Consider the following 144179-nt stretch of genomic DNA (forward strand, 5'->3'; position numbering starts at 1 on the left):
TTTGTAGTGTTTTTCTCTACTTTTGTCAGCCTATTTGGAAGTGGGTTTCTATAATATTAATAAAAGTATCTAAATTTGTATTGCTATAACAAAGAAGGTTTAAAGCATTCAAGTATATTTGCATAAATACTAGTTTATTCACTTGAACAATATTTAAATCTAAAAAGGCTCTTAGTTTAAATGCAGTTCTTTTCACTTATGTGACTCTAAAATTACCAGGGCTTCCCAGTGGCACTAGTGGTAAGGATCCCGCCTGCTAATGCAGGAGATGTGGGTTCCATCTCTGGGTCAGGAAGATCCCCTGGAGAAGGAAATGGCACCCACTCCAGTATTCTTGCCTGGAGAATTCCATGGACAGAGGAGCCTGGCGGGCTACAGTTCATAGGGTCGCAAAGAGCTGGACACGACTGAAGCAACTTAGCATGCACACATGCATGACTCTAAAATTGTACGTATGGTTGATGTAAGAAAGGAAAATTCATAGGCCAGTGGAGATAGTTCTACAGCCATTCCTTGTCCATTTGTAGATTATTTTTCTTTCATTTTAGAGTCTAATATTGTCATTTCAATCTCTCTTCATCTTTTTATTATGAAAACTTTTAAATATAAAGAAACATTGAGTGAATCATATGGTGAATACCTGTACACCCACCACTTAGATTCAATGATGGTTAGCATTTTGTCATATTTGCTTATTTATATATGAGTGTAATATATACATATAACTTTTTCTGAATCATTTTTAAATTGTAGAGGTAAGTCATTGTGCCCCAAATTATTTCATCATACATGTCCAAGGAATAAGAACGCACACGCATGTGTGTGCTAAGTTGCTTTAATCGTGTTTGACTCTTTGCGACCCTGTGGACTGTAGCCCACCAGGATCCTCCATCCATGGGATTCTCCAGGCAAGAATACTGGAGTGCATTGCCATGCCCTCCTCCAGAAGATCTTCCCTACCCAGGGATCGAACCTAAGTCTCCTGTGACTCCTGCCCTGCAGGCAGACTCTACCCACCAAAGCTCCGGGGAAACCCAGGAATAAGAATATTCCCCCTACAACTGATGATGTCATGAGCAAATCTGTGAATTTTATAATACTTCTTTGATATCTAATATCCAATCCATACTCAAATTTCTTCAATTTTATCTGTATATATATATTTTATGATTGTTTCTTTGGACTAAGATCCAATCGAGAGTTATGATTGTCACTTTATTTTGTCTTTTCAGTCTCCTTAGTTTAGAACAGACCCTAACTTTTCCCCCAAGGACATCAATTTTTTCAAAAGATAGAGTCTATATATGTTGTAAATTACAGTTAAATAATTATCTAAGTTTGAGTCCTAGCTCTAGATGATCAAATTTGAGGTCAAATAATCATTAAGAGCTTTAGTGTATGTATCTATAATAAAGAAATTAGAAAAGATTAAAAAAGATAATGCATATGAAATTGCTTTCTAAATTATAAGGGCTGTATTATCTCACTTATTTTTAATGCCATTATTTAAAAGTTATTTGGAAAGCTGTTAACATTATCATTCTATTACATGATGGTTATAATGAATTAAGTTTAAATTATAATTTTTAAAAAATTGGGTCAATGAACTGTTTTCAATTTTTTAAAAATGAACAAACTCTATATTCAGTAAAACTCATTTTGAACTCTTCTATGTGAGCCACTATAGACACAGAGAAGATGGTGATGTACATTTTCATTCTACCACTGGGATTAAAAATGGCTGATAAATCTGCTGATCATGGGCTCCCAAGAGTCTTCTAGAGACTACATTCCTGCTGGATGCTGTGTGATAGATTCCTAGCTGTGGCCTCTTTGCCAAGATCCCTGTGACTGGACTCAAGCCCCAGTTTAAACTCCTATATGGACTTTTGCTCACCCAAGGAAGAGTGACCAGCATGGAATTTATCACTGTGCACTGTAGCCTGCCAGATTCCTCTGTCCATGGGGATTCTCCAGGCAAGAATACTGGAGTGGGTTGCCATGCCCTCCTCCAGGGGATCTTCCCAACCCAGGGATAGACCCCAGGTCTTCTGCATTGCAGGCAGATTCTTTACTGTCTGAGTAACCATGGAAGCCCATCACCCTGCCAGAAACAAACAAAAAAAAAATCCAGACAAAATATATAAAAATTGTGTGTGTGTGTATGTGTTTTAAAAAAAACTTACTGTCTTGAGTTTCCAGGCTGTGCAACAGAGAGTGAGACCTCGAGAGGAGCCCAGCAGTCTCCTTGAGTTGACAAAGTGGGGCTGGGGGTCCAGGGAGATCAAGGTAGCTAGAGTTCACAGGGCAGAGCATAGAAAGAGAGAAAGCTGCATGAAGAGATAACCCTGGAGATTTGCAGGCATCCCCTTCAAGTGTTAGCAGAGTGCTGAGAAATGGGGTAGGGAAGTCTCCAACAATAGTGGAGAATTAGTCTAATTCTCTGTTCAGCACTATCTGTTTTGATTCACATACTTTGAGACTATGTTGTTTGGTGTGTACATGTTTAGGGTTGTTGTGACTTCTTGGTGGATTGGTCTCTATCATTACGTAATCATGTGTGTTTCTCTCAATGGATAATGGAGCATGAGTGTCTTATTGCTGGCTTCTGTGTGACTTGTTAATGATCCTCACTCCTGGACTTTGACCCTAATCTGGTCCTCAAGTACTCTAAAGTTTGCCATTGTTGGCTTGTGGAACTGTACACCATTATTTAACTTCCTTAAGCTGAAGATTTCTCATGTGTCCATCAAGGGAGTCCAGTGGATGACTTTTAAGGTGTTTTCCCCTCTAAAAACCTTTGCTTCGTAAAGATTATGGGTGTGGTTTAGTTGCTAAGTCATGTCTGACTCTTTGTAACCCCATGGACTATAGCCCACCAGGCTCCTCTGTCCCTGGGATTTTCCAGGCAAGAATACTAGAGTGGGTTGCTATTTCCTTCTCCAGGGGATCTTCCCCAACCAGGGATTGAACCTAAGTCTTCTGCGTGGCAGGCAGATTCCTAACTAGACTGAGCCACCAGAGAAACAAATTATTATGGGTAGAGAGAAAGAAGGATGATAGGTAAAGCCTGTTGCCTGAAGTGCTGTGCCTCACTCCCAAATACACTGGACTCTGCTCTGCCAAACCCGAAACAGATTTTATCAGTTTCCTTCCCCTGCCTTGATTTTCAGAGTTGTATGTATTTTTAGAGAAATATAATCCATTTTTCAAAATTAATTTACACCTAACATGACAAAATATTGTTTTCTCAGAGCTTGCTGACATCTTGCAAACCTCTTCTGCCTTCTTCGTAAGCTCTTTCTTTAGCACACAGTCGTATTTGCCCCAGTAAATCCCTGAAATCCCACATCTAGGGAAAAGAAGAAAAGTCCTTGGATTCATTTGAACTCCTAAACCTGCGAGGTTGGATTGGCTCCATCAGCTCTTGTCTTTTCAGTGTCTCCTCACAGAAGTGTCTGACACTTTTTCTATCCAAGTGAGGCTCACCAGCTCCTGACCCAGCCCTAACTGGGACGGGATGCACAATCCAGGTGTTGAGTAGAAGACTTCCATCATCCTCTGTGTCCTGTCCTGAGGCTGGACTGCTGTCTCCGCTACCCTGCCTGGCATTTCCGATGCTTGGAGCCCTGTCCCAGGCACCTGGAAAGGGTGCTGCCGAATGTCTCCTGTAAGTGCCTGGGCGCACCCACCTCTGGCAGACTGCTAGGTGCATGATGGCCCAGCCAAGAGTGTTCCATGCTGAATCACACCTGGGCTCTCAGCCAAGCAGCTCTTAGATTCCCTCACATGGCTGCTTCCCCAGGAGGCTTACATGTTTCCAGGGTTGCCAGATAAGAGGTGATTTTAGTTGCTTCCCCATTACAACCTCCAGTTACTATTCTTTTGGAAGCTCTGACTCACTCTGGGAAGGAGTTAATCCATTAAATCCTTGTCTTCTGATTCTTCTGTTCCACGTTTGTGGACCTTTTATTAAAGCGTTAACTCTGTTTTCCAAAATCCACCAGCTCCTCCCGGCTAGAAATGCCCCTCAGGGGGTGATGGTGGTGAGATGACTCTCCTCTTCCCCTCCTCCACTGGTTAAATGTCCTTGGGTTGGATGCAGATAAGGCTCGAAAGAGAAGCCAAGCTGCTATTAGAGAAATGGTTCTCACACTTTGTATCAGAATCCTCTGGAAAACTTGTCAGAACTCAGATTGCTGGATCCATCCCAGAGTGTCTGATCCCAGGCCTGGGATGAGGCCTTGCTGCTGTTCGGTTGCTGAGTCACACCCGACTCTGCAATGGGATGAAGGCTGGGAGTTTGCAAATCCCCAGGTGATCCTGATACTTCTCGTCTTGGGACCACATTTTCAGAACCACCCCATGTAAGCACGGTAAGTGGTGAGCAGGAGTAAGGGAAAGGATTTGGAAGGACTGACGCCATGAATTTTGAGCCTGCTCTGGACTTCCTGGGTGGCACAGTGGTAAAGACCAATGCAGGAAATGCAAGAGACGCAGGTTCGAGCCCTGGATCAGGAAGGTCCCCTGGAGTAGGAAGTGGCAACCCACTCCAGTATTCTTGCCTGGAAAATTCTATGGACAGAGGAGCCTGGTGGGTTACAGCCCATGAGGTCACAAAGAGTCGGACACGACTGAGCCAGTGGCCATGCACACCAGGCCTTAAATGGGTCCTACCGAGCTGACTTCCCTGGCCCTTCTGACTTTGCTCTTAGCTGAAGTGAGAGCAGAGCAACATTACGTAATCTCCACTGTTGCCACCTCCCATCACCAGTCATCCTCACTGTCCTTCTCTCAGGCTCCCCTAAGGCAGCTGAGGAATGCGTGGAACTGAGCAATGGGGATGATGGCCTACTCAGGGGAATTTATGAAAGGAAATCCCAGAGCTGACCACATGGCAAGTTTTCATCTCTTTTCCCCTCCGTCCTTCCTTCTCTCTCCCTCCCTCCTTTTGTAGGAGTACTTTCGCTTATTTTATTTTTCAAGCACTCTCAGAGATAGATTTTATGCAGGTGCATTCACAATGTATGCTCCCCATTGTAATGAACACATTCTCTCACTTAACACACGTCCTGATTCACACGTACACCTAGTGTTCTTAGCATCATCATTTATACACGAGTTTGTTTTCCTTAATGGCCTTATTGACATATAATTGATATACAAAAAGTAGTACACTAGTTGCTGAGTGAGGACGTATGATTTCATGATTTCATAATCATGAAACCTGTACCACTATCAAGATAATAAATGTATCCGTTATCTATCTCCTCCAAGAATTTCTTCCTGCCTCTGTGTGTGTGTCTATTATAAGGACACAAAGTTAAACGTATAGAAAATGGACTGGTGAAGAGGGTGATGGGGTATTTCTGTTTGGTGGGTATAGACTTGCAGGTATGTGAGATGAATACCATCTAGAAAGCTCCTATTCATGGGGGTGTAGTTAACATGTGGTATTGTATACTTAAAAATTTGTTGAGCGCATTTTTGGGTTGGTCAAAAAGTTCATTTGGGTTTTTCCATAACATGTTACGGAAAACCCTGAACAAAACTTTTTATCCAAACCAATATGTGGCCTCTAGAAAAATGGTACAGATGAACCTACTTGCAGGGCAGGAATAGAGACACAGATGTAGGGAGGGGATATGTGGACACGGAGGTGGGCAGGATGAATTGGGAGGTTGGGACTGACGTATGTGTACTGTCAGGCGTAAAACAGCTAGCGGGAACCTGCTGTATAGCTCAGTGCTCTGGGGTGACCTAGAGGGGTGATCCCACCCCTAAGGGAGGGAGGGGATATATGTATACATATAGCTGATTCACGTGTCCTACAGCAGAAACTAATATAACCTTGTAAAGCAACTATATCCCCAGTTAGAAAAAAAAAATGATAAGCAGCAACAGAGATGAAAACAAAAATTTGCTAAAGAGAGTAGATCCTTTTTCCTTTGAACTTCATGTTGCCTCTTTTGTGCCTTTGGGCTCAGCTCCTCTCCCTGCCCTGGGAGGTGATCGCACTGGCGTCTTCGCTGGCTAGGTGGCTCTCCGAGCAGACACACATGGCCTCCTGCACCTGGGCGGAAGGCTGGCCGTGCTAATAAAGAATTACAATTTACATGAGAATGACAAGGCTAAACGTGAAGAGAGTGATAGGGTTTGCCCACAGCCAAATCCTTTCTGCCTGAGTACATTCGATTTGAATTCCTCTAGAAACACGGGCTCCGCAGCGCGTGGGCAATATTGAAAAGGTCAGCGGAGGCGATGTCAGACACGGTCCACGGTTGCTCTACAAGTGCTCGCTGGCGATGCATCACAATACGTTACAGTCACCGCCGCCGCCTGCCAGCCCCGGGCTTTCTCCATTTATCTGGTGGCTACAGATTTTTTTTTTTCATTTTCTTTCCCGCCTTTTCCCCTGCTCCTCCCGAATATGGTATACAGTCAGCTAATAAGTTTTTCTAAGACACTGTGAGGATAAATGCTTTGATCTGGCTTCCGGGCGCAGGCCTCCTTGGAGCATTTGCACATTAAATATAAATCGAGGTAACTCCGGGGGCTTAGATGTCTGTACTCGGCGCTCACCTTGGAGAGATTTTGGCTTAACACAAACCTTCTGATCCGCTGCCCTGTTTGCCTCAGGCATTGCTGTGCTGAGGGGCTGTTCTTCAGGCTTTAAAGAAGCATTATCTGTGATTCTTACGAAAGTCAACAGCGGATCTGTAGTCAAGAGACTGGGGTGTCGCAGGTCGGGCACTGTGGGAGGAGATGCTGGGACAAAGCTTGCTGTTCAGTCATGTTTGACTCTTTGTGACCCCATGAATTGTAGCATGCCAGGCTTCCCTGTCCTTCACTACAGCTTGGGGTACAAGACATTTATTAGGGATCCCTTGTGAAGGGAAGGGGCTGGGAAAGAAGTGGAATCAAGGAGCAGCCCCTATAAATCTTTGGCCAATGTGGCCACTGCTCTGGAATCTGTCTGCCAGAATCCTATGTCAGATGGAAATGTCCCAGCCTTTCTGCTCTCGTTGGATCAGGATGTGAGCTGCCTACGTGGTGTAACCAGGAGCTCATGGCTCTCTGCGACCTGAAGTACTGGCAGCTGGAGATTGTTTTCTGCCCAGTTCTCCCTGCTGCAGGACTGCAAGCGGAACCCGGGCAACGCATAACAGTATCCACTACAAGGGATCAGACACTGTATTTCTGGACCAGCTACTGTGTGAACTTGAAGGGTTTTGACCTCGTGATCTAATCACTGCCCAAAAGGCCCCTCACTTCCCAATACCATCACACCGTTTGGGATCAGGTTTCCACAGTAGAGGGGCACAAGCATTCAGTCTATAGCACTCCCCTTAGCCTGGGTTTCTAGGCGGCCAGCCTTCAAATTGGCTGGTAAGCACAGTTGGTTAGAGCATGGTGCTAACAACACTAAGGATGTGGGTTTGAGCCTCGTAAGGGTCACCATGAGCCTCTTTTTTCTGGCTTCCCTGGTGACTCAGATGGTAAAGAATCTGCCTGCAATGCAGGAGACCTGGGTTCTATCCCAGAATTGGGAAGATCCCCTGGAGAAGGAAATGGCAACCCACTCCAGTATTCTTGCCTGGAGAATTCCATGGACAGAGGAGCTGGTGGGCTATTATAGCCCTTAGGGTTGTAAAGAGTTGGACACGACTGAGTGACTAATACTTTCACTTCACTTTCACTTTGAGAACAAAAAGAACGGCAACAACAAAAAAGACTGATTTTTGTCCATCTCAGTTCCCCTAAATTATCTCAATCCATCTGTGCAATGAGATCTACAAAAATGCACCAAGAATCAAATTGGGTTAAATCGGCACTGTTTATTTCAGAGCTCAGAGTAGGGGGAAAAAGAGGTTCTCCAAATGTGATGGCCACTCCACCAAAACTGGCCGGTGGAACTAATTCAGTGTTACTACATAGACCCAGGCTGCCAAAAATAACCACTTGACATTAGTCTTGACCACTTGTAGTTTCTTCTGGATGCTGAGGGTCAGCAGATTAAATGCTCTGCCCTTCACATGTCAGGCACCAGGAGTTGCATGCAGGTTTGGCCTTTAGTGGTTTTGTGTATATCCCCCTTAAATTTTGTTGCCTTCTCAGCTGTGGATTTGAGTGATGAGTTTCTCTTATGAAGTCAGGGCATATACCTTATTACAAGGACTTCAGACCTGGTATTCAATTTGTCAACCCAAATGATACAGCCCCTGAACTTGTTTAGAAAACATTTTGCAGAAATTAAATTACACTCTTGCTATGTTCTTCCCAGTCTCTAGGGGAAATAAAACCAACCTAGTTTAGCAGTCTTTGTGTGTTCATTTTTGGTTGCACTCCTCAATGCTGAAATAGGCTCCAGCTGGGAAACTGCACTCATTGCAATGAGAATTTATTGTTTATTTTGTTTTATTATTTTTTTTTGCTGTCTCTATTATTGTATAGTAAACATTCTTCTCCCAGCATTGCTCCAAGCCTGAAGAATGCACCACTGAAGTTTCAGTCACACCTGTTTTCTATCAGTTCTTGTCCATTATTTTAATTCTCCGCCTATTGTGTGTGTTCTGAAAATGTAAGTAAATCAATGTCTTCATTCAAAAAGGAGACCCCGAGTAGCATTTCATGAGTAAAATTTGTATTATCCGTATCAAACGTAATGAAGACTTCCAATGAATAACTCTTGATTATCAGGTGCACACATCCTAGGAATCTAAGAAGTGGAATAATTAGGAGCAACAAGAAGGTTTCCAAACCACAGATTTCACAGAGCAACCATGCTAAGTGATTGAGTTAAAGAATAAAAATGCTTCCAAAGTGCTCTCTGGAGAGTGAATGTGAATGACGCATTTAATGGAAAATAATCAGAGAACGTGCTTTTGACAGAAAAAGAGGAAAGGTGAGAAGAAAGGAAGAGGGGGATCACACGACCCTGGTTTCAGTCCATCTCTGCGAGTAACCGGTGTAATGAGGTTAGCCACTGCCCCTTCTGGGACACTTCCCCTCCCTATTCTTTTTCAGTAAAAATGAGAGTCCCATTTGCCCATATGAGATAAAAGAAAACATCTGCAAGAAATGTCAAACCATTGAGGAGAGTAATAGCATTCATGCGATTCCCTGCATGCATCTATATTGGTGCGGTGTTTATTTTGTTAAATTAGATATTTGAACTAAGTGGTGTCTATTTGACAAACAGCTAGTTTTTCTTTTCCCCTAAAGAATGTTAGAATCCATTGACGTAAACAGCAATCAATCATGTAGTTATTCTCCACCGGGCTCTTCACTGGAACCACAGAGCACAGAAGCTGATTTGACTGATCATTTTTTTGATCAATTCTTCCAAGAGCAGAATATGACTAGTACTTCTCTAGATCGCAGAGAGAGAGTTTGATTTGTTGTGTGCAGTGGATGCCTGAGGGTAGGGGTCTCCAACCTCTGGGGTCTAATAATGTCTGATGATCTGAGGTGAAGCTGATGTAGTAATAATAGAGACAAAGTGCATAGTAAATGCAATGTGCTTGAGTAATCCTGAAACCATCCCCTCTCTGCTGATCTGTGGAAAAATTGTCTTCCATGAAATGGGTCACTGGTGTCAAAAAGGTTGGGGACCTCTGCCTTAGGTATTAGGGATTAATTCTCTCATAGAACCGTGCTTGAGAATTCTGCTAGTTCTTCATCCAATGTTAGAATATTCCTTTGAAGTTCTTAAACCACCCCCCTTTAAAAAAATGTGTTTTTTAGATAAGAGTGAAATTGTTCGTCACTTAGTCGTGTCCGACTCTTTGCGACCCCATGTACTGTAGCTCTCCAGGCTCCACTGCCCATGGAATTCTCCTTTTCCGAGGGATCTTCTCGACCCAGGGACTGAACCCAAGTCTCTTACATCTTCTGCACTGGCAAGTGGATTCTTTACCACTGAGCCAGTGGGGAAGCTATAACTTCCTTTTTTATTTTCTACTGCCATTGATTTCGTGATTCTTTGTCAGTTTGGGGTCATAGTTATCTTTGAGTTTCTGATGAAATCTATGGATTCCTTCTATATAAAAAGCTTCCTACTGACAAACAAAAACTTGAATACTTTTTCAGAGAAAGTCGGTTCATAGTTAAGAATCCTTTTGATTTTCTATGACAACTAACAACTGCCTAAATTTGTTCTTTATCTCTGTCATGGTCTCCTTCCCATGCCTATGCTAAATATGGCTGTTTTTTTCAGGGATCAGACCATTTCCATCTTCTCTCATATCATAAACTACCTGTGGAATTCCCTTCTCCACTCTCAGGTTCTGTATGTTCAAAATGCCCCAATCTACATTTGTTTTAATTTCTTAAATGGTGGCCAGTCATCTCCTCGGTATCTCTCTGATATATAGTGATTTATACTAGGAAATGTATAACTGGTCTTTACCCATTGTTTCTGGCATAGAGCTCCTAAAATTCTTGGAATTTCCTATGAAAAGAGAAATAAAGGTATTTTTTGTTATATTAAGGAGGTGACATTTGGACCACATCTGAGGATAGGGGCCGGTTGCCAGGGCAACCAACAAAGCATTTAGAAGGTTAAAGCTTTTAGTCCCACTCCCTGACTTCTGGGGAGAAGAGAGGAACTGGAGGTTGAATTGATCACCAATGGCCAAGGATTTAATCAATGGTGCCTATATAATGGAGTCTCCATAAAAACCTAAAAAGATGGGAGTTCAGTGAACTTCCTGGTTGGTGAACATATGAAATTTCTAGCAGAGTAGTGTGCTCAAAAAGCAAGGAAACCCTATCTCCCTTTTGCAGACGTTGCCCTGTGCATCTCTTCTATCTGGCTGTTCCTGAGTTATATCCTTTCATAATAAACCTATACTCTAGTAAATTATGTTACTCTGAATTCTGTGAGCTTCTCTAGCAAATTGATCAAACATAAGAAGAAGGCGCGCTTCCCCAGTGGCTCATTGGCAAAGAACCTGCCTGCAATGAAGGAGCCTTAGAAGATGACGGTTTGGTCCCTGGGTTGGGAAGATCCCCTGGAGAAGGGCAGGGCGACCCACTCCAGTATTCTTGCCTGGAAAATCCCAGGGACAGAGGAGCCTGGTGGGCTACACTCCATGGGTTTGCAAAGAGTCGGACACAACTGAAGTGACTTAGCATGCATGCATGGAGGAAGTCATGGGAAACTTCAATCTATAGCTGGTTGGTCAGAAGCACTGGTGAGCCCTGAGCTTGTAACTGGCATCTGAAGTAGGAGGGGGTGAGGGGACAGTCTTAGAGCACTGAGACCTTAACCTGTAGAACTGATGCTGTCTCTGGGTAGATAGTGTTGAATTGAGTTGAACTGTAAGACACCCATCTGTTGTTAGAGACTTGTTTGAATGTATGGGGAAAACCCCACACACATTGAAATTGGGACCAGAATCTTACTCTCCATCCTGTGTGAATCTCCTCTGTTATCTGAGGCTACATACGTCTTGGTCTTTTTTTTTAAACACTTATACATTTGTTTATTTGGTTGCGCTGGGTCTTAGTTGCCTCACGTGAGGTCTTCAGACTTTGTTGCAGCTTGTGGAATCTTTAGTTACCACATGTGAACTCTTGGCTGCGCGTCGTGTGGGATCTAGTTCCCTGCATGCGTGCTAAATCACTTCACGCAACTCTTTGTGACCCTGTAGACTGTAGCCTGCCAGGCTCCTCTGTCCATGGGATTCTCCAGGCAAGGATATTGGGATGGGTTGCCATGCCGTCCTCCAGGGGATCTTCCCAACCCAGGGATTGAACCTGAGTCTCTAAGTCTCCTGCATTGGCAGGTGGGTTCTTTACTACTAGCACCACCTGGGAAGCCCTCTAACTCCCTGACCAGGAAGCAAATCTAGGTCCCCTGCTTTGGGAGCATGGAGTCGTAGCCACTGGACCACTAGGGAAGTCTCCACTTCTTGGTCTTTCCCTTCGCTTTCTGTATTGCTCTCTGTGAGCACTGAACGCTCAGTGATCCTCTACCATGACACACAAATAGAATCTCTTTGTGTTTCCTCTTCCACATCACCTCCAAGACTAATTTTAGCTAGTTCTTTAAGGATTCAGACACACCTCCTGACCCCTCTAAGGAGGAAAACTGAGTGCTATGCCCAGTCTGGGGATGTTCCTCCTTCTGTGGCCTCAGGGATGCTATGCATACCTCTCATTATGCATGCGTAATGAGCTGAACAGTAGGTGGTGAGAGCATGCACAGATATTCTGTCTCCCTCAATGGGCAAGGAGTTTTTTTCATCTTCGTAACCTCAGTTTTGAACTAAGTGGAATTGAGTCATGGATGTACCATTGATCCTACTAGAGCAGTCCTCAGCTGATACCAGCCCCGGTGGACTTGGCAATTGCGAGAGCTGACAAGCATTCTCTTTATTGTTTGGGCAGTGTTCTGTGTGAACTGCAGTTTTGAGCATCCTGCCCGATATGGAATTTCAGCACCATTCTCCGTCCATCTGAACCCCAGCCTTTCTAGCCTGAGTTTGACCTGGTCTCCCTTATCTTAACAGTGAGAGGTTTAGGGTTATGGTTTTTAAGGGCTGGTGGCTAGAAAGATCTCATTCCATACCTGAAAGTGGAAGTTCTCTAAATGTATGTTTTTTTTCTTTTTTCCTCACTGATGCTATAAATTACCTTATTCCTTCCTCTCCTCCTCCTCACCCCAAGTTTAAGCAAAACATCGAAGCAGATGTTCCTTTCGAGGAAAACAATGTAACTATTAATTAAAGAACACGTAAAAGTTTTAAATAGGCATGTAAGGCAAGAAAAAATTAGGATATTTATCTTAGAGTTATTTAGAAAGAAAGAGAATAATAAAGTCATTTTGACAACTGAGGGCTCATTTTGACAAGCAATGCACAAGTCCGTGGAACAGACAGGGACCCTGTCTAGTCTGTTCCTAATCGCCGTGTTCCTCAAGCCTGGGTGGTTTAGACAATGCTACATCCCCTGCTGGGCTTTATTTTCTTCTTCTGTGAAATGAAGGAAGAGAAGCTGATGATCTCCCAGGTCCTGTCTGGCTCTAAGCATCCATGATGTATGGTGGTTTGAATTCAATTGATTATTTTCCAGACTCTTCCGTGTATGCCCGCTCAGCCCCAGCTCTCTCCGCTCTCAGCCTTTCTGACAGTGATAAGTTGCAAAGTCATATAGAAGGGAGTTTTCTGTCTTCAATTCAGGAGACATATCTACCTCTATTACTTGGGTTAACTCAATTCAATTCACATTTGATTCAATGTTGACTGAATAGTTACTTCAGCCAAATTACAAAGGAGGCTCCTGGTTTCCCTTGTGAACCTTGGGAAGCCTGATGATTTTCCACTCTTTTTCCTTCAATCAACAAATGTTTATTGATTGCCTACTGTAGGCGAGATATTGAGCAGTAGATATAAATCAAATGGGACCTCAGTCTTTTGAGGGTGTACCAAATACTGCTTTAAAGAAAACAGTCTTAACCTGGGTGAGATTTCTGCCTCTCCTATTTGCTAACTGGTGATCTGGGTACAGTAAATCCATTTATCTAAGTTTATTCTGTTGCGCTATACAAGTAAGGATTATAGTACTATCTATTTTAGACGGTGTGTGTAAAGACAATATATAAAGCCTGACATACAGTAGGTGCTCAGTGTAGAGAGAGTTTAGTTGGTCGTGAAATCCAATAATTGATTTAATTTTATGTAAAAATGCTTAGCTTTTAAAATAAGTCCCCTACATATAAGGTCTGTTTCTAGAGCATGTTCATAGGCCCAATTTGTTTGTAAGTCCAACAAAGTTAGCCTAGGTACCCAGCTAACACAATTGGCTATCTAGTACTGTACTGTAATAGGTTTGTAATACTGTTCACACAAATACTATACAAAAAATAAAGTATATTTTTAATCTTACAGTACAGTACCTTGAAAAGTACAGTAGCAGCAGCTACGCCACCACTGCTTTTTACGCTTGCTTCTGGACATCCAGGGCTTGAAATAAAGGTATTGTACTCTATATAATAGTGCACAATAAAGTACACAAAAGCACAACCACTTGTAGAGGCTGCACAAAATGTGACAGTGTACGCCAGATGTGTGAACATCACTAAACATGCGGACACATTTGCATCTTTGAAAGTTCACAACATGAAAGTTCATATATAGGGGACTTACTGTCCTGAATTTATAGGAAAATGACTTTTACTTAATTTATGTGAAGATTACTGGGCTTGGTTATGATTTGGGGTCTTGCAAGAGGAAAGGGGTTGAAATTGAATTCTAGACTGATGATGTGCTTAAGATAAAGGTTGGCAGCATGCATATCACTGGGGGAGGATACGGTACCTGTGAAAACGGAGAGAGAAAGAGAATCTCTGGTATCCCTTGGAGATAAGATAGGAGACATAGGATAGAGTCAGAATCTCAACAGCTCTGAATACCATGGGAAATAATTCTTCAGTCAATGGGGAGCCATTGAAAGATTTTAAGAGACATGACCTCACATTTCTCTTTTAGAGTTTGGGTCTTGGCAGGAGATCTAGTCTGGAGCAGGGACCAACCAGGAAGTTCATGTAGTTTAAAGCCTGGAGATGAGATGGGACATCATGAGAACTTTATCCAAGTTACTAAGAAGAAGAGATGGAGATGAGGAGGGAATCTGAGGCATGTTTTAGAGGTAGAGATGATAACTTTTGGTGGTCTACTGGATGGCAGAGATGAATGATTGATGAGATGGTCTGAGATGTTTAACCTGGGCAGCCTAGTGACTAATGATGCCATCGATGAGATAGGGAATCTGGGATATATGGTGGGTTGTATTATGATGGGCAAAGGTAAACTTTTTATCTGGTCTAAAAGTACTTGTGGAACTCATTTCCTTCCTTTCTTCCATTCTTCTTTCCAGACTTTCCTTCTTCTTTCATTTGCTTCAAAAACTCTTTAACACAGCCTGTAAGTCATGCCAGGAGTTTGGTGTACATTGTAGAATAAAACAGACTTAGAAACTATGATTGGGGCATTTATCATTTAGTGGAGGAGAGAGTTATGTGGTACCAAGAGGAAATGGAGCTAGACAACAAATAAGAATATAAACAAAATAATCACTAAATGTGATAAATGATGAAATAGAATAAGCATGGGAAGCTGTGTAGCCCCTTTTAGCAAGAAAAGACTTTCAAGGAGGTGATGCTTGAGGACAGGATTATAAGAGAAGGGAACTCAAACTTGAAAAGCCAGGAGCTGGGGAAGGGCTTGGCATGCTCAAGGAACTCCAAGAAGTCCTTGCTGCTGGATCAGTAGAGCTGAAGGAGAGCGAGGAGCCCTAAGCTGAACATTGGCTGCTTCCAACATTTAACTTCCAAAGTTAGAAGGGGAGGTTGATCAGATAGCTAGATGATACCAGCTAGCTGATACCTGGTGGACAACTCCAAGCCTGGAAACTGGGACTCAGGTTTGTGTCAGGGATGAAGATTTGGGAGTCAGACTTCCCTGGTAGCTCAGATGGTAAAGAGTCTGCCTGCAATGCAGGAGACCCGGGTTTGATCCCTGGGTCAGGAAGATTCCCTGGAAAAGGAAACAGCAATCCACTCCAATGTCCTCGCATGGGCAGAGGAATCTGGTGGGCTACAGTCCATGGGGTCACCGAGTTGGAAGGACTTGGCGATTAAACAACAACAACAAATGCAAATGGGGTACTGAAATCCCCGGGGAAACAGAGAGGCTTGCCCTGAGAAAGAGCACGAAGCAGAGAGAGAGCAGTGAACCAAGCAAGCACAGTACTTTGGGAGAAAATCAACAAGCCCCAGAGGGGACCTAGAAGCAGTCTCAGAGGGAAGAACGAGGCAGGTTGTAGGGAGTGACCGTATCATGAAGGACAAGGTGGTCCACATCTCAGGAGCAGCTCAGAGGTCGAGTGTGAGGGAGCAGGGGAGATGAAGCAGTAGTTAGAAACGCACTGGAATGACTGGATGAAAGTGAGGTTGCGGGGGCCTGGCGTGAGCGTGGGAGGTTAGGAAATGGACTTAGAAAGCAGGCACTGTCGTTTTAAAACAATCACAGAGGAAGAAAAGATGGACTGGGGAATTGTTTGAGAAGGAGAAAGGATTATGGGGAATTTCTTTGTTTTTAAGAATTTGTTTCTTCCCTTCGAATAGGCTCAGGACCCAAATCTGGGCCTTTGTGCTGGGGCAGCAGGTTTTCTTGACTTTTTGGAACGTCAGGCTGCAGGGGCTGAGGCAGCCACCTCCCCTCTGGCCCCTAAACCCTTGCTTTTGGCTCCTGTGAAGAACAAAGAAATCAGCGGGGCAAGCAAGTCCGGTGCTTTGATCCAGCTCATTCTCCAAGCCTTAAATCACATTTGCTCTAAGCTGGCTGGTAGTTTCTATCACACCCCGTCTGACTTCCTGTTCTCATGCCAGCTCCTTCATCTGAACATCTTACTCATAGTAGGTGCACAATAAATAGTTGTGCTTTGGTTGGGTGGGTGTGACGTACAGAGAACCTTGCAGCTCCCATAGAGGAGCAAGCGCAGTCTCATCACGTGGTGTGAAATGTGCACTAACCGTTCATGTCATACGTGTGGGTATGCGGTATCCCCACCAGAGAGACTCCACCTAGGACTGATAGCGTCACTGACGGTTCTTATCAAGTTTGAGGAATTTCCTTTGCCAATGCCTCAACCTGCTAATTGCATTTAGGCACAGATAATGCTTAAAAAAGTCGAATAGTGTTAAGTAGCAGCTACCGGGAAGTAGAAATCCAGCATAGCCAGCGTAGGCCTGCCTCCTCTGAGATTCAAGATGTCAAACTGTGTTACTTTGGTTATTGCTTTACAGTATTTCAAATCGTGTTACATTATATCACGCCACTCTGGAATATGAAGTGAGCCCCAAACTGTCGGATAATGGGCAAACACAAGGGTTGCCTGACAGTATGAATTATCCTTGAGTGGCTTGGCATAAAGTAATCACACCACTCTTTAGGGAGAGGGAAAAAAAATAGAGCTAGACACTCCGGACAGAGAAGCAGTGTAATCAGATTCACTGACCCACTCCAGCAGCTGCCTGCAGGCTGGCAGGCCCCAGAGCCCTTGCCGTGCTCCACAAGCCATGCCGGGCACACCTGAGGCTGAAGACAGAGAAGCTGCACCAATCAAGGTCTCTCTTGATTAATAGAGCTGTTGCTCACCCAGCAAGGGAAATTAGTGACAGGTAGAAATGACCATTTAATTCATCCCGCAAGGCTGCACTCTCTCAACAGGCTTGTAGCAGCCTGATTCAGGGACCCTGTCACGCCGTCACAGAAAATGCCATCACTTTCTGGGGACGGTATGATTCACAGCCTGGAGGATGTGGCTTTATTTTGCAAACAGGCATTTCACACACCCTCTGTGTGTGTGCATGCGATGCTTTCTTCTACGGGCAAAGAAATTCTATTTTTAAAAGTGCTTTTTATAATCTGGATTTGCATCTCTATTAAAACTGCAAATGATCCACCGTTGGTGGTGGAGGCTTGGAGTAAAATGTCCAGTGGAGAAGTCAGGCAAACCGCCCCTGGTGTCTGCCCCTCGCTCATGGGTGGACTGAGGGGTCCTGCTTGTGGGGTCAGGTCGAACCAGGAGGGGCATTTTGAAAGCAGATGGAGGCCACCTAGCAACATGAAGAGCCATGGTTTTCATGGAGAGCAGCCGAGGTTGGGCGGGGATAATATTCCAAACATCAGAAGGAGGCTTCAGCCAGTGCAGAGTCAGCAAGGTCACTCTGAGAGTGACCAGAATCAGGCCTAAGTGAGGGTCAGGGAGGGAGGTTCAGGATGAAGGTGGTGATGGTAGATGAGTGAAAAGCTGAGACAGAGCTCTCACTCGCCCCCCGTTTTTTCTGACAACGTCCTGACTTGCATTCTGTGATCTAGCAGGTGGGTCTTCTCTCTGCCCCATCTTTCCCTACAGGCTGCCGTTTGCCTCTTTAACAGACAGCAGTGATCCCATTCTTCGGCTGCTCCAATTGAAGCCTTTCTTCAAGGCGTGACTTGGGAAGACTTGCTTGACTTCTCAGCCGGCCCTGATTTCTCCATTTTGTGGGCTCTTCTAGTAAACAGCTCTTGACTTCATACAGCATTTCTGGGAAGCTGAGTCAACTCCCGAGTGTCCTGGGAGATCCTGCTGAGGATCTGGAGCCATTTAAGCCTCTTTTAAGGAATCAAGATTCTGAAGCCAGGACCATCCAACGACACAGGCAGACTCGAATCCAACAAGCATCCCGTTTTGGAGGGATGATGAGAGCATAGAAGAGGATCATGGGGGACCCACCCAGAGGCTGGCAGAACTGTGTGTTTCAGATTCCATCTGGGGCCAGAGGGTAGCAGAGGCATGCATGAAAAATCAGAGAGATCACCTCCCTGCAGTGAGATTTTTTTCCTTGCTCCATATGTGAACTGTGTGACTTCTCTTCCCTCTCTCCACCACCCTTTCCCTGACTCCTAAGTGCTCTCGCTCACTGGAGTTCCAAGTCCCTGAAGCTCCCTCAGTCCTTTGAACAAGGGAAGATCTCCGGGGAGCTGCCTCTGAGCGCCTTCCCAGGGGTGATGGCACTTAGCAACGCATCTTTGGGTCCCTGAGAGGCCTGCCTCAGGGAACTTCCTGCTCTTTAAGAGAGGCCTATTCACGTTGCCTGAGCAGTAACTCCCTTGGTGTTTGTGAAGCCACTCACAGAGGGCCTGACCCTGGGGGTTCTTCACCTGCCCCCAACTGTCCTTCATAATGTGGTTGCTGCTGCTGGTCTTGAATTAGCTCTGTCAAAACCTACTCACCCCAGAGCTTTGTGATTTAGAAGGTGTGTTAGTCAGGTCTCTTCAGAGAACCAGAGGGGATATCCATCTATCTGTTTTTAATCTATTAATCATCTGTCTCTGTCATATCTTTACCTATCAGTCCCTCAGTCTAGTGATAATCTTTATCTGTCATCTATCATTCATTATGTGTATCTATCTCTATCTCATCTCTTTATTTATCCATAGTATCTATCTATTATAATATTTAAATCAATAGACTTTCAGTAAAGCCCTTCATAAAGTGAGTGGGCCTCATCCACTCAGTTTGTCTTAACAGAAAAGAGTTAAGTAGAATGGATTCTGCTTCAATATTGCGACAGAGAAACCACACCTGAGTTTCCAGACCTGCTGCCCTCTGGAATACACAGTCAAGACGGTGACATAAACTCTTACCAAGTTTCCAGGCTGCTAGCCTGCCCTGCAGATTTTGTACTTGGCAGCCCCTACAATTACATGAGCTAATTCTTTAAGATAGACTTTTGCATTATGGTTTTCTCAGGATATACACCCAGTGTGAAGTGAATCAGAAAAAGAGAAACAAATATTGTGTATTAATGCATATATGTGGTATCTAGAAAAATGGCACAGAGGAACCCATTCAGGGCAGGAATGGAGACGCAGATGTAGAGAACCACCATGTGGACAGAGGGGATGGGGAAGATGGGACACTGGAGGAGAGGCACTGAGATATATACTATCGTGTGTCAAACAGACAGCTGGTGGGAAGCTGCTGTCCAGCACAGGGAGCTCAGCTTGGCACTCTGAGATGACCTAGAGGAGTGGGATGGGACTGGGGTGCGAGGGAGACCCAAGAGGGAGGGGATATATGTATACTCATAGCTGATTCACCTGGTAGTATAGCAGAAACTAACACAAAGCGATTTTATTAATGAAGCAATTGTTGTGTTTTAGTTGGTAAGTCATGTCTGACTTTTGCAACCCCAAGGACTATAGCCTGCCAGGTTCCTCTGTCCATGGGATTTCCCAGGCAAGAATACTGGAGTGGGTTTCCATTTTCTTCCCCAGGGTATCTTCCTGACTGAGGGATTGAACTCGTGTCTCCTGCTTGGCAGGCAGAATTTTCATCACTGAACCACCTGGGAAGCCCAAAGCAATTGTAAAAAGAACTGGAAATGACCAGTTAAAAAAAGAAAAGGAAATGATCTTTTAAAGAGGAAGTAAAAAGACTTCCTACCGTCCTATCTTTGTCTCATGGCCTTTTGTGTATATTGACACCTCAAAAATGGATGGTGATTCTTGTATCTTTACCCCCATATTTATCTGTGTTGAAGTTAGGATTTCTAGAATTCTTGTGATGGTGTTGAAATAAAGATAGAAGAAAGGAGGGAAGGACAGAGTGAGGAGGGGAGCAGATGGACAAGTAGCAGTAGGCAATTATGGAGCTGAACTTAACTGGAAAGCCTCAAGAAAACTGGAAACAGGACTGCTTGTTAGCATTCTTGCCTCGAGTTCTATCACGTTGACTTTCTCAGACTCTGAAGCCACAAAGAGACATAGTCTACTTTTCCTAACAGGAGTCTTGCATGTTAGTTAGGGACTGCAAGTGATCTTATCTTTTTTATTGACTGATCAGAAAACTCTGTGCTTCTCTTCCTGGGCTGCCGTGTATAACCTCGGCCTGCCCTGCGTGAGTTAAAGAATTATGAATTCTCAGTCATTTCTCTGATATCTCACCTCCGGATAATGTCATGACTGAAGATGTGGCTGAGCGGGGCTTACATGCATGTACTTGTGGCAGCCCAGGTAGGTCAGAATCTAGAAGTACATCCACCTATTGGGTGGTAACCAATCAATGAACTAATCGACTGTGTATGGAATACCTGCTCTGTACTGGCTTGAGAGCTGCAAGAGCTGGGAAGAATTCCAGGTCAGCAATCAGAACGAGGTAAGGGTAAGATGGCAGTCAGTTGGAGGCAGGCCAGGGGCAGGTCTGTATCTGTGCCAGGACAGCCCTCATCAGGAAGATGGACAGAGCTTATCCAGAGGCTGAGGATGGACAGAAGTCAAGACAGAGAAAAAGCAGAAGAGAAATCTACAAGAAGGTAGTAGGCTCTTGGGCACTGCTATGGGTCGAACTATGTCCCCCTCAAATTCCTGTGTTGAAATCCTTAGGAACAGGGTTTTGCAAATGTTGTTAAGATGGCTGAGCCCCGCCAATCGAGTAAGACTGGTGTTCTTACAAAAAGGGAAAATTAGGCCACATGAAGATGAAGGCAGAGATCTTCAAGACAAGGGAGCCAAAGATTGCCAGCAAACCCTTGGAAGTTAGTGTAGGGGCATGGAACAGATTCGCATAGTCTTTGGAAGGAACCAGCCTCCGTCACACCTTGACCTTGGACTTCCAGCCTCCAGAACCATGTGTCAATACATTTCTGTTGTTTCAGCCACCGAGAACTTTGTTATGGTGACCCTAGCAAACCAATACAGGCAGCAGCCCAGCCAATTTCTGCCCCTGAAACAGGGCAGTCGGGAGAGATGGTTAGAGGCTGGCTTTCCTAAATGCCATCAAAATTGTCTTTACAAGAAGGAGGCAGAGGGAGATTCAACAGAGAGGAAAAGATGGGGTCAGCATCAGGATCTTTTCCTGTGAGTTGGCTCTTCACATCAGGTACAAAACCAGGCCTGCTATGTAGGGAGCCCAGAGCCTTCCTTAGCCATATGATATAAGGGTGTGTATCCTTTCTACATAAACTTGCTTTTGGTTTTGGTAGAGGCTGGTAAAAGGTTTCATTATTTTTTTAATATTTATTTTTGTTTATTGTATTTATTTAGCTGCACTGGGTCTTAGGTGTGGCATGTGGGATCTAGTTCCCTGACCAGGGATCAAACCCAGGCCCTCTGCTTAGGGAGCAGAGACTTAGCCACTTTTAACCACCAAGGAAGTCTTCTTTCTCTGGTTTTAGATTTGCTTATTCACTAACAAGTAAAATGATGGCAGAAGTTATGGGATTACTTCCCATCTAATGTCTCTCAACACACAGTGGGTCTGGTTCTTGCCACAATGTCTTATCAACAGGGAAGCCAGGCAGCACAAGTGGGAAAAACATTGATGCCAGTTAGTAGACAACCATTTGGCCTAATAAGCAGCAAAACTGTTGTTTAAGTGCTTTTAGAGAATTGCACTAAACAGAATGTTGTGAATCAACAGAACTGAATCTTTTTTTTTGTAATTGAGGAAGAGAGTGTTCCCATTTTGAGGCCCATGCTGACAATCCCTGTGTGTGAGTGATGGAAAAGATTAAAGAATACAAAGTAGTTTGCCCAGGCTCAAGATAAAAATGCAGTTGGAAGGGTTCACTTAGTAGTTCATTAACTACATCTAGTCCACAATGTACTCGACTTAATGTTCAGTTTTGTTCTTAAGCAAATATATTATATTAAGGCTTCAATATAGTAATAAATGCTCCTTTTGCAATTTCCCTGTTTTAAAATGTCTGACAGTTTGTTGAAACCACTGCTGAACCAGAAACTCTTTTTAGGGAGGGAAGAAGATCCCAAACTTGATATAAATATTGACCTGGTTAATCAGAGGAGTTTGGAGTAAGACACTGACATCAATGCTTGCCTTGTCCAGACAAGAAAACTGGGTCTAATTCACCTTTTCTCTCCTCAGGGCACATGGCCCAACACTCAGAAAGTTCTCAGCAAACATTTGGCTCTGCTTGTGGGTTCATTTCAGTTCAGTAAACACAGAGGAGCCCAAAGATCCTGGTGTTGTCACAGTAGAAAATGGTTCAGGGGTGGGTGATACCATCTATCTCTGGTCACTAGTGGTTTTGCATAAATTAGATTTGCAAATGAATGAGAATCTGCTTTGTGAGTTAGATCATTGTTTATTTACCACTCAGTGAAAGAAACCCTGGCCTTTCCACTCTTGTCAAACTTCTTAGCAGTATCTGATGTTCTGGGTCCAGTATATCCGTCCCATCTGGATTACTTGGGAGCTGAAGCCTGCCTAGAGACAAGGGCAGTGGAGGGAGAGGGGTAGGGAAGAAGGCTTCTTATGAGGACTCTATTCTCTTCACTCTGAACCCAGGATTTTTGTCGCCAAGCCCATTTCTTCCCATTGGTTGAATGTGATCCAGAAGGACACTGTCCATTCCTGTCTGGCTCCGTTGAGTGACATTGTAGACTCTGGTAGCCTGAGTTTATCCAGAACCTCTCCAGTTTGTCCTTTGGCTTTTCCCTCATTCTTGGCTTTCCTGGATCCTTAACCTATTCCTTCTCCCTTCTCCCAGCTTGTTTTGGCTTCACCTTTTCTCTCAAGCCACCTCGTCTCATGATTCACTGTGGAGTATTCCTGGCTCTGACTGTGAAGCCTCTAGCACGGAATAACTTGCCATATCCATTCTCTGCCTGGCTCCCCACAGTGACCACCTGAATTCAGGAGGCTTCTCCTCCACTCACCTCGTTCCTTCAATGGAGGGGATTGGATGTCCTATTCGTGGGGAAAGGGAGGCATAGGACAGTAGGTTAAACATTCAACTTAGTTTTTTCTTTGAGTTTCTGTTGACTTCCTCTTTGTTTTCCCATGGTCTGCTGCCCAGCTCCTCCCATCTGGGTCCACTGATGTGCCTACACAGAACTTAGCCCACTCCTCATATGCCCATGTTCATGAGCCTGTTGTTATTGTTCAGTTGCTAAGTCGAGTCCAACTCTTTTGGGCTGCGGCACACCAGGCTTCTCTCTCCTTCACTGTCTCCTGGTGTTTGTTCAAACTCATGTCCACTGAGTCGGTGATGCCATCTAACCATCTCATCCTCTGCCACCCCCTTCTCCTCCTGCCCTCAATTTTTCCCAGGATCAGGATCTTTTCCTGTGAGTCAGCTCTTCTCATTAGGTAGCCAAAGTATTGGAGCTTCAGCATCAGTCCTTCCAGTGAATATTCAGGGTTGATTTCCTTTAGGATTGACTGGTTTGATCTTGTTGTCCAAAGGATTGTCAAGAGTCTTCTCCAATACCACAATCTGAAAGCATCAATTCTTCGGTGCTCAGACTTCTTTATGGTCCAAGTCTCATATCCGTACATGACTACTGGGAAAACCATAGCTTTGACTATAGAAACTTTTCTTGGCAAAGTGATGTCTCTGCTTTTTAATATGCTGTCTAGGTTTGTCACAGCTATTCTTCCATGGAGCAAGTGTCTTTTAATCTCATGGCTGCATCACCATCTGCAGTCTTGAGCCTAATCTGGATGAGACCAGAAACACTCAGATACTCCATCTCTCCATCCAAGGACTTGCCTTTGACTTATTTGGGCAGCTCTGATCCTTAGATGGATGTCCAAGGGCTGCCTTTTGGACTCGGAGTCACACCACCTCCCATTCGCTAATGGAGTCCCCTCTCCTAGAAATTGAGCTTCCACTGGCTTCTCAGCCTCAATCCTTTGAGAAATCCCAGCCCCTCAGTGAGAATGGGGACATTCCTTGGTCGTGACCAGACCCTACCCTAGATGAAAACTGGTGATTCTTGGATTTCTCTATCCATGTTCTGTTTTTGTGACCCTAAGTCATTCTTGATTCTTGATTTTTTTTTTTTTTTTGCTGTGCTGAGTCTTTGTGGCTGCACATGGGCTTTCTCTAGTTGCAGCGAGTGGGGACTCCTCTTGGTTGTGGTGCCTGGGCTTCTCATTACAGTAGCTTCTCTTGTTGGGGAGCATGACTCTAGGCTCATGGGCCTCAGTAGTTGCAACATACAGGTTCAGTAGTTGTGGGCTTAGTTGCCCTGTGACATGTGGAATCTTCCTGGACCAGGGATCAAATCTGTGTCCCCTACATTGGCAGATGGGTTCTTATTGTCTATACTACCAGAGAAGTCCCCTGAAGTCATTCTTATTCATCAACTGGGAACCTCCAGTTACATCAAAGACCCATGGTGTCAACAGTTTCCCTGAATTTTGGTGAAAAAATGCCAAGCCCTTTGAGTATTGGGCTGTGACTGGTTTGCCGACCTTTCATTATGGACCTGGCTAATTCCCTGGCCCCTGTGCCTGGTGGATAGAAGGTTCTAACCCCATTCTTCTCACTGTTTCATCTTACTCTGGAAAGCTATTATGCTTTGCCAACAAATCTGGAGATAGGACTTTTTGTTTGTTTGTTTCAAGAGCATGGGATTTTAAGTAGCCCAGACAGCCAAAACACAAGCAAGAGCACACATTGAAACACAGAGGAAAACAATTCCATGCCAGATGGGTGATGATACTGAAGCTCATTCAGAAATATATTTAATGCCTCAGATGCTCTTGAGTGTTATTTTAAACACTTATACTTGACTGAAATGACTTTGTGCCCTTGAATTGCTGTATTCTCTGGCTGTTGTCTATAGCTACATGAGTCCTGACTTATAAAGCAACACAACGTCTTAAAACAAATTTTCCACATTGACTATTACTAACTTGTCTTATGCTTTATGATTTTCAAAGCTCTTCCTTCAGTTCAGTTCCGTTCAGTTGCTCACTTGTGTCCAATTCTTTGCGACCCCATGAATTGCACCACGCCAGGCCTCCCTATCCATCACCATCTCCCGGAGTTCACTCAGACTCACTTCCATCGAGTCCGTGAGGCCATCCAGCCATCTCATCCTGGGTCGTCCCCTTCTCCTCCTGCCCCCAATCTCTCCCAGCATCAGAGTCTTTTCCAATGAGGCAACTCTTTGCATGAGGTAGCCAAAGTACTGGAGTTTCAGCTTTAGCATCATTCCTTCCAAAGAAATCCCAGGGTTGATCTCCTTCAGAATGGACTGGTTGGATCTCCTTGCAGTCCAAGGGACCCTCAAGAGTCTTCTCCAAAACCACAGTTCAAAAGCATCAATTCTTCAGTGCTCAGCCTTCTTCACAGTCCAACTCTCACATCCATACATGACCACAGGAAAAACCATAGCCTTGACTAGGCGGACCTTAGTTGGCAAAGTAATGTCTCTGCTTTTGAATATGCTATCTAGGTTGGTCATAACTTTTCTTCCAAGGAGTAAGCGTCTTTTAATTTCATGGCTGCAGTCACCATCTGCAGCCCAAAAAAATAAGGTGATTTTGGAGCCCCAAAAAATAAAGTCTGACACTGTGTCTACTGTTTCCCCATCTTTTTCCCATGAAGTGATGGGACCAGATGCCATGATCTTCGTTTTCTGAATGTTGAGCTTTAAGCCAACTTTTTCACTCTCCTCTTTCACTTTCATCAAGAGGCCTTTTAGCTCCTCTTCACTTTCTGCCATAAGGGTGGTGTCATCTGTATATCTGAGGTTATTGATATTTCTCCTGGCAATCTTGATTCCAGCTTGTGTTTCTTCCAGTCCAGCGTTTCTCATGATGTACTCTGCATAGACGTTAAATAAGCAGGGTGACAATATACAGCCTTGACATACTCCTTTTCCTATTTGGAACCAGTCTGTTGTTCCATGTCCAGTTCTAACTGTTGCTTCCTGACCTGCATACAGATTTCTCAAGAGGCAGGTCAGGTGTTCTGGTATTCCCATCTCTTGAAGAATTTTCCAGTTTCTTGTGATCCACATAGTCAAAGGCTTTGGCATAGTCAATAAAGCAGAAATAGATGTTTTTCTGGAACTCTCTTGCTTTTTCCATGATCCAGCGGATGTTGGCAATTTGATCTCTGGTTCCTCTGCCTTTTCTAAAACCAGCTTGAACATCAGGGAGTTCACGATTCACGTATTGCTGAAGTCTGGCTTGGAGAATTTTGAGCATTACTTTACTATAGCATGTGAGATGAGTGCAATTGTGTAGTAGTTTGAGCATTCTTTGGCATTGCCTTTCTTTGGTGTTGGAATGAAAACTGACCTTTTCCAGTCCTGTGGCCACTGCTGAGTTTTCCAAACTTGCTGGCATATTGAGTGCAGCACTTTCACAGCATCATCTTTCAGGATTTGAAACAGCTCATCTGGAATTCCATCACCTCCACTAGCTTTGTTCATAGTGATGCTTTCTAATGCCCACTTGACTTCACATTCCAAGATGTCTGGCTCTAGATTAGTGATCACATCATCATGATTATCTGGGTCATGAAGATCTTTTTTGTACAGTTCTTCCATGTATTCTTGCCACCTCTTCTTAATATCTTCTGCTTCTGTTAGGTCCATACCATTTCTGTCCTTTATCGAGCCCATCTTTGCATGAAATGTTCCCTTGGTATCTCTAATTTTCTTGAAGAGATCTCTAGTCTTTCCCATTCTTTTGTTTTCCTCTATTTCTTTGCATTGATTGCTGAAGAAGGCTTTCTTATCTCTTCTTGCTATTCTTTGGAACTCTGCATTCAGATGCTTATATCTTTCCTTTTCTCCTTTGCTTTTCGCCTCTCTTCTTTTCATAGCTATTTGTAAGGCCTCCCCAGACAGCCGTTTTGCTTTTTTGCATTTCTTTTCCATGGGGATGGTCTTGATCCCTGTCTCCTGTACAATGCCATGAACCTCATTCCATAGTTCATCAGGCACCCTATCTATCAGATCTAGGCCCTTAAATCTATTTCTCACTTCCACTGTATAATCATAAGGGATTTGATTTAGGTCATACATGAATGGTCTAGCAGTTTTCCCTACTTTCTTCAACTGAAGTCTGAATTTGGTAATAAGGAGTTCATGATCTGAGCTACAGTCAGCTCCTGGTCTTGTTTTTGCTGACCGTTAGAGCTTCTCCATCTTTGGCTGCATAGAATATAATCAATCTGATTTTGGTGTTGACCATCTGGTGATGTCCATGTGTAGAGTCTTCTCTTGTGTTGTTGGAAGAGGGTGTTTGCTATGACCAGTGCATTTTCTTGGCAAAACTCTATTAGCCTTTGCCCTGCTTCATTCCGCATTCTAAGGCTAAATTTGCCTGTTACTCCAGGTGTTTCTTGACTTCCTACTTTTGCATTCCAGTCCCCTATAATGAAAAGAACATATTTTTTGGGTGTTAGTTCTAAAAGATCTTGTAGGTCTTCATAGAACCATTCAACTTCAGTTTCTTCAGCGTTAACTTAGATAACTGTGATATTGAATGGTTTGCCTTGGAGACGAACAGAGATCATTCTGTCGTTTTTGAGACTGCATCCAAGTACTGCATTTCGGACTCTTTTGTTGACCATGATGGCTACTCCATTTCTTCTGAGGGATTCCTGCCCGCAGTAGTAGATATAATGGTCATCTGAGTTAAATTCACCCATTCCAGTCCATTTTAGTTCGCTGATTCCTAGAATGACGATGTTCACTCTTGCCATCTCTTGTTTGACCACTTCCAATTTGCCTTGATTCATGGACCTAACATTCCAGTTTCCTATGCAATATTGCTCTTTACAGCATTGGATCTTGCTTCTATCACCAGTCACATGCACAACTGGGTATTGTTTTTGCTTTGGCTCCATCCCTTCATTCTGTCTGGAGTTATTTCTCCACTGATCTCCAGTAGCATATTGGGCACCTAATGACCTGGGGAGTTCCTCTTTTGGTATCCCATCATTTTGCCTTTTCCTACTGTTCATGGGGTTCTCAAGGCAAGAATCCTGAAATGGCCTGCCATTCCCTATCGCATTAGAATGCATCTAGTGCTTTGAAGCTGTCAGTGGGAGTTTCTGTATTTGTTTCAATGTTCAGTCACTGCACAAACATTTCAGAAATTTTAATTTGGGTTCCAAGACATGCAAACCGAGGGCATCATTGCACCCGAGTAGAACAGTACTGCTTACATGTTAGCGAGCATCAGAATCTCATTACAAACTGGGAAGTTTGTAAAAATACAGATCGCCCTCCACCCCTCCAGTTCTGGGGGGAGGCCCGGTAATTTGCACCTCTGACAAGTTTCCGGGTGATGTGAAGGCTGCTGGTCCAGGGACCACGTTTTGAGATCCCACACTGGAGCATCAGTTCTTGATCTGGGTGGACAGGAAGAACACCTGTGACATTCTTAAAATATATAGATGGGATAAGGAGATGCAAAAATGGTCATAGCAGATATATATAATGACCTATTAGAAACAAACTGAATGTCCAACAGCAGAAGAGATTAAATAAAATATATTATATTCATACAGTGGATCACCAAATGAAAGTGAAAAATGAATGAACTACAGCTGTATCTGTCAACATGATTAAATCTTACAAATATAAGATTGAAAAAAGGAAGTTGTACATGGATGAGTATAGTATATCATTTGCTTAAGGCTCAAGAATCTACCAAACAATGGTTTGTATCATTTCAATATGTATCTAGTAAAAGTATAAAGACACCCTGGGGAAACAGACTTCAGGTGATGAACATTGGTAACTCTGGGCAAGGGTGGAGGGGTGGGGTGACCCTGCCACTGCAGAGTGGCTCTGGGGGGCTTCAAATGTATGTATAAGGCTTTGTTTCTTAAACTGTGTGACAAGTATATGTTACAGCATCCTTCAAACCTTTTTCACAATGTGAAAGATGATAAATGTATCATAACATATCCTCACATTTCCACCTGGGGTGCTTATTTTTACAAAGCTCCACCTGGGATTCTTGTACAAAGATTACTTGTGTGTCCCTCCTGAATACACCCTGTATTTTGACCCAGTGTGACAGTGCTCTGATTATCCACTTTACTCACCAGACTTGGTAATGGATATCTTTGAAAATAGATTTGATTTTTGGGAAAAGTCCTAATACCAAAGATTTGTCACAATGAAGAAAATCAGAAGATGGTATTGTGGCTTATAAATAGGAACATGGTTGAGGTGCAAATATAGACTCTTAATGGGACCACCCCAAGGGGCAATATAGGCATATAGAGCCTAGGAAATTTGCTACCAGAATATTTGCATTTTTTAATTAAAAAATTTTTGTAATTGATTTACAAAGTATTAATTTTGCTGTATAGCAAAGTGGTTCAGTTACACATATGTATACATCCTTTTTTAAAAATTATCACAGGATACTGAATATAGTTCCCTGTGCTATACAATGGAAACTTGTTGTTTATCCATCCTATATATATTAGTTTGCATTTGCTAATCCCAAGCTCCTAATCCTTCCCAAATGTTTGCATATGTTTTTAATCAGCCCTTGAATGCATATGAAATGGTCAAAACATAGACTAGGAGAAAGAATACAGTTTCCTAGCTTCTTTGTCTCTAAGAAGTTAATAAAAAAAACACTCTATAAAACTTTAAACTTAGGCTGCCAAATACACAGAGCATTTCTAGAATGACTTCCTGCTGATACTGGCGTAGAGCATTTTCAGAATTCTGCTGAGAGGAAAAGGATGTGTTCCCAGCTTCAGGTCCTCCTCAAGGAGGGGTCCTAACATTAGGAAAAACCTGAAATATATACTGTGGGCTTTGTATGTGGGTGGTGAGGTGAGAATATGGACATCAGAGGCTGAACAGGTCCAGACTCGAACATTCTGCAATGGACAAGCTAGAGAGCATTGTTTGTCATTACCCAGAAGGCAGACTCTGCCTCTCTATAGCTGTAGCTGTGGTGTAAAATATTAGAAAACAGAACAGTGCTGGTGAATGCTGGATCTCTCTTCAGCAGAGAGAATGGGAAGTTTATTCCTTTTCTGGGGGGTGCTCCTCTGTTCCCTGCTTTATCGCCACTATGTAGCTTGAGTGTGTGTGCTGGCATGCATGCCCAGTCAGTAAGTTGCAGCCGACTCTTTAGTGACCCCATGGGCAGCAGCCTGCCAGGCTCCTCCGTCCAGAGAATTTTCCAGGCAAGAATACTGGAGTAGGTTGCCATTGCCTCCTCCAGGGAATCTTCCCATCCTAGGGATTGAATCCACATCCCCTGTGTCTTGTGCCTTGGCAGGTGGATCCTGTACCACTGAGCTACCTGCAAGGTATTGTGTGTATGGTGGGTGAGGCGGGGAAGGGGATGGTTCCATGAGGAACTTTGTAAAAATTGATTGGAGATGACTGTTTTTATTCTGAGTCCCTGTGCTTTGCACTAGATATAGTACTGAGGTGACGCCCAAGCAGGGAGTCAGTATATGCATGTGTGGAGGAGGTGGGGGCAAATGATTGATGGGCAAAAGAAATGGCAGTGGAAAGATGACTCACCACCCACCCAACTCTGCTTTTCCAGGGATGAGAATTTTACTAGGAAGTGGCCACCAGCCCCCAAAGGCTTCATGACTGGTTCTTGCCATGTTTTGTTGTTGTTCATTCTCTGAGTTGTGTCTGACTCTTTGTGATCCCGTGGAGTATAGCACACCAGGCTTCCCTGTCCTTTACCAACTCCTGGAGTTTGCTCAAACTCATGACCACTGAGTCAGTGATGCCGTCCAACCATCTCATCCTCTGTCGTCCCCTTCTCCTCCTGCCCTCAATCTTTCCCAACATCAGGGTCCTTTCTAATGAGTCGGCTCTTTGCATCAGTTGGCCAAAGAATTGGAGCTTCAGTGTCAGTCCTTCCAATGAATATTAAGGGCTGATTTCCTTTAGGATTGACAGGTTTGATCTCCTTGCAGTCCAAGGGACTCTCAAGTGTCTTCTTCAGCACCACAGTGTTCCTGTCATGAATTGTGTCTAAAGTACCTTTTATCTGCTAAAGAGGTTAAAAGTAGTTGTATCTCTCCCCCACCCACTGGCTGGATTGAAGGCATTCTGAGGCTGGAGAGGGTTGGGCAACCACAGATAGAAGAAGCCTGGATCCTTGAATCACTCTGTGAAAAGTTGCTGGCCAGTCAGGAACTCCTGCATTGGACTGATGCTTGGATAAGAAATACATTTGTTTGTGTTAAGCCACTGATAATTTGAGTTGTTTGTTCCACCCACTAGTATTGCTATAAGCAGGCACTCATGTAGAATTTCAATAGGATTGTTTCCATTTCAATAGGATTGGCTACCATAGGAAGGGCAGATTCAACCAAGTTACATGTGTTAGTGTAAGTCACTCAGTTATGTCTGACTCTTTGCGACCCCATGACCCACCAGGCTCCTCTGTCCATGGAATTCTCCAGGCAAGAATACTAGAGTGGGTTGCCATGCCCTTCTTCTGGATGTCTTCCTGACACAGGGATTGAACCCACGTCTCTTACATCTCCCGCATTGACAGGTGGGTTCTTTACCATCTGAGCCACCAGGGAAGCCCATATTTGGTACCCAAATGAAAGACAGGAAGAGAATATTCTACAAGGTGTCTGCATAGGGCACTCTGGAGTCCTTATTCTTGGCTCTGGGTTGATTGCTTTCAGCTTTGCTGGAAGGCTGTGGGTTGTCACCTACCCCATTTATTGTCCTGCCATGCAGGTTTTTACCCAGCACTTGAGTGAACCAGAAGAGCTTTGTGTCTTGCATTAGGAACTCTCTCTCTATTTTCTTTTTCTGGAAGAAATGAGAAAATGCATTCCATTTGCCACTGGTCATGCTGTGATGACAGATAATTAGAAACTTTAATCAATCTTGTTTTGTCAGCATGACTTTCATATCAAAACGGGACTGTGTTTAAAAAGAGCCATAAATAAATACAAAATTTACGACTGTGAAGCATCAATAATGAAGTGTAATGATGTTAAGGAACGATATCTCACAACCCTGTCACCAAACCTCTTGTGTGTGTCAAATGCTCGTCTTCCACACCTCCCTGTGCTTACATTTGCACATAATTTTCATTTATTTATTTACCCTTCCTGTCTCACAGATCACTGCCCCAAATTTCATGGACATGGATGGACGGGGACTCTGCAATGTAACTTACTCCTTCTCAGGCCTAATTATCTGTTTTGGTATTTAGCATATTCAGAATAGGCTTTTTATTTATTTGTCTATTTATTTATTTATTGAAGTAAAGTTGACCTACAATGTCATGTTCATTTCTGCTGTACAGCAAAAGTGACTCGGTTTTTATACATTCTTTTTGATTACAGTTTATCCTAGAACTCTGATTCTATTTCCCTGTGCTATACAGTAGGATCTTGTTTCCATCCATTCTATATGTAACAGTTTGCATCTACTAACCCCAAACTCTCAGTCCATCCCTCACTTCCCCTCCCCGCACTCCCTTGGCAACCAACAGGCTTTTAAGTTAGACAAGCCCACTCAAATTCCAATTTTCCCATTTTCCAGCTTTGTGATGTCATCTCTCTAGGTGCTGTCAGTTTCACTACCTGTAAATTATGAACATTTACCAACCTCCTAAAGTCGTAATAGCCAAAGGAGGTAACACACACTGAGAAACTAGGCATGCTGTCTGTTATAGAATGTTGAGGCTGTGCTCTTGAAAATGTGAAATCTTTTCTGCTTCGTTTTCTAACACAGAGCATTTTTCGATTCCACGGGAAATAGATTCTCTAGCTTGATGACTAGAATTTATCAAGAGGTTGGTTGAGGGCCTCTCCTTTCCCCATTGCAAAGGGCTTGCTGGGGCACATAAACAAACCATTACACCCAAGGTGCTAATGGAGGTGTTATCTGGGTGCTCCAGGGCAGTTTGCCTCCGTTGGCTAGCTTGAAGAGTTGTATGTATTGATCTTATCCATTTCGAAGAGAAGAAAGCAATCTTTCCTCTGGAGTGTATTAGAGACAGAGGCCTGAGAAGACTTGCAGTCTAGGAAGATGCTGTGCACATGCATGCCTGCTGATTGTGTCTTGAGGCTGATTCTTCTGCCAGAAATCCTGGAGAGATTCTGGCAGAGAGGCTGAAGCTGGGACTTGTGAATACGTGTCATTCCTGGTGTGATGAGCCGTGGGGCTTAGTTAAGGGTACCTCCAGAGGCCAAGCAGTACTTGAGTTTCACACACTGCTTTAATTTTGTTTGGTTCCACTTCTGGTGGCATGTGAAGCCTTGCATATGGATGCGGCTGCCGCATGCTCCCTCTTGTTCTGTTGTCTTTATTCTTGGTTGTTCTACGGCTGGCTGCTTTGTCGCCACAGATTCAAACTGTGCCCATTTTTCAGATCCTATCCGAGTCTTCCTCCTTTCTAAAAGTGTTTCTTGGTCAAATTTGCCAAGTGCTACCTTTTTAACTTTATTCCACTTATCACTATGCAGTTTGTATTACAGCCAGTGCATAATATAAGGTTATTTCCTCATTGTCTGATTTAGATTTCTCTTGGTTTTCTAACTGGATATTAAGCTGATCGATGCAAGCCTTCATTCATGTAACCATCTGACCAGCTGATATTGACCAAGGACCCTCCATGTGCAGACACTGTGCTAAATTGCTTTCACACAAATGATTTTATTTTATTCTTCCCCAAATACCCTGAGGGGATTATCACCCAGTTTCACAGATTTTCCTTTGAGCCTTAGATTTCTTAATAACTTGTCCTCAGATCTAGAACCTGAATCACACAGCGTGTGAGCACAAGCTCTGAATTTTAAGCACTGGCCCCAAGTCTGTGTGTTAGTTGCACAGTTGTGTCCCACTGCTTGCGACCCCATGGACTGTCTGGCCCGCCAGGCTCTTCTGTCTGTGGAATTCTCCAGGCAAGAATACTGGAGTGGGTAGCCACTCCCTTCTCCAGGCGATCTTCCCAACCCAGGGAAGTGAAACCAGGTCTCCTGCATTCTTTACCGTCTGAACCACCAGGGAAGCCCCAAGTCTCTCTTCATACCAGAGTGAATGCTCTTAAGGTTGACCATGCTTGTCGCTTATTTTGTATCCATCAGAGGAACCGGTTATATGCTTCACAGGTAATTGAAACTTAATAAATTTTGATCAAGTCTTTAAAAAGAACACTGTAGGGATGCTTTTTAAGAATGCTTCTTCACTTTTTAACTTAATTTCTTCCTGTACTTCAGAGAAGCTGAATGGAATTTAAGATAATTTATTTAAAATTATGCTTTAGAGTTTTGTTGATAATTTTATGACAGCCATCGGGATAAAAGTGATTTGGGGGGACTTTCCTGGTGGTTCAGTGGTTAAGAGTCTGCACTTCCACTGCAGGGGCATGAGTTCAATCCCTGGTGGGGGAACTAAGATCCTGCATGTCACATGGCCAGTAAGTAAATAAGTAAATGACTTAGAGTTCTTTGAGCTGTTTGTGGTTTGCTTGTATGATTTGGTTTAGGGTTTGGCTCAATCTGGTAAGGAGGAGACAGCGGGGGTGGGGGTGGGTGAAGAGTCAGAGACCCAGGGCCTTGATCTAGGCTTTGCTACTGCATTCAGAAGACTAATGTTATCATGACATCAATATTTATAGGCTCAGTGACCAGAAAGCCTGCTACATGGATGGACTAAACTGCGGGAGCTCCTGAGACACTTTCAGTTGAACTGTTCTCTAACTCCACAAGCTTGAATTTTAATTAAGCCAAGGGGCCTGTTACCTGGCTGCTTTGATGTGTGGAGTGACCCAGATTATGGCCCCTCTTGGGAGACTATGGAGTCTTCATGGTGGCCTCTTGATCACTGGCTGCAACACAGCTCTGCATAAGTCTAGAATGATGGCTAGGGGCTCAGCATCAGAATCCCTAAAAGTTTTTCCTACCATAGCCTCCCCTAACTCTACCCTATGAGATGCCTGAAAGAAATATATCCAGAGTGGAGGGCCAGGCAAATGCATACTCTTTTCATACCAAGAAGTTTTGCTCTGAACCACAGTGCATTTTCCTATAAGAAATCTCTAAGACCAGATGGTTTCACTGGATAATACTACCAAAAATGTAAAGAAATAAAAATCCATCCTGTATAATGTCTTCTAAAAGCAGAGAGGGAGGAACATTTGCTAACTCATTTTATAAGGCCAGGAATACCTTTATACAAAACCAGACAAAGCAGGTACTGAAAAATGAAAACAGGAATATAAATGTAAAAATGAAAGGGAATAGAATACAGAAATAAACCTAAACAAATTTGGCCAATTGATTTTGGATAACTGGAGGAATTCAGTGAGAAGAGAGAGATTTTTTTTTTTCAATAAATGAATTTGGGACAATTGGACAAAGTTAAGCAAATGAGTCTTGACTTAAACTTTACACCTTATACAAAAGTTAACTCAGAGGGGAGAGATAATCTATTTAAAGTAAACTGTAAAACTGTGTAACGTTTAGAAGAAAATATAAGAGAATATCCTTGTTACCTGGATTGGATAAGAGTTTTTAGTCCTGACACCAAAACATGATTCAAAAAAAGAAAAATACTGGTAAATGTGGTTTCAGTAAAATTAGAACTTTTACTCTGTGAAAAATAAAGTTGGAAAAGACAAGCTACAGATTGGCAGAAGATATTTGCGAATCACATATCTGACAAATGATTTGTATCCAGAACATATAGAGAATTTTCAACACTCAGGGGTAAAAAAAAAAACAAAACAAAACCCAAACCCAGTTAGAAAATTCGTAAAAGACTTGATCATAGATTTCACCAAAGGGGATATATGGAAGTCAATAAGCATTGAAGAAATGTCTAAGATCATTAGCTATTAGGGAAATGCAAATTAAAACCATGATGAGCTATCACTGTATACCTATTAGAATGATTAAGGAAAAAAATAAAGCAAATTACTGATGATACCAGTACCTCAGACAGGAAATAATTAGAACTTTAATGCACTGCTGGTAAGACTGCAAGATGGCATAGGCATTCTGGAAAACACTTTGGCAGCTCCTTATGAAATACGCTCATCACATGACTTAACAATCCCACCATCAGGTTATCATGGAGAAATTAAAATTTATGCTCATACATACAAATCTATTCATAATTGTCCCAAACTGTAAATAACACAAATATCCTTTCATGGGTAAATGAAGAGAAAAACGATTCATTTTGTGCCATGGCTGCACAATGAATACCACCATGCAGTGAAAAGGAATGAACTATAGACACACTCAACAGACTGGATGGATCTCAACTACATTACATTGAGTGAACTCATTCTCAAAAGTGTGCATACTATCTGATTCCATTTAGACAATCACAGTAATTAATTCTATGCATCAGCTTGACTGGGCCACAGGGTGTCCAGATATTTGGTCTAACGTTGATGGTGGTAGTGTAGTGGCTAAGTCATGTCTGCCTCTTGCGATCCCATGGACTGTAACCTGCCAGGCTCCTCTGTCCATGGGATTCTCTAGGCAAGAATACTGGAGTGGGTTGCCATTTCCTTCTCCACGGGATCTTCCTGACCCAGGAATTGAACCCAGATCTTCTACATTGCAGGCAGATTCTCTTCTGACTGAGCTATGAGGGAAGCCCAAACATTATCCTGGGTGTTTCTGTGATGGTGTTTTTGAATGAGATTACATGGTGGCTCAGTGGTAAAGAATCTGCCTGCCAAGGCCAGAGATATGGATTTGATCCCTGGGTCAGGAAGATCCCCTGAAGAAGAAAATGGCAACCCACTCCAGTATTCTTGCCTGTGAAAGCCCATGGACAGAGGAGCCTGGTAGGCTACAGTCCTAGGGGTCGCATAAGAGTCCGATGCAACTTAGCAATTAAACAGCAACACCACGTTTAAGTTGGTGGGCTGAGTAAAGCAGATTATTCTCCTTGCTGTGGGTAGGCCTCATCCAATCAGTTGAAGGCCTGAATAGAACAGAAGGGCTGACCCTCCTCTAAGCAGAAGAGGGTTCCTCCTGCCTGATTCCTTTTGGACTAAGATGTGGGCCTTTCCTGCTTTGACCTTGAACTGAAATAACAGCTCGTTCCTGGGTCTTGAGCCTACTGGTCTTTGGATGAGATGAACACCAACAGCTCTCTTGGGATGCCAGCTGGCTGACAGTCCCTACAGACTTAGGGACTTGCTGTTTTCCGTAATCACGTGAGCCAATTCCTTATAATAAATCTCTTTCTCTATATACATACTTGATCTCTGAGTCAGGAAGTTTCCCTGGAAAAAGGAATGGCTACCCACTCCAGTATTCTTGGTTGAAGAATTCCACGGACAGAGGAGCCTGGTGGGCTGCAGTCCATGATGTCACAAGAGTCGGACACGACTGAGCGACTAACACTTTCACTTCCACTACTTCCACACATATGAAGAAACACAAATACATGTATACATGGCTGTAAAGGGATAGCATGAGGGGTTTTGTGGGTGATGGAGCTGTTTGCGACTCTATATGTGTTACAAATAGAACTGTATTTGCCCAAGGGAGACAATTTTAAAAATGTGTATTTACTTATTGTTCGGCTGTGCTGGGTCTTTGTTGCTGCGTGGGTTTTTCTCTGGTTGCAGGGCGCAGGTCTCCTCCCCAGTGGTCGTGCGTGGGCTTCTCATCACAGTGGCTGCTCTTGCTGCAGAGCGCAGGCTGCAGAGCGCGTGGGCTTCAGTGGCTGAGGTGCGAAGGCTCAGTAGCTGTGGTTCCTGTGCTCTAGAGCAACACACTCGGTGTTGTGGGGTGTGGGCTTAGTTTGCTCCATGGCGTGTGGGATCTTCCTGGATCAGAGACTGAACCCATGTCTCCTGCATTGGCAGGCAGATTCTTTACCACTGAGCCATGAGAGAAGCCCAAAGCCAGTTTTAGTCAGTGTTAATTAGAAAACAAAATAAAGATGCTTCAGGAGCCCAGAGGAGAGAGAGAGAAAAAGAGATGGATGGATTAAAGCCCAGAAATAGTAGAGAATTAGGCGAGACTGGGAGGGAGATTTGAGCTGGGCTTCAAGGAATGGCTAGGACTCCAATAACAGGAGAAATGGGAGGCAAGTGATGTTTGGAGGGGACAGAGTATGCCAGCCGAAGGAACCAGGATGAACCAAAGGGAGAGGCAGTTATCTAGGGGCTGTGATCTGAGAGGGGCAGACTGGGAGGAAAGAATCAAGCCAGTGAGGTGGGTCAGTAAGTACCTAATTATAATGGGTCCTGAATAGCTGAGTGAGACATTTGTACTTAGTTTTTTGCAGGTGAGTTTTTGCAGTTACTAAGTAAATTTGAACAGTGATTCCCTCCCAGAATTAGGGGGATCAAATTCCAGGGGATTTTTGAAATTTCCTGAAAGCCTTCTAGGGGGAAAAAAATACTGAAAGATTTCTTAGATATTCATTTGCAAAATTCTTTCTTAAGTTTACCAATGAGACCTTCCATAAAACATTGGCTCCACCAGGGAAATAACTCTGGGATTGATCTAAATCCTTTAGTCTCAAAGTATTTATGTCAACATCTGTCTCAGGCAAGGTCCCGGCAGGAAACAGATGGCACACTCCAAAGAAGAAGCTAGAAAGACTGGAGTGACAAGGCCATTTACACAGACGTAGGCTGGGCTAAGGGGACTGATGGGAGGTGGTCAGGTACACTGGGCTGGTGACGGTAGAAAGAAGGCTCAGGGGCAAGGGTGGTCCCAGAAGTCTGCGTGAGCTGGTGCAACAGGAGTGTGGTCCTGGGTGAAGAAGGGGGTGACAGAGGATGAGATGGTTGGATGACATCAGTGGCTCAGTGGACATAAGTCTGAGCAAGCTCTGGGAGATGGTGAAGGACAGGGAATTCTGGTGTACTGCGCTTCATAGGGTCACAAAGAATTGCACATGACTGAGCAACTGAACAACAACCTGGGTGGAGGAACCAGCGCTGATAACCATCGCCCAGCGTGGAGGGAGCTGGGGAGGCACACAGCTGGGGAGGGAGCTGGTCAGGGGGACTGACCTCTCCCTCCTCCTGCCCTGCAGGCTCCTGATTTACTTCGAGGGAGCCAGAGAACCCCATCGATGGAGTCCATGGTGGCTGGTCTCCTGGGAAAGGCGGTGGGGTGGGGAGAAATGTGGAGAGCGGATCTAGGGGAGGAGTGGTCAGTTTCCATTGTCCAATTGCCAGGTCGTGTCTGACTCTTTGCGACTGCAGCACTCTATTTACCATTACACTGTCATTACCTGCTAGGGCTCCGGTCCTAGGTGTGGCAGGACCTCAGTTTACAAGGGCTGCAGGGAGAAGGAGGAGAAAGTTGGTATGTAGACCGGGGAGACTGAGTCAGACCAGATGAAGCTGGCCTTCATCAAGTCCTCAGATAGCCTGTTCAGCCCTGATCAGAAATTTCCTCCTCTGGACCTTCTCCAGGCTTCCAAGGTGGCGCTAGTGGTAAAGAACCCATTTGCCAATGCAGGGGATGTGAGAGGCTCAGGTTCGATCCCTGGGTCAGGTAGTTCCCTTGGAGGAGGGCATGGCAACCCCCTCCAGTATTCTTTCCTGGAGAATCCCATGGACAGAGGGGCCTGGCGGGCTACCGTCCATGGGGTCGCAAAGAGTCAGAGAAGACGGAGGGACTTGGCATGCACACACGTGACCTTCTCCTGTAGAGCAAGGAGCTTTCAACAGCCTTCTGTATAGTTATGAAAGCACTTACTATGCTGCGCTAATTGCTTGTTGATAAGTTTGGTGCCTAGTTACACATGTCTGGCACATAGAGAGGCCCTCAACGAATACTGAGGGAATGAAGATGGGTCAAGTTCAGGTTTCCCAGTGAGCACCTAGATTCTGCTGGGAGATTTCTGGTGACAAGGGCTCACCTTTGGGGGATGGCACTTGTGGTGTTGCCCGGGGACCCAGGCTCGCTGGCTCCTCTCGCTGTCTTTGTCCTACTTTATTCCCATCAATCAGAAAGAAGGAGAGCAGCCTGTGCTAATGGGATGGAGCATCAACCACAAAGAAGCAGGAGTCATGAGAAATTATGAAAAGGGGGGCCCTGGGGACCCCAACGCCTCTCGCTACATCTTTCCTAATTAGCAGCAGAGGTCCTTGGGGGACGCTCGGAGACCAGCTAACGACCATTAACTCTGCAGAAGAACACCGCCATCACTGTCACCATCCGTGATGTTGCTTCTTCAGTCCCCTTGGGGGTTTGTTTCCTTGGCAGGTTTTGATTTGGGCAGAGCCTTGATTGGGTGACACGGAGGATGCCCCAAAGCTATGCCCCCAAACTCTGCTGTGACTGATAAAAATCATAGACATTTAGAATGGGAAAAACCTTAGGAAGCATCCAGTCCAATTTAATTCAATCAGGAAACCAAGGCTGAGACAGGCTAAGCCGTCTTCATCGAACACTTACTAGGAGCCGGGCTCTGCGAAGTGTTCTGCAGAGAGTACCTCACGTACTGGGTACCACACACCCAGGGTTAAAAGGAGAGCTCCACCTTCCATCCACTCTCTGCTACTGAGACAACTGTTCTCCAAGTGGCCATGTCACTGCATCAGAGGCATGGGCACTGGGACAGTGCAACGCATCACTTGAAATTCAGCACAGGGGGACATATTTTACTTCTTTTACACATTTTCATAATGGCTGGCGCAAAATAGAAATGGAATCTTATTGTTGACAGACTAGCTGACTTACAGAAAAATTGTTGCCGAGTTCAGGTAAATGGTGTCTGAGGTCTCCAGAGAAGGTGCTTTTGTTTTTCAGTCGCTAAGTCGTGTCTGACTCTTTGTGACCCCATGGACGACAGCATACCAGGCTTCCCTGTCCTCCACTATCCCTTGAAGTTTATTCAAACTCATGTCCAGTGAGTTGGGGATGCCATTCAACCATCTCCTCCTCAGTCACCGCCTTCTCCTCCTTCCTTCAATCTTTCCTAGCATCAGCATCTTTTCCAATGAGTTAGTTCTTTGCATACTGGAGCTTCAGCTTCAGCATCAGTCCTTCCAGTGAATATTCAGGGTTGATTTTCTTTAGGATTGACTGATGTGAATCTTCTTACCATCCAAGGGACTCTCCAGAGTCTTCTCTAGTACCACATTTTGAAAGCATCAATTCTTTGGCACTCAGTCTTCTTTAAGAGGAATGGAATGAAAGTGTCTGTTTCTAAATGTAACTCCTTGATTATTAAAAAAAAAAAAAAGGAAGAAGGAAATTCAGGACAGAATTCCGTGTAGGGCCCTGTACTCTCACTTGGGGTTTGCTGGTTTAGGGCTGCATTTGGGGCGCTGCTAGCCAGCAGCATGGCTGACTACAAGACGTCTGATGGGACTGGAACTTGTTTCTCAGTCAGGTCCTCCCACGCATGCATGGACTGCCCTTGTTGTGATATTTACTGTGAGCCTCTCTCTGCGGGTCTCTTAAGATCAGTATCACTGTCTTGTCACAGAGCTGTCTTCCAATGTCTCTCAATGTCCTGCTCTGTAAGTGACAGGCACCGCGGCCCTCACTCCCCCACGCATGCATCCATTCACCTGTTCATTCACTCTGTTCTAGACATTTTATTATCTATTTCATGTCAGGCACTTTGGATGCAGAGATGAAAAAGATAGCTTGTCTTTTTCAAACTAACTTAACAGAAAAGAGAAGCTTCCTTTAGAATATTGGGGTGTCTCACCCGTGCAAGGTGGGTGATGCCTTGGAACTGCCTTTCCTCTTTGTTCCTCTCTGGGCATGAGCTTTGTTCTTCTCTGTTACTCACAAATTGGTGGGAGATGATATTGCAGACCCAGCCACCCAAATGTAGCCTGGGTTTTTTATTTTTGTTGTTCAAAATCCAAATTCCTGGAGAGGAGACTAAGAGGGGGGCTGAGCAGATGGCTCTTTGGGGTCCCCTCCATAGATGCTGTCTTTGAGGAGCTGACCTGAAGGGAAGCCTTTAAGTCAATGCTGTGAAGAACTCTGGAAAGTGAAATTGTTAGTCGCTTTGCTGCTGCTAAGTCACTTCAGTCATGTCCAACTCTGTATGACCCCATAGACGGCAGCCCACCAGGCTCCCCTATCCCTGAGATTCTCCAGGCAAGAACACTGGAGTGGGTTGCCATTTCCTTCTCCAATGCATGAAAGTGAGAAGTGAAATTGAAGTCTCTCAGTCGTGTCCGACCCTCAGCGACCCCATGGACTGTAGCCTGCCAGGTTCCTCTGTCCATGGGATTCTCCAGGCAAGAATATTGGTGTGGGTAGCCATTCCCCTCCCCAGGGGATCTTCCCGACCCAGAGATCAAATCTGGGTCTCCTGCATTGCAGGCAGTTTCTTTACCACAGAGCCAGCAGGAAGCCCCTAAGAGCTCTGCAAAGGTGACTTTTCTAGATTTTAGAGCTTTAACAGGGGTGCAGAGGGCTCTGTGGGACACACAACTGGAACCCCTGAATCTTGAACAAAAAGGTATGTGTGTGCGTGCACGGGTGTGTGTGCGTGTGTGTAGGGGCTATGGAAGGTTGGGGCTTGCCGTTTTGAGTAGAGTGATTGAAAAGGTCTCACTAGTAAGGGGACTTGTGTCCAGATCTAAAAGAGGTGAAGGAATAAATCACATTGAAACCTGGGGAAGAGCATTCCCTGCAGAAGGCAAACAGAATGGACAGTGAGGATGCTTTAGGAAATGCAAGGTGGAGGTATAGGTGGAGAGAGAAATTGAGAGAGAAAGAGAGATGAGGTGGGGATAAGACTGGGTGGCCACAGATGTCTTAGCCAGGACTCTGGATTTTACTTTGACAGATAAAGAGACATCTTTGGCTGATTTTTGAGCACAGAGTTACGTGAGCTGTCCCATTTTAAAAGGCTCACTCTGGCTGCCAGCTTGAAGCAAGCCTACTGGGAGGCAAGGCCAGAGGCAGTGGACAGGTGGATGGAGGAGTTAGCTTTCTAAGCAGTTCAGAGTCAGGACCTTGAACCACACTGCATTCAGAAGTGCCTTTTGAAACACCAGCACACAATGAAATGAGGTGGAAAAAAGGTTTGTGTGGTCAGTGCATTTTAAAAAGAGGCAAACTGACCATCAGTGTATGGCACGCGTCCTCTCTTGAAGACCAGAACACCAACAGCCATTTCTAATCCCCACCATGTTTATGGTAGCCATACTCCCCTCCCCTTATTTTAAGCCCAGCTCTGTACTCCATGATCACAAACTTTGTTCAAGCCTAAGGTCAAAAGCCTGGTTTAATTAGTTGTCAAACATTCTATTCTGGTGAAGAAACAAATGCTTTCAGTGCAGTCGGCTTCAGAGGGACACAGGAAAGAAGCTGCAAACCCAAGTGGAGTTGCTACATTGTCGTGTTTATCACCTTTCCACCTGCTCCCTCTGGAAAGCCTTTCCATTTCCTTTTTTGAAAAGACTGCTCCCTTCTTATCTTTAGAAAAAAAAAAAAATGGTTTTCTCATTATTAGTGGCACTGAGACCACTACGGTGGTTAGGCCTTAACCTCTCATTTTGCTGAAAAGAAAGAACGGAAGCAGGGAAATAGAAAAGAACCGAAATGAGCAGTCTTTTAAATTAGAGAAGAGGTTAGAGTATGAACTGGTAATTAGACCTGGCAGTTTAACAGGGTCATCTACCTATATCTGAGGTGAGACAGAGGCTGGAAGCCTCTGAGGATTTGGGGGACTCATCGCTGGGAGGAAGCTTTTAATAACGCAATTAATAAGACGATAGAATGCTCTAGATGTTAGGATCTGCCTCAGAGTGTCTGGGGCTCCCCAGGTGGCACAGTGGTGAAAGAATCCACCTGCCAATGCAGGAGGCACAGGTTTGATCCCTGGTTTGGGAAGATCCCTTGGAGTAGGAAATACCAACCCACTCCAGTATTCTTGCCTGGAAAATTCCACGGACAGAGGAGACTTGTGAGCTGCAGTCAACGGGGTCGCAAAGAGTCCGATGCATGCAAAGTGTCTGACCTCAGGATTGCGTCTGAGAGTGAATTAAAAAGAAGCATCTGAATAAGGTCCTGGGGATGACACCACATCACATTAAGTGGGAAGGATGTTAGTGGTGGAGGAAAAAGATACTGAGTTGAATCTTGACCATCCTCAGGGTAAGAGTTCAAAGGAGGCTCAAATTTGTTGTCTACAATCCCAGCATCTGGAGCGTCCAGGGAGGGAATTTTGAAGGACACAGAGCCCCTTTCCTTCTAGGACAGCGCTGTTTTTGCTGGCTGTTCAGTGCTGCAGAGGCAACTGAGGCTGTTTGTGGGTGTGATGGGCCAACTGAATTCCAGGCCTCTTGCTTCATTCCGATCCTTATGGCCTCTCTTCCTCCATCACCTGGTCATCACCCGGCATGCCTCCTGTCTGGCTCCTTGCAGTTTGCTGATTTGACCTCTGCTTTGTCCTTCAAGCCTGCCCCTGCCACCATCAGTCACTTACTGGAGGTAACCGTCCATCCCATCTTGGAAATGGTCTTCCCTCCTTATCCAGTGGGTCTCTCGGGCTCTGGGACTTTGGTTCCTACTCCAAGTGGTCAATGTGTGAATGTTTCAAGAACTAACAACCTCAGGTGCTGGTTAAGCAACCCTGAGAGGCAGCTGCATTTAACAGGTGGCTTGAGCTTGAACAGTTCCTTGAGTGGCAGCTCTACGGATTCCCAAGGATGTGAGCTTAGGTGAGGTGCTTTCTGAACCTCTGTCCTGGTGTTTGTACCTTAGGGTGAAAGTCGGACACGACTGAAGTGACTTAGCAGCAGCAGCAGCAGTGGTTATAAGAATCTCATGCAGCAGGAACTATGAAAGAGCCGCTGCTCAATATGTGTGTTTTCTGTGCCTGTGATTAGAGCTTGCTACCACAGACCACTGGGCTGGCTGCCTCATCCACTAATGATCCAGACCCTGGACACTGCCTGGCTGCTGGGATCCGTGGTACCCATCTGCCTTTGTTGACCTTGTGGACGTATCCCCTCCCCTGCAAATTTTGGCCAGACTCTCCCACTCAATGACCATCCTTTACTTTTCCTGCCCATTCCCATTCCTTCCTAACTGATCTCTCCACTTTTTATCTCCTCTCCTGCATCATTTACCCTCACTTTCCCCATCTGTAAAATGGAAGCCACAGTAGTACCTACTATGCAGAGCAGTTGAAATTCACATGGGATGAATTTGAGAGGATGCAATCAGCAGGTAACGTGTGTAGAGCACCTAACTCGGTGCTTGGCTCATGGAGAGCACTCAGTGGGTGTTAGCTGTTATTATCACTATTATTACTGGGATTCCCTGGAGAAGGGAATGGCAATCCACTCCAGTACTATTGCCTGGAGAACCCCATGGACAGAGGAGCCTGGTAGGCTACAGTCCATGGGGTCGCAAAGAGTCGGACACGATTGTGGTCATCACCCCTGGTTAGCTCACTCTCCTCCAGGCAAAGAGTGCTACGGTGAACCCAGTGAAGGATTCTGTATCTCCCACCTTTTCTGGACTAACTCTGTGTTTCCTTTCACTTGCTTTCTCACTGGGATCCCGCCTTCTTATGGGATGGTTGAAGCAATCACATACTTGGAGCCTACAGGAATGAAATAAAAGCAAGAAGCAAGGTCTTTCCTCTCTGAGTTTATAATCCACACGCAGCCTTTATAAAACCAGCCCTTACGTCAGAGGCTTTATTTCATGCCAGTGAGTGAAAATCTGGAATGTTCTGACACATGTCTGATGTGTCATGTCATTTTTACTTAACAACCTGCTGTGTGGGGTTTGACCCAGGCCAAGCATATCTGCACCAGGGCTGGCACTATCCTCTGACCTTTATACCTTCATACCTGTCTGTGTGGAGGCTGATGACAAGACGTTCTAAGAAATCCTTTTGTCTCCTTTCTGAGAAAGTGACACCAGTTAAGGGCACATGTGTTTATTGCTTTCTGTGTGTTCCTTCTCCATCTTACCAACAACCTCAAACACGGAGCCCATGTGTTAAATTTTGCATTTTAGACCTTGTGCATTCCATCAGCACGATTCTTAGCATATTAAGGATCTTTACTCACTAACTCAAAACAGATACTATTCTTGAGTGTTTCTTTGCTACGAGCAGAATATCAATGTGCTGAAAGAAATTTAAAAAGGAAGCTTTTGCAGAAGACGTAATCTCTTCTACCTCCCCTAAAACTTGGACAGGATAGAAGAGTATACTTTAATGAACTGGCTGGGTACATGCTTAGTCTGTCTGTTTGCATGAAAATGATGGCTTCATACAGCCACACTCAGTCCCTACACTTTTCTGCTTCCCTTTGCGATAGTGAAACTTCTGAGCTTCTCCCAGGAATGAGACTCGCCTCGCAGTCGCTCATGTGCAATTCTCTGTTGACATCATTGGGAATTGCCTGCCATATGGCTGAAAGCACACTTTGGCCCTTTGCTGGTTAGCTGCTCCTCACAGTAATGATTCCATTTTCCTGAGTGAATTTAATTGCAAAACAGTAAGTAATTGCTCAAGTCGGTGATACACACAGGTTTTGGTGGCTCTCTAGGGAGTTTTTCCCCCATTGAGGGCTGTTGTGTGTGTGATTAGAAGGTTATGGCCCCTCTCTTCTGTGGAATGGTCTACGCCTTATTTAGAGGGACTTCCCTGGCAGTCCAGTGGTCAAGACTTCGTCTTTCAGTGCAGAGGGTGCTGGGTTGATCCTGGGGAGCCAAGATCCCACCCGCCTGGAGGCCAAAAAACTGAAACATGAAACAAGCAATGTTGTAACAAATTTACAATGTTGTACAAAAGGTCCACATTGAAAAACAACAACAACCAAAAAACCTATTAGAAGTCCCATTGGACAGCCCCTGTTCTAGAACTCTCACTGGGAGTGTGTGGGGAACAGGTGATGAGGGACAGGAGCCCAGGATCTGCGTATTCCTGATGGTTTCATTTGCAGAAGGAGCAGAGTACAGATTTTTTAAGGTTCACAAAGAACTCAAGAGGAGCATGGAAACCAGGAGTATGTGGATTGAAGTCCTCAAGCCCCCCAGGAGGAATGCGCGAGTCTAAAATCCAAAATTTACCACGTTGGATCTGTGTTTGAGGTTGCTGGTAAGATGGAGAAGGACACAACTGAAAGCGTTAAAGACAGAGCACGCATCCCATTAATCGTTGTCACTTTCCCAACAGGGAGACAAGGATTCAAGTGCTGTTAGTCCCCCAATAGAAATAGTAGTTGGGGTCCAGAACTATCTCTGGTTAATGAGACTTATTTTTTAATGATCTAGTGTTTTATTTTTATCATTTGTATTTGTTAGATCATTATATATTATAAAATTAGATCGTATCTTTACTATAATGGATGTTATGACGACTATATTTATGCTCTGTGTGTGGTCAGTTACTTCATTTGTGTTCGACTCCTTTCAACCCTATGGACTGTAGCCTGTCAGGCGCCTCTGTCCATGGGTTTCTCCAGGCAAGAATACTGCTGCTGCTGCTGCTAAGTCGCTTCAGTCGTGTCCCACTCTGTGCGACCCCATAGACGGCAGCCCATCAGGCTCTTCCGTCCCTGGATTCTCCAGGCAAGAACACTGGAGTGGGTTGCCATTTCCTTCTCCAATGCATGAAAGTTTAAAGTGAAAGGGAAGTCGCTCAGTCATGTCCGACTCAGCGACCCCACGGACTGCAGCCCACCAGGCTCCTCCGTCCATGGGAGTTTCCAGGCAAGAGTACTGGAGTGGGGTGCCAGTGCCTTCTCTGAGGCAAGAATACTAGTTCCAGCTAAATGCCCACCCACTGAGGGGACCAAGGACCAACTTCTAAGATTTTCTTTTGCTATGGGGTGTTTGTCTTGTAATGATTACTCCCTAAGTCTTCCTATTACTAATGTGTGATACAGACTGTGCTTCTCCCAGTCATTGTACACCATGGGGAATGTACATGGGCTATGTGAGAAAGTGTTATAGTTATTGTGCAAAGCTGTTACCCCAAAACCCCTGGCTCTGGGCGGGAAACTAGATAAGACATGCAGCTGTAGTTTTAGACTAAGGGAACATTTCAACATCCAAGAGGAAATTAATGGATCAAGGTGGGATGCAATGAGGTAGGAGAGGAGCTGAGAGAGTGAGTGAAAGGTCAAACCCAGAGTTTCTTTTTTGTGTATCTGAGCGTGTCTTTGCAGACGTGGGTGTCTGGGGGTGGGTGGTGGTGGGTGCCGAGCCCTGGGGTAGAGAGATGGATGGTGACAAACAAGTAACGTGTGAGAACCTGGGTTATGTTAGGACCCTCCGGTGATGCCAGAACCTGCTTTCTGCTTTCTCTTCCTGCCATGCTTAGCTCGGCCAGCTTGGCTTTGCACCCATCAGCCTGGATGTGGGAGCCACGGTAAAGTAATTAACACTCAGATGTCTGACACTAAAATATTTGGAATCCCACAGCGTGCTGGGGTGGACAGATTTCAGGGGTTGGTTGCTGCTTCTTAGGAATAAGCAGCTGTTCCCTCTCCTCCTAGAAAACAGAGCAAGATGAGGGCTTAGAGAAGAGAGAGAGGGATTTGTTTCAACCTGATGAGGGATTTCCTGGCTGTGAAAACACAAAGGGAAATGAAGTCTTTGGGACGGACGCCTACCAGAGAGCTGAAATCTTCCTTCCTTCCTGTAATTCTAGCGAGGAGGAGAGGAGATCTCCTGCCTTGACTGTGCTGTTTCTGGAGACAGGGATCTAGTCCAATACTCACCCCATGACCATCTCGATCTCCTGATTAAATGAAGGATGTTGATACCGAAGAGAATCTGGGGCCATTTCCTCACCTTCATTGCATATGCGTTGTACATAAGGCCAGTTGTTTGAATATTTCATTCTATCATTCAAAGCAATGCAGAAACACTTCTGTTGGAGAACACTCTTGTTAGAAATTGAGTCTAGCTAGATGAAGGAAAAGTGGCATACTGCCTTTTATAACAGAAATTACAGAACAGCACTTGCCAAATTGGCTGAATTATTGTGAATATATTATCCCCAAATGAGTCCATTGATAGACAGCATGTTATATAGAAGGTTACAAGCCAGGAGACCTTAGTTCAAGTTGTGTCTCAACGTTTTACAGCCTCAGTTTTATCATCTGAAATATAGGAATAATTGTTTCCATTTTTTTCTGCTTCAAGGAATTTTAGAAAGTTCAAATATTATAGTGTATGTGGAGATGTTTGGAAAACTGTAAAACTGCGAAGTGAAATAAGGTATACTTTTGCTTTGATTCAAACAATGAGTGTAATCCTTGTCTTAGGCAGTATTTGTGAAATTGTCGATGAGGAAAAACATTAAAATCAGTTAGTATATAAATACTTGTTGAATTTGAGTTTAGCCCCTGATGCTCTTTCAACACTGGATTCAATGACACATTTCTTTAGTTCTGTTAAAATGTTGTGTAAACTGTGATCACTATTCAGATTTAAATTATTAGTAGGGTAGCAATGTTAATGGTGTTTGTGGTGTTGAAAGACAGTCCAGTGTTGTGGGTAAGAACAGAGGTTTTGGAGTCAGGGTTCATTTCCTTCTGATGTGTCCTGGCTCTGTTATTTGGGACTTATAAGCCTACTGGGTCCAAGTTTCCTCATCTCTGACATACAGATAATAACAGCCCTGGACACACAGTCAGTCCTCAATACATGTTAACAGTTGTTATAAGAAAACATAAGAGCACCAGTGAAGCAGGTGGAGACCATGCCGACTTGGGACAGAGGCCCAGGTTTAGAAAGCAGACTCCAGGCCAAATAGATGCCGTCTCCAGGACTCACAGATGAATCAGATCACTCTCATCTGACAAAGCGCAGAGGAAGGAAGGACAGGTCCATGCTCAAGGAGAACTCTGAGCATTTACAGTGACACACATCTGGCTGCAGACAATGATTAGGCGACATGTAAGCAACAGCCACAGCACAGAGTGACAAGGTGCAGGGGTCTCATGAGACCCCCCAAGGAGGGAGTGGACTCGGCAGGACTCAGCCAGCACAGGGTGCAGATGAGGCCAGGGTGGACCGGAGCAGGAGGGTCCCAGGTAGTAAGTGTTATCACAGTGTCCCTGTGCTTGGTTGCTCAGCCGTGTCCGACCCTCGCAACCACATGGACCGTAGCCTGCCAGGCTCCTCTGGCCATGCAATTCTCCAGGCAAGAATCCTGGAGCAGGTTGCCATTTCCTGCTCCAACAAAGTCTCTCACAATGTCTCTAGCAAGGAGTTAATAGTGAGCTCGCCAAGTAGGTTGCTGTGGCATGCTTATGTTTGCTAGAACATGCCATGTTGTATATAGTTCTCACTGCAGGGTAAGAGTTTGGTGTCTTCAACAAACATTCTAATTACCTTCTTAATATCCCCATGGCATCTTCATTATCTATAACTCCAGGTACTTTTGAAGGTGCGTGGGTTGGGTGGGCATTACCCACAACCATCAAAGGAGTGATATCTGGAAGAGACTAAATTAGGGCCCATGAAGAATTTATTCTCTCACTCGCTCTCTCTTTTTTTTTTTTAATTGGAAATCCCTTAAATGTTTAGGCTGCAGTCTACTCTTTAAAAAAAATTATTTATTTTTTAGTTGGAGTACAACTGATTTACAATATTGTGCTAGTTTCTGCTGTGCAACAACATGAATCAGCTATATGTATAAATATATTCCCTTTCTCTTGAGCCTCCCTTCCACCCCTATCCCACACCTCTAGGTCAACACAGAGCACTGAGCTGAGCCCCATGTGCTATACAGCAGCTTCCCACTAGCTAGCTATTTTACAAATGACAGTGTATATGCGTGCTAAGTCACTTCAGTCATGTCCAACTCTTTGCAACCCCCTGGACTGTAGCCCACTAGGCTCCTCTCTCTGCCCATGGAGTTCTCCAGACAAGAATACTTGAGTGGGTTGTCATGCCCTCCCCCAAGGGATCTTCCCAACCCAGGGATTGCATCCCTGTTTCTTACATCTCCTGCATTGGCAGAGGGATTCTTTACCATTAGCGTCACCTGGGAACCCCGGTAGGTAATATATATATGTAAATCTTAATCTCCCAATTCGTGCCACCCTCTTCCTCCCCGACTGTGTCCACAAGTCTGTTTCTCCATGTCTTTGTCTCTGTTTCTGCCCTGCAGAGAATTAATTCTTGATAGGGGTTTTTATGCTACACTTGACCTTGAGATAATGGGCCACTGACTTTCATAATAATGATCATAATAATTGGTTACTCTTCTCCCATATTTTTAATGAGGTGAAATTCATATAATATAAAATTAACTGTTGTTCAGGGTTTAATTGTTCCCCTTTCCACTAAGTTCCTATATTGAAGTCCCCAGAGTCTCAGAACTGACCTCATTTGTAAACAGGATTATTGCAGATTAGTGAAGTTATGATGCGGTCCTACATGTTGGATCCAACATGACTGATACCCTTCTACAAAGAGGGAATTTGGACATAGAGACACACAGAAGCTGACCATCTCCAGGGCAAGGAGAGATGCCTGGCACTAACCATGAAACACCGTGACCTTGGACCTCCAGCCTCCAGAAGTGAAAGTCTATTAGTCATGTCTGATTCTTTGCAACCCCATGGGCTGTAGTCCACGGAAATCTCTAGGCCAGAATATTGGAGTGGATAGCCTTTCCCTTCTCCAGGGGATCTTCCCAACCCAGGGATGGAACCCAGGTCTCCCGCATTGCAGGTGGATTCTTTACCAGCTGAGCCACAAGGGAAGCCCAAGAATACTGGAGTGGGTAGCCTATCCCTTCTCCAGCAGATCTTCCCAACCCAGGAATAGTGACACAATACATTTCAGTTATTTAAGGCACTCAAGGTTGTGGTACTTGTTATGGCAGCCCTAGCAAATTAGCATTAAATATAATCATTTCAAAGTGAGAGATTCGTTGGCATTTAGTATATTCATGATGTTGTCCAGCCACCATAGCTGTCTCATTCCAACACAGGTTCACTATCCCCCTCTAAGCACCCTCCAAATGAAATCAACCCCTTATGCAGTCACTCTCCAGTTTCCCTGACCCCCGGCCTGAGGCAGGCACCAATCTGCTGTTTCTGGATATTTCATATGAATGGAATATGTGACTTTTTGTGTTTGGCTTCTTTCATTTGGCATGAAAATTGCTACTTTTTATTGAGCATCTTGTGTTTACCAGCAATGTGACAGGTAATTTGTCATCTTCCCAACCAACCTGCAATGCAGAGATAACCTTCCCATTTTCCAGATAAAGAAACTGAGGTGCAGATACCTTATGGAACTTCTCTGAGATCTACCAATCTCTGCAGTCATGTTTCTGACCAGTGAGTCTTCCTAAAGCCCCCTTGGCCTGCCTTTCCTGCTGGGCAGGCAGGTCTGCATGTCTGAAAGAAGCAAGTGCAATAGACTCCTGTCTCCCTGTCACTAACCATTGTCTTTTCCATCACTATGCTCATCCTCTGTGCCACCTGTGTCTTGGAGCCTGGCCTCTACCATAGGGACTGCCTGGTTCCTTTGCCTCTAGCTTCCAGTTGGGTTCGGCCAATGGGAAGAAAAGGCAGATGAAAGGAAGGAGGAAAGGTTGAGCTGTTTTCTCTCGCTTCTTCGCTCCAGAACTCTGTCTTGGCTCTTTCCAGGTCACTTCTCCTCCACAGCTCCAGCTGCACTCTTTCCTTCCCTTGTCCCTTCAGCCTTGGGGCGGGGATGACTTCCTCCACCCATTGATTGATTCCCAGAAGCCTCAGCATCACCTTCAGTTCCCTTAACACTGCCCACAACTCCCTAAGAATTTCCTTCATTGAAGATTCGCCATTTGAACCATCTGGAGGGGGGTGAATTCTCTTTCCTTCCTTCCAGTAGCCTATTAGGGTTGATTACCTAATCCCCAAACTTTGTGTATCACTTTCATGATTTCTGGCATATCTGCACAACACCTGGGCTATTGCTTATTTACAGATGTTTTCTGAAATCATTTCAGTTTTGTTTTTGACTCACTAGTTACTTTAGCTTTACTCTGAGCAATAATAAGGGCTTCCCTGATGGCTCAAGGGATAAAGAATCCACCTGCAATGCAGGAGATGCAGGTTCGATCCCTGGGTCAGAAAGATCCCCCAGAGAAGGAAATGGCTACCCATTCCAGTATTCTTGCCTGGGGAATCCCATGGATAGAGGAGCCTGGTGGGCTCCTCCATGGGGTCGCGAAGAGCTGGACATGACTGCACACATGAGCACAAAGGAGAAGGACGTGCATCACCACCACAAGCAATAATATCCGTGAAATTGTGGGTATGATATGAAAGTTACATGGTTTTTTTCCCTGATACATATTAAAATATATACATAATTCTTTAACAGAGACTGCTCTGGGTACCACTGTCTATCATCTTGCAGGGACTAGATAGATGATCTCGTGGGCTGTTTTCATCTCAAGACAAGCTGTGATGCTAGATAAATGCTGAAACTTTGGTGCTTGTCTTAAGTCAAAAACATCTCTGCGGTTGATAGATTTAAATTGTTTTCTTTCAGCTGTATCGCTGCCGTAAACAGAAATGAGGAAAATAGTTGTACTCCTTATTCTTGCGCTGATGAAAAGCTTCTAAGTGCTACCAAATGTGGAGAAATCATTTGGGCTTTCATTGTATTGTTGTGCAAAGAACAGAGATAAATCTGGTTTTGTGCAAGATGAAATTTTCTTTCCTCAGGTGGCCCTCACTGTGGGGGATTTGGGAGGAAGAAAGAAAAATGGAAACTTGACTAATTGTATTCATTGCAGGGAAGGGACTGGGATTCTGTGCACATTGCTGGTGGTGAGGTGAGGTGCGGGCATGGCAGCTGTGAGCAGATCCTGGCACATTGTGGTTTGAGGGCATACAGCTCTTCTGAGAATGAGGACGAGGGAGACTCCAGCAGAGATCAGTCCAGAACTGGGATGTTACTATCCTAGCTCTTTGACACTTGCTCCTCCGTGTCTCCTAGGGCTCCAAGGAACCTGGATACACACCGTCTCACCTGAATACACTTCATTCACTGCTCGTTGAACACCAGTCTTCTTACACACTTTCGTGTGCACCACCATCTCCTGGTTGTTGTTGTCCAGTTGTGAAGTCACGTCCGACTCTTTGCAAACCCATGGACTGCAGCACGCCAGGCCTCCCTGTCCTTCACTGTCTCCCAGAGTGTGCTCAAACTCATGTCCATTGAGTCAGTGATGCCCTCCAACCATCTCATCGTCTGTTGCCCCCTTCTCCTCTTGTCTTCAGTCTTTCCCAGCAATAGTCTTTCTAATGAGTTGGCTCTTCGCATCAGGTGACCAAAATATTGGAGCTTCAGCATCAGTCCTTCCAATGAATATTCAGGGTTGATTTCCTTTAGGACTGACTGATTTGATCACAGTCCAAGGGACTCTCCAGAGTCTTCTCTAGCACCACAATTCAAAAACATCAATTCTTTGATGCTCAGCCTTCTTTATGGTCCAACCTTCACATCTGTATGTGACTACTGGAAAAACCATAGCTTTGACTATTCAGACCTCTGTTCAATCTCCTGAAGTGAAGTGAAGTGAAGTCGCTCAGTCGTGTCCGACTCTTTGTGACCCCACAGACTAGCCTACCAGGCTTCTCAGTCCATGGGATTTTCCAGGCAAGAGTACTGGAGTGGGTTGCCATTTCTTTCTCCAGGGGATCTTCCCAACCCAGGGATCGAACCCAGGTCTCCCACATTGGAGCCAGACGCTTTATCCACTGAGCCACCAGGGAAGCCCCTCAATCTCCTGGAGGGCTTGTTAAAATGTAGGTTGCCCTGTACTGGGTGTGTCTAAGTCAGAAAGTCTGGGGTGGAGCCTGGGAGTTTGCATTTCTAAAAAGTTTCCAGGCGATGCTGCTGCTACTGGTCTGGGGACCATGCTTTGAGAACCCTTGAAATAATAATGCTGAGTGTCTGCCACATTCTAGACCCTTGAGATGGAAAGATGAATAAGGTAGAATCCTTCCTTCAAATTGCTTACTTTGCAAATAATTCAGACCCTCAGAGGGTCAGTTGCCTCATCTATAAAAAGAATAATTATCTTTATCTCACAGGGCTATTGTGAGAATTAAGTGATATTGAGTCACAGACCTTTGCTATTTTAAAAGGACACATCTCGAGACCTTTACAAGTCCCTGATTCTATGAATACTATTAAAACATGTAATTTTCTCTATAAAACTTAGTTAAGCATAAGTGAAAATTTTAAGTGACCCTTTCAGGCCCCTAATGATTCCCTAAATATAGGATTAAAGCAATTTATAAAGCAATTAAAATAAATTCTTGCTGGAACACTCGCTCAACAGTTTCAGAAATTACTTTTTCTTGATTCCTTATAGAGTACTGGCTGCCTTGAAGCAACTACCAAATTCAAATTTTATCCTTGAATTTATTCAGCATTTCCTTTCAATTTCTCTCTATTTCCATTATTGATATTTGCAACTGGCTTAAAAGTGTCATCCTTTTTCACCCTCCCATGAGGGTTCAGTTGCTCAGTCGTGTCCGAGTCTTTGAGACCCCATGGACTGCAGTGAGCCAGGCTTCCCCGTCCTTCACTATCTCCCAGAGCTTGCTCAAACTCATGTCCATCGAGTCGATGATGCCATCCAACCATCTCATCCTCTGTCACCTCCCTTTCCTCCTGCCTTCAATCCTTCCCAGCATCAGGGTCTTTCCCAGTGAGTCCACTATTCACATCAGGTGTCCAAAGTTTTGGAGCTTCAGCTTTAGCATCAGTCCTTTCAGTGAATATTCAGGATTGATTTCCTTTAGGACTGACTGACTGGATCTCCTTGCTTTCCAAGGGACTCTCAAGAGTCTTTTCCAGCCCCAAAGTTCGAAAGCAACAATTCTTCGGCACTCAACCTTCTTTAGGACCCACCAGTGACATCCATACCTGACTACTGGAAAAAACACAGCTTTGACTATATGGACTTTTGTCAGTGAAGTAATTATGCTGTATAGGTTTGTCATAGCTTTTCTTCCAAAGAGCAAGAGTCTTTTAATTTCGTGGCTGCAGTCACTGTCTGCAGTGATTTTGAAGCCCAAGAAAATGAAGTCTGTCACTTTACACTGAAGAGAAAGCAAAAAGGCCACACCAAGGTACGCATGCTGGGCAGTGAGTTAGGCTTGGTCACTAGCTCAGACACTGTTAAAATATCCTGTGCTGTAGGCCTGCCACGTTGCACAACTCTAGAAGACGTGTTCCATATTGTAAATCGTGTCTCTCAGAGTTGTGCAGAATGGTAGTATTACCTTTCCCTGTGGAGGTCTAGTTTATGATCATGTAAGATTTTCCAATTGCTCACAGAATTTCAAACCTAAGATTTGGAAACTCAGGTTAACTTTGCAAATGCCGAGTCTCTGCTCAGTATGAGAGCACCTCTTAGAATATCTGGAACAGCACTGATTTTCCAAAGAGCCTCTTTCCCATCTTCCACTTCAGTTCTGGCATTTATGGTCTTGGCTCCACTCTTTCAAACCTTGGATCTTAACATGGTACCCTTCCAGTTTATTCTGTTGCCTTGCATCAGCCTGGGTTAGGTTGGCATTTTGGCCACACTGCCCAATAGCCCTCTCCAGAGTCTCTGGCTTCTTCAGCCTATAACATACCAGTAGGAGAAGCAGGTTTGAGTTTTGGTGCCAATTCTGCCATTTCCATTGCACCTTCTAGAGCAATGAATGCAAACCTTTACGCCCCTTTGTCTTCCTCCTTAGATGGCTCTCTCATTGATGTTGTCCTTTGGGCTGCTAAAACAAGATACCCATGCGTGTATACTCAATCACTTTAGTCATCTCCAACTCTTTGGGACCCAGTGGACTGTAGCCCGCCAGGCTCCTCTCTCCATGGGATTCTCCTAGCAAGAATACTGGAGTGGGTTGACATTTCCTTCTCCAGGGAATCTTCCCGACCCAGGGATTGAACCCACAGCTTCTATGCATTGGCAGGCAGATTCTTTACCACTGAGCCACCTGGGAAGCCCAGGTACCGTACATATACTGACTTAAAAACAACAGAAATCTATTTCTCACAGTTCTAGAGGCTGGAAGTTTGGGATCAAGGTGTCAGCATGGTCAAATGGGGGCTCTCTTCCTCGTCTTTCTAGTTGTCTCCTTACATGGCTGAAGGGAATGAGGGTGCTCTTTGGAGCCTCTTTTATGAAGGCACTAATCTCATTCACGAGGACTCTATCCTTATGACCTCATCACCTTCCAAAGGCCCTACCTCCTCAAAGAATCATTTTGGGGGGTTAGGTTTCAACATATGAATTTTAGGGGGACACATAAGGACCACAGTACCCATAAACGGTTTATGTTTAGAGAATATGATGCTTGGGAGTCAAAGAGGCATGGCATTCATTTGCAAGAAGCTTGCTTGTATATCGTCTAGACTGGCTAACGCTTTTGTTTTTATGGTAGGCATAACAATTTTGTTAGACTGTGATTTCCCCAGAAAAGGTGTATTTTAATGCATGCTAAGTCACTTTAGTCATGCTCAGCTCTTTGCCACCCCATGGGCGGTAGCCCGCCAGACTCCTCTGTCCATGGGATCCTCCAGGCAGGGGCTTGCCATGTCCTCCTCCAGCAGATCATCCCGACCTAGGGATCGAACTAGGGTCTCCTTCATTGGCAGGTGGGTTCTTTTTTTTTTTTTTTTAATTTATTTTTTATTTTACTATACAATTCTGTATTGGTTTTGCCATACATTGACATGAATCCACCACGGGTGTACATGCATTCCCAAACCTGACCCCACTCCCACCCCCCCCTCCCCACAACATCTCTCTGGGTCATCCCGTGTACCAGCCCCAAGCGTGCCATATCCTGCATTGGATATAGACTGGCAATTCGATTCTTACATGATATTATACATGTTTCAATACTATTCTCCCAAGTCATCTCACCCTCTCCCTCTCCCACTGAGTCCAAAAGTCTGCTATACACATCTGTGTCTTTTTTGCTGTCCTGCATACAGGGTCATCATTGCCATCTTTCTAAATTCCATATATATGTGTTAGTATACTGTATTGGTGTTTTTCTTTCTGGCTTACTTCATTCTGTATAATTGGCTCCAGTTTCATCCATCTCATCAGAACTGATTCAAATGTATTCTTTTTAACGGCTGAGTAATACTCCATTGTGTATATGTACCACAGCTTTCTTATCCATTCATCTGCTGATGGGCATCTAGGTTGTTTCCATGTCCTGGCTATTATAAACAATGCTGTGATGAACATTGGGATACATGTGTCTCTTTCAATTCTGGTTTCCTCAGTGTGTATGCCCAGTAGTGGGATTGCTGGGTCATAAGGTAGTTCTATTTGCAATTTTTTAAGGAATCTCCACACTGTTCTCCATAGTGGCTGTACTAGTTTGCATTCCCACCGACAGTGTAGGAGGGTTCCCTTCTCTCCACACCCTCTCCAGCATTTACTGCTTGCAGATTTTTGGATCGCAGACATTCTGACTGGTGTGAAGTGGTACCTCATTGTGGTTTTGATTTGCATTTCTCTAATAATGAGTGATATTGAGCATCTTTTCATGTGTTTGTTAGCCATCTGTATGTCTTCTTTGGAGAAATGTCTATTTAGTTCTTTGGCCCATTTTTTGATTGGGTCGTTTATTTTTCTGGAATTGAGCTTCAGGAGTTGCTTGTATATTTTTGAGATTAGTTGTTTGTCAGTTGCTTCATTTGCTATTATTTTCTCCCATTTGGAAGGCTGTCTTTTCACTTTGCTTATATTTTCCTTTGTTGTGCAGAAGCTTTTAATTTTAATTAGGTCCCATTGGTTTATTTTTGCTTTTATTTCCAGAATTCTGGGAGGTGGATCATAGAGGATTCTGCTGTGGTTTATGTCTTGAGAAAGAAGAATGGAACTGGGGGAATCAACCTGCCTGACTTCAGGCTCTACTACAAAGCCACAGTCATCAAGACAGTATGGTATTGGCACAAAGACAGAAATATAGATCAATGGAACAAAATAGAAAGCCCAGAGATAAATCCACACACATATGGACACCTTATCTTTGACAAAGGAGGCAAGAATATACAATGGAGTAAAGACAATCTCTTTAACAAGTGGTGCTGGGAAAACTGGTCAACCACTTGTAAAAGAATGAAACTAGATCACTTTCTAACACCGCACACAAAGATAAACTCAAAATGGATTAAAGATCTAAATGTGAGACCAGAAACTATAAAACTCCTAGAGGAGAACATAGGCAAAACACTCTCCGACATAAACCACAGCAGGTGGGTTCTTAACCACTAGCGCCACCTGGGAAGGGTTTTAATAGTGACGTTATTTATTTTTCTAATATTAGTTATTTTTTATTTTTGGCCTACCATGTGGCATGCACTTAGTTCCCTAACCAGGGGTCTAACCTGTGCCCCCTACGTTGGGAGTGTGGAGTCTTTACCACTGAACTGCCAGGAAATTCCCTACAATGGCACTGTTATCAAACAAAGCATAAGTTGTTATATTTTTATGGAATAAACTTAGGGATTTCAGAGCTTCCTATCTACTGCTTCATGCCTTGGATCACGAAAATCAAGTTGAAGAAAAAGTAGCTTTCCTGTTCTTTCCTGAATTCAGGGGCTTCAGGTCCTGTTAAACAATGGTCTGCTTCCAGATTGAGGAAAGTCCCCACCCGCCCCCTCTGGATGGGTTTCCTGTGGCCAGGGCTTTGTAGAGCAGCCAGGGACATTTGTGTCGTAACCCTCACTCCCTGTACCAGTAATCATGATGTTCCAGAGCTCTAAATAGTCTGGAGAGCCCGACGCCTGTAAATGGGGCTTCTGGAACCCCTTAAATCATTTGCCAGCCAGCTGGCCTTTGTGACTCATATGTCTATGTGTTGGGGGTTGTTTTTCTCATGTGAATTATAGCGGCTCCTTTCTAATTTGCAGGCTACCATTCCCAGCAGGAACCCCAGCCATTTTTGAATATTCAGAAAGGGCAGCACTGTAATATGACTTTTTAAAAATTAACACTCATTTCTCATTAGCTTGAAGAGAAGCAGAGTGCTCAGGTCACGGGAAATGCTGAGATTCTGAGTGCTGGGGAGGCCTTACAGCTCATCTCTAAGTCTATTTCTCGGGACCATCTCAGCAAGCCTCTTCTATCTCTTTGGAACAGCTATGGAGATATTTGAAGACAACTGTCATACTTTCCCTGATGGCTTTTCTTTTCTTAGCTGAGAATGCCAGATTCTAAAATATTTCCTGCAGAATGCAGTCTTGGTTTCTAACACTTCCCTGGACACTTCCCCCAACACTGTGGTTTGTTAGTATCTTTCTTTCCTTTTTAGTCTTTATTGAATTTTTGTTACAACATTACTTCTGTTGTTTATGTTCTATTTGCAAGTGGAATCCTAACTCCCCTTATCCGGATGGGACCAGCGTCCCTTCCTCCATTGGAAGGTGAAGTCTTAACCACCGAACCACTAGGGAAACCCCATCAATATCTTCCTGAAAGGGGATGATACAGAAATAATTGAATCATTCCATTTTCTGACCGGAGAAAAGAATGTGGCAAGTATGACCTCCCCGATCCTAAATAAACTGATCTATTGAACGCTGCTTGGGGACAAACCATAACTGGGATTATATTCCCATCTTTAGTAAGAAAACGGTAGATTAGACCACATCTAATACAGAACTCCAGGGTTCAGCAGTCTGGAAAACAGAGTTTAGTCACAGCAAGTACCATAATGCAGGCTACACGCTATGTCACTTCAGTCATGTCCGACTATTTTCCATATTATGGACTGTAGCCTGCCAGGCTCCTCTGCCAGACTCCTCTGTCCATGGATTCTCCAGGCATGAATACTGGAGTGGACTCCCATGCCCTTTTCCAGGCGATCGTCCCAACTCAGGGATGGAACCTGCGTCTCCTGCACTGGCAGGCAGGTTCTTTACCTCTAGTACCACCTGGAAAGCCCGATTACCATAAGAGCTACCGTCTCTTTAATCATGGGCTGCCCTGGTGGCTCAGCGGTAGAGAACCTGCCTGCCAGTGCAGGAGATGCAGGTTCAATCCCTGGGTTGAGAAGATGCCCTGGAGAAGGACAGGGCAACCCACTCCAGTATTCTTGCCTGGGAAATCCCATGGACAGAGAAGCCTGACGGGCTACAGTCCATGGGGGTAGCAAAGAGTTGGACATGACTTAGTGACTAAACAACGTTTAGTGCACACATTTTACATGAGTTATCTCATTTAATTCTTATAATTCCATGAGGTATGTATATTATAATAATGCCATTAAACCCCATTTTGCAGATGAGGGAACTGAGGCACAATGGGACTCAACAATCTACCGGGTAGTAAGTGCAGGATTAGAAGCCCGTGTGTTTTTTTCTGCACTCCATTACTTTTTTGATTTAGGATGGCCGGGTGAAAAGAGATGTTTAACTGAGAGACTTGCTGCTTTCATAGAGTTGAAGGGTTATTATTTATAATGGAGAGAAGACTTTGAACCTCAACAGAGAATTACCATGGAGAATGCAGATGGAACACTGGAAACAGACACCCTCTAAGGCTCCATGATAAATACATTTCTCTCAGCTTCTAAGCAGCATAGACTTTGCAGATGGAAACAAAGCCTGTGAGCTTGTATCTCCATGACATTATAGCAGTCAGGGGAAAGGTTTAGGGGGGGTGGGGTCCAACAGGTTTTATTAAACAATAAGTAAATAAATACAACAAAAAGTAGTTAGGTTGAGTGTCATGCAGACAAAACAATGGATGGCATTATTTCCGCCTCTTCTGTGGGTCATGGACAATCCATCTGGCAGTGCAGAGGGGTCACCTCACCTCACCTCACTGGGTATTGAAAGGCAGGTTCTCTGGGCTCTGATGATCACCCAGCTGGTCTAGAGTGGGACCTGGGGTTTGTGTTTCGTGAAGCTTTTCCAAGGGCTTCTGACCTGCAGGCGGAGTTGGAAGCAGACAGTGGACTTCCAACCTTGGGCTCTAGGATAACTTAAGTCTGTTAAGCAATCAGCCCCTCAGAAAAAACCAGCTACGATGATTTTTATTTGCTGAATTGAACAGTTGGCTGTGCATTGCAGTTCATGCACACTTAACACACATATCAGATCACGAATCTTAAGAACAGCAGTGACACAAATGTACACAGGCTACCATGCCAATAGATCAGAAGAGATTTGCAAAATGATCTTCCAGCTAAGCGGCAAATTCTGTAATTATCAGTATTCTTTTCATGTAGTGAGAGTTTGCATAATTTCCCTGTGGTAGAATGCAGAGAAATCAAAACAATAAACTAAGAGATCTACCAATTCATTGGAGCACAAAATTTAAATCTGTGTTTGCTAACAATATTTCAATTTCTGGGCAAATCTGACATGGAGAGACTGAATAATTATATTTCCATCTTTGCTTTGGGAGGAGTCTGTTTATTTACTGCTTTGGTTAAGAATGCTAAAAACCTGGAACTCTTGTACTGTGATACTTACCTTCGTAAGATAAATTTATTGCTTAAGATTGTATTGATTTTGTCTTGCAAACATACTCAATCAAATGATTGCTGTCAGTCATAGAGGGAGAGAAACTTAACATTCAATTAGGGTTTTGGATACTGAGTCTCTACTTCAAGAAAATAAACATAAAAAGATAGTAATAATGAATTGTGTATTTGTCTCAGAGTTTAGAAAACATTTTAAAGTCCTTGACCCGGTTTGATTCCTCCCTGCAACACACATGCACAGCGAATCTTTGAAATAAGGAGACCAAATGCACCACAGAATTTCTTTTGATATAGAGCCATTATTCTGTCTGTGTGTGCTTTTTCATCAGTTTGTATTAAAATATGTTGATGTGTAACTCCTGAGAATAGTATCCCTAATAGAAAAGCTGCTCTTAACCCAAACATAACCTAAAGAGAGCTGTGTTTCACACCCTATTTATAGAAGGAGGTAAATTGAAATGAAATGAGTGGATATCAAAATGGCTAACATTTCACCTTTCAGCTAATTAAGTAAAAAACTTATTCATTTCCTCAAATACACATGGAGCATCTGTAACAGGTATTTCTTATAAATCTTGGGACTGTATCAGTTCAGTTCAGTCACTCAGTCGTGTCCGACTCTTTGTGACCCCATGAATTGCAGCACGCCAGGCCTCCCTGTCCATCACCAACTCCTGGAGTTCACTCAGACTCACGTCCATCAAGTCAGTGACGCCATCCAGCCGTCTCGTCCTCGGTCGTCCCCTTCTCCTCCTGCCCCCAATCCCTGCCACCATCAGAATCTTTTCCAATGAGTCAACTCTTCGCAGGAGGTGGCCAAAGTACTGGAGTTTCAGCTTTAGCATCATTCCTTCCAAAGAAATCCCAGGGCTGATCTTTAGAATGGACTGGTTGGATCTCTTTGCAGTCCAAGTGACTCTCAGGAGTCTTCTCCAACACCACAGTTCAAAAGCATCAATTCTTCGGTGCTCAGCCTTCTTCACAGTCCAACTCTCACATCCATACATGACTACTGGAAAAACCATAGCCTTGACTAGACGGACCTTAGTCGGCAAAGTAATGTCTCTGCTTTTGAATATGCTATCTATGTTGGTCATAACTTTTCTTCCAAGGAGTAAGCGTCTTTTAATTTCATGGCTGCAATCACCATCAGCAGTGATTTTGGAGCCCCCCAAAATAAAGTCTGACACTGTTTCCACTGTTTCCCCATCTATTTCCCATGAAGTGATGGGACTGGATGCCATGATCTTCGTTTTCTGAATGTTGAGCTTTAAGCCAACTTTTTCACTCTCCTCTTTCACTTTCATCACGAGGCTTTTTAGTTCCTCTTCACTTTCTGCCATAAGGGTGGTGTCATCTGCATGTCTGAGGTTATTGATATTTGTCCCGGCAATCTTGATTCCAGCTTGTGCTTCTTCCAGTACAGCATTTCTCATGATGTACTCTGCATATAAGTTAAATAAGCAGGGTGATAATATACAGCCTTGATGTACTCCTTTTCCTATTTGGAACCAGTCTGTTGTTTCATGTCCAGTTCTAACTGTTGCTTCCTGACCTGCATACAGGTTTCTCAAGAGGCAGGTTAGGTGGTCTGGTATTCCCATCTCTTTCAGAATTTTCCACAGTTTATTGTGATCCACACAGTCAAAGGCTTTGGCATAGTCAATAAAGCAGAAATAGAAGTTTTTCTGGAACTCTCTTACTTTTTCCATGATCCAGCGGTCATTAAGAACATAAGCTTTGGTTCCAGCAGATTTGGCTGTGAACCCCGCCACACATCTGCGTCTTTTCCTGTGACCTTGTGCATTCTACTCTTTTTTTCACTCATTTTTGGCTTCCTTTCCTGTAAAATATGGGTAATAATAGTATGACCCAATACCATTTTGAGGGGCTGTAAGAATGACAGGAAATAACGTATACAGAGTGTTTATACAGTACCTGGGGCTTCCCTGGTGACTTAGATGGTAAACAGTCTGCCTGCAATGCAGGAGACCTGAGTTTGATCCCTGGGTTGGGAAGATTCCCTGGAAGAGGGCATGGCAACCCACTCCAGCATTCTTGCCTGGAGAATCCCCATGGACAGAGGAGCCCGATGGGCTACAGTCCACAGGGTTGAAAAGAGTCAGACACAACTGAGCAGCTAACACACACACACACACACATATATACATGTCAGGTACACGTCAGCACCTGACATGTAAAAGGGACTTAATAAATTATAGAAGAAAGTAGTACTCTACAAGTGACAGCTGCTGTTCAGGAAATTGACCACAGCCAAGGAAGACACTTGGCTCTGTTTGATCGATCGTGTGTCTGAAGGTGGAAGTGTTACTCGGACTTTTAGAAACACTCCCCCCAGTACATTCAGAGGTGAACTCCTTGTAATTAGCCATTGTGTCAGTTTGCATTATTTTGGTTATAAGTCAGAGGGAAGAGAATTTACTGGCGCTTGTAAACTCTCAAGCAGGAGGGCTAAGCTTTAGGGAAGGCTGGATCTGGTAACTCAGATCACTGGGAATGGGTTTCTCTTGATCCCATGCATTTCCCATGCTTTCCTCCCAAAGCTCCATGTGGTGGCTGCCTCTCACCTCCCTGGTCCCTCTTCAAGCAAAAAAAGAACGGCTATGTCAGCTGTGAGTCCAGTATTCCTCCAGGGCCAGGACAAGGCTGAGAGGACTGAGGCAATTTTGCCCTGATGCAAAATTTAAGTGTACATCAAAAAAAAAAAAAAAACCTCATTAATCAAGAAACATAATATTTTCATACTATGTGTAAAAAAATGCAAAAATTCATGATGAACAGAATAGCAAATATTCAAATAAAAGGAAAACTCAGAATCAGCTGAAGAAAGATGCTTTCCCCCAGTAGTACCAGCAAACATCGTTTTTTTCTCTGCGTGAGTTATGTCCATGGCCTGTCCATGCCCTGTGCCCTGATTGAGTTCTGTCCCATCCCAGAACCAATTACTGTGACCAGAAGCATGGATGATATGCCCACTGGCTTCAGCTAATCAGAGTCCCCTTCTGGAATCAGGGATGGGGCCACTCCTACTCAAACAAAAGGACAATGAACGGGAGAGCTGGCTCCAGAAAGAAAGACCATAAAGTCAGAGTATTGTTACATAAGAAGGAAGCATAAATCTTAGGTGTCAGTAAGATACCAGCTTCCCTGGTGGCTCAGACGGTAAAGAATCTGCCAGCAATTCGGGAGACCTGTGTTTCGTCTCTGGGTTGGGAAAATCCACTGGAGCAGGGCATGGCAACCCACTCCAGTATTCTAGCCTGGAGAATCCCCAGGGACAGAGGAGCCTGGTGGGCTACAGTCCATGGGGTCACAAACAGTCAGATGTGACTGAGCAAGATAAATGTCACTTATAGTCATTCCTTTAATTAACCAGATTCCATCTTTTTGTTAGGCCCCCCAAACTATGTTTATTTGCTTACTATTGCAAATTGATATTTATCATGACTGTCAAAGACTACATTCTGCTTATTTTACCTTCCCCACCTCCAGTTTGTTTGCTTTTAAGGAAGTGAAGAAGGAAGGCGTGTTGGTGTGGGTAGCAGGGCTCTAAGAGGATTGGGTACCCGCAGACCCACACTGTGAAGATAGGGGGTGGTCAGTGAAGCTACAGCCCACAGATTTTCTTTGTATCTGCGTACAGTCATATAGCTATGCACATGAGTGTGTGTGTGTGCCTGTGCACTCTCACCTTTGGCACAGTGATGACCGTCACAAGCACATTCCCAGTGGGGTGCTTAAGGAACATCTCTGATAAAGATGCTGCTCACACCTGAGCACTTAGTATGTGCATATTACATACAAGGTGTTTTCATGTATACTAGCTTAGTCAGGGTTAGAGGAAATCAGCTCTGAATACTCATTGGAAGGACTGATGCTGAAACTGAAGCTCCAAAACGCTGGCCACCTAATGCAAAGAGCCAACTCATTGGATAACACCTTGATGCTGGGAAAGATCGATGGCAGGAGGAAGGGGGTGACACAGGATGAGATGACTGGATGACTGGATGGCATTACTGACTCAGTAGACATGAGTTCGGGCAACCATGTGTCATAATGATGGACAGGGAAGCCTGGCGTGCTGCAGTCCGTGGGGTTGCAGAGAGTCGATCACAACTAAGCAACTGAACAACAACAACAACAAAGGACAAAAAGCTGGGACTGAGATCAGATTTATATCCAGATCATTCTGGACCCAAGGCTCCTGCTCTTTTTGGTGTACCTTGCCTGATGGAGGGCGTAGATCATTAGACCTGGAGTCAGGAGGCCTGGTTGGCTCCCAGCTCCGTGACTGGCTGTCCTGCTTTGGGCAAGTCACTTCCTCTTCTGGGCTATGGTATTCTGAGTGGTTGGTGGTTTAGTCACTCAGTCATGTCTGACTCTTTGTGATCCCACAGACTGTAGCCCTCCAGGCTCCTCTGTCCAAGGGATTTCCCAGCCAAGAATACTGGGGTGAGTTGCCATTTCCTTCTCCAATGGTATTCTTAGATATGCCTTGAGAGTCACTTTCAAGTTTTGTTTTTAGCAGAAAAATGCTTCCTTCGAGTGGAATCTTAGACGACTCAAAGTGGGCTCCTGTGATGGATCCTGGGGAGTGGGGAGTCGGCACGGAATTGGGAATCACCGAGCCCTGTTGGTTCATCAGTCCTTTCCTACTGGGAACTTCTGAGGTGCTGTGAACACAGTGTAAAAGCCACTAAACTAGACAGAAGTCCTTTGTAGTCCTGCCATTTCATGGCCATAGTTCTGAGTGTTCTTTGAAGGAAATAGAGAAATTAAGGAACTTGAGGCAAGAAGTAAATGAGGAGAGAAGAGGGAGGCCTCGCAAGTCCTGGCTGACAGGAGCAAACAGGGTGGGAAATCTCAGCCATTTGGCTGGAAGTGGAGGGACCAGCTTGAACCACCTGCGAAAACGCTTGCTTCTTGGTTTCCGGCTTTGTTCTCTAAGAGTCCTTTTCCTTCCTTCCTTTCCAGACCCATCTCTCATATTCTTTTAGAACAATATCATCATCCTGTCCAGGAGTTCAGAATCTATTACAGGGACCCTCACAAAGTGTTGGTGTGATAAATGTTAAAGCTGATTAGACTGAGGAGGGGATCATGAGACTATTAAACTGGTTTAAAAAATGGGTTGGTTTCAAGGGCCATAAGCAGTTGGTAAATAAAAAAGGAAACCCTTTCTTTTTAGTTCTTAAAAGAAATCCATAATGGGTTTTCCTCATAAACTGCAATTATTTTTAAATAGCACTAATGAATAATTTAAAGACCCAGTGGGTTAGGCAATTAGTTTTAAGTGTGGATTAATTGCTTTCTTTATAATATTCCAAATTCATTTTTTTGCATATCTTAGACAGATATCTTATCTTCTTTAAAAATATTTTATTTTTTCTGAAATGTTCTGATAGGTGGGAAAAGAAAATGCTACAGTCATTATAAAACGAAGTGAAGCCTGTACTTACCTCTGCTCTGGGGGGAGCTGACAAAATTTGCAGTATTTTCTTTTCTCTGCTGGTGATCTGGTAGGCAGGGTGATACCAATGGCAGTGACTATCAGACTTTTTGATTGTGATCTGCAGTGAGAAATTGTGGCCCAGTATCAGCACTCTAGTACTCTTGCCTGGAAAATCCCATGGGCAGAGGAGCCTGGTAGGCTGCAGTTCATGGGGTTTCGAAGAGTCGGACACAACTGAGCAACTTCACTTTCACTTTTCACTTTCATGCTTTGGAGAAGGAAATGGCAACCCACTCCAGTATTCTTGCCTGGAGAATCCCAGGGACAGGGGGGCCTGGTGGGCTGCCATCTATGGGGTCGCACAGAGTTGGACACGACTGAAGCAACTTAGCAGCAGCAGCAGCAGCAGCAGAAATCAAGCAAAACAGAAAACCCACTCCTTGGGCCATGCTGCAGAGGGTGGACAGGGAGGGCTTGAGAACCCAATCCACAAGTCTCATTTTGGGATCCAGATCTATCTACACTGGCTTTCCGGGATCATTGACCAGGCCAGGGACTTGGCTGAATGGAAATTCCTCAGGCTGGGATCTATAGTATCTTTGGAAGGAGGCATTCAGGGCCAGAGGGGAGAAGGGGGTGGATGACACGGCGTTTTACTGTTATGAACTTCTTTCCATCCTTTCAGAAAGAAGTAGATCTCTTTAATCTTCTCTACCTCGATGAGTTTCTTCTAATGGATGCCTGTGAGTTAACACTGAGTATCCATATCCTTCATTTTATTGATTTGCTGTCTTGAAAGCGTCTTAACGAACCCATCGACCTTCTTGAGAGAGTAGTATTTCAAACAATGGATGTGGAAGGGAGGGCATTGAAATACTGGGTTCTAGCCTCAGCCATGACCTGTAGTAGCTTTGAGGTCTTGGGCAAAAGGGAAGGGAATGTTTTTTCATCAGTCAAGAACAATCAATTTGAATATTTTTGCTTTCCAAGAACACTATGGCATGAAGCTTTCAACTCCCAAGTAGGACAGCTTTTATTTAGTGTTCAGAAAAGTTGGGTTGCCATTCCCTTCTCCTGGAGATCTTCCCAACCCAGGGATCAAACCTGGATTTCCTGCATGGCAGGCAGTCGCTGTACCATCTGAGCCACCAGGGAAGAGCCCTCAGAAAAATTATTCAGAATTTCAAAATAAAATGAGTAGCATGTTCCTTGAACATCATGAACACACCCACCCAAGGTGGGGAATGTATTTTGTTTAACTCTCTGCTTGGTATTGGTTAAGATTCAGACTCTATGACATTATATGTTAACTTGGAGATTTTTTTCCATCTGGTATAGATACAAGTATTTCTGTCTGATTGAACTGATAACCCCAAATATTACAGTTTATTATCCTCTGAGCTTCAAATGGTTTTGTATCTAACCCAGAAATCATATCTTAACATTTCTGTAGTAAATCATCTTTAAATACCTAGCTCTTCAAATATTCTTTGAACAAGTCTTAGCACATTACTGGTTCCTTCATTAATGAATGAATCGAATAAAATCTTTGACATGAGTTCATTTTATATTTACACAAGAGTCAAGATTTTGTCTTTTTGAAAATTATGCTTTTTGTAGGTTGCTCTGCAGAGATGCCCAAGTGGACTAACCCGACAGAGCTGATTAAACCTTTTGCTTGAAAAATGCATTTAAAAGGCTGATCACAAGAAACATCTTTTCTTGCTTGCTGAGTGAATCTCAGTGGCAACAGAACTCTAACTTTTCTGGTTTTCTATTTCTCTAGATCTCTTCTGCTTGTTTCATGTCTATAGATTTTACATTTTTGTTTAGTCTCTGGTTTGTTATTCCTCTTGGTGTTAGCAAGAATTGGGAATTTGGTTTTACTATCTCTTGTGAATGAATGATGGAGATCTATCTATTCTCTGCCAGGGAGACAGACATTCTCGTTTGAGATGCTTTTATGTCTGTCTACTTGTGAGCACAATCAATTAAACATTTCATGCTCACTGGAAGGAGCAGTTCTTTGAGATCTGAACTGGTGAATTTTTGTTTCTGTGATTATTTTTGACTTGAGGCTGAAGCTATAGAACTGAAGCTATGAGCTGTCTGTGTGTCTGTGATTCAGAAAAGGCTCATTTTACACATAGGAAGTGTTTTCTTATCTCCAGGTTAGATTATTCTGTCTTAAAATAGGAGAACTCTGAAGAAATAGATAAATTTCATATAAATCTCATATTCCCCCAAAATACAGAAAATAGGTAAACTACACTTTAAAGTAGTAGATTTTTTAATTTATTCTTTTATTTTTTTTTGGCCTCCAATTAAAGTAGTAGATTTTTAAAATGCTTCCTAATGAAAATGTTAACTTATAAATATGTTAGTATAAGAATTCAACTTCACATAGGTAAGATAAATCTTTGGAAAAATTAGACTGGTTCAATAATTTTGGCTTAATTTATAAGCAATAACTGTATATATATCTTTTGCTTGATTTTATAATTATGAAGATCTTGGTATTTTTTTCTCATGGACTTTCTAACTAGTTTGCTGATCAAATAAGCTAGCATTACCCATACATAGGAGTTTAAGATTATAAAAAATGTAAATTTTGTTTAACTAAATTGAAGTGATAATTGTGAAAAATGTTTTCATAGCAGTATTTATGCAGTGTGGTCTGTCAGCTTGGATATAATTTCCAACATCTTCAGGTAACTTGAAACCTTGAATTAATATTAAATTGAGTTAATTGATAATTGTTTACCTAGATATTTTCTAAGACTGGATAATGAAACATTGATGACTAAGCATAATTTTAAATTTACATGTTTGACTTATTACTTTTATGTAGTAAAGAGTGGCTGTATTTGAGTGGCCCCATTAAGAAACTATGTTCATTTTTATCCCATTGATGAGGAGCACAGAGGTGTGAAGCTCTAGTTAGTTCTGTCCTATTGTTCATGAACTTTGATAGTTTACTGAAATGTTTGTGTGCAAGAGTGACTTTTCAATTTCCCTCCTCCTAGTTTTCTCTGTGAAATTATTTTGGTTGAAGTGAGTTTTTTTTGTTTAAAAGCTATGATTGGTATTGGTGGGGGCTGTTGTAATTGTTTCTATTCAACATCGTCATGGACGTGCTAGTCAGCACAATAAGGAAAAAGCAAAGCAGCAAAAAGAAATAAAAGTCATATAGATTGGAAGGAAAAATAAGTGCTTCTTCTCTTAGATGGCATGGTTGTCTATAAAGAAAATCCTAAAGAATTCACAAAGAGGCTCCTAGAACTAATAAATTAGTTTAGCAAGGAGACAGGATATAAGGTTAATGTATAGTAATCAGTGTATTTTTATGTGGATTAGCAATGAACATTCATAAATTTAAAAAATACCATTTATAATGACACCAAAAAAATCCCATGAAATATTTAGGTATAAATCTAAAAAATTATGTAGAATATCTCTATGCTGTAAATTATAGTACAATTGTCAATAAAATAAAAGAAGGTTTAAATAAATGGATTTATGCTTGTGGACAGGAAGGCACAATATTGTCAAGATGCCAATTCTTCCCAAAGTGACGTATAAATTCAAGTCAACCCCAGCCAGTCCCAGAAAGACTTCTGTAGCAGTTGTCAAGCTAATTCTAACATTAACAAAGGCAAAGAATACAGAAGAGCCAGAACATTTTTAGAAAAGAACAAAGCTGAAAGAATCACACTACCTGATTTCAACACTTATTGTAAAAATATACTAGAGGCTTCCTTGGTGGTCCAGTGGTTTAGATTCTGCTTCCCATACAGGGAATGCAGGTTTGATCCCTGGTTGGGGAACTAAGACTCCACCTGCTGCAAGGCATGGCCGAACACAAACCAAAAACCTCAAACCAGTTTGATATTGTCAAAAAGGATGGACACATAGGTCAGTGAAACAGAGAGGAATCCAGGTGTAGACCCTTCCATGTACGGTCAGTTGATTTTGACAAAGGCACAAAGGGAACACTAGGGAAATCACAGTCATACTGACAAATGCTGTAGCAATTGGACACCCACATGCAAAAGAATGACCCTCCATCCATGATGTGAAGCAGTTTGAACCCTCATGTGTTCCTATGAGCATGCAAGATTATAGTACAGTCACATTGGAAAGAGTTTGGCAGTTCAACATTCATTTACCATAAGATCCAGCAACCTCCCTTTAGATATGCCCAAGTGAAATGAAAACTCATGTTTATGCATAAACCAGTACACAGATATTTATAGAATCTTTATTCATAACTGTTCAAAAATGGAAATAATCCAAGCATCCTTCAACTTATGAATGGATAAACAAGCTATTGTATATCTGTACAGTGGAACCCTGCTCAGCAAACTCCTGAGACCTGCAGCTACATGGGTGAAGCTCAATGCATTCTTACAAGTGAAGGAAGTCAGACTTAAAAGGCTATGTGCTAGAGGATTCCATTTTTAAGACATTCTGGAATCGTTGAAAGTATAGGGACTGATGGATTCTGTATCTCACTAGGATAATTTTCTGGTCTTTGTGTTGACTTTATCATGTTTTTCATTATTTAAAAACAAGAGCAATGAAGAACAAAGATTCTTCCCCATACACACAAGCTCAGGTTCTTTATAATCATGTTGTCTTTAAAATATTATCTTGTCACTTTGATTAAATAGGTAACCAAGTTGTTTCCCTCAGGCAACCATGATTCTGTTTCAATCAAGTGACTAAATCTCCTCTGATAGCTGTTTTGATTTTTCCCAAGTTTGGATCCTAAATTGAGAAAAATAAAATGACATTCCCAGGATATTTTTTACATCTAGCACAATATTTTAGATTTTCAAGAGTTCCCCTGGATATCATAAAGATTTGATTTTGTGCCTTATAAAAAAAGATACTAGAAATAATTAGGTTTATATATATATGTATATATATATATTTTTTTTTTGGTTGTCTCCATACTTCTAAATTTGGAGCAGGAAATGGCAAGCCACTCCAGTATTCTTACCTGGAAAATTCCATGGACAGAGGAGCCTTGGTGGCTACAGTCCATGGGGTCGCAAAGATTTGGACATGACTGAGCACTGAACACAAATCTCTAAATCAGTTTTACATTAACATAAGAGTTGCATGGGAAAAACTATCAAATCAAAAGAGACGTTCAGCTCACCCTCGGTTAAGTTTCAATAGTTAAAATGATATTAGCTCATATATTTCAGAAGTCCTACATGTTATAAGAATGCCTTGGAGACTGGTCAATAAGGCTCGGTATCCTTAACATGTTCTCACCCTTAGGGGAAACAGCCATCAGATTCTGACGAAATGGGTATGCACTCTACCACAATATAGAATTTTCTTCTCCGTTCTGATTATTATTGATTGCTGTAGTACATTAACCAGGGTCGTTCAGTTTCGTAGTCAAAGAGGTCTCTGCTTTCTTCTGAGACTTGGCCATAGGTTCTACAGGCTAGAATTTGTCTCTTCAACAAAAAAGGTGACCTAAGAGCCTCCTAGAAAATGATTATACCAAATACTCTAAAGTACTGATATGGCTAAGAATAGACTCTAAGGCACATGCTTCTAATCTGACATAGCTGAACCAATTTTCAGATTGCATCAGGAGATGGAGTCGGGATCTCAAGGACTCTTTTCAGTTTAACATATGAAAGCAGACTGCTTACCCACACCAGTAGAAAGGGAATTAATGATACGGGATGGAACAGACTGAGGAAGGAAATTTACTTTGGATTGTTTGTTTGCAATATTGTTGATAGTAGTTTTTTCTCAAATTTAATTTTTATTTTGTCTTAGAATATAGTTGATTTATAGTATTGTGTTAGTTTCAGATATACAACAAAGTGATTAGTTTCTCTCTGTCTCTCTCTCTATCTATATACATAACCATTCTTTATATACATATCAATTCAGCTTTGGACCCCAAGGAAGCACACCAGGCTTCCTTGTCCATCACCAACTTCCAGAGCTTGCTCAAACTCATGTCCACCAAGTCAGTGATGCCATCCAACCATCACATCCTTTGTCGTCCCCTTCTCCTTGCACCTTCAATCTTTCCCAGCATCAGGGTCTTTTCCAGTGAATCAGTTCTTTGGATCAGGTGGCCAAGGTATTGGAGCTTCAGCTTCAGTGTCAGTCCTCCCAGTGAATATTCAGGACTGATTTCCTTTAGGATTGACTGGTTTGATCTCCTTGCAGTTCAAGGGACTCTCAAGAATCTTCTCCAACACCACAGTTCAAAAGCATCAGTTCTTCGGCACTCAGCTTTCTTTATGGTACAACTTTGACCATCCATACATGACTACTGGAAAAACCATAGCTTTGACTAGATGGACCTTTGTTGGCAAAGTAATGTTCTTTAATATGCTGTCTAGGTTGGTCATAGCTTTTCTTCCAAGGAGCAAGTGTATTTTAATTTCATGGCTGCAGTCATCATCTGCAGTTATTTTGGAGCCCGAAGAAATAAAAGTCTCTCACTGTTTCCATTGTTTCCCTATCTATTTGCCATGAAGTGATGGGACCAAATGCCATGATGTTAGTTTTCTGAATATTGAGTTTTAAGCCAACTTTTTCACTCTCCTCTTTCACTTTCATCAAGAGGCCCTTTAGTTCTTCACTTTCTGCCATAAGGGTGGTGTCATCTGTGAATCTGAGGTTACTGATATTTCTCCCAGCAATCTTGATTCCAGCTTCATCCAACCAGGTATTTTGCATGATATACTCTGCATATACATTAAATAAGCAGGGTGACAATACACAGCCTTGACATACTCCTTTCCCGATTTGGAACCAGTCTGTTGTTCCATGTCTGGTTCTAACTGTTGCTTCTTGATCTGAATATGGTCAAGAAGTCAATAGTTAAAATGATATTAGTTCAAATATTTCAGAAGTCCTACATGTTATAAGAATGCCTTGGAGACTGATCAATAACGCTTGGAATCCATAACATGTTCTCAACTATTGACTATCAACTATATTCTAAGACAAAATCTTGACCATATTTCTCAGGAGGCAGGTAAGGTGGTCTGGTATTCCCATCTCTTGAAGAATTTTCCAGTTTGTTGTGATCTGCACAGTCAAAGGCTTTGGCATAATCAATATATATATATATATATATATTCTCTATATCAATAATCATAATAATCTATATCCATAATCAATATATACATATATCCATTCTCTATACATATAATCCATGCTTCATATTCTTCTCCCATGTAGGTTATTGCAGGTATTGAACAGAGTTTCCTATGTTGTACAGTAGGTCCTTGTTGATTATCTATTTTATATACAGTAGTGTTGATGATATTTTCATGTTCTTCATTTTAGGGACATGGAACAAAATATGAGACAGCCTTTCTTCCCTCTTCACTAACCCTCAATTTAGTCAACTTTCCTTTTAAGCTAAGTAAAACTTTTTATGATATCTTATTCTTACCTAACTCTATAGCATTCAAAAATAAAATGTTTTTACTGAGTTTCCATATTTTTTAATTAAAAATATATTTATTTGGCCTTGTCAGATCTTAGTTGCATCATGTGAGACCTTTTCTTGTGACACACAGGCTTAGTCACTCATGGCATTTGGGATCCTTTTTCACTCTCCTCTTTCACTTTCATCAAGAGGCTCTTTAGTTCTTCTTTGCTTTCTGCCATAAGGGTGGTATCATCTGTACATCTGAGGCCCCTGCTAGGGCAGGGATGTCACAAATTTGGGGGATATCAAGAAGAGAGGAGTTCATCCCCAAATATAAGCACGTATACCACCAGGTAAAATCTGGTGGAGAGGGTGTCTTGCACTTGTTTTCCTAGCCTTAGGACAGATGAAAAATAATAGAGGTTTCCAGAAGTCCAGTCCAGGATTTCTTACAAAAATTTCAACACAGAAGTTTGCTCCGTTCTGAAGGGCTCTGAAGCACATTCAAGGAGTCATGTCTGGTAACCTTTCTTTCCCCCCACATATATGAGTAAGCAAGCCAAAGATCCTGATGCCAGCCACTTTGGAGATTGTGTATGATTTGATGAAGGTAGTAGAGAGACTTCTGAGTTGTCCATAATTTGAAAATAAGGCAAAAAATGGACTGATACATAGAGCACAGGCCCATCTAAATTTAGAGGGGTTTATCTTGTTCAACTTATTATTGAATATTGATTCAAGTTTTCAAATTTAGTGAAGTTACATGTTAACTTTTGTAGATTTTTGTCCAGGATAGATGCAAATGATTTGTGTCCAATGGAACAGAAAATCTGTAGTTTATAGCTTGCTGCCCTAGTGGACATTTAAGAATTTGTATCTAGTCCAGAAATGTTATCCTAATAGCCCTTTACTTAATTGCCTATAAAGACCTGGTCCCTTAAATGCTATTTGAACCAGTCTTAACATCTCACTGCTTCCCTCAGTAATTAATGAGTAGAATAAAATCTTTGACAAGCATTCATTTTATATTTGCATGAGTTATGCTTTTAAAATCCTGAAAATTGTATTTTACCATAAATACAGATTTGTCTTTTCATTTTTATTAATCTCAGAAATTGAGAAAGGGATTCTAATGTATGTGGTGTATAACTGAGTTGATACAACTTCAGAAAAAAAGCAAAGATATTTAAGCAGTTGGTTTTTGCAACAGTCTTATGAGTTCGACCAAGTTTTCCTGAAACATATATTAAAAAATCATGCATAGAATACCTTCATGAACCATCTAGAGGTTTTGAGTCTTCAGGTGAGAATCCTCTGATCCTAGGTGAGGTCTGAAGCTTAGTCTCCTTTGACCAGATGTGGTTTGATTCTATGATAACCAAACATAGATATGAAATGGTTCCATGGTAGTGGAGCCTAAAAATGAAATTGAAAAAAGTAGTCTCCTGCATTGCAGGCAGATTCTTTACCAACTGAGCTATCAGAGAAGCCTGGATCCTAAAAATATCTGTTGTCAAATGAATGTCAGTGCAGAGAATGGGTGTATTCTCGAAGCCTGAGTCATGGTTCTCCCAAGCCTTTCTAATTGGAGCCCTTGGCATTTCCATTCGTCTCATCTGGAACTGAGTTTGCTGTACCTTCCTGGACGTGTGTTGTTAGTCTGCTTTGTCACATGGAGTCCATTTCTCTGTCCTGGAATAGTCTTTGATTGATTCCAGGTCACCCATTCTTCCCCAGGTCAGAGTTTCCTGCATGGACTGTCATTAGGACACATCATTTATGAATAGATGAATGTTAGCCAGTCCAGAAATGCTCAGCCTATACCTTGATTGACTAGGGTCAGGTAGTGGAGCAGAGTGGGGAGGAGGTGGATGGGTCCCTGGCTCGGGAAGATCCCCTGGAGGAGGAAATGGCAACCCACTGCAGTCTTCTTGCCTGGAGAACCCCATGGACGGAGGAGCCTGGGGGGCTACAAGTCCATGGGGTCGCAAAGAGTCAGACACAGCTAAGCACAGATGCTTAAAAATACATTAATTAAAGAAATTTTTTAAAAGAAAAAAAACACACTCAAAAGGAAGCATATAAGGTACAAAAAAAGAATTTACTGATGAACTTGGTATGGATGTGAGAAAGAGAGGAATTAATCGGCTTATGGCCTGAATAACAGGGCCAGTGGTGGCACCTTTATTGACATGGATTGGAAGGAGGACAGATGTTTGAATAGAGGGGAAACCAGCATTTCTGTTTAGGACATTAAGTGTGTGGTGCCTTTGAGACATCCAAGTAGAAACATGAGGCTATTGGAGCTCAGAGGCTCCAATAGTTCCAGGTGGGGAGAGAAATGTGAGAGTTGCCAGCTCATTTGAAGGTGTGGGCCCACACATAACCCAACAAAGGAGTGTCAGTGGGGAAGAGAAGGGCATGAGAATGAGAGCTTGGGAATCTCTTCCCTTTAGAAGTCTGGGAAAGGAGGAGGACCTAGCATAGGAAGCTGAGAATGAGTGACCTCTAAGGAAGGAGGAAAACCAGAAGAATGTGGTGTCCCAAAGGATAGACAAGAAGCTATTAATATTTCAAGGCAGAGGTGCTCGGCAACATCAAACACTACTGAGAGATTAGGGATGAAATGAGGAAGAAGAATTGACCTGTCACTGGCCTGACCTGATGTAGCTCATCAGAGACATTGGCAAGAGTCCTCTCGGAGAAGAGATAGGGAGGAAGCTTGATTTTTACAGGGTGGCTAGCAACATGGATTTTGGAATTAGCCAGGTGATGGTAATAGTGACCTAAGATCATGGCATCCAGTTCCATCACTTCAGGACAAATAGATGGGGAAACAATGGAAACGGTAACAGACTATTTTCTTGGGCTCCAAAATCACTGTGGATGGTGACTGTAGCCGTGAAATTGATAGACGCTTGCTCCTTGGAAGAAGAGCTATGACAAACCTAGGCAGCATATTAAAAAGCAGAGACATCACTTTGCTGACAAAAGTCCGTCTAGTCAAAGCTATGGTTTTTCCAGTAGTCATGTACAGATGTGAAGTTGGACCATAAAGAAGCTGAGCACCAAAGAATACATGCTTTCAAACTGTAGTGCTGGGGAAGACGTGAATCCCTTGAACTACAAGGAGATCAAACCAGTCAATCCTAAAGGAAATCAATCTTGAATATTCATTGGAAGGACTGATGCTGAAGCTGAAACTCTAATACTTTGGCCACTTGATGCGAAGAGCCAACTCAACTGAAAAAGACCCTGATGCTGGGAAAGTTGAGGGCCAGAGGAGAACGGGGCAACAGAGAATGATATGGTAGGATGGCATCACTGACTCAATGGACATGAGTTTGAGCAAACTAGGAGACGGTGAAGGACAGGGAAGCCTGGCGTGCTGCCATCCATGGGGTGACAAAGAGTTGGACGCAACTGAGCTGCTGAACAACAAATAATAGCGACTATAATTATGACTCAATATCTACCAGGTGTTTTTTTAAGTTTTTTTTTTTTTAATGTGGACCATTTTTAAAGTCTTTATTGAATTTGTTACAATATTGCTTCAGTTTTAGGTAATTTTTTTTGGCTGCAAGGAATGTGGGATCTTATCTCCCTAACTAGGGACTGAACCTGCACCCCCTGCATTGGAAGGTGACATGTTAACCACTAGACCACAAGGGAAGTTCCTTTACCAGGCATCTTGTAAGAATCATGCCATCCTCTAAATTCTATGAGGCAGGTAGCACCATCAGGCTATCTATTTTATAGATAAAGAAATCAAAGTATTTAAACAAGCTGACTAGTGTCACACCTGTCAGTGGAAAAACAGGGTCCAAACAGAAGCTATTTGATTTCACAGCCATACCTTGGATGTTAAACTTTTTTTATTGAAATGTTTTTATTGAAGTATAGGGGCTTCCTTGGTGGCTCAGCTATAAAGAATCCACCTGCTAATGCACAAGACACGGGTTTGATCCCTGGCTTGGGAAGATCCCCTGGAGAAGGAAATGGCAACCCATTCCAGTATTCTTGTCTGGGAAATCCCATGGACAGAGGAGCCTGTCGGGCTACAGTTCATGGGAGTCACAAAGAGTGGGACATGACTTAGCAACGAAATAGCAGCAACATTGAAATAGTTGGTTTATAATGTTGTGTTTGTCTCAGGTATACAGCAAAGTGATTCAGTTACACACATATACCTGAACCATTTTTTACAAATTGCTTCCGATAGCTAGTTTAAAGCCTTGCTGCCCAACTGACTAGCTGTGTAATTTGGGGTAAGTTGCTTAACTTAGTAAAACTCAATCTCCTACCTTTGTCATGATGTGGAGATCTGATGTGTGTGGAGAGTTTGTGAGCATTAATTGAGCTGTGTATGCACAAAGCCTGACCCACAGTTAGTTTTTGGTGCAGCCAATCACGTCACAGTCCCAGAAAGCCCAGAAAACTTGACTCGGGTGCGAGGAGAGTGTCAGAGGGCAGGCTGTGCCAATGTCCTGACTTCTCGTCCAGAGCTCTGCGCTCTTAGAACCTCTGACCAGCTCTCTTTCTCCGAAGCCCCCTACTTAGGGACCAAAACACTTTTTGATGCAGTTCCAATGCACCTGTGAGCTGCTCAAACTAGTCCCTGCTCAGGCAACAAATAATTCACAGTGTCATTACCTGCCTGATGCCTTTTGAAGCAGCACTGTCCCCAGGAGTGCTGTCACTGGAGTGACAGTCCCTCATGTTGTATAGCTCCCCGAGGCTGACACTCTGCTTTTGTGTTTTAAAATGCTCAAGACAGATCAGAGAGAGCGCCAGCTCATTCCAGAAAGCAGAAAGGTACACGTTAGGCTGTCCTATGGCTAAGTGGGGGAAATGGCAGGTATGTATGCATGCATTTCCTTTTCAGTCTATCTCAGCTGTGGTTTGGTTATGAAGACAATTGTCAAAGATGAAGTTTAGTTTTGGAGGGTTCTAAATCTGAGAGTTTTACAAGGTGCCATGGATTCCACATCATGCACATAGCTCAGTGGCCTTTGTGTTTGTGGCTGTGGTGGACTGTGAAACACACCCTCTCTCCCACCCCCGACAAAGCTCTGAGCACATGGGCAAGGTTGGGAGGTGATAGGTTAGGACGGTAGCCTCCAACCCCAGCTGTTTTTCCAAATAAACGGGTTTGTGTCTGCTGTACACACAGCGCTTACTATAGACAGCTTTGAGGGAAAGAGCTTTGATTTAAAAATCGTGATTTAGTCTAATTCATCTTACAGATAAGGAAACTGAGGTCCAGACAGGGAACTGCTTTGTCCAACATATGAGACTAAGCTGGGCTTCCCAGGTGGCTCAGTGGTAAAGAATCTGCCTGCCAATGCAGGAGACATGAGTTTAATCCTGGATCAGGAGGATCCCCTGGAAGAGGAAATGGCAACCCATTCCAGTATTCTTGCCAGAAAATTCCCATGGACAGAAGAGCCTGGTGGGCTACAGTCCTTGGGGTCATACACAGTGTAACACAACTAAGCAGCTGAGCACAGGCATGATAAGGCTAAGCCTGTACCATAGCTTAGACTGGAACACAAGTCCCTGATTCCATAGGATTTTTTCCCCTCGCTTCTCAGTAGGGCTACAAGTTAACTTTCATGTTTGCCATTATTCTTAGCAGACGCATCAGTAAACTTTTTCTACAAAGGTATTTTTCATTTTGTGGGCTCTACAATCTCGGTCGTAACTACCCAATTCTGTCCTTATAATGTAAAGCTGCTGCTAGACAAAATGTAAGCAAAAAGAAGGTACAAATGTCTAATTATAAAGATCATGGCATGGTGACTATAGCTACTAATGGCATCTCAGGTGGTGCTAGTGGTAAAGAACCTGTCTCCCAATGCAGGAGATATTAAGAGGCGTAGGTTTGATCCCTGGGTCGGGAAGATAGCCTTGAGGAGGTATTCTTGCCTGGAGAATTCCATGGACTGGGGAGCCTGACCGGCTACAGTCCATAGCGTTGCAAAGAGTTGGACATGACTGAAGAGAGTGAGCACAATATCATATTAGAAACTTGAAAGTTGCTAAAAGGGTAGGTTTTTAAAGCGCTCACCATATACACAAAAACTGTAGCTGTGTGAGCAATGGACATGGTAACTAACCTTGTTGTGGTGATCATTTTGCAATATATACATACATAAAATCACTATGTTGTACAGCTTAAACTTACACTGTGGTCTTTGTCAATTATATCTCAATAAAGGCTGGGGGGGGAGAAAAAAAGAGGAGTGTCTATGTATATGATAAGCAATGTATGCTTGTTGTTTTAACTTATTGGCTCAGAGCCAGGAGACTTAAATTTAATGCCTGTCTACTTATTAGCTGGGTGAATTTGGGAATGTCATTTTGTCTCTTTGAGCTTCAAGTGTCTCATCTTTCGAGTGGTGATTGTAATACCTACCACCAAAGATTGTTGTGAAGATTAAACAGGATAATGTATTAAAGCTCCATGTTAAATCCTGTTTTTTTAATGTACAAATACATAGCAAAGTGTTTTTCTTTTAGTATAAACCGAATTTTCAAAGAGATTAAGCCTGAAGAGCGATTTATCCTTGCAGTGGTGGGTACTGTTCTCAAAGTTGTAATCCACTGTGGAAACGGCGGATCATTCTGACATTTCTCATGGATCATCGGGATATTCGCCAAGGCCTGAGAATGGATTTGGAGATGTCTCTTAGGCTGGAATTTTAATTCCTTGCGAATTACATTGCTCACATGAAAATGTACTATATGCTGCAAATAGAGATTGCAGCTAGCCTCAACGCCAAATGAGGTTTGCATTATTTTAAATTTGATTGATGTCGTTCTCTTGTGCATTCCTGAAAGAAATATAGAGAAGTCAGGTGACTCAATACCAGTCTTAAGTGATACTTATTAGCATGATGGTTATTCAATAAAGATATTCTTAAAGTGTAGGAGGCTCTTATACAACTAGATTCAGTTGCATGCTGAAGGCTGTGCATATTCATTATTTCCCAATTGTTACCGAGAGTCCAATTTTAATTTGTTTGCTATTTCTGTTAATACCAAGGCCCACTTAGTATATCCATTGAAAGTCCTTAAGAATATTAACAGGGAATCCTCCTAGAATTGCTACAGAGTTTTTAAATGTTTGTGAATTACTCTGACAGGCTTTTAGTTTTAACTCACATTAAGGAGATTTCATTATTAACAAGAATATGTGCAAATTAAAATGAGGCCATTAACATCTTAAAAACATTGCATTTTTAAAAAGAAAGCAAGTTTGAAAAAAATTGGGAAAATGCATTTTGCAAAAACCAAGTTGCCAAAAATAAAGAGAGAAGAGAAACCAAATTTAACCATACCAATAAAGACATACTGATTGTGTTTACAAATGGGTACTGAGAAGTATTATTTAGAAGAAAGTGAATTGGACTAGAAATCTGTGTTCCAGTTTTAGGTCAATTTTCCAAAAAACAATAGAACGGCAGAGAATTCATCATATGGTTAACTTGCCAAATAACAAATTCAAAGAATTTGCAAAATTTCCTAAAATTGTATTTATTTTAAACTGTTGGTTGATTTCTTAAAACAAAAGGTTTAGATGATTTCCGAGAAGTTTTAGGTGATCAGCTTTCAGAAGAAGATTTTAGGAACTCTTCATGGTGTGTCTGTCCCCAAGCTTCCCATAGTGACTGGAGCCCTGGAGACGGATCAGAGGGTTTGCCAGAGGAAGGTGCAGAGCGGGGTCAGCTGAGAACACAGCCTGGGCTGCAGACCCCACAGGGGCTTTGAGCAGCAGAGGGCAGGGCAGGGTAAACCAAGGTGACAAGGGTAAGGGTGGGGAAACCTGGAGCTCCAAAGGGCAGGGACTTGGTGGAGGACAGGCTCCTGGTGTTACAGGAGGTAGAACTGGGGACCATCGAGAGGGAGCCCTAAGGGTTGGGCCAAGGATGAGAAGGAACCTGGCTAAGGAGTTCTGGCTCCTCACAGCAACACCCATGGATCCAGTATGAATTGCTCTAAAGCTAATAAGTCATTAAAACTGGAGCACATTATGATGATTTGGGAAACTCAGACATTAGTCACTGATGACTCGGCATTTGGTGGAATAACAAGTGCAGTGACTTTTAGCAAACTGACTCAGCGAACTGGCTGTGCGAACTGGGCATTCAGAAACCAGCTTCAGCGCCAGGTAGCAAGGTCCTTAGGTGGACCCTGGCCAAGGCACCCTCCTCAGTGGGCCTCCACAGTACAGGGACGCTTTCCCCAGGCAGGTGCCCTGGGGGAAGAGAGGAGGCGGGCAAGGCAGGCTCTGGGCCTTGACCCCCCAAGTCAACCAGGCCTGCCCTCTTCTACCACATGAGGCTTCTTGTGGGAGAGAGGAAATATTTCACTGTTAAAAATTAAACAGAAACACATTTGAAAACTATTAAAAAAGATGATTACACACCCTTTGGAATAATAATAATAATTAATACTTTAGGGCACTTACTATACCCTGGACACCATGCTGAGCACTTTAAAGATATCTCCTCATTTAAATTTTTTTCATTTAACAATTTATTTGTTTTTAATTGGAGGATAATTGTTTTAAATATTGTGTTTGTTTCTGCCCTATATCAACATGAATCAGCCCCAGGTATGTGACATTTCCGCATTTAACCCTCACTCCTGCCCTTCCGAGAAAGGTGACAGCCATCCTTGTAGGTGAGGAAATGGGCTCAGAGTGTCTGACATTTTCTAGAAAACCATACATTCTAGAATAACCCCCACTGTGCAAGTTTCAGATGGCCTAGTGTCTCTCTTTTGATTTTTTGATCTCACTCACGTGGGGACTTTCTAGGGGTATTTTTAGGCAGGAGACACAGGAGACAGGGGTTCGATCCCTGGGTCTGGAAGATCCACTGAGTAGGAAATGCAACCCAGTCCAGTATTCTTGCCTGGAGACCCCCATGGGCTGAGGAGCCTGACGGGATACAGTCCATAGGGCAGCAGAGAGTCGGGTATGACAGAGCAACTAAGCAGTAGCCAGACCACTTTGCAACTTGATCCTGACCTCTTTGCTGAGAAGAGGCTCCATCCCTAATGTGAGCAGAGTCAGACTACCTGCCTGGCTCCTCCTGTTCGGTGCAGCCTCATTCCCCTCTTTCTAGGAAGCCTTAAGTGCACTCAACAACCACAGCTGCAGCCCAAGGGCCAGCACGCTGAGTAGAGACTCCCCAATCAGGGTGCCTGCAAGTCAGCCATGCAAGTCGTGTGACCTCCAGGGATCTGCTGTTCAGCACTGGGCCCACAGATAGCAGTCCTGGATTCGACACTTACTAATCTGTTGAGCGGAGAAGGAAATGGCAACCCACTCCAGTATCCTTGCCTGAGAATCCCGTGGACGGGGAGCCTGGCAGGCTACAGTCCATGAGGTCACAAGAGTCGGACATGACTTAGCAACTAAACCGCCACCATCGATCTGTTAAGAGAGTAGGTCACACGCTATGTGTTCTTACCACAAAATACAACGACTTCCCTGGTAGTCCAGCGGTTAAGAGTTCACCTTCCAGTGCAGAGGGTGCAGGTTCGATCCCTGGTTGGAGAGCTAAGACCCTACACACCTCGGGGCCAAAAAAATCAAAACATAAAACAGAAGCAATATTGTAAGAAATTCCATAAAGACTTTAAAAATGGCCCACATCAAAAAAATCGTAAAACAAAAACCAAAAACCAAAACCAATACATAGCATATCTACTATGTTCCCAGCGTTGTGCACGGGGTCTTGTTTCAACAGGTAAACCCAAGAGTTCTAATATCACTGCCTTTCCACAGACAGGGAAACTGAGTCACCTGGGGTCAAGTCGGTTGCCAGAGCACGCAGCTAGCAAGAGACAGAGCCCTACTCCCCACCGACCACTTGCTGCTTCCTCACCTCTGTTGACCGACCACTCACTGCCTTCTCTCCAGGTCACAGGGACTCTATCTCTTCCAAACTCCTCTGACTCTTTAAAAAGCAGCTCCCAACTCCTTGACCCTTTGCATAGCATGTTTGCCATTGTAGGTTAGCTTTGCTGGAATCGCTGTCTCCCCTCCCGATCTGGGGAGGGAGACTCCTGCGGGTCCTGGCCCCCATCACTGCCCTCCATGGTGTCAGCACAGAACGGGACACAGGACTTGATGGCACGCTTGTGCATTCTCCAGCCACCCTGGAAGCCGTTTGTCCCTGGCAAATTACAGCTTTCGGTTTGTTTGTATTGATTACAATGGGGATTTGTTTTCTGTCCTACTACATAAATGTCTTCACGGGTTAATTGTCGCCGTGTTTCAGGGCAGGTTTGCACCTCATGGAGTCAGCCCTTTCTCCAACATCCATCATGGTCAGCTGCCCGTGTCAGCAGCTCTGAGCCCGAGCTGCTCGCTGCCAGCTTGTCTTGCCCTAGTGGGCCACCTGGTAGTGGCCCCAACTCCAGCCCCATGTCCAGGTAACAAATGCTTAAGAGGCTTAGTCTTGCTCCACAGACCTTTTGCTCAGCACTGACCATTGCCATTTGGGGTAAAGATTGGGGAAGAGACTTTTGATCACTTGTTATTTTCAGTACATACTTTAGCTCATAGCCAGAATACACAAGAGGAGGAGGCCAAAGAGAGGCATGGTGGCTGCAGGTGAGGAGATGCCACGAGTTAGTCCACCATTGTGCCCATGTTCTCTTACTCATTAGGAAACACTGTGTAGGCTGCGTATCCACTGTGGTAGAGAGAAAAATAGCTCCTCCAAGACGTCCTCCTCCTAATCTCTGGATCCTGTGGCTGGGTTAGGTGCCATGGCAAAGAGGAATTAAGGATGCAGAGGGAATGAAGCCTGTCCATCAGATGACCTTAAAATAGAGGGATTAGCCTGGATTATCCCAGGGTGGGATGTAATCACAGGGTCTTTGCAAGGGGAAGAGGGATTTGGCAGAGCTGTCAAGAGAGATGGCAGCCTGAGAAGGACTCAGCTCAATGTTGCTGGCTTTGAAGGAGGAGGAAGGTAGCCATGATGTAAGGCAAGCAGGCAGCTTTTAGGAGCTTAAAAAGGCAAGGCAAGGGATTCTCTCTTAGAGCTTCTAGAAAGTAATGCACCTGCCTGCACCTTGATCTTAGCCTGGGGGCTTCCATGTCAGACATCTGATCTACAGACTTGTAAGATGTTAAATTTGTGGGGTTTTTTTTTTAACCACTAAATTGGCAACAAATTGTCACAGTGGCAATGGAGAACTAATATAGATTCCTTAAAAAACTAAAACTGGAACTATTGTATGATGCAGCAATCCCACTACTGGGCATATTCCCAAAGAAAACCATAATTTCAGAAAGACACAGGCACCCCAGTGTTCACTGGAGCACTATTTACAATAGGATGTGGAAGCAACTTAATGTCCATCCATAGAGAAATGGGTAGAGAAGATGTGGTACATATATGCAGTGGCCTATTACTCAGTCATAAAAAATGAATGAAATTGGCTCATTTGTAGAGACTTGGATGGACCTAGAGACCATCATGCATTATGAAGTTAGGAAGAGCAAGACAAATATTGTCTATTAACGCATGTATAAAATCTAGAAATTTGGTATAGGTTATTTTATTTGCAAAATAGAGACACAGACATAGAGAACAAGTATATGAACACCATGGAGACAGGAAGAGTGGTGAGATGCATTAGGGCACTGGGATTGACTTATATACGTGCTTGATACTATGTATAAAACAGATAACTAATGTGAACCTATGGGTATCATGTGGAACTCTACTCAGTGCTCTGTAGTGCCCTAAGTAGGAAGGAAATCCAAGGAAGAGGGGACGTGGATACGTATAGCTGATTCATTTTGCTGTAGAGTAGAAACGAACAACATGCAAATATACTCCGGTAAAAAATTAATTTAAAAACCTGTAAACCGTAAATACTCTCAGTTTGTGAAACTTTTGTCAACCAGAGGAAAATTTCACATCTGAGAGTTTGCATATTATTTAGGTTTCAAACACTATCCTGACCTGCAAACCTGGGTGTTTCTCTTTTCACCTAGTTTTGAAACACCGCTAGAAAGTTGTTTTTCCTAAGATGTGTAAAACTTGCCACTTGATTTTCTTAAGATGTATAAAATGGCAAGCTCTGGTCAACTGATCACTTTGGTTTTCGCTTCCGAAAACTCTTTCAAAAAGCAATTTTGTATTTGAACCAACTTTGTGAAAATGGTGAAAGATGGCTATGGTTGCTAAGAGAAGCTGCCAGGGTGTTGCCATGGGAACAATTGTTTTAAAATCAGGAATAACAAGCTCTAAGTGTAAAGAAGTGAGGTAGGGAAGGCAGGGGAAGAAGCTACCTGTTACTTCCTCCTCATTAAGGACAAACAGCCTGCGGTTTCCTGCCGATTCCTTAAGTCTCGCAGACATCGTCCTGCTACTCTGTGGAGGGCGATAGTAGATGCATGGGTTTTAAATTCAAGCGGATTTGGCACCTTTACCTCTGCCATCTGCACAACAAGACCTAGAGGAAGATGCAGAACCACCCAGGGACTCTGTTGTGTTAGCCATGAAATGGGGACTATGGTAGTAGAACTTACCTCCTGGAGTGGGTGTGATTACATGGAAAAACGCTGGCAATTTGTCTCACACAGTGTCTGGAAAGTAGTAAGAACTCAATTCCTGACGGTGCTATTATGCTCAGACAAGAGCCTGGTTGCAAGGCTCCAGACTGTACTTCCAAACCAAACTGGGGAAGGACCTTTCTAAAGATTCCATTCCATTGGGCACTGATAAGTGCTCCTCCAGCGTACGACTGGTCAGCAGCAGCTTGAGGTAGCCACACCTGAGCTAGTCTATACTTTGCACAAGGAGCAAATTCAGTGCTCCCATGGCTGGCTGTCCTGGCAGTGCCAGCAAAGCTCTGGCAAGCTTGCTGTTGGCTTCTGCCCGTCTCTCTTGGTGGGTCAAGTGGACCAGCACTGATTGAGGTGCCAGCTTTGAGGAGCACTGCTCTAGATCACCGTCTGAGCATGTGAGGCAGCAACTGTTTATTTTCTCTGATTTCACCTGAAGGTGACTGATGTGAAGGGCAGGAAGGCAATGGGAGGGGGACCAGACCCATGCCATAACAGGCATGCAGACATTTTTAAAAACTGGAGTATAATTGCTTTACAATGTTGTGGTAGTTTCTAGAGAACAGCAAAGTGAATCAGCTGTCAGTTCAGTTCAGTTCAGTCACTCAGTCATGTCCGACTCTGCGACCCCATGAATCGCAGCACGCCAGGCCTCCCTGTCCATCACCAACTCCTGGAGTTCACTCAGACTCACGTCCATCAAGTCCGTGATGCCATCCAGCCATCTCATCCTCTGTCATCCTCTTCTCCTCCTGCCCTCAATCCCTCCCAGCCTCAGAGTCTTTTCCAATGAGTCAACTCTTTGCATGAGGTGGCCAAAGTACTGGAGTTTCAGCTTTAGCATCATTCCTTCCAAAGAAATCCCAGAGTTGATCTCCTTCAGAATGGACTGGTTGGATCTCCTTGCAGTCCAAGGGACTCTCAAGAGTCTTCTCCAACACCACAGTTATGTATACATATATCCCTTCCTCTTGAGCCTCCCTCTCTTGCCCCATCCCACTCCTCGAGCTCATCTCAGAGTACCGAGCTGAGTTCCTTGTGCTATGCAGCAGCTCCCCATTTTAAACACGGTAGTGTGTATATTGGAGAAGGAACTGGCAACCCACTCCAGTAATCTTGCCTGGAGAATCCCATGGACAGAGAAGCCTGGCAGGCTCCATGGGGTCCCAAGAGTTGGACATGACTTAGCGACTAAACCAGCACCACCACCACCAGTGTATATATGTCAATACGTGTGTGTGTGTGTACTCTCATGTCTCTTTGCAAGCTTATGGATGTAGCCTGCCAGGCTCCGCTGAGCTTGTGATTTTCTGGGCCAGAATACTGGAGTGGGTTGCCATTTCCTTCTCCAGGGGATCTTCCTGACCTCGACATTAAACCCATGTCTCCTGTGTCTCCTGCATTGCAGGAGATTCTCTACCGCTGAGCCACCAAGGAAGCCGTTATATGTCAATACTACCCTCCCAATTCGTCCCACCCTCTCCTTCCCCGACAGGCACAGGGACTTTGAAGACTGGCTGACTAGTTTGCAGAAGCTTTTCACCACCAGGAACTGAAAAGGCTCAACTGAGTCTGAGGAGCAAGTCTAGAACTGGGAAGGCAGCTAAATGCTGGATTGAACTGGGAGGAGAGGGTGGAAGAGAAACTAGAGCAGGGCAAATTGTCAGCAGAAGGACTGTGAGAGGATGGGATGGATGACAAATGATAGAAATGGTGGACCTGGGGTGGCTCTGCCCTGGGGGATGGGTGTTCTTGACTTGGCAAACCCAAGGGGCTAATGATGAGCTGTCTGCAAAACCTGGCCGGTCAGCTCAGGCCAGCAGAAAAATTCACCTCACCACTAGCAGAATTAGCCTTCATATAAGACCTTGATGAGATTTTTCCACTGGGCCCAGAGTATGGAAATGTTGGCCATTTTCTTTAACCTCTGAGCCACCAGGGAATCTCTTGTATGAGGTCAGACCTGGGGAATTGCTCAGATATCCCTTTTCACCATTGGCTGCTGGAAACCTTAGAGCTACACATGTGTTCCATGCAGAACACACGCGTGGTCTCTGAGGCATGTCTGTTAGATTTAGATTCAATCCTGGATTCATCTTATGCTCCTACTCTGGTTTGTCTTTCTGACTTACATGTAAAGATTTTCAGTCCTGCTTCTTTGCTTTTAAACTGAGTTTGTCCTCCATTTACAATTTTTTTTTTGTAATTATAAAATTGTATAGTCTATAGTACAGTGAAAAGTGAAAGTGCTAATCACTTAGTCATGTCCAACTCTTTGCGACCCCATAGACCAGGCTCCTCTGTCCAGGGGATTCTCCAGGCAAGAATACTGGAGTGGGTAGCCATTCCCTTCTCTAGGGGATCTTCCTGACCCAGGGATCAAACCAAGGTCTCCTGCATTGCAGACAGATTCTTTATAATCGTATCATTATATCTACCTGTATCTATGATATACTTAGGGCTTCCCAGGTGGCGCTAGTGCTAAAAAATCCAGCTTTCAATGCAGGAGATGTAAGAGGGTCAGGTTCGATCCCTAGGTCGGGAAGATCCTCTGGAATAGGGCATGAAACCCACTCCAGTATTCTTGCCTGGAGAATCCCATGGACAGAGGAGCCTGGCAGGCTACAGTCCATAGGGTCACAAAGAGTCACACACGACTGAAGTGACTTGGCACACACACATGATATACTCACGAATACTATGTCTATAGTATAATGTATAATCACATCTATGATCAAAATAGTAAATCCTCATTATGCTGAAAGGGAAACAGAAAAATATAAGAAAATCTAAACTCTAATCCCACTACTATTGAATTTTCGAGCACTGTTCTACTTTTGAGTCACCACTAGGATGGAAACGAGGCTTTGACCTTTTCACCCAGTGTTCCACAAGCTTAATGGTCTAGCTGCTTGGGCTGAGGTTGACTTCTAGAGAAGGATTTCCTGTTGGAAATGTAATTGCATTTGGGAATAATTATAGAGGCTGTGACTATGTGTATAGACTGCCATCTCAAATAGCTGGGAAACCCAACAAGGCCTGAGCTACAACCAGCTCAAAAATGGGTTATTTTAAAAATGGCTATTATCAATCATTATCTGGTTACTTGCTGTTAGACTATTTCAGTGAATTTTGAAATTTTCAAAGAAATTTATATGGACAAATAGCCCAAGACTAGGATGGCAATGGGCTGCCCTGGTGGCTCCAGTGGTAAGGAATCTGCCTGCAGTGCAGGAAACCCAGGTCTGATCCCTGGGTCAGGAAGATCCCCTGGAGAAGGGAATGACTACCCACTCCAGTATTCTAGCCTGCAGAATTCCGAGATCAGAGGAGCTTGGTTCAAAGAGTCAGACAGGACTGAGCAACTAACACTTTCACTTTTACTTTCAGGATGGTAGCAAGGGTAAGAAAAGGGATACCAAGGAGCAAATTGATCTCTTAAGCAGTTGTTGAGTTGTATTTCTTCATACACCAAAGAGGACGGGAGTGAAAAAAAAAAATGAAGTCTTTGATACAGCATTGTTTCATTAAATTGTATTTTTATTAGCATATAATTATGGAATGCTTTGGTGTCTATAGAATGTCAGAGGACCTTTTTCTTGTATCTAAAATAATAATGAAGCTGTGTTTTCTAGTCCTTCAACTGTGTTAGTCACTCAGTTGTATCTGACTCTTTTCGACCCCAGGGACTGTAGCCTACCAGGCTGCTCTGTCCATGGAATTTCCCAGGCAAGAATACTGGATTGGGTTGCCATTTCTTTCTTTAGGAGATCTTCCCAAATCAGGAATCAAACCTGTGTCTCCTGTATCCTGGATTGGCAGGCGGCTTCTCTACCACCTGAGCCACCAGGGAAGACTTCAACTAGCTTTTATTTAAAAGGTCTTTTACACATGGACCATTTATAAAGTCTTTATTGCATTTGTTACAGTACTGTTTCTATTGTTTATGTTTTGTTCTTTTAGCTGTGAGACTTGTGGGGTCTTAGCTCCCCAACCGTGGATTGAAACCACACCCCCTGCATTGGAAGGTGAAGCCTTAACCACCAGGGGAATCCCCTTCAGCTAGAATTCACTGAATATCTATTTTGTGCCAAGTCAGGGACCAGTGATGACTTATTCCTGGTCCCGACCTTCAGGAGAGCTTCCCAGGTGGCACAGTGGGCAAAGGACCCGCCTGCCGATGCAGGAGACACAGGAGACTTGATTTTGATCCTTGGGTTGGAAAGATCCTCTGGAGGAGGGTATGGCAGCCCTCTCCAGTATTCTTGCCTAGAGAATCCCATGAACAGAGGAGTCTGGTGGGCTACAGTCCAAAGGGCCACAGAGAGTCAGAAGCAACTGAGCACGCACGCACACACCTTCAAGGAGCTCCCCTTCTTGTGAGCTGGCAGCAGACTGCATATTGATTATATTCTGCCTCTCCGAGGGGCTTTGGACGCACAGAGAAAGGACAAATTGAGGCAGCCTAGGGCAGCAGAGAATGAAGCCTCCCAGACACTGAAGGACAGAGTGGAGTGAGTGCGGCTATCAAGGTAGCAAACAGTGGACAACACAAAGGTCGCATCTGGGAAGATCCGGCTTGTTCCGAGCTGCTCTGAGTGTGGCTGGAGGGTTGAATGGGGAAAAGTGGAAGGGCTGGCGCCCTGCTGCTGCTGCTCATCTCTGGGATACCTCCTAGACTGGTTCCCACACATCAGCATCTACTCCTCCCATTCAGGTCCTGCTGTTGTGCTCCCTGGTGCGGGCTCCACTTCTGTGCTGGCGGCAAGCTGTGAGAGCATGGAAGGAATTCAGCAGTTGGTAAGTGCTCAATCCGTGTCAGCTATTTTTGTTATCAATGCAGCCGGCAGCCATAGTTCTAGAAAGTTGCAGTCACTTGGGTTTGTGTATCTCGTAGGGAGAAAACAGAGAAGCTTTACAGACAGAGGGAAGAAGTCCCACACTGGGTAAAACCTTTTCAATTTAATCCCCAGAATGATCTCCTTGATCTTCTCCAGGAGAGCCCCTTCCCTCATGACACCTCTCCAAAAGAGAGAACCTTGGCTCATCTCTGCCCAGAATCCGGGACTTCCCTGGTGGCTCAGAAGGTAAAGAATCTATCTGCAATGCGGGAGACCCTGGTTTGGCCCCTGGGTCAGGAAGATACCCTGGAAAAAGGGATGGCTACCCACTCCGATGTTCTTGCCTAGAGAATTCCATGAGCAGAGGAACCTGGCGGGCTATGGTACATGGGGTTACAAAGAGTAGGACGTGACTGAGCGACTAACACATTCACTTTTACTGCCCAGCACTCAGCTCCCCGTGGATGAGAGGCTGATGAAGAGAGTGAAGCTGGCAGCCAAGTTTCCCCAGGGTGCAGGCCAGGGTGCTGCTGCGGTAAGTTCATAAACAGGACACGGTGTCACATCACCTCCCTCAAGCCTTCCAGAGGAAGGTAGACGCCAAGGCAAGCATGTGGATGCGGAATCCTCTGGCTCAAAAGACATCATTTCAATTCTCCCTTTGGTGGGGAATTGCTGACACGTCTGGAATTGCCACACTGCACACACACCAGGCCACCATAGGCAAACCCACAACACTTATGCTCTGGAATGTCAGGCCTTTGAGTTTAAAAACAGACTTTAAAGAGCTTGACAACCTGGCAATTGATCCGTGCTCTCTGCTCGGAATGAAAGCACAGAACGGTTTGTTGTGTCTCAATCCACAGATGGCTGTGGCTGGAGAAATTTTTTCTCTATGGTACTCAAAACACCCATTTGTCTGATATTCCCCACTCCACTTTGTAATTTATTGTTTGGCATTTGGTATGCACAGCCTGGTAGTAGAGTGAGTCTCATTTTTTTTCAAATTCATGATGCTGGTGTATTCAGAACAGCACCCACTGGTTTTTGACGACCACGAGATCAGGTTTTTGTTATCTCACTGGCAACTGATGGATTGTCACTGAGGGACAGGTCCAGGGTCAGGATTCTGTGGGGTTCCCCAGTTTCTGTCTGAGCAAAGTACAGGGCCTTACCACTTGAATTAGTGGCTTCGTGACTTGGATTTATTCTGAGTTTTTGTTCCGGTCCATGGAAGTTCTATCCTGACTTGGCCTCTCAGATTCATTTCCTCCACAGTCAAGGAACATTTATTGAACTGCTACTCAGTGCTGGATGTTCAGGGTGTAGAGAGACCCAGGCCACTTTGGGTAATCTCCAGGTCGTTCCCACTGGAGCAGATGGACAGGATTCTGAGCTATACAGACATGTAGACAGAGGGAGGGTAGCCAGGTCAGCAGTGGGTGGCCGCCACAGCTTGGGTGGGCAGAAATGTGGACAGGGAGACTTGGGAATACTTTCCTTTGCAAAAACTGACTGTTTTCTGTTTAAAATCCAGACAATATTGTTTTGGGCAGTTGAAGTTTGCTTGTCTTCTACATGTACGGCCAGGGAAGAGTCTGACACACCACACTTAGTGCCCTTTTGGCAGTTTTAGAAAGAAGTTTGGATATCACCAAAGTTCCACTAAGTGGCCTTTATCAGCTTATTCGATTTCTCTGTGCCTCAGTTTTTCCTTCTGTAATAGGGGGATCATCTAGAATGTTGTTGCAATGCAGTATAATACCATATATTCAAAAATTACCATTCAGGAAAGCCTTGTCTTACAACCAAACAGGTAACAAACACATCTTGCCCATCTATGTATTACCAATTTTCTAATCACTGTGAATTTTGAGATTCATGAAATGCAGATTTGAAAGAATTGCTTCATTCATAGCAGTTGTTTCCTATTTCCTCAAACAAGAGATACAGGGTATAATGACTACCATTTTGGAGGATAAGGTTCTTTGGGTCTTTTTGATGATAAAGAGTGGCCCATGCTCTGAAACGCTGGGAAGCCTTGAAGATGCAGTGGGAGGTGTTACTCAATTACACTTTCTGTTTTCTGTGGTTCGTGAGGCTATGAACAATGCACCACTCTCAAAGTCCCATCAACTTGAAAAATGACCAAATGATGTCAGTTCAGTGATGGTCATCCATATTGTGCTTTTGAATCCTGCTGCTCTAACTGGAAGGAAATAAGGCACAGAGGGAAATTGGATTTTCTCAAGTGCCATCTGTCCAGGTTACCTCTGCAGTGTCAGGAGATGGAGGGCTGGTACAGGCAGCCCAAGGTGAAAGAGACTCCGGTCCATGGACCTCCTTGGAAGCATGACGCTGGCCAGCCCCATCTTCCTTCTTTCTGTTTGCTCTGTCTTATTTGTGGATTGTCATTCTGGATTTGAAGTTTTCAAAATTTTCCTTTTATGATTCCTAATGATCTCCTGATATTTGTGTTGACTGCTTCATCCCAGGCGGCAGACTGGACCTTCTGCTTGCTTGCTGATTTCTGGCACAGACCTGAATGTTGCTGTTCTCATATCTACCCAGCCCAAACCATAGCAGATTCAGCCTCAACCATCCTTATCTGGAATCTTGGACAATTCATCCACTAACAGGGGCAGAGTTGTCAAGCTTTAGACCAGGAGTCCGCAACCCCCAGGCCATGGAATTTCCTGGTGGCTCAGATGGTAAAGAATCTGCCTGTAATGGAGGAGATACAGGTTCCATCCCTGGGTCGGGGAGATTCCCTGGAGAAGGGAATGACTACCCACTCCAGTACTCTTGCCTGGAGAATTCCATGAACAGAGGAGCCTGGTGGACTACAATCTATGGGGTCACAGAGTCAAACACAACTGAGTGACTAACACTTTCGATTTCTCTAACCCTCAGGCCACAGACTGGTACCTGGTACTGGTCCATAGCCTGTTAGGAACCAGGCCACACACAGGAGGTGAGTGGTGGGTGGGCGAGCAAGCAAAGCTTCGTATGTATTTACAACCTCTCCCCAGCACTTGCATTATTGCTTGAGCTTCAGCTCCTGTCAGATCAACAGTGGCAGCATGAGATTCTCATAGATTAGATTCTCTAACCCTGCTGTCCTTGAATCATCCGGAAACCATCCCCCTCACCCCGTCTCTGGAAAAATTGTCTTCCATGAAATGAGTCCCTGGTGCCCCCAAAAGGTTGGGAACTGCTGCTTTACACTGTGATATTCATCTCTCAAGACGTAAATTCTCTCTGTTCCATATCATCTTGGCTTACAACCTAAGGCATGATATTTAGCTTCTGAATCCCAGTGTCCTTGTCTGTGGAATGATGGAATGATACTGTATCAGGGCTGACCCTCCTGGAAAGGAGTACCCAGGTGTAGTTACAAGTAATCCAAGAGCCTTCTCTGTGAAAACAGGACAGGAGGGGCTTGTGGGGTCCTCAGGCTTTTCTGGTGTGGGCGGGGAAAGCAGCCCGATTATGCAGGCCTGATGCCTGTGAAAGAAGAAAGGAGGAAGGAAGATAGGGTAGAAGAGCTTGAAACTCTGGAGGAGCTCCTGGAAGCTCTTAGCCAGGTGCGCGGAAGCGACAACTGTCACATCCCTACACAACTACTTTGAAAACTATAGCTTTGACTCTTTGGCCTTTGTTGGCAAAGTGATGTCTCTGCCTTTTAATACGCTGTCCAGGTTGGTCATACCTTTTCTTCCAAGGAGCAAGTGCCTTTTAATTTCATGGCTGTGCCACCTGATGCAAAGAGATGACTCACTGGAAAAGACTGTGATGCTGGGAAAGATTGAAGGCAGGATGAGAAGGGGACGACAGAGGATGAGATGGTTGGATGGCATCACCAATTCAATGGACGTGAGTTTGAGCAAACTCCAGCAGATAGTGGAGGACGGGAAAGCCTGGTGTGCTGCAGTCCATGGGGTCACAAAGAGCTGGACATGAGTGAGCAGTTGAACAACAACAGGAGCTCCAGTGCAGAGACTTCCCATCAAGGAGTCCCACTTTGGGGGAGAACTGGCCAGGGCCTGGTGTGCCCTCTAAGCTCAGCCATCCATTGGGGCCTCTTAGCAGTGATCATCTCCATCTCATAGTCACAATTCATCATTGGGAAGTAAAACCGTTCATGTTTCAAATCAAATATTCATTGAAAACCTATTTCCGTAAAGCACCAAGCTGAGTGATGTCACGAGGCATTTGCAAATTGCCTCAACATGTCCTGCAGAGAGAGAGAGAGGTAATATAATGAAAAAAAATTTTTTTTTAGTCAAAGGCTGGGGAAGATGGCAAGAACAGGTGAGCCCCAGGTTAGGTGAACCAGGACTTTATCCCCAAAAGATAGAAGTTCAAATTTGGGTATTCAAAGGGACAGTGAAGATGTAGGATTGATTTGGGTTAGTGTAGAGTTCAAGGCAGGAAGAACTAAGCAACCACAGGCTGGGAGCACCTTGGTGCTTATAATTCAGTGGGAGTGGAAGCCAGAAAATAGGTGGGGGCCCAGTTCTCTGTAGGGACTTTCCTGGTAGCTCAGCTGGTAAAGAATCTACCTGCAATGCAGGAGACCCCGGTTCAATTCCTGGATTGGGTAGATCCCCTGGAGAACAGATAGGCTACCTACTCCAGTATTCTTGGGCTTCCCTGGTGGCTCAGCTGGTGAAGAATCTGCTTGAAATGTGGGAGACCTGGGCTTGATCCCCGGATTGGGAAGATCCCCTGGAGAAGGGAAAGGCTACCCACTCCCATATTCTGGCCTGGAGAATTCCATGGACTGAGTCCATGGTGTTGCAGAGACGGACATGAATGAGTGACTTTCACTTCACTTCATTTCAGTTCTCTGTGGAAGCTGCAGACAGAAGGGCAAGGTGCAGCCAGTTGGTCTGGGGTTCTGAGAGGCTTCTAGGCAGGGATAGAAAGACACATGCCATGTAGACTGAACTGATGCATCTGAGCCTGGAGGAAACCTACAGAGGCAGGCATCCATCTGCCGGGGGAGGGTCACATGCCACGCCATCTCACTGGGGTTGTCTCTACCGTGAAGCTGAGCAAAGCCTGCTTAGCAATGAATACGGTATTTTCCAAGTTTGCTCCTCTAGAGCACAAACTCGGGAGTGCTCCCTCTAACTTGGGAGTTAGAGCTGGCGTTTTCTGTAATGTTCACTTTGATTTCCATGCTATTAGAGAATTGCTTCCTGCTAGAGAACTTTTCCCTGGATGTTTTTCTGGATGACTGCTGGTTCCACGTGTTGCCTATTCAGAGGTCACACTTGGCTGAAACTCCCACTCAGTCACCTCTGTCAGTCCCATGGGGCCTTTCAGTGGGCAGAAATGAGGTGGAGGCAGCTGCTCCATGTTGTTAATTGCTCAGAGAGATACATGGGTCTTGTGCCTACAGGTGGCATTTGAGTGAGAACTGAAGAATGGGCAGGGGCTTGCCTGGAACACACCTCCTCCCACCACCACGACTTTATCTGCCTGAGGACAAGAAAGTGTCAAAGTGTGAGTTGCTCAGTTGTGTCCAAGTCTTTGCAACCCCATGGACTGTAGCCCACCAGGCTCCTCTGTCCATGGGATTCTCCAGGCACGAATACTGAAGTGGGTTGCTATTCCTTTCTCCAGAGGATTTTCCCAACCCAGGTTCGAACCCAGGTCTCCCACATTGCAGGCAGAATCTTTACCATCTGAGCCATCAACACTGGTGTGTCCAGCAGGTGTCCTGCAAAGTTTTGGGGGATACAGAAAGCACTGTCTGTTTGTAGATGTGCTGATGGTGGACAGTAGGTGGAGCACGGGGGAAAAAAGCAGGGCTTGGAGAGAGGTGGGTCCTGGGGAGCAGAGCCTGAAGGTCTTTTTGCAGCCCATGAAGCACCTGGGCTTGATTCCAGAAGAGTTCAAAAGCTGTGGGAGGGTTTGGAGAAGACAATTGGTATGATCAGATTTGCTTCTAGAAAGGTGACTTTGGCAGAACTGCTAAAGTGTCAAGAGTTGGTGTGGAGAAGTGTTAGGAGTGTTCAGCATTAATCCATGTGAATAAATGGTGAGGACCAACAAAGGTGATGTCAGAGTGCGAGGAGGGAAGTGCTGCTTGGAAAGAGCAAAGAAGCAAGTCCAGTGAAAGCAAGAATTTAAACCACAGTCACCCAAAAGAATGGGCGACTCAGAGAGCAGAGTCAGCAAGGAGTCCACAGGAAGCAGGTCCAGCTTCTGAGACAATATCCAGAAGAACCTTTTGGAGAGGGCCAAGGCCTCCTGCAGCAGTGAGGCCTGGTGTCCACTGGTCTAAAAGATTTTTCCCAGCCTGGTGTCCACGCCTATCCAACATTGACACTGGTGTGTCCAGCAGGTTAAAGATGTGATAGAATGAGTGGTTTCTGACCAGTCAGTGAATATAAGTTAGTCTATATGAAGCCCCCGAAACTGGGTGATTTGGTTGATTCAATCAAATAATGATGCCCATTGATACTTTGAGTTTGTTTTTTGGCCACACTGCACTGCATGTGGGATCTTAATTCCCCAACCAGGGATTGAAGCTGTGTCCACTGCATTGGAGGTAGAGCATCTTAACCACTGGGCCTCTGGGAAAGTTCTACCCATTGATAGTTTGATATTCAATACTGGGTGGCAATAGTGGTAAAGAACCTCCCTGCTAGTGCAGGAGAATGAAAGAGATGAGGGTTCAATCCCTAGGTCAGGAAGATCTGCTGGAGGAGGGCACAGCAACCCATTCCGGTATTCTTGCCTGGAGAATCCCATGGACAGAGAAGCCTGGTGGGCTGCAGTCCATGGGGTTGCAAAGAATTGGACATGACTGAAGTGACTTATCATAGTAGAGCATAGCACGATATTTTGGTACTGAGGTGCCCCTTTCCTCTTCCTGGGGCATTGGCTTTCCACCTGGTCATTCAGGCAATACAGTAGCACCTGCACTCAGGTTTTGGCATCTGGAAGAGGTTAATTACTTCATCTTTTCTTGTCTCCAGGTTTCATATTCAAAGGTTGAGTAATAACAGCCCCTGGCCGTCATGAACTTCAAATTTTGAGTAGGGGCCCCAGCACAGTGCCTGTCCTGCAATATTGTTGTTTTTAGTTGTTAAGTCCCTTCTGTTTTGTGACCCCATGGACTGTAGCCCACTAGGCTCCTCTGTCCATGAGATTTCTCAGGCAAGTGTGTTGCCATTTCTTTCTCCAGGTGGTCTTGCAATCAACCTCCATAAATGTTAGCCAATATGAGGATTATTACACATCCCTTTGCCTTAGAATGTTTTGGTCTCTTCATATTCTCCCAGCTCTTGGGGATGCCTGCATCCTAGGATGTCTGCTGCTTCTACGTCTGGTCTTACAGTGGTGGCCTCTGACCAGAATTGCAGCCTCCACACCATTCCTTAGCCAGCCTCCCATCACCTGCCCTCCACCCCTTCTCCTCCACATCCTTTCAGAGTGTCTGGAACAATGGAGGAGACCTGTTTGATTACAGTCAAAAGTCTCTCCGGGAAGCTCCAACCCTTTCAAGGTAATTTGGCATGATTTTATGGAAGTGAGCCTTGGGGAAAATTCAAATGTCAAGCATAATTTGGTACTTGAAACATGAAAGAAAAAGCGTTCTGATTTCTTTTCATCTGCATTTCCCCTCCACACTCTGTCTGGCCTTCCTCCTTCTCTCTCAGGGGTCATTACCTCGCAGTGGTGGCCAGAGGTGGAAGCAACAGTAGCAGGTGGCAGTGTTTTAACCCTCCCTCTCCCCGAGTCCAGCACAGCCATTCAGTCTCATTCACTTACCCAGGCATCTCTGCTGACCCCGTTTTCTGGGTGTTGTCAAGGCAGAATGCTTTAATGAAAGCAGAAATCTCAGCTTAAGGATCAGCAATTATTTATACACACTAGATGATGAGCTAAAGTTCCCTTACATGTGATCTCTGGGCTTCCCAGTTCACGCTAGTGATAAAGAATTAGCCTGCCAATGCGGGAGATGCAAGAGATGTGGGTTCAGTCTCTGGGTCAGGAAGGTCCCCTGGAGAAGGATGGCAACCCACTCTAGTGTTCTTGCCTGGGAAATCCCCTGGACAGAGGCGCCTGGTGGGTTATAGTCCATGGGGTCGCAAAGAATCAGACTTCTCTGAGCAATTAAGCACTCATTGGAAGCCTGGGACACTATCTCATGATCCTATTTTACTAGGAGTTCTTGATACCCAGGCACAGACTGGAGAGGTGTTTTTTTTTTTTTTTTTCCCCAATCATGCTCTTCCAGGCTGGGATGTATGAGTGGATTCCAGTCTGTATGCTGTGAGACAGAAACCAATTGGCAAGACCACTTTCTGGGTCTAGAGGGACACACAGCACAGTACCTGCTGTGAAGGTTGAAGAATGGAATATTTCCTGCCATATCAGTAAACAAGGATGTCACAGTCATCAGCAATTCCAGCTCTCCACTGTGAGCCTAAGGGCACTCAGGAAGGAGGAAAATACCTCTGATTTAACAACCATCAGCCTGCAGCCACTCCGTATGGTGAGCCCAAGGGAGCTCTCAATGTGAAAAAAATGGGGTACTGGCCCAGGATAGCTGACTGTTGCTCAGTTGCTCAGTCATGTCCAACTCTTTTGGACCCCATGAACTGCAGCGCGCCAGGCTTCCCTGTCCTTCACCATCTCCCGCAGCTTGCTTAAATTCATGTTCATTGAATCTGTGATGCCATCCAACCATGTCATCCTCCTGCCTTCAATCTTTCCCAACATCAGGGTTTTTTCCAACGAGTTGGCTCTTCTCATCAGGTAGCGAAAGTATTAAAGCTTCAGTTTCAGCTTCAGTCCTTCCAATGAATATTCAAGGTTGATTTTCTTTAGGATTGACTGGTTAAACTCCTTGCTGCCCAAGGGGCTCTCAAGAGTCTTCTCCAACACCAAAGTTCAAAAGCATCCATTCTTTGGTGCTCAGCGTTCTTTATGGTCCAACTCTCACATCCATACATGACTACTGGAAAAACCATAGCTTTGACTGCTGCTAAGTCGCTTCAGTTGTGTCCGACTCTGTGCGACCCTGGAGACAGCAGCCCACCAGGCTCCCCCGTCCCTGGGATTCTCCAGGCAAGAACACTGGAGTGGGTTGCTATTTCCTTCTCCAATACATGAAAGTGAAAAGTGAAAGTGAAGTGGCTCAGTCGTGTCCGACTCTCAGCGACCCCATGAACTGCAGCCTTCCAGGCTCCTCCATCCATGGGATTTTTCAGGCAAGAGTACTAGAGTGGGGTGCCATTGCCTTCTCTAATAGCTTTGACTAGACGGACCTTTGTCAGCAAAGTAATGGCTCTGCGTTTTAATAAGCTGTCTAGGTTGGTCATAGCTTTTCTTCTAAGGAGCAAGTGTCTTTTAATTTCATGACTGCAGTCACCATCTGCAGTGATGTTGGAGCCCAAGAAAATAAAGTCTCTTACTGTTTCCATTGTTGCCTCATCTATTTGCCATGAAGTGATGGGACCAGATGAATAGCTGAGATGCCCATGAAAGGAATGATTTCAGTAAGCATTTTCCCATACATAGGAAAGCACTAAACTCCTTAACTTGGGATATTTGGTTTTCTTTAATTCCTGAAAATGCTTTTGTTGTTCAGACAACCTGCCCTTTGTTGCAAAACTTCTACATAACCTGACTCTTTCCCTAACCTTCTCAGAGCAGTTCTCTCAGGGTTACTTGAGATGCTGTCTCCCAGGCTTGAAATCCTAAAAATTCTCACTGAATAAAACAGAACTCTCAACTTTTAGGTTGTGACTATTTTTTAAGTTGACAAGTTCTTCTTGGATGTTATCTTGGGTCTTCTTGGATGTTCCACCTCTGGATCCATTTGGCTGATCTGGGCCAAAATCTATCTTAAAAAAAAAAAAGTTTAATGAAGTACAGTTAATTTGCAATGTTGTGTTAATTTCTTCTGTACAGAAAAGTGACTCAGTTATGCATATACATATATCTGTGTCCATGCATGTTAAGTCACTCCAGTCATGTCTGACTCTTTGTGACCCTATGGACTGTAGCCTGCCAGGCTCCTCTGTCCAGGGAATTCTCCAGGCAAGAATACCAGAGTGGGTTGCCATGCTTTCATCCAGGGGACCTTTCCAACCCAGGGATCATATCCTTGTCTCCTGCATTGGTAGGTTCTTTACTACTAGCATGTATATTTTTCATATTCTTTTCCATTGTGGTTTGTTGCAGGTTATTGAATATAGTTCCCTATGCTATACAGTACAAGCTTGTTGGTTATCCATCCTACATATCAAATCTGTCTCTTTTTGAATCTATCACCAGATTGAGGGACATTATACTGCTATTTAGTACAGGACAGACAACCAGCTTTCCAAAGACTGTGCTTGACTTGGTTTTATAGTTTCTGGAAAATATTAACAGTAAGAATTTTCCCATTGAAATGTTTCAAGACCACTGTCTCACCTGTTGCCCATCTGTTGGTGTGGTCAGTTGCTGTGGTCATTATTTCCCTAGCCAATAAGGGCATGTGGATGGTGAGATATGCCATTGGTTGGGCTTGTACCATCTAATGTCATCACAGGTGGGGAAAACAGCAGAAATGGATAAGGCTCTAGTGATGGCTTGAAAAGTGACAAGTCAGAGTCCTTCCTGCAATGGTATGAACTTTCTTATGTCTAAAGCAACGATGCTCAAAGTGCCATCTCTTTACCAGCAGCATCAGAGTTACCCAGGATCATGTTAGTAGTGTAAATTCTTGGGCTCTGTCCTGGACCTACAGAATCTGAATCTCTGTGAGCCAGCAAGAGATTTTAACAAGCCCTTCAGGTGATTCTGATGGCAGCTTAAGCCTGAGAAACACTGTTCTGGAGCTTGGAATGGACTCATTCCTTTGACAGCTGAACATTTTCTTAGGCTGCTGGACAGGCTCCTGTATGTTGGAACAAGCTGCAACACTTATACAGGAGATGGAAGCTTTTCTTACTGACACGTTTGTCCAAATCTTTACCTTTTATAGATAAAAACTTTGAGACTAGAAAAAGGTGCGAGTGTGGGAGGAACTACCCAGTGTCACACAATGAACTACAGAAATCAGAACGGGTTTTCTCTGGATCCCACTTCAGTGGGATCTGTTCTAGGAGCTTAAGATGATGCTGGGAGGAGGATGGATGATTAAGGAGGTGTGTTGGTAAAAGATCGTGCATTATGTTGGGATTAGAATTGCTCTCAAACTCTCATTCTCTCCGTATGGCCAAAGGAGAATCATTGCACCCCAGCTCCAAGCCTCAGTTTCCTCATCCGAAAATTGGGAACAACAATCCGCATGTTGCCTTCCGCTATGAGATGTGAAGAGATCTGCAAACTGCAACGTGGAATCTGTCCAGGAAGCAGCAGGAGTGTAAGAAGCAGCAGCCTCTGCTGCCTTTTTACAGGGAGCCAGTGTGTGGGCAGGGCTTCCTTGCTGGCTCAGTGGCAGAGAACCTGCCTGCCCATGGAGGAGACGCGATTCAATCCCTGGGTCAGGAAGATCCCCTAGAGAAGGAAATAGCAACCCCTCCAGTATTCTTGCCTGGAAAATCCCATGGGCAGAGGAGCCTGGCAGGCTACAGTCCATGAAGTTGCAAAGAGTCAGACCTGACTCAGCAACTAAACAACAATAAGTGTCTGGACAGCCGTGTTCTGTCAGACAGCGGGGAGCTAGCATGCCTCAGGGTTGTCAAAGAGGCCACAGAGCTCTCACCAGGTGGAAAAACTATCCTTTCCTTTCATTGACTAATTCACATGACAGGTTTTCCCATTCTGGTTCTGGCTCTATCAAAACCAGTGAAACAACCTCTTATGTGATAATCATTTTATCACTCGGCTGCTATTGTAAATAAGGGATGGAGGCCTCTGTGCAGGGCCATCTTTACAACAGCTCCATCTAAATGCAAATGTAGATCCCCTGCCAAACAGAGAGGTGAGAGCTTTCCTATTAGCAGGCAGGAGATAGGAGAGTTAATTTAATGCTAAAACATTCCTGAGCAAGGAGAGCAATTTCCCCCGTTGAGCTGTGGCCTCATTTTCTCTCCATGACCACTGAGCCCATAATATGATAATTTTTACCTTTTTAAACTTTGCTGAAGGAAAAAGGACAGTCATCTATCTTTGGAAATGGCTCCTTCTGCATTCATTTTTATCTACAAAAATGCAGATATTTGTCTATTTGGTGAATGAATGGCCTGGAAAGAAGCTAAAAGATGAAGATGACTTCACTGCTTTGATGCGCTGGGATTCAATGCCTACGCTTGACTCCATGAACTCCCTACCGGCAGGCTTGCTGTGTAATGGTATTTGCCCAGCCCAGACTAACCAGCTCATTTTCTTCCTCCCTATGGCCGGTCTCCCTGGGCTGAGAGAAGAGGAATTGAAGAGGAGAAGGGAAGAAAAAGAACACGCACAAGCAAGTCCATTCATGTTGTAGTTATCGGGGCAGTGGGTTGGGGGACTTCAAATGAGTCCTTCCTTGAGGAGCATCTTGGGTCAGATGCTTTCAAGCTGTGTGACCTTGAACAATCACTCAGCCTCGCTGAGGCTTCTCATCAGTGTAGGGATGGGAGGTAATCCACCATGTGTCTGGAGAGAGGCAGAAAGGGGTGAAAGTTTTCTGAACCCATTTCACCTGCTTCCCTGAGTCAACAGTCTCATACTCCCTGGTAACCTTGGGAGAAGGCAATGTAAGCCCCATTTGACAGATGGGGAAATGGGCTCAGGTGCTTCTCCTGCTCAAGGCAGAACTGCTAATGGAGAAACTATTGTTAACCGTCATGGCTTGCTGATTCCACACTTGTGAACTTGCTTACCTAAGACTTCTGTTCAAAGAGTGCCTTTGTAAGTCCAATTTGTTTTTAAGTCCAACAAAGTTAGCCTAGGTACTCAAATAACACAATTGGCTACTCTACTGTCATAGGTTTATAATACTTTTCACACAAATTATTCATAAAAAACAAACACAGAAAGTAAACATTTTTCATTTTACAGTGCAAACTTTGCTGAAGGAAAAAGGACAGTCATCTATCTTTGGAAATGACTCCTTCTGCATTCATTTTTATCTACAAAAATGCAGATATTTGTCTATTTGGTGAATGAATGGCCTGGAAAGAAGCTAGAAGTTCAGTTCAGTAGCTCAGTCATGTCTGACTCTTTGTGACCCCCATGGACTGCAGCATGCCAAGGCCTCCCTGTCCATCGCCAACTTCCGGAACTTGCTCAGACTCATGTCCATCTAGTCCATGATGCCATCCAACCATTTCATCCTCTGTTGTCCCCTTCTCCTGCCTTCAATCTTTCCCAGCATCAGGGTCTTTTCCAGTGAGCCAGTTCTTTGCATCAGGTGGCCAAAGTATTGGAGTTTCAGCTTTAGCATCAGTCTTTCCAATGAATATTCAGGATCGATTTCCTTTAGGATGGACTGGTTGGATCTCCTTGCAGTCCAAGGGACTCTCAAGAGTCTTCTCCAACACCACAGTTCAAAAGCATCAATTCTTCGACACTTAGCTTTCTTTATGGTCCAACTCTCACATCCATATGTGACTGCTAGAAAAACCATACAACAGCTGCATACATGGGCTGGCACTGAGTGAAGAGGCAGGAAGAGTTACTGACTGCAGGAGGGAGAGGAGGTGGGAGAGGTGGAGCTGAAGGATCGTCAGCAATAGATGGAGGGGCAAGCTTCGATCTCACTCATATCTGACACAGATGGGAGGTTTGGGGCTTGAAATAGACATACTGCACTACTATATATAAGACTGTAAAGTACACAAAAGCACCACCACTTGTAGAGAATGCAGATACATGAACAAATTTCCAAATGTACCTGATTGGACATGCGAATGTGTGTTTCCATCTTTGAAAGTTCACGACTTGAAGGTTCGTATGTTACTTACTGTACTTGCTAAGACTTATCTGTAATCATCAAATTGATACTCGCTCTTTCCCAGGCATTTATGGACATACATAGACCTGAAAAAAAAAAAAAGAGTTGTCAAACGCATACATTCCTGGCTGAGGTCTATCAAGGTGACACTCTGCTGTTTCTGCTCAGACTTTGACGAGGTCTCTTTCATAGTGTATTTAGCATCATGTTTTCTACATTTCTGTGATTTGGGTTGTGATTTTGCTGTTTCGAACAGCTGCCATGCGTACTGCTAAAGAGCTGTCTGGTGTTCCCAAGTGCAAAAAGGCTGGGATGTGTCTTATGGAGAAAATGCTTGTGTCGGGTAAGCCTTATTCAGGCAGGGTTACAGTGTTGTTGTTGTCTGTGAATTCAATGTTAATGAATCAAGTATAAATCCTATGGGGCTTCCCTGGTGGCTCAGACTGTAAAGAATCTGCCTGCACTACAGGAGACCCAGGTTTGATCCCTGGATCAAGAAGATCCCCTGGAGAAGGAAGTGGCAATCCATTCCAGTATTCTTGCCTGGAGAATCCCACGGATAGAGGAGCCTGGTGGGCCCCAGTCCATGGGGTCACAAAGAGTCGGACACGACTGAGTGACTAACACACACATATATTCAATAAGGTGTCTTTAAACAGAAACACAGATAAAACATGTGTTGACTGGTTGATGAAACTGTGTTTCCCTCAGGAGTGAATTCAGTGTTCACTGATTCGGTGTTTGCCATGAATTTATGGAATGTGATTACAGTGAATCACGAGTGCTGACTGTTGTTGTTCAGTTGCTAAGTCATGTCCAGCTCTTTGTGGCTCCATGGACTGCAGCACGGCGGGCCCCTCTGTCCTCCACTCTCTCCCGGAGTTTGCTCAAATTCACGTCCCTTCATAGTGATGCTATCTAACCATCTCTTCCTCTGCCACCTTCAGTCTTTCCCATCATCTGGGTCTTTCCCAATGAGTCAGCTCTTTGCATCAGGTGGCCAAAGGATTGGAACTTCACCTTCAGCATCAGTCCTTCCTTCTGGCCCTGCCCCATGGCCCCCTCCCCCCAGCCAGAGTTCCGTTCTCCCCATTTGCTTATCAGCTGGCTGCCTTGGGTGACTTCTGTGTTCTGTTTCTTCTTCTGTAGAGTGGAGTTCTTAATACTATTTGGCCAAGTTGTTTAGGGAGTCAGGTGAGATTAATATATCTAAACAGCTTAGCACAGTGCCTGGATCATCATAAAATTTAATGACTATGAATACAAATAAAAGGATCTCAGGTTAGAATTATTTTTCTGAAGCTGGTGTTCTGTGCCTTCCCTGGCTGGTTATTCTGGCTCTTGTCTGAGCCTCCCTTTTAATCTCTGCCTGTCTTTTCTGCTGCTGAGCCCTTTCTAATGGCTCTCCTGGCCTCTCTGTTTCTGGACCTTACAAACTCTGGATCCTCTCTGTAGGGCCCAGGATTCACTGGTTTTCTGTGGGGGAAACAGGAGTTATGGGCTCATTCCAGCCACACTCTACCTTCACCCATAGTTGTAGGCGCAGGGGGATGTTGGGTTGAAGCCACCTAGCACATTCAGTCACTGTCCCTCCCCAACCATGGTGCTTTGCTTGGTCCAGCCCACTGAGCAGGGGCTGCAGAAGGAGTTGCTCCCTGAGAAGAGAGTGATCAGGGGGCAGGCCGGAGGTTAGATGATACTAGGATGTATATATGTGGCTTCCCAGAAGACTTCTATCACATTTACAAATACACATATACATACATTACAGACAATAGTGAGTCTGGGGGGCAGACTCCCTCCAGAGCCTCGGCTGACACAGTTACACCTCTTAGGAATTCTAGCACAGGGTGCTGGGCCCCTAGGGTAACGGGCTCCATGTGTCCTCTCCTGCCCAGGAGAGGCCCCGCCCAGCCCACCCCTCTTCAGGGTTCAGTTTGTCCAGTAGGGAGAGTTGCCTCAGGTGGGTTTGAAGGCTTGCGATTTGGGCTGCAGGGAGCTGGGGGAATTGTTTGCATTGACCAGAGCGGCTCTGAGCACCCTGCAGAAGGCGGTTGCAACAGTGAGCAGTGAGTGAGGCTGCTGCTGGGCAGGCAAAATGTGCAGGAACTGTGGAGGTGTGTAACTGGGGGCCACCCTGGGGGCCGGGGGCCCAGTGGAGCCCAAGGCTGAGGGCAGGCTGAATGAGGGCAGGGTCTCTGCATGAAATCCCTGCTCACCAAAAGTCTGAGTCTTGTTGTAGACAGACCCAGTCATATCAGGGTGGCCAGAGGTGCTCGAAGACACCCACACTCCTTTGCCAGGCTCAGAACCTGCAATGGTAAAGAATCCACCTGCCAAGGCAGGAGACATAAGAGACATGGGTTCGATCCCTGGGTCGGGACGATCTCCTGGAGGAGAAAATGGCAACCCACTCCAGCATTCTTGCCTGGGGAATCCTATGGACAGAGGACCCTGGCTGACTACAGTCCATGGAGTCATAAAAAGTGAGACATGACTGAGTGTGCACGTGTGCGCTCACACACATGCACACAGATGTATATGTGTATATATCAAGGAGGGATTGCTCCCCTGTGGCAGAGGTACAAGAAGTGTGACACAAATAAGGAAAGGGTGGGATGCATTGGAGAGCAGCATTGACCTATATGCACTGCCGTGTGTAAGACAGACGCTAGTGGGAAGCTGCTGCGTAGCACAGGGGCTCAGCTCAGTGCTCCAGAGGGCTGATGACCTTGAGGGGTGAGATGGGGGTGGGGTGGGAAGGAGGCTGCAAAGTGAGGGGATATGTGTGTACACGTAGCTGATTCACCTTGTTGTATAGCAGAAACACAATGCTGTGAAACAATTATCTTCCAATTAAAAAAATAGGTATCACATAACAAGAAAAAATATCTTTAAATAGAACACCGTGTCCCCACCGGGCTGAGGTCATTAAGAACCTGCAGTCCAGGTTCTATGCATGAGACAGGGTGCTCAGGGCTGGTGCAGTGGGATGACCCTGAGGGATGGGGTGGGGAGGGAGGTGGGAGGGGGGTTCAGGATGGGGGACAGATGTACACCCATGGCTGATTCATGTCAACGTATCAAAAACCATTCCAATACTGTAAAGTAGTTAGCCTCCAATTAAAATAAATTAATTTTAAAAAGTCTGATATTTAGGATGCCTCCCCATTGGACTGTATAAAAACTCAAGAGTTTACATGGTCCTTTCAAAACGAGGGTGGGATGCTAGCTGGGAGCAGCCATGACACCTCTTGCAGGGCTGTCCAGCACGGTCCAGCAATGTCCCCGAGTTGGGCACCAGGGATGCACCTCCAGAACACCCATGCTGCTGAAGTTCCAAGGTGTGGCCCTAAGCCTCATGGCTCTAAGCCTTGGCCCCGTGCCCTACATACATTCTGGCCTCTCCAGTTTCTTCATGTGGCCATAGGATTTTCCCCTTAGTGGAACTCCAGACCCTATTTCTATTTCTAGCCCTGAGTGGAAGAGTCTGGAAATGAGTGAAGAGGAGAGCAGGATTTCAACTAATTTCTCACCCTGTTATACCAGTCAAGCATTTGAATAATTTGCAAAGCAGAAGCAGAGCATGAGAGTGGTTGTCAAGGCTTTATCGGAGGGAGATTGGAAATAGTTCACCAAGGAGACATCTTCATTGCTATGGGGCCTCTTTGGAAACTCTGGACATCTACCCTTGGCATATCTCTTTTAGAGTTAAAGGGACAGTTTACTCATCACTCAGCAGGTTCAGGTTGAACAAAGAGTTTTTGTTAATGAGAGTCTTTGTTAATAAAGAGTCTTTGTTAATAACAGCTGCTGTCTGTTAATGAGATTTGTACCTTCCCCCCTGGGCTGTGGACAGAAGTTTTCCCAGTTGAGCTTGGGAGGTGAAGAAATTCGCCTTGTTAGGTGGGTGCAGGTATTCACATTTCATCCTTGCAGTAACCTGAGAATTAAGTACCAGCACTGTCCTATTTTACAAATGAATAGAGTAGTTTTCGAGTATGAGATATACTGAAAATCAGATGAGCAACTTTGGCAAGGAGACTAGCAATTCAAACGGTGACAGGCCGAGTCCAAACCCAGTGTTTGCAGGCGCTGAACCCTCATAGGAGGTGTTGGGATAAATCAGGCATAGATCATCTTCCCTCAACAGTTTGTCAATCTGCTGAAAGTTTACATTCTGTTGCATTTTATTGTATTTTTTTAAGATCGTGGTAAGTGCCAGAGGGGTTGCCTGGGGCTACTGTTTGGACTGGGCTACCCCACTCACAAGAAGCTTGTTGGCTGCAGAATGTCAGTTTCCACTGTGTGACACTTCCCGCCAGGCCATGGAGAAAGTGATTGGTGGGGAGGTCGTCAGAGTCTTTCTCCTGCGAGAGTGGGTGTTGTAAAACCAGGATCCTGGAACAAAGACCAACCCACTCTCCTTGCTGAAAACCTGGGAATAGCCCTGGCTTCCTGTCTTTCTATTGGCTTGGTTGTTTAGATTTTCACTGGAGCCTCTGAACTGCCTCAGTGGCATCAGCATCATCATTATTATCTACTTAAGCTCACTCCAGTTGTGTTCTTTGATTCCAATCAGAGCAAGTTTAAGAAATACCCAGCACCATTCTTTTTAAAAATTTATTGATTCATGTGGTTGAGCCAGGTCTTAGCTGCTGCACTCAGATCTTTGATCATCATTGTGGCACATGGGATCTTTAGTTTCAGCTTGTGAAGTCTAGTTCCCTGACCGGGGATCGAACCCTGGGCCCCCTGCATTGGGAGTTTGGAATCTTAGCTGTTGGACCACAAGGGAAGTCTCACATAGATCCTTTCTTTAACCCAGTTCACCACTCCATGTGAGGACCTTGGCTCTGCTGAGTGTCAACCAGACTCAGAAAACAGACTCTGGAATCCCTACCAATCAAAACCCCCCGTGCCAATCTCAGGCTTTTCTTTTAGGGGGAGGCCTGGGGGGAGTGGGGTTAGCCCTTTGGCTGTTTCTTAGTTTAGAATCTGTCAAAAAGTGTCAAAATAATGGGCGAGGTTAAATATCTGCATCCAAACGATCGTTCACAGGCACCTGTCCAGTATGGAGAGGGTACTGTCTAGACATAGGCAGAACAGGTGAGAAGCAAAAGGAAGGGTCCAACTCATAAGTTATGATAAAATGACAGGAGTTGAGAAAGACAGGGCGCACAAATCAGTTTCACAGAACCGAGAGTTGCTTGGTTGTCATCGATAAAATCTTTGTGAACCTGACATTCTGCAGCCACCAAGCTTCATAAATATCCTGTTTACTTAGTTAAACCAATAAAGATGAAATGTATTTCCTTTCCTCATACAAGTTGATTTCTCTTGTTTATTAAGCTTACAGCCTTCAAATCCTGTGCTTTCTGACTCCAAAGTCCATGAATTCATTTGCCATGCCTATTGGTCTTCCAACGTTAGCATACATAAGAATTACCCAAGGAGCTATTTCTGATTTTTGGCCCTATCGCTCAGAACTTCAGAGTCAGAGGATCTGGGAGGGGCACCCAGGAATTGGCATTTTTTGATTGAATCAAGGACTGCAGTTTAAGGAATATTTCAGTACCCTTGATAGCCTTCAGAAATCTTCTGCAAAAAGGGAACTAAGTGTTAGCCTAATGCACTGAGAAACCATTTACAAATTGGGAGAGGAAATTATACCAAGACCCATTTTCCTTAAAATAGGGGTTGATTTGGCTTTTTGGTCCCTTTATGAAGATCAAAAGTCCCTTTTCCTCCAGCCATTTTCCATGGGATTATGATTTTTTTTTTTTTTTTTTTGCCAAAGATGATTTCTTCAAAAAAAAAAACAAAGTGTGAGTGGGATGAGGTTGTCTCCCAGGCATAGTGAGTGAGGAACCACAGGATGCTATTAGCACATCCTGCTTTCATTGATCAGAGTGGCTTCCAACCTACTTTAAAATCTTTCACACTTTCTATTGAGAAACAGTATCTTGCTTTTCGGAGAAGGCAATGGCACCCAACTCCAGTACTCTTGCCTGGAAAAATCCCATGGGTGGAGGAGCTGGTGGGCTGCACTCCATGGTTAGAACTGGATGCTGGGGATTCAGGCCTTATGTAAGGCAGCTCTAGAGATACTTTGGAGTTTTTCTTCGTGTCTAGTTCTGTTCTCCAACCCACTTTTCTTGAAGGGATCAACCACTGAACAGGGCAGGAAGTGGAGTTTGAAGTGCCATTGATTCACTTGGCCCAGCTCTTTTTATTTTTCCTGTCGGTGTCCTGAGGGGAAAAAAGAAATGCACTAGGGAGTCAAGAGTTGGGGAGGTTTATCTGAAAGAGATGCCGAGGGTGAGGCAATGTAACAAATTAAAAAGATAAAAGACAGACTTCAACAATGCAGATGACTTAGACTCGCTGTTCCCTTTTGGATGTCTGCTCCAATTAATACTTTCTACAGCCTTAAGGTAAGATTATAAAGTAGGTAATAAGATCCTCTAAATCCTACTGTTTTGAAAGAATTCTTATTGTCTAATTCCCTTGGCTTTTCTGTAATGCTTTCAAGAGGTTTCAAGCCAAAGTTCCAGAAATGTAGGGCTTCCTCCCCTTTAGCCTGGGAGATAAGTAAAAATAATTGATTCTTCAGAGTCCTTAATTTGTTGGGATTGCAAACCGAATCCTCAAAAGATCATGGTCAATTTGTTATATAAATGTTTCTGGGATGAAGAAAAAGCTAAAGTCGGAGTAAGATTTGAGTCAGGTTGAATAAAAGTCTTAGGATTATGTGTGTGTCTATACTCAATATTTTAAATGGTCTTTGGACATGTTAATAAAATTATATATATAAAAAAAAAAGAGTTCCAAGCACTGCTACTCTGGGACACTGAGGAGGTCTTTTAATACACTGGCCTTCTTTTCCTCATTTCTGTTGGATGCAGCATTCAGCTTAGAGCCTCTGAAGTTAAGTTCTGGCTCTGTTCCATAGCATGATGATGGATGGAAAAGCTTTTCATTCTTTCTGAAGGGGAATTTGCCCAAGTGTAGAATGGGAAAAAGAATGGCTACATTAGAAAGTTATTGATTACCCAATAGCTATCATCTATACAATGATTTGGGCTTCCCTGGTGGCTCAGACAGAAAAGAATCTGCCTGCACTGCAGGAGACCCAGGTTCAATCCATGGATCATGAAGATCCCCTGGAGAAGGAAATGGCAACCCACTCCAGTATTCTTGCCTAGAGAGTCACGTGGACAGAGGAACCTGATGGGTTACAGTCCATGGGATCACAGAGTCAGACACGACTGAGCGACCCACATTTTACTTTCTCTATAGTCATCGTGTATTCATGTATTCATTCATTCTTAAGCTCCAAGCCTGTACTAGGTTCTAGACTATAACAGTGAACAAGCCATAACGTATAACTTTAAGAAGCTCTGAAATTAATGGGTAGACAAATATGTGAATGACTCCCCAGGAGGCTCAGTGGGAAAGAAATCTCTCTGCCAGTACAGGAGACACAGAAGGCACAGGCTCAATCCCTGTGTCAAGAAGATCCCTTGGCGGAGAAAATGGCAACCCACTCCAGTATTCTTCCCTGGAAAATTCCACAGAGGAGCCTGGCAGGCTACAGTCCAGGCCACAAAGGAGTCAGACATGACTGAGCAACCTACCATGCATGCATATAAGTGAACAGTCGATCACAATATATGATTCAGATTTCTGAGGGGGCAAAATCGAGAGCGGTGGCAGGACATGGTCCCCGAAAGAAACATGCGAGGGTTTGGGGGTTGTAGAAAATAGTGTTGGTTGCCGGTCTGACACCACCCTCTTTTCTGGCTGACTTAATTCTGTTCCTGTAATCTGCGCCTCACTAATCCAATCATGGTAATCCCTCTCTTGCTGGTGATTGGTTTAGGCATGGGTTTGTTACACAGTGCTGGTCACTGAGAATTGAAAGCCCGATTGAGGATTCTGAGAAATATTTCCTTACTCTTAGAGACACTCAGAGACCGAGAGAGGCTTTCCTCTCCTCTGGATGATGTTGTGACCTGTGTTTTGCCTGTAATAGAACCATACCATCCATCTGCAACCACAAAGGAGCCAAATAGGCAAAGGACCCATCTGGGACTTCTCAGGCTGGTGAACTCAGCTCCTCAACAATGTCATCAATGACCCTGCTTTGTCCGTCTTTCTGTCCCATCGTCCTTCAAGAGGGAGGGGATCTAGATATATTTACTTATGGCTGATTCAGGTTGTTATACAGCAGAAACTGACACAACCATTGTAAAGCAATTATCCACCAATTAAATATTAAAAAAAAACAAGTAATATTTTCATCTAAAAAAGACTTCATGTTTTACAATACATCTTTGTTATAAATAAACCAATTGTGTCGGGGTTTCTGTGACTTCACTTACAAGAGCCTTGCCATTGATAAGATGCTTGATTCCTGAAGAAGTAAATGATACTCAGAGGATGAGAGAGAAGGGCAGTTTTTTGGCAAAGGGAGACACATTGGTGAAGGCTCTAATAAAGAACCTGACTCTGGAAAGAAACTAAAAAAAAAACACAAAGTCAATATAAGTGAGAGATGGTCAAAGATGAGCTTGGAGAGATAACCAAGGTGCAGGTCAGGGAAGCAATTGTATATCTTTGTGACAGTGACGTAATTCCTCTTTATGAAAGTGTAACCTAGAGAGCATATTAAAAAGCAGAGACACTGCTTCACCAACAAAGGCCCATATAGTCAAGGCTATGGTTTTTCCAGTAGTCGTGTATGGATGTGAGAGTTGGACCATAAAGAAGGCTGAGTGCCAAAGAATTGATGCTTTTGAACTGTGGTGTTGGAGAAGACTCTTGAGAGCCCCTTGGGCAGCAAGGAGATTAAACCAGTCAATCCCAAAGGAAATCAATCCTGAATATTCACTGGAAGAACTGATGTTGAAACTGAAGCTCCCATACTTTGGCTACCTAATGCAAAGAGTCAACTCATTAGAAAAGGCCCTGGTGCTGGGAAAGATTGAAGGCAGGAGGAAAAGGGGATGACAGAAGACAAAGATGGTTAGATGGCATCATTGACTCAATGGACATGAGTGTGAGCAAGCTCTGGGAGATGCTGAAGGACAGGGAAGCCTGGCAAGCTGCAGTCCATGGGGTTACAAAGAGTCGGACTCGACTGAGCGACTGATCAACAATGACTGTAGACCAGGGAGGAGTCAGGACCATCAAGTCCCTTCCAGCGCTGATGTTCACCTGCATATCAGGGCCCCTAGCCTGCAGGACTCCAAGAGGAACTTGGAGTTTACACTGTTTTCCATTCGAGAACCATCACCATGAGCAGAGGACACCCTACTTTTGGCTACACGAGAGTGCAGAATGCTGGAAGCACCCTGTACACAGTAGCCTTGGGCCCCATTGAAGGCTTCGTGGGTTTGTTTTCTAATACAATTATTCCTACAGATATTTAAAATGTTGATTTTCTTCTTCTTCTTCCCTCTGTCTCTTTCCTCTTCCAACATAGTCTTCCTCCTTCTCCTTCCCACCTTCCTCCCTTCTTCTTGACTGCCAGACACTGGCCTTTTATCTCTACCTCTATCTCTTCCTCTAGGCAAATCATCGCCCAACTCTTTCCACTCTTCCATTTGTGATATGAATCTATTCACTGAACACTAATGGAAAGTGCAGAGCAAAATCATTTTAAAAAATCTTTGCTGGATTCAAATGTATCTTACAGTTTTCAATCAAGCCTCATGCCATTTGTAGCCCTCTTTCTTACTCAGATGTATCCCTGGATTTCATTTGCTAATTCATTTTAATTTGGAACCATATAAACCAAACTCTTTAAAATACACCTGCTTTAGAAATGGGCCACCCATACCCTTAGGATAGAAGGATGACTGTGATAAGAGTGGAAATTATTTGTGCTCATAAGGGATCAGATATGGCATTTTTTTACACTCTTCTTACATATGTAAAATTACTGAGGCTGGGTCTTGATTAATGAGGTCCTATTTATAATTTTTCCTTGAAAGCAGTCCTTTATTTTAAAAATAGCTCTGACAAGGATTTTATTATGGAATGAGGTATGTTAAGGAAGACTTCCTTGTGTTAAGGCAGAGAGGGATTATTTAGAATGAGTTTGTGTGCTTGTGTGTGTGTGTGTGTGTAAGCTGAAGGGCTTGCTGAGCTGAAGGTAGGGAGAGGATTAGGTAGACATGACATAGGACAGTTGATTGAAAGAATACTAAATGCGTATTATAGGCTCTCCTTATTTCACAGGATATTTCCATGCACTTTCCACTGAATAATTCAGTACTTGTATTCAACCGGTAACTTACCTAGGATGGTTTATGAATGGGATGAAATAGAATTAGAAGCCATGATCCCACGAGGGACTATGTATTCTCATTCATAATCATCAGGATTGTTCTTCCTGTTTAGAACAAGAGGGAGAACAAGAGGGCAGACTTGGATAGAAAAGAAAAAAATAGCCTACTTATCAAGCCTTTTAAAGAAACATGACAAATTATAAAATAATCAGGTTACATTAGATTACGCCTCAAAACTAGCACACTATTAGATGTCGCCTTATTATTTTGTCTTTTTCCATCTTTCTACATTAAAACTCACATGTGAGTCCTCAAATATAAAGTAGTGAGTATTTCATATCCAGAGAACTAAAAATTGTACCTAACACATAATTTCTGACTCCCTAGCAGTCTTTTTCACTGCCTTCATACGAAATGGCAAGAAGCCAACTTCTCAACACCACCAGCACAATCTATTTACCCCATACTCTGTGGGGTCAACAGGAGTGTGTTTCTGGAAATCATTCTCTCCACATGTACAAGCAAAAATCATGTAGAACTTAAGACCAACTGGTCCGGTGACAATTTAATTTTTAATAAAAAATTAATAATAAATGTTCTGATCCTATGGTGAAAGTAGAGTTTGATAATGTTCCCAATTCACATTTTCTCACTTCTTTCCTATTGGATTTCAGGCTCTTGTATTAATTCATTTCTTTCTTTCTTTCTTTTTTTTTTTAATTATTTGACTGTGCTGGGGTCTTAGTTATGGCACTCAGGATCTTTGATCTTCATTGCAGCACGTGGAACCTTTTTAGTTGTGGCATGTGAACTCTTAGTTGGAGCATGTGGGGTCTAGTTCCCTGATCAGGGATCCAACCAGTGCCCCCTGCATTGGGAGGGTGAGTCTTAGCCACTGGACCACCAGGGAAGCCGCTAATTCATTTCTTAATTCCTTTGTTGACTGATTGGTTTGTCCACTCCATTTTCAAAACCACTTAATGACATTACATTGTTCCAAGTCCTTTTTAAAAATTCCATGTAGGCTTACTTTTGTGGTATGAGCTATTGTGTTTCAATGTAAACTTACCATTGGATAGTTGAAAGAGGTGAGGACATTTGCAGATTAATGGGCATTCAGGAGACCCAGGTTCGATTCCTGGGTGGGGAAGATGCCCTGGAGGAGGAAATGGAAACCCACTCCATTACTCTTGCCTGTAGAATTCCATGGACAGAGGAACCTGGGAGTCTCAAAGAGTCATTCACGACTGAGCAACTAACACATTCACTTTCATAATGGCAGGATGACAGCGTTGGGAATAATTCAGCTGAAAGATTCCCTTGATAATTTAGAGGTTTTTTTTTTTTGGAGTGGGGTGGGGTGAGGAGCAGGCAGTTTACACAGATGAAAGCAGAAAAGTTTTATTTTTAAATTATATTCATTCAATGGTCACAAATTAGAGAAAAATTGTTATGGTTGTTGTTCAAGGTAATATATTGTAAAAGATTTTATGCTGACTTATTTCAGATAGAAACATGTGCTTAACTCTGGGCCACCTACATAATATGACAATAACTTTGTTGTCCAGAACACTTGCCTGTGATGAAAATTTATTAACAGTTATAAGATTTTATTGGTATCACATTCCAACAGTGTGATGTAGCCTATGGCCCACATTTCTCTATGGTGTACAGAACTGCTAATATTTATGGGGCTGAGCCAATGTGTAGTCTCACCCATCTAGGGGCTCTTCACTCTTTAATGGCTGTGTGATTCATTCACAAGATATATTTCCTGGCTTTGCCACACCATGTGACTGCAAGCTTGATGACAGCAGGGGACCCTCATCCCTTGGGGTGTTCTTCACATGGTCTGCCTATGGTTCTCCATTGCACAGTCTAGAACCTTTCATGAGTAGACGCCAGTGGACAGCTCGCTCAGCCCAGTTCAGCTTCTTCCTCTCCCCTCTCTCTCCTCCTCCTTCTCTCCTCCCTTCCTTCCTCCCCCATCTGTCTCTGCCCCTTCCCCATTCCTCCCACATTCTTTCTCAATGTCTCTCCTTCTTTCTGAATAAATACTTGCTACGTTATTCCCCTTCATACATTGCTAAGAATGATCTTTGTTGTCACTAAAATATAGTGGGAGTTCCCTGTTGGTCCAGTGGTTAAGATTCCACCTGCCAATGTAGGAAGTGTGGGTTCGATCCCTGGTCAGGGAGCTATGATCCCCTGTGCCTTGCAGCCAAAAATCCAAAAACGTGAAACAATATTGTAACAAATTCAGTAAAGATTTCAAAAATGATCCACAGGAAAAAAAAATCTTTTAAAAAATGTACTAAAGGAAGCTTCTTGGATGCACTTTGCTTTGACATTTATGAGATTTGCTTGTATCAATTGTCTGATGAATAGATGAGCGTAGAGCCCCCTAGGAACTCTCTTTCTGGGGAAAACTGAGCAGACACTCCACAGGCAACCCAGGTGCTGAATTCCTATAATGAGTTGCCTGAAAGCCCAGCAGATGTTAAGGTGTCTTTTCTCAAGTTTCTCCTGATTGGGAAGAAAAATTAAACAATTGACAATCGTGCAGGTGTGTGAGCCAGGCAGACTGAATGTCAGGGGTGATGCGTCAGGATGTCATTTCTCACACGGCTGGGAACATGGCTGTTACATTTTAGCTTCCAGGTTCATGAGAACAGAACGGTGGGTTTTCCTAAAGATGAAAAGCTCTCTAAAATGGGACATTTGCAAACTAATGTTTTGTGGAGATAGAAAGAAAAAAAATACCAGGAGGGAAATAGAGTAGAAGTCAGTCCTAAATATGAGCAAAGCAAACCTAAGCTGTGAAAGTAATGCTGCCCCAGACCCATGGCCCTAGGTGGCCAAATATCAAGGATCCTTGTGCTAACAACAGGCTTCCCTGGTGGCTCAGTGGTGATGAGCCCTCCTGACAAAGCAGGAGGCATGTAAGAGATGCGTGTTTGATCCCTGGGTCGGGAAGATCCCCTGGAGGAGGGCATGGCAACCCACTCCCGTATCCTTGCCTGGAGAATCCCTTGGACAGAGGAGCCTGGAGGGTTACAGTCCGTAGGGTTGCAAAGATATGCCCGAGGCGACAGAATGCATGCCAGCACGCTGTCCTGACAACGAGACACTTGCTCAGTTGTGGCTTGTAAACTGGCCACTCCTGGGCCTACGACCACTAGAGAAAGCCCAGAGACAGCAGAGTCGGCGGCATGTTGCAGACTTACAGGCACATGTCATGGATTCAAGACTGCTTGGCTAGGGTCATATCCAGAGGCCCAGGTTTGCTGGATCCCAGTGGCCTGACAGGAGCTGGTGGAGACAGAATCATTAGGATCAGGGCTCAGAAAAAGACCCCTAGAAGGACAAGGTGGGGTTTGCAAGGCAGGGAGCTAAAAAAGCTGGAATTTTGGACAGAGAGCCAAGACAGGGCCTGGGAATTGTGAGACAGGAGGTGAGACAAGACAGGAATACAGGCCAGGTCTCTGGGAGGACCCTGGGTCTTAGACTTGTGCCTGGGCCAGAGTTAGTCCACACCCTCCAAACCCCAGGTGCAGAAGTTCTTGTGTTCCCCTGTGTGGAGCTGGGGGTTCCAAGCATAGTTGTAAGGGTGTTCATAAACATCAACGATGGGTGTGAGGCTGAACTATTGATCTGATCTTGCTGCAAAGTCTTCATGGGCTTTTGTACTTCTTGGTTTTATCTCTAATGTTTACTCTTCTAAATCGACAAGTCTCTGAATTTCGGGACTTTGCATTTCTAGTCCTTCCTGCTGGCAAACTAGCTGTTTTCTTTTCCTTTTTCCTTTCTGTTTTAAAACACACACCAAACAGGTTGTTTTAAAAAAATATTTGTTTATTTTTATTTATTGTTTAGCTGCATCCAGTCTTAGTTGCAACATGTGGGATCTTCATTGTGTCAGGTGGACCCTTTATTGTGGTGAGCAGACTTTCTAGCTGTGGTGCTTGGGCTCAGTAGTTGCAGCGTGTGCTCTTAGTTGCTCCAAAGCATGTGGGATCTTATTTCCCTGACCACGAATCGAGCCTGTGTCCTCTGCGTTGGTAGGCGGATTCTTAACCACGGGACCACCAGGGAAGTCCCTGGCTGCTGCTTTTCTGAGCTGCTTTCTTGTATCACCTCACCAAATGAAGCCAATGCAATCAAAATGAAAATTTTGTCTCACAACTTACCTCTCTGGAGCTATAACATATTACCTGTATTCTGAAAGTGGCAATTTTACCACGTACTTCAGCCCTGCACCTTAGGGGTGGCCCCTTCCAGCCTCCAGTGATGGTCTCCTTTTTGTAGACTGACCCCCTCGAATCACAGGTTAACTCCATATCTTTGAGGCCTGTGTTATCATGTGTGTGTGTCCCTGCTCAGTCATGTCTGACTCTTTGTGACCCCATGGATTGCAGCCCATCAGGCTCCTCTGTCCATGGGATTCTCCAGGCAAGAATACTGCGCTGGGTTACCATTTCCTTCTCCAGGGGGTCTTCCCAACCCAGGAATCGAACCTTCATCTCCTGCATTGGGAGGTGAATTCTTTACCATTGATGCCACATGGGGTCTCATTAGGTACCATATATATACATATGTGTATACACACATATATATGTGTGTGTTGGATCTTAGTTGCATCAAGGAGATTGTGGCACTTGGACTCTCTAGTTGTGGTTCACAGGCTTAGCTACTCTGTGGCATGCGGGATCTTAGTTTCCCAACCAGGGTTTGAACCCACATTCCCTGCATTGCAAGACAGATTCTCAACCACTGGATCACCAGGAAGTCCCTTTAGCCGCGCCCCGCCCCCTCTCCCCCCCCCCGCTTTTTTCATTAGGTAGAAAAGATGAGATTGTGTCAAAGCAGCAAATAAATGTGACGTTTCAGTGGAGGTGTCTTTCTTGTTCTTACTACATGTCTACCTAAGGTGGGCTGGGATCTTGGCTTTTTCTCTTCCCCACTCAAGCCCTCAGACTGAGGGAAGCAGTATGTTTCCATGTTTTCCAAGAAGAAAGTAGTATGGGTGAACTGCATACCAGCTTTTAGAATTTCTGCCTGGAGGTGACATGTGGTATATTTCATTGACTAAAACAAGTCACGTGGCTAGTTTACCTTTCTGGAGAAATCTACCATGTGACATGTACCTGAATACAAAGAGCAAGAAATATTTGGTGGGTATCACTAATGGGGGCTTCCCAGGTGGTGCTAGTGGTAAAGAACCTGCCTGCCAGTGCAGGAGACATAAGAGATGTGGGTTTGATCCCTGATTCGGGAGGATCCCCTGGAGGAGGGCATGGCAACCCACTGCAGTATTCTTGCCTGGAGAATCCCATGAACAGAGGAACCTGGTGGGCTTTAGTTCATAGTTTCACAAAGAATCCAATATGATTAAAGTGACTTAGCATGCATGCACACACTAATGATTACTGCAGTAGTAATAGCTGATGTCTATCACTTGTACTTTTTTATGGCATTCTCTACCTATGAACTAAAATCTCACAATTCTCTGAACTAAGTACTATAACAAATATTTATGGTAATCAATGATAAGATGGAGGCTTGGAGAGGTGAAAAATTTGCCTACGATTATATTGCTACTGAGTGGTAGAATTATATATATATAATGTTTATTTATTTATTCAGCCGAGCCGGTTTTTAGTTGCTGCAAACTCTTAGTTGTGGCATATGTGGGATCTAGTTCCCTCACCAGGAATTGAACCCAGGCTCCCTGCATTGGGAGCGTGGAATCTTAGCCACTGGACCGTCAGGGAATACCCTAGAATATTTTTATCCCACACTCCTCTTACTTTCATTGCGTCTTTTGTGCAGCTATTGAGCAGAAACTGTATTCTCTATGACTTCCTTGGGTACCACAATGCTAGCTCCCTCTTCCTGCAAGGAAGAGTAAATGATCCCAGTCATGGGCACTTGTGGGAGAGGGCCCCTGGGGCAAATGGTCCCCTGAATAACAAGAGAAAAGCAACTGTTGTCCGGGCTCCCAGGACCCGGTGGGGGCATTTTTCCTCTTTAGCAGAGCACTGCTTGCTTTTTAGCCTTGAGGTGTTTCTGAACCTGAGAGAATGAAGGTGGAGGCTGGCCCCGCTGGTGGAGGTGAGGGTGTTATTAATTTCAGAGGCTCCCTGCAGTGGTGCCCAGCCGACCAGGTGACGCTAGCCAGTTCCCGTGGAGCCATGGGCACGAGGGGCCACCTTATTCTGCAAGACCTCCGCCACCCTGCTTTGCCTCTGGTAATTGAGCTGCCTGACCCCTGTGGGAGTCTCCCTTCTCCTTCTCAGAGAACGGAATTGATTTGTCAAACATATATCCACATCCCTCCACCCGGGGAAGATTCATTCTCTCGGCGAGGCTACATATCATGCTTTCAAAGTCAAGCGCTGAATCCTGCCACAGGCAATACTGAGGATTGTAGAACTCCCTATTTCTTCTCTTTCTGACGTCTCCAAAATGTCAAGATATAAGTAAGTCATTTATTTATTCAACCGACGTTTGGCTATAAAGGGCATATATATCAGATAAGTCTAGAACCTCTGTTAGCAACTCCGGACCCCAAGATAAATAGCTTTAAGCTTCTTTAAGGACCATAGTCAAGTTCACATCAGGGTTCTCCAGAGCTCTTGGTGGACTGTGCAAAGTACCCACCCCCCATTTAATGAATACATTGCATCCTGTATAGACAGAGAAAGGAAAGGAAACTGAAGCTGCTCAGTTGTGTCTGACCTTTGCGACCCCATGAACTGTAGCCTACCAGGCTCCTCTGTCCATGGGATTTTCCCGTCAAGAGTATAGGAGTGGGCTGCTATTTCCTCCTCTAGGGGATCTTTCCGATTCAGGGATCGAACCCGGGTCTCCCGCATTGCAGGCAGACACTTTACCATCTGAGCCGCCAGGGAAGCTGTATATACAGAGAACAGTCCCTCAAATCTCACCTCACTGGGAGAGGTGCTAAGTACTAGAAATAGACCTAGTTCTTTCTGTTATTGGAGTATAGCTGTTTTACAGCTTTGTGTTAGCTTCTGTTGTACAGCAAAGTGAATCAGCCATGTATCTATTTTATACACAATAGTGTATAAATGGGACTTCTCTAGTGGCTCAGTGGTAAAGAACCCACCTGCCAATGCAGGAGACAAAGGTTCAATTCCTGGGTTGAGAAGATCCCCTGGAGAAGGAAATGGCAACGCATTCCAGTATTCTTGCCTGGGAAATCCCATGGACAGAGGAGCTGGTGGGCTACAGTGCCTGGGGTTGCCAAAGAGTTAGACACAACTTAGCAACTAAACAACAACAGCAAGTTTCCTGCTACCCTCCTGATGTCCTTATGTCCCTACATCTGTGTCTCTATTTCTGCTTTGCAAATCACCTAGTTTTTTGTTTTTTTTTTTAATGTGGATCTTTTTAAAAGTCTTTATTGAATTTGTTACAATACTACTTCTGTTTGATATATTGATTTTTTGACCATTAGGCATATGAGATCTTAGCTCCCCGACCAGGGATTGAACCCACACCTTCTACATTAGAAGGCAAAGTCTTAGCCACTGGACTGCCAGGGAAGTCCCTCTACCTCGTGTTTTTATTTTATTTTTTTAACTTTTTAACGAGGAAAAATAGATGGATAGTATACTACACTGATCACAAGTGAACTTCTCCGTGAATTGTCACCAGAGAAACACCTCTGTGTATTCAGCACCCAGCTCAAGAAACCGAACTTTACCAGCGCCCCAGGAATCCCCTTTCATGCCTCCTCTCCAAAATATTCTTCATCAGTGTAACCGTCATCTTGACTTTTAATATAATGACCCTCTTTCCAGCCTTAACAGCCTTGCTGCCTGCCACATGTAGTTTTTGGACTTTCCGTGTAATGGTCCTTAGAAGGAGATACTGGGTATCCCTCCTTGGCCCATGGATCTGTCACAAGAAACACGCTCTCTTTTGATTGCCCATCAGAGGGAGGTAGGGTTGTAGCTTTTCCCAGATTGGGGGCTGCATTCATTCAGGTCCTGCAAGACAGGCCTCAAGATGGAAGCAGGCATCCAAGTAACTGAAGGAAATGCTTGTGAAGGATGAAGGGGAGAGAGAGCAGGAAGAGGCCAGAGAACCTTCAGACCACAGTGCCGGTCTGCATCTGTGAAGGACGGAGGGGAGGGAAAACTGTACTTGGATAGGAGAAGCCTTGGATTGTAGGCAGATTGTCCATCCGAGGAGATCTGTGCTTCCCGGCAGGAACGGCCCCCCCCTCCTCCATCTCTGGGAGAGGCCTGGCAGGGCATGTCCTCAGAGCGGTTGCTGCCAAGGAGCTGAAGGTGCTGAAGCTGGATTCCTCGGAGCAGGTTCTCATAAAGGGCACTCTAGGTGGTGCGCCTCCAAGACCACCCAAGGTGGCTTCTTCTCTGGTGGATACACTGACCTCTTCATTCATGTGACAGTTTCATGTCACTGTCACGGCCGTGACAGAGAGTCGAAAGTCAAGCTAACCTGGGTGAGAGTTGTAATAGAGCCTTCGCTTCCTAGCAGGATGACTGCACTTCTCTGAGTCACAGTTTCCCCATCTGTGAAGTGGGAGAACTTGTTCTTGCTTCATGAGGTTGCTCTAAGGGATTACAGGATTTCAATAAAGTACAGGACTTCCCTGGTGGTCCCGTGGTTAAGAATCCACCTGCCAATGCTGAGGACACAGGTTTGATCTCTGTCCAGAAAGATTCCATACGCCCCAGGGCAATTGAGCCCGTGAGCCACAGCTACTGAACCCCAAGCACCCTAGAACCCATGCTCTGAAGCAGGGGAAGCCGCCGCAATGAGAGCCTCAACTAGAGAGTGGCCCTTGCTGGCCACAGCTGGAGAAAAGCCAGCATGCAGCAAAGAAGACACAATGCAGCCAGAAATAAGTAGATAGAATAAAAAATTAAAGATAAAAAAAAAGGATGTGACATGAAGTGGGTGCTCCATCAAGTCAATTCCATTTATTCCTTCCCTTGTAGGATTTCTCACTCTCCCCACGGTGCAGAGCATACCGTCTTCCTTAGGGATCACTTTTTCTCATGGGCAGGGCATATTCTGCACAGCTGGATCCTGATGCTTTGGGCTCGTAGGCAGCAGGTTCATTATCCCCCACTTAAGTCATGGGCCACTTGGAAGTCTGGTGAGCCCTATAGACCAGTGGTCCCCAACAATTTTGGCACAAGGGATTTTTTTTTTTTTTTGTGGAAGGCAGTTTTTCCATGGATGGGGGTTGGGGGAGAGGATAAGGTTAAGGATGGTTTCAGGATCATTCCAGTGCAGTCGAGTTCACACTCCTATATGAATCTAACTGCACCATTGACTCACAGGAGGCAGGGCTCAGGCAATAATGTGAGCATTGGGAGTGGTTGTAAATACAGATGAAGCTTCGCTTGCTCACCGGCGACTCACCACCTGCTGTGCGGTCTGGTTCCTAACAGGCCACGGACTGGTACCAAGCTGTGGCCCCGGGGAATGGGGACCCCCGCTATTGACCTTTTCTCAGAAAATCATTTCTAAAGAATAAAATAAAATACCTTAGATTAAAGGAGAAACCAATTATGCTTACACTATTTATCACAATATTACAAAAACAAATTTGTGACATAGTAATGGCTCTGTCTCTTTAGTTCATATGGTAAAGAATCCACCTGCAATGCAGGAGAGCCAGGTTCAATCCTTTGATTGGGAAGATCCTCCGGAGAAGGGAATGGCAACCCGCTCCAGTATTCTTGCCTGGAGAATCCCATGGACAGATGAGCCTGGTGAGCTATAGTCTGTGGGGTCGCAGAGTCGGATACAACTGAGCGACTGATACTACTGATGGGTCTGTTTCTTTTTTTTTTTTTTTTAACACCTTAGGTAACACATTCTAGTGGTGCACCTGATAATGAGTCTAATTTTAAGTCACAAAGAGCATAATTGCTATTTTGTGATATCTACCACAGGCATGATGTGATAGGAAAATGTCTTTGATTGTATCAGGGATAAAGTCTCAGGCACCGCTGATTCTATGGCAGCTTGTTGTCTGCACCCATACATGGATGGAAATGCTAGATTTCAGTTAGAGGTAAGGGAAAATTGGAGATGTACTTTTTTTTTGTTTTCCCCTCCATCCAAATTTATGACTGCAAACCCCAGGTGAAGACCTCCTGCCTGAGATGAATGGTACCTGCCTGCTCACTTTGGAGCATTTAATACCCAGAAGTGGAGGTGCCGCCGGGTGTTCTCAGACCCTGCCCACCCACCGCAGGATTTCCGGGTAACATGTACACAAGTCTCCAGTGAGTGGGTTGACAAGGCCACTGGACTCTCACTGATGTGGGCATGTTCAGTCTTGTTATTTTGTCCCCACACAGTGGCATAACACTGGACAAGGCTGGGTAATTCTCAAGCCCTGGAATCACTTTCCAGCTTGTCTGCAAAATGAAGCGCTCCCATCTCTTTTCTCCCTCCCTTCCCCCTTTTATTCAGTGAAGGCAGCTTGCATTTCCCACCATTCTAACCCAACCCAAAGTTCCAGAACAGGTTTGCTTGTGGAATCCACCCGTGGATCCAGTGTGAGTTCAGAGGGTTTTATCTACTCAAAGCTATCCACTCATTAGGGCTTCCCTGCTGGCTCAGTGGCTAAGAATCCGCCTGCCAGTGCAGGAGATGAGGGTTTGATCCCTGGGTCAGGAAGATCTCCAGGGGAAGGAAATGGAAATCCACTCCAGTATTCTTGCCTGGGAAATCCCACGGACAGAGGAGCCTGGTGGGCTACAGTCCATGGGGTCGCAAAAGAGTCGGACACGACTGAGCGATTCAACAACACCAACGATGCACTCACTTGCCTCTGGGGGAAGTTTTCATCCTGGTGTGAAATGCAACCCTGCAAGCTGATATATACCACTTGGCAAGCACCTACTGTATCATGTCGAAGGCAATGCGCTAGGTGCCATTTATGTGTTTTCTCAATTAATCTTGACACCTCCACGGGGGAATCACTTGTTCTCATGTTTCAAGGAACAAATGGGAACCAGAGAGTTTAATACCATTATTAAAATAATACACCCAGGACTTGAATTTGAAAGGTAGCTCTAACTTACTCCAAATCCTTGAAAATGATACAAGAGCCCTCCAGCTCAAAGTTCCCTTGATTAGGCTCAGGTAGGAAAAATCAAAGTAACAAAAGTGAGGTGGTGAGTACGATATTAAGCATGTTAGTTTCGCTGCCAGGCTAAGAGCACTTGGGACCACAGTATGCCTTAGATTCTGCCCAGGCCCCAAGAGCTGCTGGTAGCAAAGGCCCCTTGTATCACGTCAAATTCTACTGCATTTTCTGTGTCCTCAATCTCTTTCCTTTGAACATCAGATGCAGAGAAATTACTGGCTCACTCTGCACTTCTTTGTGTCCATTTAATCTCTGGTGATTTGCTGTTGACATCGTCAGTAATCTGCTCTGAGCTCCCGCAGGGATAGGGTAGTCACGGCCCACAGGAGCAGCTCCTGACTGGCTGCAGGCTTATTTGCATGCTTCTAGCACTCAGGATCCTGGGCTTTGCTCTGGAATGCACGAGACAGAAGAGATGGTGATGCTGGCTCCTATCTGCATCCTTTTCTCAGATCCTCACCATCCTATGTCTGTAGGTGTAACTCAAAAATGACTAGCTGGACGTTGCTTGGCAATGTTTATATGGTAGAAAGATGGACTCAGATCCAGGGAGAGAATTGTTTAGACTAGGCTAAACTCAAAACCCAAGCCAAACTGAACTACCATAGGCACCTAGCCTTGAGCGAGCCTGAGCTATACTAATTCCTAACTTTTAAAGGTTCACACGCTTTCGTTTCCTTTATAACAGTAAAGGTGTAATGGCCCCACTTACTCAGTACCATGCCAAGCAGTGGCTGAGAGCTCTGTGGGCATTATTTAAGCAATCCTCATAGGAATGCTGGGCTTCCCAGGTGGCACTAGTGGTAAAGAGCTTGCTTGCCAATTCAAAAGACGTAAGAGATGCAAGTTCGATCTCTGGGTCGGGAAGATCCCATGGAGGAGGGCATGGCAACCCAATCCAGTATTATTGCCTGGAGAATCCCACGGACTAAGGAACCTGGGCGGGCTCTGGTCCTTAGGGTTGCAAAGAGTTGGATGCAAATGACTTAGCATGCATGCATGCATGCATAGCAATGCTATGAGGTATGTGATATTACTTACCCATTTGGCAGATGATAAAACTGAGACCAAGAGTTGTCATTTAGCCACTAAATAAGGCATCTAGGATTCAGATTTTTCTCTAAGTGATTCCAAATTTAATGTTCGGAAACCACAATTGGCAAACAGTGTGGATAGTGATTAAGGATGGGTGCTCTTTTATTTTCTTATTGAAAATTGTCATTTATTTCCTTTCAGTTAAGAAGTAAAGGTGATAAAGGCATTATGTGGTCATGCAGTGTGTGTGTGTGTGTGTGTGTGTGTGTGTGTGTGTGTTGGAGGGGGGAGGCAGAGAGAGAGAGGACAGAAGTGGGGGGTGGGGTAGTGGGGGGGAGTTGATATTGATTTAGGAAGCTTATTACAAGCATATACAAGGATGTGTGGGAAAGATGATGTGGAAAGACTAGACTTTGGCAATCTGAAATATATCTGCTGCTGCTACTGCTGCTAAGTCGCTTCAGTCATGTTTGACTCTGTGTGACCCCACAGACAGCAGCCCACTAGGCTCCCCCGTCCCTGGGATTCTCCAGGCAAGAACACTGGAGTGGGTTGCCGTTTCCTTCTCCAATGCATGAAAGTGAAAAGTGAAAGTGAAGTTGCTCAGTCATGTCTGAATCTTAGCAACCTCATGGACTGCAGCCTACCAGCTCCTCTGTCCATGGGATTTTCCAGGCAAGAGTACTGGAGTGGGTTGCCATTGCCTTCTCTGGAAATATATCTAGATTAGGATAAAAGTAATTACAGTTCTTAGGCTTGGTTTTGAAAAGTCCTTGAAGTTCCAAGTGAATCTAATACAGGACAGAGAAAGTGATGAAGGACAGATATAGGTACACGGGTTGGTGGGTAGAACAGCTACTGAGGAAATTGTCCACTCAGGATATCCTGGCCTCCAGGGAGCCCTTCCTGCCCCCACCATGAGACTTGCAGAGAAAGCGGCTATGCTGTATTCATTTCCTACTGCTTTTTACACATTGCCACAAATGCAGTGGCTTAAAACCAGATCGTCATTAGCTTGCAGTCCTTTACTTTTTTCTTTTATCTTCAGTCATAGGTGTTTTACTAAATAGATTCTAAGTGGAATTTTTTTAAAAAAGCTTTTAATTAGAAATTGCAGATTAACAGAAAGTTGCAAAGATAATACAGAGAGGTCCTGTGTACTTTTCACCTAGTTAGCTTGCAGTCCTTTAGGTAGATGTGTGGGTGGGCTCGAGTGAGTAGTCTGCCTGGGGTCTTAACAGGGCTGAGATGAAGGTGTTGGCCAGGCTGGGCTTTTACGTGAAAGATCTAAGGAAGATGATTCTTCCAGGTTCATTCAGTTGTTGGCAGAATTTAGGGGGGGGGTCATGCTTCACTCCTGGGGGCTGGTCTATGGGCTTGCAGGTAGTTCCTCTGTCTTCAAAGCCAAAACAGCACGTTGAATGCTTCTCTTTCTTTGACTCTCTCTGATCCCCCACTTCTGCTACAGAAAAAGCTTCCTCTTTCAAGGGTTCACCTGCGTTGGATCAGGCCCACCCAGATCATCTCTGTATTTTAAAGTTAGCTGATTTGGGATTTTAATTGCATTATCAGAATCCCTTCTCAGCATTCCATAGATTCATGTTTGATTAACAACCAAGGGCCAGGAATCTTGGGGTGTCATCTTTAGAAGTCTGCCTCCCACAACTGCCTTCTTCCTAAATGACCGCAGCCTTCTTGTCACAAGTGGTTAGACCAGAAAATTGTCATCTGACCCAGAGCTGGGAGAATGAGTTCATTTCCCGAGATATTTGAAAGTACCTCCCTCTGTTTTGGAACATTGGAGGTGGTTTCTTTTACAAGGGCTTCCCTGCTGGCTCAGATGGTAAAGAACCCACCTGCAGTGAAGGAGACCTGGGTTCAGTCCCTGCGTTGGAAAGATCCCCTGGAGGAGGGCATAGCAACCCACTCCAGTATTCTTGCCTGGAGAATCCCCATGGATAGCAGAGCCTGGCCAGCTACAGTCCATGGGGTTGCAAAGAGTCGGACACGACTGAGCAACTAAGCACACAAGCAGGAGGGTTAGAAACACTGTCACACCTATGTTTTTAAAAAGGAGTGTAGGAACCAGAACGTAGGAATTCAGAGAATGCAGGAAGCTCAGGGATCAATTAGGCTGTGACATAGCTCAGGGCACTGTGCCAGGAAGCTTGGAAGGGGATAATGAGAAAAGAGGGTCAACATTCTGGTGATAGAAAGGAAAGGACGATGCCTGAGAGATGAGAAAAGGAGAGGCAGGCAGGCAGGGATGGTTCAAGAAAGAGCCCCAAGACCCTGCTGGAGAAGTCTGGGTCAGGAATAACACTGTTAACTGAGATCAGAGTGTGGAAAGAGGGTGTAGCTGGGGAGAGATTGAGCTCTCTGTGGAACCTGCAGAGGGACCTTTCCAGTGGGCAAGTGACAATGTGAGTCTGAAACAAAGTGGAAGGGAGGAATCTGGAGGTTTGATTTGGGGCTCGATGTGAACTAAGGGGTGGCTGAAGTCTTGGCAATGACCTTAATGGTGGAGGAGGGGGTAGAGTACACGGCTCCCAAGCTCTAAAGACACTGGGATGGTCTCTGCAGCCCCAAAGTGAGCAGGGTAGATAGAAGAAGGCGAGGACTGAAAGGGCAGAGGGCAAGAAGAGATGACATGTTTCCCTTAGGTTTAAAAATAGTCACAGAGGGCACTTCCCTGGTGGTCCAGTGGTTAAGAATCTGCCTTGGAACCCAGGGGACCCGGGTTCAATCCCTGGTCAGGGAATTAAGATCTCGCATGCCACAGAGCAGCTAAACCTGCTCATCAAAGCTAGAGAACCAAAACGAAAGATCCCACATGATGGAATGAAGATCCCGCATGATGGAATGGAAATCCCATCTGCTGCAACTAAGACAACGCAGCCAAATAAATAAACTCTTGTCCATCTTGGGTGGCCCGGCCCGGTTCAGCTCATAGCTTCACTGAATTACACAAGCCCCTTTGCCATGACAAGGCTGTGAAATTAGGAAGGGGAATAAATACATTAAAAAAAAAAAGTCTCATGATGCACTTTACATTAGCTCTGGTACCCCTTCTCTTCTCCAGGCCCATTGATGCTTTTTAATTTTGTTTTAAAATTGTGGTAAAACAGACACAATGTCATACTTATCATCCTAGCCATTTTATGTATACAGTTCAGTTCAGAGGCCATCATCCATCTCTAGAACGCTTTTCGTCTCATAAAACTGAAACTCTATACTCATCAAGCACTAACTCCCTGTGCGCTGCTCCCCCCAGCCCCTGGCCACCACCATTCTACCTCTGTCTCTATGAATTTTTTGACTCCTCAGGGTTTCTCATTTAAGTGGAGTCATACAGTATTTGTCTTTTTGTGATTGACTTATTTCACTTAACAAAATGTCCTCCAGGTTCATCCAGGTTGGAGCTTGTGTCAGAGTCTCCTTCCAGGGCCTCCGTGGTGGCTCGGGTGGTAAAGAATCTCCTTCCTTTTTAAGGCTGAATAATGCTACTTGGTATGTATGTACACGTACCACGTTCAGCTTTTCTAGTCATCCATTGTCAGTTGGACATTTGGGTTTTAGCAGTTGTGAATAATGCTCTTAGCCATTGTGAATAATGCTGCTTTGAACATGGGTGTCCAAATGACTCTTTTGAGCCTCTGGCTTCAATTCTTTTGCATACATACCCAGAAGTGACATTGCTGGATCACTTACTAGTTCTATTTAAAAAATTCTGAGAACGCACCATACTGTTTTCCACAATGACTGCATCATTTTACACTTCTACCAAGAGTGCACAAGGGTTCCATTTTCTCACCATCCTTACCAACACTTGCTATTTTGTTTTTTTATTCATTTTTATTCTTATAGTAGCTATTCTCATGAGTCTGAGGTGGTCCAGAGGTGCTTTTTGGTTGAACATTAGTTTGTGCTATCATTTTTTAAACTTGTTTGTTGTGCTCATTGAATGTGATTGAGTTGTTTAGTAGAGGCGTGTTTGTGTGTTGTTGCTGTTCGGTCACTAAGTTGTGTCTGATTCTTTGTGGCCCCACGGACTGTAGCCTGCCAGGCTCCTCTGTGAGGGAGTGTTCATTTTATTTTAAAATTGTATTTACCAGTATTTATTTCTGGCTGCACTGGGTCTTCACTGCTGTGGTGGGCTCTGTCTAGTTGTGGTGCCTGGGCTTCTCATTGCGGTGGCTCCTCCTGTTGCAGAGCCCAGGCTCTAGTGTGCCCGCTTCTGTAGATTCCACTGTCGGGCTCTAGAGCATGGGATTAGTAGTTGTGGCACAAAGCTTAGCTGCCCCACGACATGTGGAATCTTTCCAGACCAGAAATCAAACCTGTGTCCCCTGCATTGGCAGGCAGATTCTCAACCACTGGACCACCAGGGAAGTGCTGTGCTATCATTTTGTGTGATCAAACACTTTGTGTCCTGACTTAAATTGTCCAGAAGGCCCCTGGAATTTTCTGGGACACCTGATGCAAAGAGCCGACTCATTGGAAAATACGCTGATACTGGGAAAGATTGAGAAATCTGTATGCAGGTCAGGAAGCAACAGTTAGAACTGGACATGGAACAACAGACTGGTTCCAAATAGGAAAAGGAGTACGTCGAGGCTGTATATTGTCACCCTGCTTATTTAACTTCTATGCAGGGTACATCATGATAAACGCTGGACTGGAAGAAACACAAGCTGGAATCAAGATTGCCAGGAGAAATATCAATAACCTCAGATATGCAGATGACACCACCCTTATGGCAGAAAGTGAGGAGGAGCTAAAAAGCCTCTGGATGAAAGTGAAAGAGGAGAGCGAAAAAGTTGGCTTAAAGCTCAACATTCAGAAAACGAAGATCATGGCATCCGGTTCCATCACTTCATGGGAAATAGATGGGGAAACAGTGGAAACAGTGTCAGACTTTATTTTTGGGGGCTCTAAAATCACTGCAGATGGTGATTGCAGCCATGAAATTAAAAGATGCTTACTCCTTGGAAGAAAAGTTATGACCAACCTAGATAGTATATTCAAAAGCAGAGACATTACTTTGCCGACTAAGATCCGTCTAGTCAAGGCATGTATGGATGTGAGAGTTGGACTGTGAAGAAGGCTGAGTGCCGAAGAATTGATGCTTTTGAACTGTGGTGTTGGAGAAGACTCTTGAGAGTCCCTTGGACTGCAAGGAGATCCAACCAGTCCATTCTGAAGGAGATCAACCCTGGGATTTCTTTGGAAGGACTGATGCTAAAGCTGAAACTCCAGTACTTTGGCCACCTCATGTGAAGAGTTGACTCATTGGAAAAGACTCTGATGCTGGGAGGAATTGGGGGCAGGAGGAGAAGGGGATGACAGAGGATGAGATGGCTGGATGGCATCACTGACTCGATGGACGTGAGTCTGAGTGAACTCCGGGAGATGGTGATGGACAGGGAGGCCTGGTGTGCTGCGATTCATGGGGTCGCCAAGAGTTGGACACGACTGAGCGACTGAACTGACTGAACTGGGAAAGATTGAGGGCAGGAGGAGAAGGGGGCAACAGCAAGTGAGATGGCTGGATGGCATCACCGACTCAGTGGACGTGAGTTTGAGCAAACTCCGGGAGACAGTGAAGGACAGAGAAGCCTGCAGTCCACGGGGTCACAAAGAGTTGAACACGACTTAAGCAGCTGAAAAACAATAGGCCCAAAGTTGCTAATGAACGGATTTGACCATTCATTGGCGAATGTTCATTGAATTCTCTAAATATGAGACATGGGCCAGCCTCTGCTTGATAATCCTGTATGTGGATCTACCCTAGACAATTTCCTTGTCTTCTTTCAGGAGATTAAGAGTCAGAAAGGAGAGGGAATAAACCCATTATGGACAATTCAGCATAAATACATAAACTGATGAGCAAGGCATATGGCACATTATTTCCTTGGCTGAATTCATTCCCATCAGGACAAGAGCCATCCCTGGGAAAAAAGTCTCCTTCTTGCAGGGCTCTAAAGAGAAGGCCAACAGCTCAGTGAAGGTTTTTACAGAGTAACAAGATGTTTGATAATTCAGGTTCCATGTGTTGCTGCTAAGTCACTTCAGTCATGTCCGACTCTGCAACCCCATAGACGGCAGCCCACCAGGCTCCCCCGTCCCTGGGATTTTCCAGGCAAGAACACTGGAGTGGGTTGCCATTTCCTTCTCCAATGCGTGAAAGTGAAAAGGGAAAGGGAAGTCGCTCAGTTGTGTCTGACTCTTAGCAACCCCATGGACTGCAGCCCACCAGGCTCTGCCGTCCATAGGATTTTCCAGGCAAGAGTACTGGAGTAGGGTGCCATTGTCTTCTCCATCCATGTGTTACCTAGCTGCTTAAATTTTATTCTTCATTTACAAAAAATACATTTCCTAAATTATTTGGCTCCACTGTCAGTAAAAGGCTCTAAGATCATTTAAAATTTCAGGCTATATGTTGTCTCATTTGCATTCCAGATACTGCTTCTGATGGAGGATAATTGCTCAATTCTTTCTGTGGAGTGAGGGGGTAAGGATGGTTCAATAATGGCACTAATAGTAAAGAACCCACCTATAAATTCAGAAGACGTAAGAGATGCTGGCTTGATACCTCCAGATGCCCTGGGGAAGCGTCACGGTAACCTGCTCCAGTGTTCTTGCCTGGAGAGTCTGATGGACAGAAGAGCTTGGTGGGCTGCCGTCCATGGGTTGCAAAGAGTCGGACATGACTGAACAACTAAACAGCAGCAGCATTATTTTTTTAAAGACAGAGATGGGGAAACAGACAAAAATCTCTCCACCCTGAAGTTTAACTGTGGAAACCAGAGTTACCCTGATTCAGAAATGCAATTAATTGATAAATTCATGTACTCATTCATTCCTTCCTCATCTGGGGGCTTCCCAGGTGGCACTAGTGGGAACAAACCCGCCTGCCAGTGCAGGAGACATAAGAGGCCTGGGTTCAATCCCCGAGTCAGGAGATCCCTTGGAGGAAGCCATGGCAACCCACTCCAGTATTCTTGCCCGGAGAATCCCATGGATGGAGGAGCCTGGCGGGCTACAGTCCATAGCGTTGCAAAGAGTTAAACACGACTGAAGCGACTTTGCATGCATGGCGTGCTCCTTCATTCATTCAAAATGCTGCTATAACAAGCAGCACTATTCTTTTTTCTTTGAAAGATGTTTTGATGTCAACTGTTTTTTTTTGCGGGGGGAGAAAATGGCATCATATTTTTGTTTATTTTCTTTAAACACTAGTAACATTGTCAGACTTTATTTTTTTAGGCTCCAAAGTCACTGCAGATGGTGACTGCAGCCATGAAATTAAAAGACACTTACTCCTTGGAAGAAAAGTTATGACCAACCTAGATAGTATATTCAAAAGCAGAGACATTACTTTGCCGACTAAGGTCCATCTAGTCAAGGCTATGGTTTTTCCAGTGGTCATGTATGGATGTGAGAGTTGGACTGTGAAGAAGGCTGAGCACCGAAGAATTGATGCGTTTGAACTGTGGTGTTGGAGAAGACTCTTGAGAGTCCCATGGACTGAAAGGAGATCCAACCAGTCCATTCTGAAGGAGATCAGCCCTGGGATTTCTTTGGAAGGAATGATGCTAAAGCTGAAGCTCCAGTACTTTGGCCACCTCATGTGAAGAGTTGACTCATTGGAAAAGACTCTGATGCTGGGAGGGATTGGGGGCAGGAGAGAAGGGGACGACAGAGGATGAGATGGCTGGATGGCATCACGGACTCGATGGACGTGAATCTGAGTGAACTCTGGGAGTTGGTGATGGACAGGGAGGCCTGGCATGCTGCAACTCATGGGGTCGCAGAGTCGGACACGACTGAGCGACTGAACTGAACTGAACTGAACATTTAACTTTGTATTTATTTTAAAAATAATTTGTAGTTCATCATTGGTGAAGTACTTCTTCATATCCCTGACCAGTTTTCTTTTAAAATTTTTTTCATTGGAGGATAATTACTTTACAACATTGTGTTGGTTTCTGCTGTACAATAACGTGAATCAGCCGTAAGTACACATATATTCTCTCCCTCCTGACCTCTCTCCCACCTCCCACCCCATCCCACTCCTCTTGGAGATGTGGATCCTTTTTTAAGTCTTTGTTGAACTTGTTACACTACTGCTTCAGTTTTGTGTTTTGGCTTTTGGGCCATCAGGCATTGGGATCTTAGTTCCCAACCAGGGGTTGAACCCACACCCTCTGCACTGGAAGCAGAAGTCTTAACCGCTGGACCACCAGGGAAGTCCCACCAGCAGTGCCGTTCTTATGAGTCAGCTTTCCAGCCCCTGACAAAGGAAGGGCTTGTTGGAAATCACTGACATTCCAGAGAGATGGTCTAAGAAGCACTGAGTGAACTGCTAATTTTCTGATGCTGCTCTAGAGGATCAAGCGGGCTCCCAGCCCTCTGTACACTCAGTCCTGATTCCCCTGGATGCATGCAGACCTGCCTAGTGTTTAGCATCATGGTTTGGCTTTCACTGGGTGAACCAAAAAGAACTGCCAGGAGCAGAACATTGCTGTGTGTATATATATATATATATATATATTTTTTTTTTTTCCTGTAAAGCAGTGTTCTTTTCAGTTCAAGGCACCATTATTTTTTTATTATATTATCTCAACAGGCTTCTGATTTGGTCAACTGGCCTTGACTCTGGCCCCCTCCACCGCCACCCATTTTCCACGCTGAGTCATCACTCTAATCACTCTACAATGCATATTTCATCAAGTCACTTCTCGATTACGAGGCTGCAATGGCTCTCCTGTGGTTATAGAATAAATCTAGGCTCCAGTGTGCATCCCACGGGGCCTTCCATGGCCTGCTCCTGGTCCACGACACCTCCTCACACTCTGGGCTCCAGTAAGACCAGCGGCGTAACTTGCACTTCCTCAGACGTGCCCTGTTCTCTCTCCCTCCCTGCCTCCAGCCTGCTCAGCCCTCTGCTTCCCCCAGCTCCTCTTCTGCTCTGAAGTTGGACTCGCTGTGGAAATTGCCCCTCCACCTCCCCACGTCCTCCCAGCCTGGGTTCCACGCTGCTCTGTGCCTCCTATAACCCCCTGCCCAGCTTTCCCCCGCAGCGTGTCTCACACACTTCTCTGTCAACTTGTGCCTCTCCCTCCAGGCTGCGGGCACCAGGCAGGCCAGTTAACTCCACACCATTGTGTCCTTAGTGTGCAGAGTAGGCCTGGCCTCAGTAGACCTGCAGTAAGTGTTGGGACAAAGAAATCCCCAACCTTCTACTGTGCCACAGATATATGACTTCCTGTGCCGTGGCTAGAGTCACCCCATGATGTAAGTGTTGTCTGTCCCTTTTGGGAAGTCAGAGATATTAGCATTCACAGTGGCAAACACACCGATCGCTGCTCCTGCTACGGTCTCGGAAGTGACAAGCGACTCAACGGGAGAGGGAGGAATGGAAAGTTACCTGGCAGGCCTGTGTCAGTGGTACCCTCTTTTCCCTCTGGGATGTTACCCTCACCTCCTGAAGGCGTGGTCAGTCCAGGAGTCTCTGGAGGCTTCCTTCTCCAGATTCAACGTCCCTCATCCCTTGTAGAGAAAGGTCAGGCACCTGAGCTAAACTCAGCTAATGGGAGCATCGATCCTGGGACCTGAGAAACTGAAATAAAGGGGGAAGAAAAGAAATAGAACCCAACTGGTCCTGGAGCTGATGTGGAGGAGAAGAGGGATGGAGGAAATCAGGCACCTGAGTCCCTTTGCCTGTTTATAATAGGAAATCCTCCCATAACTTGATAGATTTCTGTCTTATATAAAAGAAGTCTTGGAATAAGTGGCTCATGAATGATAAAGCCATTACAGGAAGATGTGAGAGATCCAGTGTTCTTCAGCTCCATGTTCCTAGGCTATGAGACTCTTCTCAGAGTCCAATACGGCTGCTAGAGCACTGGTCTTCACATAAATGTTCCAGGCAACAAGATGGAGGAAGTGGAAGGTAAAAGAGAATGCCTCCTTATTTTAAAGATATTTCCTGAAATTAAAAAAAAAAAAAGTTAAAAAATTGTCACACTACTTATACCTTATTGTCCAGAACTTAGTCATATCTGAACTTAGATTCAATGGAGGCTGTGGAAGGTACTCTTCCAAGTGACTGACAATATTGTAGTGGGAAATCATGATTGTGTTATTAAAGAAGGATATGCATATGTTCAGCCATGTCCACCTCGTAGCAATCCTATGGACTGTAGCCTGACAGGCTCCTCTGTCCATGGAATTTTCTAGATAAGAATGTTGGAGTGCGTTGCCATTTCTTCCTCCAGGGGATCTTCCCAACTCAGGGATCAAACCCTAATTCCCTGAGTCTCCTTCATTGGCAGGTGGATTCTTTACCCCTGAGCCAATTCGGGAAGCCCTATTAAAGAAAAGGATGATATATATTGGGAGCTAATTAGTAGCATCCCAACACTAGTTATTGTTGTTGTTTTGCAAAGGGTTAGGTATCCAAGGATTGTTTCAAGATAAGTTCCAAGTATTGCTGTTGATATACTTGGGTAATGACTGAGCTGGGATAAAAGCAGTAGCAGCAGCAGGTGTAGACCTTTGAGGAGCTACCAAGTAACAGACACTCTGTTATGGGCATATGGGCGTGTGCACTATTTATCTTGACCCCAGATGACAGCCCTATTATCGTTCCTGTTGTATAGTGACAAAGCATATCCATGATCAGAAGGTGCCAGGGCTTGGTTTGAATGCAGACTTGACTTGAAAACTCATGTTCACCCCGCTTCCATGCCTGGATACCCAATCTACAACATCAGAGCAAAATCACTGTAGTTGGTGTGATGCTCAGAAGTGCTGTTGACCTGGATACCAGCAGACAAGCTTCCTGTAAAGGGAGGAGCACTGTGGTGTATCCCTAGTCCTGATGGCTGGGACAGGCTAATGAGGATCACTTTCTTGTGAGGTGTGTGATGTCCTCATTTCACTGTTGTTGTTCAGTTGCTCAGTCATGTCCAACTCTTTGTGAACCCATGAACTGCAGCGTGCTAAGCTTCCTTGTCCTTCTCTGTCTCTTGGAGTTTGCTCTAACTGATGTCCATTGAGTTGATGATGCCATCCAACCGTCTTATCCTTTGTTGCCCTCTTCTCCTCCTCTTGTCTTCAATCTTTCCCAGCATCAGGGAATTTCCCATGAGTTGACTCGGGTTTTAATGAAATAATGGGTAGTTTTTCTCTGAGAACTATTTTTTGGCTTTTTTTTTTTTTTTTTAGCTTCACCTCTCAAAATGCAACTATGTACCTGGTTTAGGAAGGACTCAGTGTTTGAGCTTCCCTGGTGGCTCAGACGGTAAAGAAGACCTGGGTCCAGCCCCTGGGTCAGGAAGATCCTCTGGAGGAGGAAATGGCAACCCACATGGGTGTTCTTGCCTGGAGAATTCCATGGACAGAGGAGCCTGGCCAGCTATAGCACATAGGGTCGAAAAGAGTCAGACGTGACTGAGTGACTAACACTTTCACTTTTCAGGATTGAACAGGCAATAGTTTAGTTATTTAACATTGTGAAGAAACTAGTACTTTTCTTCTGACAGGAATAAAATTACTCTTAGGAAAAATTGTGCATGAAAAATCATGAAAATCAATTTGTATATTGTACATAAATGTATTCTCTGCTAAGAAGAAATAACCGGTTCAAAGTGATACTGGTTAAGAGAGAGAGAGAGAGAGAGAGAGAGTGTGTGTTTATAAAGGGGGATGTGGGACAGAATAAATAGAAATCTTGTGGATGAGACTTACTGAGTTAATGCACTTTGGAAATGCACTGAGTCAAGCTGATTGGAATTTGGTAGTAATAATTAAAGGGACCCAGCAGCTAAAAGCAAGGTCCTGGCTTTGAATTGCCAAGCCAGGCAGAAATGCATTGAAAATCCATATGACAAGAAAGGCACGTGATAGGGATGAAATGATTCTGATATTGGCAGGTTTCCACTTCTCAGCCTAAGTTACCCAGCTGAGACGTGTGGGCGCCACACAGAGACAGCTGACAAAATAAATGTATTGATGGAATGATCGGCCGGTTCCCTGCTGAGTGACAGAGGGATGCCAGCAAGATTAGAGGTCTATGGCCAATTATCTGAATTGGTCATCATCCAAGCTAGTCATCATTCTCACCACTGAATGAGGCTTTCTCCTACTGCAGCTCTTTAAGGGAAGTTCTTTGAGGACTGGACACAAATCTCCAGTCCATCACTTTTTTGAACAGTGTTAGGGAAGGGCCAGAAAATGCCCTTGAGAGCAGTATCCTGTAACACAGGGGTGTCATACACAAGGTGTCGGACTGAGCAGGGGGCTGAACAGGAGGGGATGCTTTGTGGGACGTGAAGGGGCACCAGGAAGAGAGTCGTAAGGGAAGAGAAGCACAATGCCAGGCACCCAGGAAATCAGACAGCTGTGGCTTCCTTTACTGCTGGCAGAGTAAGCAGGAACCATCTACTGTGTGTGTGGTTTTCTGTTTTTTTTTTTTTTTTTGTATACAGATGCCATTTAATCAGTTCAAATTTGGAAGCTACATCTTCAGGTGTCCAAGAGAGCTCATTCACACCACTATATTCCCCCCTTTATACATTTTCATATAAGACATACAGCTTAATCAATTAGCAAACTGAAATTATATACTGTCAATATAGTAAAGATGGGTTTATGCCAGAGACATAGATCACATGGAATGAACCATGTGGTACCCCAGTGCGTGACATCTGGGACACTAACATGTGTCTGTCTTCATGCAGCTCTACTTACTTAACAATGCTACTGTGTGGGTTTTGAATGCGGTGAGAAGAGACTGCAGCCCAGACATTGAAGGGTGGGGCTTACAGTGGGTGGAGAAAAGAGACAGCAGCCTGGTCACAAGAGAAGCTGGCAGGGTCTTCCTTACAGCCGGCAGAGCTCAGGGTGCTGGGTGGGGACAGAGACCCAGGACAGTGATGAGACCGGGTGCAGAAGCCAGGTCTTGCCTGCTCGCCCGGTGAGTTCTCTGCATCTGTGTGCATTCCCCTCACTCAGTGCTCAATTAACAGAAACACCATATAACATGTGTCACACTTCTAATAAAACTTTGTAGGAAGAGATGATTTTTCAATAATTCAGATTCTCTTAGTACCAATAAAGATTTATGCTGCCTGGTGGTTCACGAAACTAATTGTACAGAGGAATTTAAAAACATCATGTGAAGCTCGAGCCATAAGAAAGCCATCTATCTCTTCATTATACCTGGCATTGTTCAGTCATTCATTCACTCACTCATTCATTCATTCGTCAAACAGCCACTAAGTAAAGTTCACCTTGGTATGGAACATTTGGCAAATTCATTTGAGCTGGTTTATTTTTTTATTTTTTTTAATTTATTTATTTATTTTTAATTTTTACTTTACAATTCTGTATTGGTTTTGGCATAGATTGACATGAATCCACCACAGGTGTACATGCGTTCCCAAACATGAACCCCCCTCCCACCCCCCTCCCCACAACATCTCTCTGGGTTATCCCTGCGCGTCAGCCCCAAGCGTGTCATATCCTGCATCAGACATAGACTGGCATTTCGATTCTTACATGTTATTATACATGTTTCAATGCCATTCTCTCAAATCGTCACACCCTCTCCCTCTCCCTCTGAGTCCAAAAGTCTGCTATACACATCTGTGTCTTTTTTGCTGTCCTGCATACAGGGTCATCATTGCCATCTTCCTAAATTCCATATATATGTGTTAGTATACTGTATTGGTGTTTTTCTTTCTGGCTCACTTCACTCTGTATAATTGGCTCCAGTTTCATCCATCTCATCAGAACTGATTCAAATGTATTCTTTTTAATGGCTGAGTAATACTCCATTGTGTATATGTACCACAGCTTTCTTATCCATTCATCTACTGATGGACATCTAGGTTGTTTCCATGTCCTGGCTATTATAAACAGTGCTGCGATGAACATTGGGGTACATGTGTTTCTTTCAATTCTGGTTTCCTCTGTGTGTATGCCCAACAGTGGGATTGCTGGGTCATAAGGCAGTTCTATTTGCAATTTTTCAAGGAATCTCCACACTGTTCTCCATAGTGGCTGTACTAGTTTGCATTCCCACCAACAGTGTAGGAGGGTTCCCTTCTCTCCACATCCTCTCCAGCATTTATTGCTTGCAGATTTTTGGATCGCAGACATTCTGACTGGTGTGAAGTGGTACCTCATTGTGGTTTTGATTTGCATTTCTCTAATAATGAGTGATGTTGAGCATCTTTTCATGTGTTTGTTAGCCATCCGTATGTCTTCTTTGGAGAAATGTCTATTTAGTTCTTTGGCCCATTGTTTTATTGGGTCGTTTATTTTTCTGGAATTGAGCTGCAGGAGTTGCTTGTATATTTTTGAGATTAGTTGTTTGTCAGTTGCTTCATTTGCTATTATTTTCTCCCATTCGGAAGGCTGTCTTTTCAGTTTGCTTATGTTTTCCTTTGTTGTGCAGAAGCTTTTAATTTTAATTAGATCCCATTTGTTTATTTTTGCTTTTATTTCCAGAATTCTGGGAGGTGGATCGTAGAAGATCCTGCTGTGGTTTATGTCAGAGAGTGTTTTGCCTATGTTCTCCTCTAACAGTTTTATAGTTTCTGGTCTTACATTTAGATCTTTAATCCATTTTGAGTTTATCTTTGTGTGCGGTGTTAGAAAGTGATCTAGCTTCATTCTTTTACAAGTGGTTGACC

This window comes from Oryx dammah, unplaced genomic scaffold, assembly GCF_014754425.2.
Source record: "Oryx dammah isolate SB20612 unplaced genomic scaffold, SCBI_Odam_1.1 HiC_scaffold_2, whole genome shotgun sequence".
In the NCBI taxonomy this organism is placed as follows: Eukaryota; Metazoa; Chordata; class Mammalia; order Artiodactyla; family Bovidae; genus Oryx; species Oryx dammah.